The 116,534-nt window shown below is 40.0% G+C and overlaps 1 protein-coding gene and 1 long non-coding RNA gene across 24 annotated transcripts; one reads left to right on the top strand and one right to left on the bottom strand.

Annotated features, from left to right (window-relative positions):
* The first annotated feature begins 29,163 nt into the window (after positions 1-29,163).
* Positions 29,164-88,181, top strand: KDTA (KDO transferase A). 23 transcript variants are annotated; one of them, XM_088708307.2, is made up of 14 exons: positions 29,172-29,221; positions 31,646-31,890; positions 31,991-32,084; positions 36,017-36,059; positions 36,147-36,205; positions 36,301-36,437; positions 42,814-42,933; positions 43,003-43,084; positions 43,364-43,480; positions 43,988-44,085; positions 67,506-67,596; positions 86,746-86,865; positions 86,963-87,033; positions 87,504-88,181. In XM_088708307.2, the coding sequence occupies exons 4-14, from the start codon at positions 36,043-36,045 to the stop codon at positions 87,690-87,692; spliced, it is 1,101 nt and encodes a 366-aa protein (XP_088564433.1). In that variant the 5' UTR covers positions 29,172-29,221; positions 31,646-31,890; positions 31,991-32,084; positions 36,017-36,042; the 3' UTR covers positions 87,693-88,181. The 23 variants fall into 23 exon arrangements, 21 of the variants coding, with proteins under 21 accessions (XP_088564416.1, XP_088564433.1, XP_088564413.1 ...); XM_088708290.1 differs by having other exon boundaries at positions 29,164-29,221; positions 31,657-31,890; positions 36,147-36,437; XM_088708287.2 differs by having other exon boundaries at positions 36,147-36,437.
* A 3,079-nt stretch (positions 88,182-91,260) lies between these two features.
* On the bottom strand, positions 91,261-93,608 carry LOC148700411 (uncharacterized). Its single transcript, XR_016398116.1, has 3 exons — positions 92,816-93,608; positions 92,143-92,194; positions 91,261-91,453 (listed from the first exon to the last, which is right to left on the bottom strand). It is a non-coding gene; the product is annotated as an uncharacterized LOC148700411 (long non-coding RNA).
* Positions 93,609-116,534: the final 22,926 nt, after the last annotated feature.

The following is a 116,534-nucleotide window of genomic DNA, read 5'->3' as shown; positions in this document are numbered from 1 at the left end:
TGTCCCTCTTTTAATCAATTTGTCAACAATCATTCTTTTAGTCTTGATGTGCTGAGGAATCTTGTTTGGTGTTGCTATATTCGTTGTGCGGCATTATTCTTTTATATTCGCCTTTTATATTCGCCGACACGCCCCGACCCGAGCTCGGGGTGCCCTTAATATTCGACGATACGCCCCGGCCAAGTTTGGGGCGCCTCATCTAACAACGCGCCTCGATCCTTGAGCTCGGGGCGCTTTGCCAGCAAACCTCGAAATCGGAGAAGCTAGGCCGATTTTAACATCCACCAAGACGACCTCGTCGAATACATAATGCGACTTCTCATTGAGCTCGGCTTTGCTCACGATCGCATCCACGTGCGTACCCACGCCCGCCTACGTGGTCGTACACTACAACGTCACCATGCCATACTTTGCTTGCGGGCTAACGACAGTCAAAGACAATATCATGCTGCTCCAGCTATACCCTGTCATACCTATCGACACCTTACCATTCACAGGAACGGTCTACACCGTATACCTCAAGCAAGCTCTAACTATACGACATCTGTCTGAACCTATCTCCTCCCATGATGAGGACGGTCCTCCGCCACTTGGACACCTCTCCGAGGACTATATATAGCCCCATCAGGTAACACTACAGAAACTTTTGGACCAACTAAGATCCATCCTAACTTGAGCATCAAAGGGCCCTCACCAGGACCACTGATGAGGCTTTGTGCTGGCACACTATCGCGCGGGAGGTGGCTCTCCTTCTTCCGCTCCAACCGGCAGCTCCCTCGACTCCTCCGGCGTGGTCACCCTTAGGCCAAATTTGAACCACAACATTTGGTGCTAGAGGAATGGCCTGAGTCATGATCATGAGGTTAAAGAGTCACGGAGCTCTAAATGCATGGAGCAGCCGGGTACCAACACCCGGCACCTCGCTTCAGAGTCCACCCTCTACAACATCTATGTTGGCAGACCAAACCCCTCGGGCCCAGCTAGAGCAGTTTTACCTGCTTGTCCAGCAAGTCCAAGTACTTACAGCGGCTGTTCAAGGCCTCCAGCAGACAGGAGCTTCGTCCGATGCCGAGCTCGACAAAAAAGTCGAAGAATTGGAGCGACAAATCTTGACGCTCTGGGATCAAGTCATGGAACACCATAAGGAGCACGGTCGATCAAGAAGCAATTCCCCCCGGTGCAAGGGAGATCCTTCCCGGCCTGGGAGCCCGGTTCGTCTGATGTCTCCCCACTAGAAGCCCAGGAAATATGCTCTCCTTCAAGAGTTTGGGAGGTACACTCCCCTCATGTCCACCTGAGCAGAGATTCTCATGGAGATCGAGAGTCGTGGCTACCTCCAACCCCCATCAAGATGCGACCATCAAGGTCACGGAAGCGCTCGGACAAGTACTACCGCTTCCATAGAGATCACGGTCATGAGACGGAGGACTGCTATCAGCTCCGTGATAAGATCGAGACACTTGTCCACCAAGGTCTGCTGGATCGGTTTGTCCGTGGTCAAGCCGATGGAAGGGAACTCGAGGGATAGAGCCCGGAGCCACGCGACGGGCAGAACGACAACCGTCCCATCGCAGGCACCATCAACACCGTAGCCGTGTATCCCACATGCTAGCGGCTTCTTAACCTCGAGGGGCAGTGAAGAGGCCTCATCCCCATCAGCCTGGGTCTAACGACTCGAGACTCAAGCTACAACCTCCAGACGGGACTTTAGCCCCTCCAGGTTAGGGTTTTAAATCCCAAAATATGTCATCAATAAAATTATCCTCTGAGACTTCTTTAAAGCGTCTCTAAAATGCCTTAATTGACTCGACATGCCTTGGTTGTCTCCGTGACATGAGTTATATATATAGCAATAAATCAACAAAGTCGTCCATCGAGCTCGGCTTGGGATTCCCTATAGTGTCGACTGCAAGCCAAAGCGCTCCGCAACTACAGAATTCAAATCAACAAAGTCGTCCCTCGAGCTTGGCTCGGGATGCCCTGCAGTGTTGACTGCGAGCTAGAGCGCTCCGTGACTGCTAGATCCAAATCAACAAAGTCGTCCCTCGAGGTCGGCTCGGGACGCCCTGCAGTGGTGACTGCGAGTCAGAGCGCTCCGTGACTGCAGGATTCAAATCAATAAAGTCATCCCTTGAGCTCGGCTCGGGATGCCCTGCAGTGTCGACTGCGAGCCAGAGCGCTTCGCGACTGTAAGATCCAAATCAACAAAATCATCCTTCGAGCTCGGCTCGGGACGCCATGCAGTATTGGCTGCGAGCCAGAGCGCTCTGCGACTACAGGATTCAAATCAACAAAGTCGTCCCTCGAGCTCGGCTCGAAACGCCTTGTAGTATCAACTGCGAGCCAAAGCGCTCCACGATTGCAGGACCCGAATCTATAAAGTCGCCCCTTGAGCTTAGCTCGAAGTGCCCTGTGACGTTAACGGGGAGCTGTTAAAGAGCACTCCTAATCACAAGAACCTACAAATACACCTTTGATCTGAGTAGAAGGCATCCTGCGGTGTAAACAGAGAGCCGTTGAAGAGCTCCCCCGACTACAGCAATTTACAAGCACGCCCCTGATTTGAGTGGGGGGTGTCCTGCGGTGTCAATGGAGAACCGTTGAAGAGCTCTCCCGACCGCAGAAATTTACAAGTACACCCCTGATCTGAGTGGGGGGCATCCTGCGGTGTCAACGGAGAGCCGTTAAAGAGCTCCCCCGACCGTAGCAATCTACAAGTGTGCCCCTGAGCTGAGTGGGGGGCGCCCTGCGGCGTCAACTGGGAGCCATTGAAGAGCACCCACGACTGCAGTGGTTTATAATGACATCTCGGGCTCGACCTCGGGGTGCCCTGCATTGTGTCAATCACGAGCCAAAGAGCTCCCATGACCGCATGTACTAAGAGTCGAAGGGGCCTATCACTGGTGACCGTCATGACCTGAGCTCGGGGCGCCCTGCGATTGTGTCGATCGCAAGCCAAAGAGCCCCTGTAGCCATTTTCGCTTCAAGTGATGTGACAGTCATTCGAGCTCGGCTCAGAAAGTCCGTCCTAAAGCCGACCTTGAAGTTGGCACGAATACAAAGATAAACTACAAAGAGATTTAAGTGGCCGACTTTACAAGAATAAGGAAAAAAGGGGTAGTTGGAGGAAAGCTTAGTTAGCTCGAGCGGTCTTCGTCTCGACCCCAGCAAGCTCTTTACCAACTATGCAGAGCTACATGGCAGCATGGAGTTGAGCTAATACCTAAACTATGCAGTTCGGGTCTTACTAGCTAAGCATAAAGCTCCAAACGAAATAAGTTCAAACACCATGCCAGATTTCAAGACACAAAGTAGTTAAAAAAAGACCACTTCATCCATGTTGAAAGACCAAGGGCTAAGTACAAAAATAGCCAACCCTAAGGTCAGGCTAAATACAAAAAGGTTTAAGTGGCCTATTTAACAAAAACAAAAGGAAAAAGAAAACTAGAAAAGAATTGTCAGCTTGAGCAGCTTCCGACCCGGTCGTAGCGACAACCTCTGCAGCATCCCAGACCGTCAGCTCAGCGACGAGCTCGCACACCTCGACAAGCCCTTCGTGACGCCGGGAATGAGGTTCTTCGACCTCCCCTCGGACCGAGCTCCATCCGACGCAACCACCTCGTTATGTCGAGCCATCGGGGTCTTATTGCTGAAGACCATCCCTGCAACTTCTCACAATGAAGATGGCAGCCAGGGAAGAAGATGAAAGTAAAAGAAATCGAGTGAAGGCCCTAAGATCCCCCTCCAAGATCTTATATAGCCTACCTCGACGGCTCAGATTGGGTTAACCAAATGCCCAAATAGTCAAATCACGCCACGTAGCATGTCCAGAAGCTCCTTTGACAGATCTTCCTGGATCCTAACATTGAAGACTGAAATGGTTATGAGAGCCGCTTCGGAGAATGGGCCATTAATGACTGACTCCTCGCGTTCCATGCAGCAACGCCTCAGAAAAAAGCACGCACGTGGCACATTAAAGAGTTCGCACGACCATATCTGCTTGGAGTGATGTGGCAATGTAAGCCTGGCTCAGGAAGCCCGGCTCGAAGCCATCGGCCCCAACAATACACCAAGTGTTTCCTGCTCGGTGCGCACATCTTCATAAGCGCTTAGTCACGATGCAGGACGACCAACAATCCAACTACTTTCTTCATCCGAGCTAAAGAACAACTTGACTTCGAAAGTTGGAGAGCAAATGATGGGGGGCAAAATGGATCGTCCTGCTCACAACAATAGGACCACCCAATTTCAACCAAATAGACCCCAACATTGTTTGAGTCGGACCTCGGTCTCGCTAAGAGCCAGTCCAACCTCGAAATCCGCCGAAGGCTCAGCCGACCTCGGCCAGATCTCTCCGCTGCCATGACCTGCAGCAACCTCCTCTGATGTTTATAATGACATCCCGAGCCCAACCTCGGAACGCCTTGCTGTGTCAGCTGCGGGCTAAAGAACTTCAACTGCAGGACTATTCGCCAACATGCCCCGATCAAGCTCAGGGCGCCCTCTATATTCGCCGAGACGCCCCGACCAAGCTCGGAACGCCCTCTATATTTGACGACACGCTCCGACCGAGCTCGGGGCACCTTTTATATTCGCTAACACGCTCCGACCCGAGCTCGGGGTGCCCTTAATATTCGACGATATGCCTCGATCAAGTTCGGAGCGCCCTTAGTATTCGACGACACGTCCGACCTGAACTCGGGATGCCCTTAATATTCGACGACACACCCCGACCCTTAAGCTCGGGGCGCCCTGCCGAGCAAACCTCGAAATCGAGGAAACTAGGCCGACCTCAGCACCCGCCAAGATGACCTCGTCGAATACACGATGCGACCCCTCATCGAGCTCGGCTTCGCCCATGACCGCATCCACGTGTGTGCCCACGCTCGCCTACGTAGCCGTACACTATAATGTCACTGTGCCATGCTTTGCTTGCTAGACAATGATAATCAAGGACAATACCATGCTGCTCCAGCTATACTCTGTCACACCTATCGACGCCTTACCATTCACAGAAATAGCCTATGCCGTGCGCCTCAAGCAAGCTCTAGCTGTGCACCATCTGTTTGAAATCTATCTTCTCCCATGATGAGGATGGGCCATACCTCCGCCACCTGGACACCTCTTCGAGGACTGTATATAACTCCATTAGGTAACAATACGAAAACTTTTAGACCAACTAAGATCCACCCAAACTTTAGCGTCGGAGGGCCCTCATCGGAACCACTGGTGTGGCTTTGTGCAGGTACACCGTTGTGCGGAAGGTGGCTCTCCTTCTTCCGCTCCAGCCGGCAGCTCCCTTGACTCCTCCGGCGTGGTCACCCACGGGCCAAATTTGAACCACAACAGTTATCTATTGGTGATACATTGTTCCCTCTATGTTTCTAGGTTATTTCTTCTTTTTTCAATGAAAAATATTTTCAAAGAAGCCTATAGTCCCTCATGGTAGAAAGTTAATTTTCATTTATTTAGAACAAAATAAAACTTTCTTGAAAATTGATATCCATGGCATGGTGAATCTTCACAAGACATCTCAAGCATTTGCTCTATGTTGATAATTGAATCTTCAAATATTATGGCATTGAGCTCTATTAGAGGATTGGAAGCAATTTGTTCCGATGTAAATTAAGTACAGAAATAAAAAAAAACCCACAAATAAGTAATGGGCTAATCTAGCAGCCATGAAACAACATCCAAAGTTAGTGAGTACTCAACTGATAGGAATTAGGATACATCTCAACTCAACTAAGTCTTACTCCCAAACTTTTGGCCTATGACTTCATGGTCTTCATGACTTCATGGACTCTTTTACCCCAACCAATGTGGAGCCCTTCTTTAACATCTGCTAAACATGCTCAACCCCTCTAGTTCATATGGTCAACTACTCTATCACCTAAGTACCGGTCCTGCATAACAACCTACTCCATGCGTAAGTGCTCCATGCATTTATAATATAGTCCTCGATAATTTCTCAAAACCATGTAGAAATTTGGGTGCACTTCTCTGTCTAATATTTTTTATTTTTTCTCCATTGATGGCCCCTCCCTTGCAATTAAAATCGATCTTTCTTTCTTGGTGCCATCCTCTAAGAAGATCATCTCCTACCAACCTGTGTCCCTTGTCATCTGTTCGTGTATTGCATTGCGAGATATTGTGCTTGCTCTATACACACATCTCTCTCTTAACCATACGTCATCAGTCATTCTTTTAATTTTGCTATGCTAAGGAATCTTGCTTGGTGTTGTTGTATCCATTATGTACTTTATTACATACGCTCTAGTTTTTCTTTTTCCCTTTTGGAATGGTTCTTTCTTTGTGATTTGTTATTCCTTCTATGTTTCCATGTCTTTTCTTCCTTTCTCAAAGAAATGCTATAGTCTGTTATGGTAGAAAGTAAATTTTTATTTGTTTAAAATAGATGATTATCACTTTTTTCATAATCGTTATTCATGCCATGGTGAATCTTCACTAACCATCTCAAACATCCGCTCCATATGGATAATTGAAACTTTGAATATATGGTCTGGAACTCTATTAGAGTGTTGGAAGCAATTGTTCTAGTACAATTAAGTGGAGAAATAAGAAAATAGCCACAACAAGTAATGAACAACATCCAAAGTCAATGACCACTTTACCACTGATAGGGACTAGGATACAACTAAACGGAACTAAACCTTAATCCTAAACTAGTTGGGGACAACTACGTGAAACTTTTGTCTTCATTTCTGATGCAGGAGCATCATCCTCATACCTTAGGCCATGGAACATTGGGTTAAGGTGTGTGAGGAAAATTGAGTCCAAAGTGGTGGTGTGATAAAATTGATAGTCAACTTTAAAGACCACGCAATAGCACGTATCTGGTAGGATAGTGATTACGGGTATCGATCCACAGGAATTGGAATACAGTTGTTTTCTTAAAAAAAATATTTAAAAAGAAAGTTTAGGAAGACTATTGAACTAAATAATTTAAGAGAAATGCAATTAAAATGATATCAGTTTGGGAGAAACTAGGGCAAGGAATTCACCACTAACATCGAAACAAGGGTTATTTATAATTTATTTCGTTCTTGGATTAACATGCAAATTGGCTACAAGCTTAATAAGCATTCGAATAGAAATTCACAAAAGCAATTTGGAAATAATCCATCTTCAGTTGGCATGAAATGTCTACCCTAATCTAAGGTGGTAGCACACTGCATCTTCCTTAAGCATGGACTATCTTATATTTACTTAGTGATCATGAAAAACAGTTGTATAAATGTCATACTTAAAATCACAAAAATTAAATATGAGATGAAATAAAATATTCATTAAGAACAAAATAAAGTTTATACAACTCCAAAAATATAAAATAAAATATAAAATCCGTGTCCCTTTGTTAGGGCTGCATCCAGCCCTGGAGAAGAGATTAGCCTTCCATGGAGAATTGAACAGCCGCAGCAGTGGAGAAGGCTTCCATCGCGACCAGCTCTTCTTCCTTTCTTCTTCTGGCGACTCCCTTGAGAACGGTTACTTCATTATTTCTTTATACGGAAAGTCATTCCCAAAATAGCCAAAGTATTCTCTCCCTTTGCTTCTTCTTCTTCCCGTGGGATTTGGCCTCCGAGAGATGAGATTCATGGTGTCCGTCTCCTCCCCTTTTATAGCTGCAAGCTCCCCCTCCCTCTTCCTCGTCGAGATAAGGATAGATCGAAGGGGATGAAGCTGCGAGATCATTGCTTGATCTTCGGACGCGTTGGGCATTCTGTTCACGGCTGAGAGGAAATATGATTTGTTCCGCTAGAAACAAGGGAGCTGGGAGCTGATCAAAGGAGAAGATGCGTGAAACCGGACGCGTGGGAAGATGAAGTCAATCCGAACGGCTGGAATGCGGCGGACGGGCTGGTTGAAGACGCGTGAAACAGGGGAATGATGATCATGGCTGAGAGAAGATGCTCGGGATGCTTATCTGGCCACTGGATAAGGATGGATCGCGGATGCTCTTGGGACGACGTGGACACGATTTGCTGGGATTTTGTTCTTCACGGCTGAAACAGGGGATGGTGTGGATGCTGGAACGGTGCTCACGGCTGAGAGTGGATGTGATCCGGATGGGAGAAAATCTGGGAAGATGTGATTCGGAGGGAGGTTGGCCTGTTCTTTAGATGTAGAATGATCCATGGGAGAAAGGATGAACTCGGAACAGGGGAGGATATGATTCACGAAAGGGATGCTGGGAGTAAATCCGGATGAAGTCTGGATTCGGTTGTTTGGTTCCGAAACGGGGGGAGTAATTCGAGATGGAAGAGATGAAGCTGGGACGCTGGCAGCTGGGAAGAAATTTGGGAAATTCGGAAGCAGGGGAGATGAAGATGAGCAAGATGCATGAGCAAAGATCATGGGATTCAGCTGGTGGTTATTCCGGAACAGAGGAATCCGTGAAGCTCGATGATATCTTGGGAACAAACGTGTGATGCTGTTCCCGGCTGAGAGGATGTTGTTCAATCGCAAATGATTCGGGAGGATGAAGTTGTAATGGTTGAATGCTGTGGACGTGGAAGGAGATTTGGGATCCGTGCAATTAAGATGGTATGATTTGAAATATGAGAAACAAATAATTGAAGGAATTTTATTAAAATAGGAGAATTTGATCATGTGGAAAAGAGTTAAGTGACTGAATCAGAGGGTCTTGATTTGCGGGGTGCATGTGGTTTAGGTCCAGAAATAATCCCTAATGAACTTGACTCAACCTGCATACATTAGACTCAATCAGTAAATAAGTAAAACTTGAATTACCTTTAATAATTTATTAAAATGCAATGATGAAGGTAACATTTTTTTTAGTTAAATTTACAAAATATGCGGATTAAAATAATGATAAGTGTTATGAATAAGATATTAGTTTATGCATTATTTAGCACTTATCACACCCCCAAACCTACATTTTACTAGTCTTCGAGCAAAATAAAAACTAACTCACTTTCGCAGGAATCGCGATTGCATTTACCATATGCAATAAGGCTTTAAACCCCTAGGTGGCCCTAGTGGACGAGTTTTGTCTCGTGAGGGTTTCCAGCTCAGATACCCACAAACTGTTGTCTCTATCCAAAGGGTTTATTGTTTTATAAAATCTAACTTCAAATGCATAAGTGCCAAGAATTTCAAAAGCACACAAAGTTTTAATTACTAAGTCAGCCCAAATCTTAGGTCAGTATGCAACTTAAGTTGAAGTCATTAAGTTTCCGTTAGAGAATTGTAAGGCTAATTTATACTTGGGTGCTCGGTGATATCTGGACCATACACAAGCTAAGACTTTAGATTCTCCAAAATACTGCTAAAGCTAGTAGTTTCCAAGAATTGGTCAGATAAGACCTAATCATTGATTCAAAATCATCCTATCTTGCAGGATTTCGAGAGTTGTGGATGTTTACTTTAATACCTCATGGGCTTTATCTGTAATATTCCAGTTTACTCGAATTTTTACAACAACGACTTTCACACTATCGTCTTTTTCAAGGTCAATATTATTTTTTATATTTTTTTATATTTTTTATTTTGTATTTATAAATAAATTACACACTTTTACCCTTGTAATGATTCCTCCGTGTAGCAAGCATTCAGTCAACAACTCCCACACCTGATGGCATAAGGTGTTGGGCATCAAGACTCCCCTACGGACCTATGCTCGGGTTCATCATCACAAGCCCACTGACCTTTGACAATAGGTAGCCCTTTTCGATGTACCTGACTAAATTCACTCTTTTTTTTGATAAAAGTGAATTAGATAAGTATGATTCATCAGGACTCAAGGTTGCTACCAGACTTAACAACATAATGTTGAACCTAACCCTTAGAAGTGTAGGCAATGTGTGTTGTGAAATTCCAAAGTAAAAATTATCTTACAACTCACTAAAAGAACTTTTAATAAAAAGAACTCAAATTGTCTTACTCCTGACTAATCATTGGGCTTTTTAGATTTTATATACTTTGTGTATTTATCATTTCAGCACTAAGGCATGGAAATTAGGTATTTTTTTAAGTAAATCTTATTCAAAAATGCGAAAATGCGAAAAATTTCTTCAAAAATTTCAATCTTATACCCCCCAACCTAGATCAGACATTGTCCTCAATATTTTTTTTAATATTATATTATTATAATTTTTTTAATTTTTTGTTATTTTATTTTGGACGAAAATATGATGCATATGTAGGATAGAAGCATTGTACCTTAGTTGCATCAGTAATATGAGGACACCTGAAAAAATGCGACAAGAAAATGTGCAAAAATAACCTATGAAAATTGGGTTGCCTCCCAACAAGCGCTAAGTTTAACGTCTTCAGCCAGACGCAGTATATCCTTAATTATCCCGATAAATAGGATCCATCAAATCAAGAGATTCAATCAACTGTCCATCTGCAACACACTCTATGTAAGATTTCAATCATTGACCATTGACGTTCAGGATACGACCATCATTGATGTGTTGAATTTCTACTGCACCATGAGGAAAAACCTTTCTAACTAAAAAGGGACCATCCCACCTAGAGCGAAGTTTACCAGGAAAGAGACGCAATTTAGAATTGAATAGCCAAACCTTTTGATTAGGCTTGAAAGACTTACGGTTAATGTATTTGTCATGAAAAGTCTTAGTCCTTGCCTTGTAAATTTTGGCATTTTCATATGCTTCATTGCGTAACTCTTCAAGCTCATTGAGTTGAAGTTTCCGATTAGAACCAGCTGCTGCCATATCAAAGTTAAACTTTTTAATGGCCCAAAAAGCTCTATGCTCAAGTTCTACCGGTAGGTGGCAAGCTTTTCCAAAAATCAATTGATAAGGAGACATGCCAATAGGAGTCTTATAGGCAGTACGATAAGCCCAGAGAGAATTGTTTAACCTTTGAGACCAATCTTTTCTATCAGGGTGTATTGTTTTCTCTAAGATATGTTTTATCTCCTTATTAGAAACTTCGACTTGCCCGCTTGTTTGGGGATGGTACGGGGTGGCAATTTTGTGGGTGATTGAATACTTGCGAACCAAAGCTTCAAAAGATCGGTTGCAGAAATGTGATCCACCATCACTAATGATAGCTCGGGGTGTGCCAAAGCGACTAAATATATTTGTTTGTAAGAACTTAACCACAACCTTATGATCATTAGTCCTAGTGGCAACTGCTTCTACCCACTTTGAGACATAATCTACCCCGACAAGAATGTACTCAAAACCAAAAGAATGCGGGAAAGGGCCCATGAAGTCAATACCCCAGACATCGAAAATTTCTAGAATTAAAATGGGGTTAAGTGGCATCATATCTCTACGGGTGATTGTACCCATTTGCTGGCATCGCTCACAAGTTTGGCAAAAATTGTGAGCATCTTTGAACAATGAGAGCCAATAAAATCCACTTTGTAAGACTTTAGCTGCTATTTTTCTACCCCCAAAATATCCCCCGCAGGCTTGGGTATGACAAAAATCAAGAATACTCTGAAATTCACATTCAGGCACACATCGACGAATTACTTGATCGGAACAATACTTAAACAGATCGGGGTCATTCCAAAAGTAGAACTTAACTTGCGAAAAAAATCGATCCTTGTCCTGCTTGGACCAATGATCGAAAATTCGTCCTATGGCAAGATAGTTCACTATGTTGGCAAACCATGGTGTTTTTACTTATTGTACCTCAAACAATTATTCATCTGGAAAAGAGTCATGAAGTGGGGAAGTGCTATGAGAAGGCTCGAGAAGGATTCTAGACAAATGGTCTGCTACAACATTTGTGGTGCCTTTCTTATCACGAATTTCTAGATTAAATTTCTGTAACAACAGGATCCATCGAATTAGACGAGGCTTGGTGTCCTTCTTTGAAAGAAGGTACCGAAGAGCAGAATGATCAGTGAATACAATAACCTTGGATCCTAAGAGATAGGATCGAAACTTGTCCAAGGCAAACACTACAGCTAGTAATTCTTTCTCAGTAGTGGTGTAGTTCAATTGCGTATCTGAAAGTGTCTTACTAGCGTAGTAGATGACATGAGGTAACTTCTCTAGCCGTTGCCCTAAAATCGCCCCAATGGCATAGTCAGAAGCATCACACATGAGTTCAAATGGAAGGGTCCAATTGGGAGGTTGTATGACAGGTGCTGTAGATAACTTAGATCGGAGTTTTTCAAAGGCCTCTTTACATGCTTCATCAAAGACAAATGGTGTATCCTTGGCAAGGAGATTGCACAAGGGCCTAGAGATTTTGCTGAAGTCTTTAATGAAATGACAGTAAAAACCAGCATGGCCAAGAAAAGAACGGATTTGTTTCACAGATTTGGGTGGAGGAAGATTAGAAATAAGATCAACTTTTGCTTTATCTACCTCAATACCCCTTCTGGACACAATGTGTCCCAAGACTTTACCCTCTTGAACCATGAAATGGCTCTTTTCCCAACTCAGCACTAAATTGGTCTCCTTACATCTTTTCAGAACTAGGGCTAAATTACTGAGACAATCATCAAATGAGGGGCCGAAAACTGAAAAATCATCCATGAATACTTCCAGAAATTTTTCTACCACGTCAGAAAAAATTTCCATCATGCATCGTTGAAATGTCGCGGGTGCATTGCAGAGTCCAAATGGCATTCTTCTATACGCAAATGTCCCAAATGGACGTGTGAAAGTGGTTTTCTCTTGATCATCGGGATACACGGCCACTTGGTTATATCCAGAATAACCATCTAGGAAACAGTAGAAACCCTGACCGGCTAACCTTTCCAATATTTGGTCAATAAATCGCTGCGGCGACGATTAAATTGTGGACCGAAGCTCATTACTTTGGCCACTGCTTGGACTTGTGGTGTAGGACCGCTCTTGAACCGCTAGTAGCCGGGGTGGTGCCGGGTGTGACGTACTCATACGTGGGACTCGAGCCAGAGCTCAGAGGAGTAGCTGAGCCGAGCCTACGGGTGGGGAGGGTATGAGTAAAACCGGTCGGGGTGCCCAACACACGGCCATTTCTGCCCGCATCGAACATTCTCCTGGCGGGGCGGGGGCCCAGTGGGGGTTGCTACGCGGGGGTGGGCTTGTCCCTTCCTCCCCCTACCCCTTTTGCTTAAGCAAAAAAAAAAAAAAAAAAAAAATGGTCCTTCCTAGTCATGGAGTTTAACTTCCTGTAGTCAATGTAAACACGCCAGCTAGTGGTCGTGCGTGTGGGCATCAACTCTCCTTCTGCATTTTCAACCACAGTAATGCCCGACTTCTTTGGTACTACTTGAGTCGGACTCACCCAGTTGCTATCAGAGATAGGGTAAATGATTCCGGCATCTAGCAACTTTACTACTTCTTTCTTGACTACCTCTTTCATGTTTGGGTTGAGTCTCCTTTGCATTTCACGGGTTGGTTTTGCATCTTCTTCTAGGTGAATGCGATGCATGCAAATGGATAGGTCAATCCCCTTCAGATCAGTTACAGACCATCCAATTGCATGTTTGTGTTCTCCGAGTACACTCAAAAGTTGACTCTCCTGTTTGTCAGACAGGTCAGCCGCGATGATTACAGGTAGGGTATCTTCGGGTCCTAGAAAAGCATACTTAAGGGTTACCAGAAGTGGCTTTAGCTCAAGTTTGGGAGGGGACTCGATGGAAGGGCACTGTGGCGTACTAGAAAGGGTAGGAAGAGGTTCATATCGGATACGCCAAGGATGAGACTTTGTGGGAGACGGATTGTCAAGTAGGACATTGACGTCTTCTATGGCCTTGTTTAAATCAAAATTATCAATGTCAAAATGGGCTAAACATGCTTTCAAAGGGTCATCTGCCAGAATATAGGGAAGGGCTTCTTCTACAAGATCGTCCATTTTGTCAACTAGGAAGCACTCATCTTCCCTTGCAGGTTGATCAGAGGCATGGAATACATTTAGTTTAACTTTCATGTTTCCAAAAGATATATCCATCACCCCAGTTCTACAGTTAATACATGCATTGGTTGTAGCTAGGAAGGGACGACCGAGAATCATAGGGATCTGTATCTTAAGGTTTAGCACATGTTCCATATCAAGGACGATGAAATCAACTGAAAAATAAAATTTATCTACCTTGACTAGGACATCTTCAATTGTTCCTCGTGGTATTTTGACAGATCGATCAGCCAATTGCAGAGACACCGAAGTAGGCTTTAGTTCACCTAATCCGAACTTCTCATAGACTGAATAAGGAAGAAGATTAACACTTGCCCCTAAATCTAATAGTGCACGATCAATCGGATTATCTCCTACCACACAAGAGATGGTAGATGCACCAGGATCCTTGAACTTAGGAGGGGTTTTGTGTTGGAGGATGGAGCTCACTTGTTCAGTTAGGAAGACCTTTTTAGGCACATGTGTCCTAGATTTTTGTTTCTGGGTACAAAGGTCTTTAAGAAATTTGGCATACGATGGAACTTTTTTTATGGCATCAAGGAGAGGGAGGTTGATTTTGACTTGTTTGAATACCTCCATTATTTCTTCCAATGAAGTTCCTTTCATGCCAAAGGGAGAAGGTGCTTTCAGACATCGAGGAAAAGGGGCCTTCGGTGTAAAAGGTGTGGTCGATACTGGGTTCGATGGCGACCTAGAGGAGTTTGGGATCTCTTTAGGCATAGTCATACTCCTATCTTCATTTTCCTTATGTTCTTTTTCTCCAACTTTATTGTCCACTACGCGTCCGCTTCTTAAGATAGTCATGGCATTAGCTTGTTCATGGTGAACATCATTCAGGTGAGTCTCTTGAGCCATGTACTGCCCTCTTGGGTTACTCATTGGTTGGCTTGGAAGCTTGCCTTCCTCTCTTTTATTTAGTGCACTCGCTAGCTGCCCTAGCTGGGTTTCTAATTTGGTAATAGACTGGGTATGGGAGTGCAACAATTGTGTATTGGCTTCGAGTCCTTGAAGGGCAGTCAAACCTTTTTGCTCAAAAGCCATATCTCTTTGGGGTGCTGAAGGAGGGACATGTTGAAATTGTGAATAGTGAGTAGGAGGACGGTTCGGATGAACATTCTGAAATGGTTGAAAGTTTTGGAAAAAAGGTTGGAAAGTATTGGGGGTCTGCTATTTCCAAGAGAAATTTGGATGGTTACACCATCCTGGGTTATATGTATTGGAAAATGGGTCATTACCCAGTTTGGACTGTGCTTGGGCAGCATTAACTTGTTCTTGCACAAATTCAGGGAATTGAGCTGCCGAAGGGCATTCATGAATAGGGTGAGACGAGCTAGAACAAAGAGCACAAACTTGTGCTTGGGAAAAGTTTGGAAGCTGTTCTCTAGACATTAGCTGGTCCAACTTGCGGGATAGTGCATCTACTTTGTCAGATAGACCTATGGATTGGCTAACTTCATATATGGTTCCTTTTCTTTGAGAACTCGGGGGTGCTTGACGAGCAGAGGAGGCATGGTGGAGGAAATTTTCATTAAGATTTTCAAACAATTATCTTGCTTCATGTTCACTTTTAAGCATGAAAGTTCCCCCACAAGAAGCATCAACCATTTGACAATTTCATTCGGACAACCCGTCATAGAAATATTGCACTAATTGCCATTTGGGTATTTGATGATGCGGGCATTTTCGGAGTAAATCTCTAAATTTCTTCCAAGTTTCATGAAATTCTTCTCCGTCAGATTGGGAGAAGCTCGTGATAGCACGCCTAAATTGGTTCGTTCTTCCTATGGAAAAATATTTTTTCAAAAATTCATGTTGCATTTGAGCCCAAGAGAGAATAGAATTGGCTTCTAATGAATGGAGCCACTGTTTAGCTCTGTCCTTAAGGGAAAAAGGGAACAACCTAAGTTTCAGAGCATCATCAGTGAAGTTCTGAATTTTGACAGTGGTGCAAATCTCAAGGAACTCATCTAAATGTTTGTGTGGGTCTTCATTGTTAAGTCCATAAAAAGAGGGAAGCATTTGGATGACATTAGACTTAATTTCAAACTGAACAGCAGCAGTGGTATCAGGAAGTCGAATACAAGATGGAGAGGTATAAATAGAAGGAGTGAAGTACTCCTTTAACAGTTTGGGTTGCTCTTCAGCCATCTCGACAAGTGGTGTAGATCCTATGGTTCTATAGGTGCGGATTTCAGCTCGAAGGGCCCTAATAGAACGCTCTATTTCAGAATCAAAAGGTACTAATTCAGGAAATCTGGAACGACACCCTAGCATACACTAATGCTTTTCTAATCAGTCAAGTGCGGTCAAGCATGCATTAAAAGAAAAACACATCAATTCCTTATGTTTACCCTAAAATCACTAGACAGCTCCTAACTGGTTTGAAGAGGGCACCTAAGCCTCCAATTCGGTCTAATGACTGAGTTAACCAGGTAAGCTCCCAGGTAAGTGGGGGGGTCACGATGCGTTCATAAAGGTCCCACTTAAAAACCACTTGCCTCGAACAGATGAACTATCTCCCTTAGGACAAAGCTTGCCTAGACATCAACTGAGCCACAGAGCGAAATTGGTGCAACTTTTGGTGATCTTCGTCCTATTGAGCTCGAATGTCCCTAGGGGCCAACGTCTAATTAATTTTAATTAAAGTGATAGCTATGTGCGAATTGGTTCACCTAATTTGGGCAAGAATCTGGTGATGAAATTCAGTTCTTATCTTGTTGGGGTGATGGCCCTTACTATGTGCAGATTAATTGGTGGATGTGTATCAAGCATGCATTCACACTTTTACTGAAATTAAAATCAAACAATCACTATAAAATTTCAAGCAAACTAGGGATCAATTTAAATAAGAAAGGTTTAGAGGTTACCAAAGAGAATTTTTTCAGCAATTTTTTTATTTTTAAAGCAAACCTTTACAGCATTCTTTTTCCAGCAGTTCTCTTTTTGATCGTCCCAGAGTTCCTCTTCGATTCCTGATCAAATAATATCAAGAGAAAAATCAAAAATTAGTAAAAGAAAAAAAAATAAGAAAAGTAACAAAAAATAAAAAATATTTTATTTTATTTTAGATATATATATATTATTATTTTATTTTTTATTTTTATTTTTTTTGAATTTTTTTTAAAGAAAAACAACTATGCTAACAATCCCCGGCAACAGCGCCAAAAATTGATAGTCAACTTTAAAGACCACGCAATAGCACGTATCTGGTAGGATAGTGATTACGGGTATCGATCCACAGGGATTGGGGTACAGTTGTTTTCTTAAAAAAATATTTAAAAAGAAAGTTTAGGAAGACTATTGAACTAAATAATTTAAGAGAAATGCAATTAAAATGATATCAGTTTGGGAGAAACTAGGGCAAGGAATTCACCATTAACATCGGAACAAGGGTTATTTATAATTTATTTCGTTCTTGGATTAACATGCAAATTGGCTACAAGCCTGATAAGCATTCGAATAGAAATTCACAAAAGCAATTTGGAAATAATCCATCTTCAGTTGGCATGAAATGTCTACCCTAATCTAAGGTGGTAGCACACTGCATCTTCCTTAAGCATGGACTATCTTATATTTACTTGGTGATCATGAAAAACAGTTGTATAAACGTCATACTTAAAATCACAGAAATTAAATATGAGATGAAATAAAATATTCATTAAGAACAAAATAAAGTTTATACAACTCCAAAAATATAAAATAAAATATAAAACCCGTGTCCCTTTGTTAGGGCTGCATCCAGTCCGATTAGCCTTCCATGGAGAATTGAACAGCCGCAGTAGTGGAGAAGGCTTCCATCGCGACCAGCTCTTCTTCCTTTCTTCTTCTGGCGACTCCCCTGAGAACGGTTACTTCTTTATTTCTTTATACGGGAAGTCATTCCCAAAATAGCCAAAGTATTCTCTCCCTTTGCTTCTTCTTCTTCCCGTGGGATTTGGCCTCCGAGAGATGAGATTCATGGTGCCCGTCTCCTCCCCTTTTATAGCTGCAAGCTCCCCCTCCCTCTTCCTCGTCGAGATAAGGATAGATCGAAGGGGATGAAGCTGCGAGATCATTGCTTGATCTTCGGACGCGTTGGGCATTCTGTTCACGGCTGAGAGGAAATATGATTTGTTCCGCTGGAAACAAGGGAGCTGGGAGCTGATCAAAGGAGAAGATGCGTGAAACCGGACGCGTGGGAAGATGAAGTCAATCCGAATGGCTGGAATGCTGCGGACGGGCTGGTTGAAGACGCGTGAAACAGGGGAATGACGATCACGGCTGAGAGAAGATGCTCGGGACGCTTATCTGGCCACTGGATAAGGATGGATCGCGGATGCTCTTGGGACGACGTGGACACGATTTGCTGGGATTTTGTTCTTCACGGCTGAAACAGTGCTCACGGCTGAGAGTGGATGTGATCCGGATGGGAGAAAATCTGGGAAGATGTGATTCGGAGGGAGGTTGGCCTGTTCTTTAGATGTAGAATGATCCGTGGGAGAAAGGATGAACTCAGAACAGGGGAGGATATGGTTCACGAACGGGATGCTGGGAGTAAATCCGGATGAAGTCTGGATTCGGTTGGGATTGGTTCCGAAACAGGGGGAGTAATCCGAGATGGAAGAGATGAAGCTGGGACGCTGGCAGCTGGGAAGAAATCTGGGAAATTCGGAAGCAGGGGAGATGAAGTTGAGCAAGATGCATGAGCAAAGATCATGGGATTCAGCTGGTGGTTATTCCGGAACAGAGGAATCTGTGAAGCTCGATGATATCTTGGGAACAAACGTGTGATGCTGTTCCCGGCTGAGAGGATGTTGTTCAATCGCAAATGATTTGGGAGGATGAAGTTGGAATTGTTGAATGCTGCGGACGTGGAAGGAGATTTGGGATCCGTGCAACTAAGATGGTATGCTTTGAAATCTGAGAAACAAATAATTGAAGGGATTTTATTAAAATAGGAGAATTGGATCATGTGGAAAAGAGTTAAGTGACTGAATCAGAGGGTCTTGATTTGCAGGGTGCATGTGGTTTAGGTCCAGGAATAATCCCTAATGAACTTGACTATTTGCATACATTAGACTCAATCAGTAAATAAGTAAAACTTGAATTACTTTTATAATTTATTAAAATGCAATGATGAAGGTAACATTTTTTTTAGTTAAATTTACAAAATATGCGGATTAAAATAATGATAAGTGTTATGAATAAGATATTAGTTTATGTATTATTTAGCACTTATCAGTGATCGAGTCCATGTAATAAGTGATTAATTCACAATGGGTTAGCATCTTCAATGCCTAATCAAATTGAGTCCATGGCATTGAGTGGGTCTTTGATTAAGTTAGGATTGGACATATGTCATATGGGAGAGGGTTCTAAGAAATATGGACTTAATCCCATGTGCATGGAAGGAGTCATGGCGTGTCAAGGATTGTGCCAAGTGGATTTCCAATCCACACGCCCAAGATAAAGATTCATAGGTGTCAAGAGTTAGTCAGTAAGTTGTTTAGTTGGTCGGTTAGGAGTTTTGAATTTTAAACGAGTCCTTATCTGATTTTGAGTCCAACTAAACTCTGGTTGTAGTCCTTATCATTTCCAACCTCCTTTTCTATATAAAGGAAGGTATGAAGAATAAAAGAGGAGGATTAAATGTTATTTGAAAGGAAATCCTTGCCTATGTGAGGGAGACTCTCTCCTTCTTGATGTGACGCCAATCGGCTGAAGGAAAGGGGTGAGACACATCTTCCCCTCTTGCCTTGTTGAGTTTAGTTTGGGTGAGACTCCCACAACCAACTCATTCTTATTTCCTCTTTAAAATCAAGCCTTCCTTTGCTCAAGCCTTCCTAGATTGCCACCATAGCATCCAACCAACTCCCCATGCTCAATCCCTCATCATTTTCTTGAGAATTCCAGTCCCAAAGTCTTCTACGTTTTCTGAAATTTCGACCTCGCAAAACTCGAGTCGACTCCAAGTTTAGCTGAGTCGATCCCACCTGAGAGACCGAAAGCCTGATACGCGGAAACTCTGTGAAAAAGTCAACTTCCAGATCTCGAGTCGACTCTAAGTCTTTTCGAGCCGACTCTAGGTCTCCTCGAGCCAACTCCTCGTCACCACGAGTCTAGTTCCTAAAAGACAGAAAGCTTGATCTCTGGATTCTGTAACGAGCCAACCCCCCTAACCCTCGAGTCGACTCCAACATCACTCGAGTCGACCCTAGTCTAGTTCGAGTCGACCCCAGCTCTGCAGACAGCTTTTCATCCCACCTCCATCCTGCATCTTTCTTTAGTCTTTCAATCCCACGAGTTTCCATTCCTTCCAATAGAGTCTTAGTGGCCATCAGAGAAAAAAAAAGAAATTTAGAGAGAAACGTCATTATTAAGGTTCGTGATCCTTTGCTACAACCCGACTACGTCAATTGGTATCAGAGTGAAGATTGCCATGAGTACTCGCAGTGGACGCCCCTACAATCTGGAGAGGCAACTTGCTGAAGCCATGCATGAACTCACCTAGCAAGTGGCTACCTTGAATTAGATGATGGATACCGCCTCTTTCCCGAGCCAAACAATCTTGAAGATGACCATGGCATTTTTGCACACCCTGAAAATCTAGAAGCGTTGTTCGGAGGAGAACCCGACGTTGAAGCTTTCTCTCCAAGGGGTCTGTCACCCCAAAGACCGCCTAGGGGTCAGCGGATGCCACCTCCAAAAATATTCCTCGTATGGGAAATAATTTCAGAAATCTCTATGCTCATCAAAATCAGTGGGAGCGCAATGACTCCGACGAAGCCATGAAGCGGGTTCACGTAGAAGTTGCTGATTACAGTGGAAGCATTGATCCAACCCACTTCCAGGATTGGCTGTTGTCCCTCGAAGATTACTTTGAGTAGTTCAACATGTCCAACGAAACCAAGGTGTGATTCGTAAAGATGAACCTAAAGGGTCAAGCACGCATATGGTGGCACAGCGTTGAAGAGAAGCTTCATCGATTCCGACAGCCCCTATCAATGATTGGGAGGAGATGAAACTTTATCTGAAGGAGAAGTTTCTTTTCCTCGACTATGAAGAGACACTCTTCGAAGAACTTTTGAAACATCATCAAGGAAGCTCTTCCATACTCGGTTCCATGAGTTGATGATCCGTAGCAACTTCACGGAGATGAAGCGACAGTCCCTAACTCAGTACCGATCCGGGCTGAGGGATGACATTAAAAGGGAGTTGATGACGACGCGCATCTTCGGCCTAGAGAAGGCATACCAACTCGCCATTCAAGTTGAATCGCAGCTGCGACAAAGGCGCCATGCGCAAGCACCGGTTGCACGATGGTTTTCCGAACGCAGCACCAACCGAGAAGTTCCTTTTCCTCGAGATAACACCTTTGTTTTCATATATGAAACCTCTGTTAATTGAAGTACATATCAGGATAAAGGTGCCACAAGGGTCAATGAAAGGGGTAAAGGTCCTATGCCCTAATCTACGCCACAAGGAAAGAACTCTATTGAATGCTACAAATGCAGCGGGCGAGGCCATTTTGCCATTGTTTGCCCCACCCGAGACCAATGTTTTACATTGGTATGTGAGGAATACGAGATCATAGGGCCTTCTGAATTTCCTCCTTCCTCTCAGCCCGCTGATAAAGAAGGAAATGGAGGGAGTGAAGAATATAAAGAAGAAGCCCCTACGGTTGAGCTGGAAACTTCAGATCTACCCATATAATGCGTCGTGCGATGGATTCTTACGAGTTGCAAACAGAAGGAGAACATGGAGGAAGATTGGAGGTGCACCAATATCTTCCATACTCGTGTCGAGTATGCCAACAAGTCTCTAAACCTCATTATCGATAATGAAAGCTGCATGAATATCATATCCGAAGATGTGCTGAAAAAGCTGAACCTGAAACCAGTACCGCATCCAAAGCTGTATCGAGTAAGTTGGATCGAAGACTCCTTAATCCCTATTAAACAAAGATGCTTGATCAGTTTTTCACTTGGTAAGAACTTCCGAGATGAAGTATGGTGTGATGTTTTGCTCATGAAGGCGTGCCATCTTCTTCTAGGAAGACCATGGTTGTATGATTGTAGTGTCAAGTATGACGGTCGATCTAATTGTTATTCTCTATATTGTGCCAACAAAAGAATTGTATTAAAGCTCCTTCAAATCACTAATTTTACCTCTGAAAATATGATAATCCAACGGATTTTAACCATGAGAAAGTTTGAAGCTTGTCGCCGAGAGATTGGAGTCATGTATGCACTAGTGTCTTAGAAAGTTGGGGCTAAAATTTCAGAAGTTGTTCCTTCTGATTTCAAGTCTATATTGGATGATTTTTCTGATGTAACCCCTGAGGACCTTCCCACAGAGCTTCCACCGATGAGGGATATCCAACATGCCATAGATTTGGTGCTCGGTTCAAGCCTACCGAATCTTCTTGCATACTGGCTGAATTCTAGAGAACACAAAGAGCTCACCACCAAGTCCAAGAACTTTTGGATAAAGGATTCATCAGAGAGAGCCTCAGCCCATGTGCTGTCCTGGCTCTACTTACTCCCAAGAAGGATGGTTCATGGAGGATGTGCGTGGACAGCAGAGCAATCAACAAAATAATAGTGAAGTATCGCTTCTCCATTCCACGGTTAGATGATATGCTTAACTTGCTGCATGGTTTCATTATTTTTTTGAAGTTGGACTTGCGAAGTGGCTACCATCAGATCAGAATCAGACATGGGGATGAGTGAAAAACAATGTTCAAGACCAAGGATGGACTCTTTGAATGGATGGTTATGCCCTTTGGTCTCTCTAATGCGCCAAGCACCTTCATACGAGTCATCAATCAAGTGCTGAAACTGCACATTGGGCGCTTTGTAGTTGTTTATTTTGATGACATATTAATTTTCAGTCGTAGCCATATGGAACACTAGCAACATCTTCCCCAAGTGCTTCATATCCTCAGATCAGAAAAGCTTTATGTCAACTTGAAGAAGTGCTTCTTTGCTGAATCACAAGAACCGTTTCTTGTCTTTATAATTTCAGATCGAGGTGTTGCAGCGGATCCCGAGAAGGTTCGAGCCATTCGTGAGTGGCCCACACCAAGCAACATCCATGAGGTGCGAAGCTTCTACGGCTTGGCTTCCTTCTATCGCAGGTTTATAAGAAATTTCAGCAGCATAGTAGCACGGATCACCAATTGTATGAAGGCTGAAAATTTCCATTGGACGTCGGCTGCCACTAGAGCTTTTGAAGACATCAAGGAGCATCTAACCCAAACCCCAATTCTTCGACTTCCAGATTTTGATCAACTTTTTGAGGTCGCTTGTGACGCTTCTCACATTGGAATTGGTGAAGTTTTCAGCCAAGATGGTCATCCCATCGCCTTCTACAGCGAAAAGCTCAATGATGCCAAGCGAAGGTATTCCACTTATGATTTAAGTTGTATGCTATAGTCAGACCCTCAAACATTGGAAGCACTATCTCCCGCATCGGATGTTTGTCATGTACACCGATCACGACTCTCTAAAGTACATCAACTCTCAAAAGAAGTTGAGTGCGCGACATGCTAGATGGGTGGATGTACTGCAGCAATTTACTTTTGTTTTGAAGCATAGGCCGGGTGCAAAAAATCGAGTTGCTGATGCTCTTAGCCGGAAGACACATGTTCTCACTCTCTTGAATGCGGAAGTAATGGGCTTCAATGGTCTGAAAATTTTATATCCTATTGATGCATATTTTCAGCCTATCTATACCGAAATTTTAGCAGGGAATCATCGGCAGCATTCTGATTTTTCGATCCATGATGGCTTTCTCTTCCGTGGCATGCGCCTATGTATTCCAGAAACTTCTCTTCACGATCACATCATTCGGAAGGTTCATGGAGGAGGCCTTGTCGGTCACTTCAGACGTAACAAAACCGTCGCCACGATGGGGGATAGGTTCTATTGACCGACCCTACGCAAGGATGTGCACCGAATCATCAAGCATTGCCGAACTTGTCAACTCGCCAAGGAAGCAAAATCTAATGCTAGCCTCTACTCTCCATTACCATTGCCGAGTTCACCATGGGAGGACCTTAGCATAGACTTCGTGCTAGGGTTGCCCAAGACGGTATGAGGACATGATTCTATCTTTGTCATTGTTGACAGGTTCTCTAAGATGACGCATTTTGTGCCATGTACAAAGACATATGATGCATCCCGAGTTGCTGATTTGTTCTTGAAAGAGGTGGTTCGCTTACATGGGCTACCAAAGACTATTGTATCTGATCGTGATGTCAAGTTCGTTAGCTATTTTTGGAAGATACTTTGGGTGAAGCTTGGCGCACGTCTTTCTTTTTCCAGCGCCTATCATCCCCAAATCAATGGACAGACCGAGGTGGTCAACCGCAGTCTTGAATCTCCTTCGATGTTTAGTCCGGGATCATGTGAAGTCATGGGATCTGATTTTGCCCCATGCTGAGTTTGCCTACAACAGCAGTGTCAACCGAACCACAGGATTCTCACCTATCGGATTGTTCTCGGGTTGAAGTCGCGGCAGCCCATTGATCTTATTCCACTTTCCATCAACACGAGGACCAGCGAAGGTGGTGAGAATTTTGCTAGGTACATACAAAACATCCATGCTGAAGTTCGACGTCGTTTGGTCATCAACACCGAGAATTATAAACAACAAGCAGACTTGAAGCGACATCCCCTTGAGTTCCAAGAAGGAGACCTTGTGCTAATTTGGTTGAGTACTGAATATTTCTCCCACAGAAATTTTCAGAAGCTTCAACCTCGTCGAGCTGGTCCTTTGAAGATATTAAAACGGCTAGGACGTAATGCTTATGGGCTTGAGTTACCAGATGATTTGCAGGTCAACCCAATCTTCAACGTTGAAGACCTATAGCTCTATAAAGGACATTACATTGAAGCAGAAGACCCTCCTCCAATGTCGCCATCCCTACCATGATGAACAACCCCAAAGGACACTATTGAAGATATTTTGGATGATCAAATCGTGTCCACACGTCGAGGAGGATATCAAAAAATTTTAGTCACTGGCTGACCAATTTCAGATTGCTCGTGGTTGAAGACAGAGGAAGTCCAACGGCTGAACCCGGATCTCTACGAGCTATACCAGTCGCAAAACTCGATAGAGTCGAGTCTTTTTCTAGCCGGAGGGAATTGATGCAAGAGCATCATCCTCATACCTTAGGCCATGGAACATTGGGTTAAGGCATGTGAGAAAAATTGAGTCCAAAGTGGTGGTGTGATCGAGTCCATGTAATAAGTGATTTAATTCACAATGGTTTAGTATCTTCAATGCCTAATCAGATTGAGTCCAAGGCATTGAGTGGCTCTTTGATTAAGTTAGGATTGGACACATGTCATATGGGAGAGGGTTCTAAGAAATCTGGACTTAATCCCATGCGCATGGAAGGAGACATGGCGTGTCAAGGATTGTGCCAAGTGAATTTTCAATCCACACGCCCAAGATAAGGATTCATAGGTGTTAAGAGTTAATTAATAAGTTGTTTAGTTCGTCGGTTAGGAGTTTTGAATTTTAAACGAGTCCTTATCTGATTTTGAGTCCAACTGAATTCTGGTTGTAGTCCTTATCATTTCCAACCTCCTTTTTTATATAAAGGAAGGTATGAAGAATAAAAGAGGAGGATTGAATGTTATTTGAAAGGAAACCCTTGCCTATGTGAGAGAGACTCTCCCCTTCTTAGTGTGACGCCAATCGGCTGAAGGAAAGGGGTGAGACGCGTCTTCCCCTCTTGCCTTGTTGAGTTTAGTTTGGGTGAGAATCCCACAACCAACTCATTCTTATTCCCTCCTTAAAATCAAGCCTTCCTAGATTGCCACTGTAGTATCCAGCCAACTCCCCACGCCCAATCCCTCATCATTTTCTTGAGAATTTCCATCCCAAAGTCTTCTGCGTTTTCTAAAATTTTGACCTCGCAGAACTCGAGTTGACTCCAAGTTTAGCTAAGTCGACCCACCTGAGAGACTGAAAGCCTGATATGCGGAAACTCTGTGAAAGAGTCAACTCCAAGTCTTCTCGAGCCAACTCCAGGTCTCCTCGAGCTGCCTCCTCGTCGTCGCGAGTTGACCCCAAAGGTACTCGAGTCGACCCCCTGCTGAAAGACAGAAAGCTTGATCTCTGGATTCTGTAACGAGCCGACTCCTCCAACCCTTGAGTCGACTCCAACATCAGTCGAGTTGACCTCAGTCTAGTTCGAGTCGACCCCAGCTCTGCAGACAATTTTTCATCCCACTTCCGTCCTGTGTCTTCCTTTGGTCTTTCAATCCTCCGAGTTTCCATTCCTTCCAATAGAGTCTTAGTGGCCATTAGAGAAAAGAAAAGGAAAAAAAAGAAATTCAGAGAGAAACGCCATTATTAAGGTTCTTGATCCATTGTCACAATCCGACTGCGTCAATTTCACTCTATTCAAAGTCACACTTTTTGAAAGATGTAGCAATATTAAGTTCTTCTTTACTGCTCATCTCATATATTTTTTTATCTACTCTGACCCTCTTCCCTTACATCAAATTACTTCTACTTGTGCATCCGTTGACCTACGTTTTTCATGCCCAAACCATCTAAGTCACTCTTGTCTGTATTTGTCATTAATTGCTACAACGTCTATCTTTTTAAGAATGGTTTCATTTCTTATTCTATTTTTTTTGTATTATCATATATCTATCTTAATATTCTCATTTCAACGATACCCATTCGGTACATATGTTATTATCTAACTACCCAATATTAAGTAGCATAAATCATAGTTGGTCGTATGATAGTTCCATAACATTTTTTCTTTAACATGTCAGATATCCTATGACTACATAATATCTCAATTGCACTTCTTCATTTTATCCATTCTACTTTAATCCTATGGATAACATCCTCTTCAATCTCTCCTTATTTATGAATAATTGATCCTATCTACTGAAAATGATCACTTTCATGAACTTCTTGATCCTCAATTTTCACTTCATCTTCATCTCTATTTCTAATTTTACTAAAATTACATTTGATATATTTTATAATGGTCCTATGTAATATGAAACCCTTAGATTCTAATGTACTCCTTTATAATTCTAACTCACAATTAACTCCAACCTTATTTTCATCTACTAAGACTATATCATCTACAAATAGTATATACTAAGGAATATCATTCTAAATATACCTAGTAAGCTCATCTATAACTAGCACAAAAAGTTAAAGACTTAGAAAAAATTCTTAATGCAAACCTATTATGATTGAAAACTCATTGTATTACAACTAGCAATTCTCATACTAGTAATTCCTCCATTATACATGTCCATAATCACATTAATATAAGTAACATAAAACTTTTCTCTTTTCTAATATCCACCATAAGTCTTTTCTATAAACTCTATCATATACATTTTCTAAATCAATAAAAAATCATATAAAGATCTTATTTATTTTCTCCAATTTTTTTCATTAATCTTCAAAGAAGAAAAATAGCTTTCATAAGTATAAAACCAAATTGATTTTCTCATAATTTAATAGAATATATTATTATTAATAAAGATTTGTATATAAATATCTATTTAATTTGTAGATTTATAAAAATATTAAATATTTAACAGAGTTTCAATATTTAATAAATATTAATTTTACTATTAATTGAAGTTAATTTAATACTCAAATTTTATGCAAAGGATATTTAATATTTATGAATAAATTATTATTATTAATAATATAAATTTAATATATAATTTATTAATATTGAATTAATATTAATATTTATTAATATTTATTTAATATATAGTTAAATATACTATTAATGTAAAATTTATTTATGAATATAAAAATTAATGGTATAGAAGTTATTAATATTAATAATATTAATAATTATTTTGTATTTATTTAATATTAATATAAAAATTAATATTTACTATAAAATTTATTTAATATTTTATATTAATATTTAAACCATATTTTGACATCTAATATATAATTTTAATAAAGATTTTTATTTTTAATACATATTTAATAAAAATTAATATAAATTTAATATTTTTAGTCATATTTGATATTAAATATTATTATTTAATATTATATCTATATCTTTGTTTAATAGCAAACAACAACTCCTCATATGAAAGATTTAACTAGGGTGTATGTAGCATATTTCAAATGAATCATGTTGAAAAAAGTATTCTTTCCAAGCTTATTGCCCAGTATGATGAGTCTAAGAAAAGATTATAGCTATACTATTTTTTTACTTATTTATTTAAATCTGGTATATATTACTAATTTTTTCTTTTCTATTTTTGTTGTAGGTTGAAATTTAATCACAAGATGAATGCTGCAACCAAAATAAAAATAACCGCTCAAGTTCAAAAAGGAAGGAATTAGAATTGTCAGTATCAAATCAAAAGGATCGCGTATCTCCATATAATTACATAATTTTTTTTGGCCTACTACAAATATTTAACTATTATATTAAATAATTTATCTTTCCATTATTGCTGATCTTTTTGTTAGTAAGATGTTGATAGTAAAATTATCAATAATTATTAAATATATTTCACTTATAGTGTATATATTTTTTATTCTTTAAGTTGCTACTATCCTTCTATAATCATCCAATTATATTTAATTTTTGTTATCTCTCTATGTTTTGCGTAGGTATCATTCTTGTAGAGATTAAATGGAAAGGAGAGTGAAAACATAATCCCTGTCCAAAATTTAAAAAATTAGAAGAAAAATCGTAGAAACCAAGATTAAAATATCTATTTTTTTTTTTAAAAAAGTTATCTAGATGTGTTTAAGTTATCTAAGCATATTGAACATATCTATATTCATTAAAACTACTAAATATATTAGAAATATGCTTAAAAATATCTAAAATTATTTTAAAAAATACAATAATAGAAAGGTGTCCATTTATAATCCCTATATAAATAATATTTTAAAAAAATTATTTATCCCATGCATAAATTATTTTAAAAAAGCTCAAGCATTTTGGAAAATATTTAAAACTATCTATTTAGAAACCTCATGCAGAGTCCTCATACACTTAGGGGTGCAAATGGGTCGGGTCGGGTCGGGTCATGAGTGACTCCGACCGACCCAGTTTCTTGTTCGGATTCTAATTTTGGACTCAGACTCAACCTAATAGAAGATCATGTTGGGTTGGATCTATTGCTATAATTTTTGACCCAACAGGTCATTCGGGGTCGGGTCCGGTCCATGTATAACTCGGACCCACCCAAAAATTTGGGTCTAGTTCGGGTCTGGGTTAGGTCCTGTTCGGGTCTCCCCCTCCCTCGCTCGACAGAGAGGAGCCCCCCCCCCCCCCCCCCCCCCCTTTCTACTCCCGTATCGATCGACATGGAGTTCTGGGGTAAGTTTTCTTTCTCTCTCTGTATTAGGGTTTTATTGCTCTTCTTTCCGTCAAAGATCTTGGTAGTGTTTTCCGAGGATCTCCCTGATGATCTCGAATCGCACGTGGAATTCGAAATCTTCAATAATTACTTTTTTTTTTGTGTCGAGGGAACGGTGTCGTTCTTATCATCATCTATAAGCTGTTTTCTTTTCCTGTCCTTTTTCTTTTAATGGTTTTTGGATATGATAGACCGGTGCGTATCTTTCTGACGTTTTTCTTTGTTCCGATTCCTTTGCTGTGGTATGTGTTGGATTCTGGATGAGGATGTATCTGGCTCGATTCTTTTTCCCCCCATTTGGACCAATATGCTTATGCTTTTATATTGTGTCTTCTGATCATCTTTAGATTTTATTTTTTCTGCTTTAAATATTTTTGTAGGTTCATTTGGACCAATATGTTTATGTTTTTGTATTGTGTCTTCGGATCATCTTTATATTTTATTTTTCCTGCTTTAAATATTGTTGGACTTTTCCGGTTGTTGTAGGTTCACATGATCATGCCTTAGAAGAAATGGATTCTGCAGCTAAATTATGTTTCTGGAGTGAAAATGCATGCTGAAAAAAATAAACGTTTATTATTTTACTAAATGTTCTGGTAGTAATTGTTATATTATTCTGATAAATATTTCTTAGCTTCTGAGCTGATTTAGCTCCTCTGACTTTTGCATCTAATATTTCCTTTTAGAACATGATCCTTCACATTTTTCCATTTTATTTAGGAGATATTGAATGGTAATTTAAATATGTCGAAATTACTAGTCATCCCGACAGTATGTTATCGAATTAGGAAGAAAATTTTAACATATATGAGGTGCAAACAAATTATAGATAAATAGTTTTCGCTAAAACTAATTTGAATGGTTGGATCGGGTTTTCTTCTTAAAAGAAATTGTGTGCCGATTTATATCGTAGTTTAAATTTTCTGATATTTAATTAATATTTGGTATCAAAAAGTATATAAATTTCAATCTGACTGGATTGATTAATGATATTTGGCAGCTGTGAGTTTTTTAATAAAATTTATAACTTGTGGTGGGGCAGTTTTTGCAATGTTTAGACTGGTGCTGATGTGCTGTGTACCTCGTATATGAGAGAGGGAAAAGAAAGGAGGTAGATGTGTCAGTCCATTAAAAATAAAAAAATGCCGTAAAGAGGTATTATTAGCTTCTTCTTTTTTTGTTCTGTGTGGGGTATAAGTTCTGCAAATATAATCAGTTACGTATGTAAGCTCAGAAGATACTTGGTTGATCATATGTAGCTATGTAGCCTTATGCATATTTGGTTGATTATGCCACTTTGGATGTAGACATCTTGATGGCTCTCTTTGTTTTCGCAATCTATATTAGTATTTTAACTTTGCCATAAATTGGATATTTCCAATTACTGTGACTATAACATTTACATAGGTATCTCACGTCTTTCATTAAGTCAAAAGGATATTCTCTTCCTTCTTGTTTTTTTACATAGTCCTATTGTAAAATCAAATGCCTTATTGCATCACCATTATCATTATTTGTTTGCTTAATATATATGTTTTTTGAGAATTGCAGGAAGTAATCTTCCTAAATAGTATAAAGTATGAATACTTTCTCTCTAGAAGCAACGACAGCCATTAAATTTAATTGAGGCATCTGGACCATTACTAACCATATTCATTAGATTCTATAAATGGCCCACCTGCATATCGTGTGGCAAAGTAACTCCAGAAGTCAACTTTCCTACCAATTTTGAAGAGAATCCAAATCCCATGTAGAAATCAACTTGTTTCTTGCTTTTTGATAGAATGCATGCTCCGAGACTTAGTAACCAATAAAGATCCAAACCTGACTCCATCTTTATGTCTTCATCTCATCTCATCTCATCTCTGAGACATGATTGTTGATAGTAATTCCCTTCATCCATATCTGTCATTTATTTCCTTTTTCAACACTCCGTCATCCCTGTTATTTTCCTCAATGTGTTCTAAGAGTCTCCATCACGCTCTAATATTGGCAACCATGGCCCTGCTATCTACCTGAATCCTGTGCTCTGATTTGATTCTTAAATGAGAACTCGACAATGATGTTTGTTGAAAAGGAGTCTCATTTAATCATCGATGGAGGTACTCTAAGAATACGTTCAAGGAAAGAATAGGTACAAGAAGAAGTTCAAGGAATTTGGAGCTAGTTAAAGTGATGGTGTTATTTAAAGAATATGAAGCTAGTGAATTATTATATTTGCACTTTTTTCCCTTTGTTTTGGTGTTGTATTTTCATTTAGAAGTGCCATGACAAGTTTTCGTATAACTATACTTAAGATTCCGATAAGATCTCGATATGTATGGTTTTGCTATCGTTACATTCATCTTTTAAAAGTATTTGATTAAAAAAAGCAGTCTATAAAGTTCTATTTCAGGGCGATTTTAGAAAGATGATTAGATGACTCTCGGGCAGATGGCAGTGCGGGGGAATTTGGCGTACAGGCTGTACCGGGTGGTGACCCTCGTGGCGGCCCCATTGATATACTTGCACCTCCACTGGCGGCGGCTGCGGGGCTTGGAGCATCCCACTCGATGGCCGGAGCGCTTCGGCCGCCCTTCCTCACCCCGCCCCCCCGGCCCTCTCCTTTGGTTTCACGCTGTATCCTTGGGTATATCCTATCTCAAAGTCTATTCTTTCTTACCATTTCAGCCCCAATTCTCAACCATCCATCCATCTGATTCCTATCTCTTTCTATGTCTCCGTTTCAGGTGAAGGATTGGCTGCGATCCCTGTGATCAAGCATTGCGTTGGGCGGCACCCCGATTTCGTTGTCTTAATGACAACCACAACAACTTCAGCCTTGTAAGATTTTTTTGTGTTTTCCCCGTCCCTATTCTCCTATCTCTTCATATCACAAAATTCGTTTCCGCCAGTATATAAACAATCCTGTTCTCGACATATCTTTTAGCTTCAGGGCCCTGCAGTGCATGTAGCAACAATAGTCCTATCTTGTAAAGAAAGGAAGACAAGAGAAAGATTGTATTATCTTTCTCCAAGGAATCTATTTTAGCATAGGTGATGCATGCGTTAGCTTGATCTATGTGATAATGCAGCCTTTTGATGGCTGATGTTGCCCATTTCCTACACATCATTTAGGTTCCTATCACTTGTAAGTGGGCTTTAATTCGTCCCATTAGGCACTGCATCCTCAGTCAGCTCTAGCCTATGACTGCTGGAGACACTATAGAATAACGTGAGCCAGATTTTGCTCGGAGGAGAATAAGACTTCATCTATACTATTTCTAGGTAGTAGGAGTCCTGGATTGTTTTTGCAATTTGATTGAAAAGGCCTGGGATATACTGTTATTTACAATAATGTAGCATTTAAAAAATATATTTGTATTCAAGGTGCATTATATATACAAATATTAACCATATTGTTAGTCTGTATTTGTTCCTTTTTCGGTCTTCATTGATAGAAGTTTCTTCAGTTCTAGCATGGTTTTGAAGCTGTGCATGCACTTACCCCACTCTATTACATTGCAATTGAATCCTTATTTATAATAAATGGCAAATAGATATTTGTAAAGCTGACTCTGTTTGTTTGGCAAACACTTCTTGGACACATGGTTGACTTTTTAACCTTAAGCAACAAGCCTTTTCCCATTTGTATGGTGAAGGTTATGCTGCTGATTTGAATATTAGTATTTAGTGGCATGATGCAGGCGTAGAATCTAGATTTTCTTCTTTGGGGGCTAATAAAAAAGTATCACCTTGCTTTGATCCTATAGCTATGTGAGTGAACATAAACTATAAATACAACCTATCATATTTGCAATAACCAAGGTTTACAATCTCGGTACGAAGTACCTTATCAGTAGCGGATATTGTATTATACCGGGTACTGTATCGGTACCTTATTGATTCGGTATCGTACGATGCATCTTTATGTCGAAATAGCTCTCTAACTATTTTTCTCAATTTTTATTTCGGTATGGCTTGATACGGACCGGTACGCCCCTCAATACGCCTTAGTACGGGCGACACAGGGCTTGTACCGACTTAAAGGTGTGTTTCATACTAGTTTTCTCCTGGTACGGACCGATACGTCCTGTACCGGGCGGTGGTGTGACAGACCTTGGCAATAATAATTGTAATTGAATCAAGGTCTGCTGAACCGACCTGTACCGGTCGGTTCAGTCCGTACCGGACCGGTGCCAACTGGCACCGGTCCGGTACAGGGGTATAAAACGGTTCCGACCCAAACTGAGTCGGAATCGATTGGTTCTGTACTTGGACCGGTGCGAACCGGCCCGGTTCGCGCCGGTACAAGCCGGTACCGGTGCGAACCGGCCCGGTACAAGCCGGTACCGGTGCGAACCGGCCCGGTTCGCACCGGTCCAAGCCACACTTTCCCTGCGCGCGGGGGAAGAGCGCCCGCGCGCGGGGAAGAGCGCCCACGCGGCTGGAGCCCGCGTGGGCCTCTTAATGCCACAGAGTGGCATTTAAAGCCACTCTGTGGCATTTGTTTTTTTTTTTTTGAAAAACGCGCGCGGACGCGCGAGCGGAAAACGCGCGCCCACGCGCGATTCCCCGCGTAGGAATCGCGCCCGCGCGGGCTGGCAGCCCGCGTGGGGGCATTAAATGCCACAGAGTGGCATTAAATGCCACTCTGTGGCATTTGACGCGTCCGCGGACGCGCGCGGACGCGTTTTTTTTTTAATTGGGAAACGCGCGCGAGCGGAGCGCGCGCTCGCGCGTGTTTCCGTGCGTAGGAAACGCGCCCGCGCGCGATTCCCAGCAGGGAATCGCGCCCGAGCGCGGTTCCCCGCGCGGGGCACCGTGCCCACGCGGGCTGGCAGCCCGCGTGGGGGCATTAATGCCGCAGAGTGGCATTAAATGCCACTCTGTGGCATTTGAAGCGTCCGCGCGCGTCCCAGACGCGCGCGGACGCGTTTTGTTGTTTTTTTTTATTTCCGCGCGCGCGTCTCCGGTTCGGTACCGGTTCCAAGCCGGTACCGAACCGGAACCGTACCGGTGCCGGTGCTCACTGGTACGCCGGTACAATCGGTTCTGCGAACCTTGAATTGAATCCTGTATTTTTAATACAAAAATTCTTTATATCAGTTCTTATCATTATTTCTACTAGTGCTTATCATTTTCCTTTAACGTTTGGGTGACATTTTACATTTAGAAAATCTATTCATTTATATATATATATATATTAATAAGCATCTTTTATGACCACTAACTATCTGCAGGGAAAGAAAGAAAGTCCAGTTTCTGTATATTTTATTGATTAAAATGATGGACAATTAAATTAACATGATATTGTGTTTTTTCCTGAAAGGTATCTGTGGAGATTTGTTATATATGGATATATGTATCTATGCGCATGTATGTATTAAGGTAAAATGGTATTGTGTTGTTTATTTTTCTGATGGAGAAATAAAATAAAAATATTGTTGCATCATCATTAAAAGATAAAAATAGGATGCTTATGTAACGAGAGTAAGAGTAATTACTTATCTTTCTTCGGTCTTTCTTCTGCAGTTATGGGTGTTTCAGCGCATTTTCCATTTTAGAAATCAATCTTGACATTATTTCAACTAGTGACATTAGATGATAGGCATCCACATCAAGGATTGCTATGTTGGTACCGGGCCCGTACCGGTTGGCCGGTGGCATGGTTCGGTATGCCCCATGTCGTTCCGTACTGAGCTTATATCGACATAGCAGAGAGCGTGGGAGAGAGAGAACGGAAGAAGAGAAAAGAGGGAGAGGGGGAGGGAAGGGAGAGGAAGGGATGGAGAGGGTGGAGGCTGGCAGGGTGCGGCTCGACACTATAAAGGGTGGAGGAGAGGAAGAACAGGAGAGAGAAAAAGAGAGAGATAGGGGGAGGCAGAGAAATGGAGGGTGGAGGACGGCTGATGGAGGTATGTGGAGTGCTGCAGAGGGTCGGGGAGGGGCACGACGTGCCAACTTCACATAAAATTTTCAAAGTAAAAAGGGCCCCGTCCAGGATTCTTGTTGCACTTGAAACAAGGGTCCAAAGGGCAGAGCCCGTCCTCCATTCCTCTGCGCCAACTTCACTTATAATTTTCAAAATTAAAAAGAGGTGCCCCTCCCTGGTCCTTCGCAGGCCTTTGTTGGCCGTCTGCCACCCTCCATCTCCCTTCGGCTCCCTTTTCCTCCCTCTCCCTCTCTTTTTCTCTCTTTCCTTCTTCCTCCCCCCTCCTTTGGTTTCTTGTTTTGAATGCCGAAACAATTTCTGTTAGCTGCCAGTACGGTTAGGTACGCCCCAAATTGGGCGGTTCGGGATGGTTTCGCATTTCTTGATCCACATGAAATATCTTGAAGAAGATAACAGATAGAGACGATAGTGTCCATTAAAATGAGAAAAAGGGAGAGGATAGATATCATAGAAGATGATATGGGATAAAGAAGAGAGAAATTTGAGGGATTTGGCAAGGTTTAAAGATCGAGTTTATATTTTTTTTCCAAAAAAGAGGATTGATAGAGATGGATCTGACATTCGAGAGTGAGAGAATTGTGGCGTTGGTTTTGGCTGATGCACAGCCCCATCACATCCTCAAATAGTAAAAATTCATAGTTTGGTCCGGTTTCTGGTGATGTAGGGTGGTTTCAATTTCCTTTTGTAATTTTTCTTCAAGAATACTAGTTGTTTTTTATACTTATATCGGAGTACATGATGAAAATGATGAATGCCATAGTCATAGGTCATCCTCAAATTGCACTGCATAATAGTAAATGCCAGTTCTGGTATCTTTCAGTGAGGTCATCAAGGACCAGCTACCAAATGTTGTCATCTATCAGGTATGTTAACCCTTTATCTCATTATGTGTATACTGTTCTAAATTATTTGCACATTCATTTTTTAATATTTAAATTATTGCACAACAGCATAGGTGTGCATACACAAGCGTGCATGTGCAGATACACATCAAGAGATTTTGCCTGTGGTTCATTTTCATACTTACTGGATTATCTTTCTTTGCCGATATCAAATTTCTGATTCTTGTGTTACTGCAAACACTTCATACTTTTGTGCTGACAGGATGCTTGTTACAGCTAGCTCCTCTTGACTCTCCTTTGGCGGTGGATGCCTTTCTTGCATATTGGAAACCAGTAGCAGTCCTATTAATGGAAAGTGAACTCTGGCCCAACCTCATTATTTCTGCCACAGAGAAAGGAGTGAGTGATCCTTCAGTAATCTTTGTAAATGCTTATATAAATACTAGAAGTGGATCTTGGACTGTGCTTATATTCATTTCATTTTGTTTAAAAGTCTTATTTTGAGGTAGTCTCAAAGCTCCATCTTGGACATAGTTTATGTTTTTTGTTGTTTCTGTGTTTTCCATCCAAAGCCATGTTTAGGCTTGGATTTTCAGTCAAGTCATGTACTAGGATTGCCAAGCAAAAAAAGTCCACCTAGGTGTGATAGGAAGCATAACCCAACCCCAAACCATCACACTTAATTGCTTGAGCCTTGGCCATCACTCATCTCTAGGAATGGAGGAGGATGGATGATAGTCTTGGAGATAGAATTGTGCATATTAAATGTATTGGAGGAGGGAAGGAAGTTAGAAAAAAAAAGAAAAGAAAAGAAAAGAAAGTGAATACTATTCATGGAAATAGTAATCCGACCTGAGTTACTGTTCACGGAACAGTAACTCGGTCTATAAAAAGAGAGGACAACAACCAAAAAAAGGAAAGATGAAAAAATCCTAAAAAGGTGAGTGCCACTGTAGGCGAAGCCCTGAGAGACCCTTTTTCTTCCACTTTCATTCTGTTTCTTGATCTATTTCTTCTTGGAGCCACCTTCTTGACCTCGTCATTCTTCATCTCGATACCTTGGTGGAACGTGGCTTGAAGATTCTTATTGGATTGGAGGGACCAAACTCGCAGAGGTAATTATCCGACTAGTTCTATCACCATCTTTTGCTCAGCTCTCGTTTCTTCGTCCATCAATCATTATCTCCATCCATCATCATTACCATCATTGCCATCTACCACATCCTTGGAATCCAAGTTTACTGGCAGTATTTTTTTTATTGTTCTATTATGGTTATTTTCAGTTTGCTGCACTAGTTATATTTTATTGATTAGGCTTCATTAATAAGATATCTATCATATTCTGTTTTGCGTTCACATACCTGTATGATGTTCTTTTGGGATGATGAGTATTTGTTGAAGTGTCTAATCAATCGCACCATAATTGATTATTATGAAATCAATCTACACCTGTAGTAATCGATTATAGGTTGCACCCAAGTGGTATCAGAGTTAATAGGTCCTGCATATCTAGAAATCTTCGTTATTGTGTTTGCATCATAACATTCTTTTGTTTCTGCACTTTAAATTTTGAGAATTAAATTTCTGCACTTCAAAACAGAGAAATATAGTTTCTGAATTAAAAAAAACAGTAAATTATATTTTCTGCATTTAAAAATACAAAAATTTTAATTTTTGGAGTTAAAATATAGAAAAATTAGTTTCTGCATTAAAAATATTCTGCATTCATTTTCTGCACTTAACAAAAAACAAAAAATATTTATGCATTAAAATATTAATTTATGTATTAAAATATTCATTTTCGGCATTAAAAAAATCCAATTTTTTTTCTGAAAAAAATCTGTTTTACCTCCATAGCATTAGAAATACCTCCGAAACAGTTTTGGGTCGAATTTTAGCCTACAATCATGTTCGAAAATTGGCAAGATGCATTTAGAACCCAACAACAAACCTTAGAGCAGACCCAATGACAGGTAGAACACCTCTCCAACTTCATGACTAGACTAGAATTGAACATACTTGAGTTAGTGAGACCTAGGAGAGAGGAAAACCATCAGGATGAATCGAGACGTAGATTCAGACCTTAGGGTAGACAAAGGGTCAATTAGAGGATAGTCGAGAGTAGTGAGTCAGATGAGATAGAAAATAACTTAGACGACCGACCACTACGTAGGAACAGAGAGAGACCACCACATAGAGAACCTCCTTATGCCAAACGTTGGGATGATGGCATTAAGATAGCTATTGGGGATTTTGAGGGGCGTTTCCAGCTAGATTCTTTTCTTGATTGGGTCGACAAAATCGACCAATATTTTGTTTGGAAAGAAATCTCTGAGGATAAAGAGGTCAAATTTATGAACTTCAAATTAAAGGAACACGCCCTGGTTTGATGGAAGCAACTCCAGAAACAAAGAGTTTAGCAAGGTAAGGATAAGATCTGTACCTAGAGTAAGATGAAGGAGAAGTTGAGGAAGCGATTTATCTCGTTGGATTATCGCCAAAACCTCTATTTGAAATTTCAAAACCTCCGACAAGGGACTAGGACCGTGGATGAGTATATCGAGGAGTTCTATAAGCTCCAAGCAAGAAACGGCCTTAGTGAGGATCCCATTCATGTTGCCAGTAGATATATCAATGACTTAAGATAGGGCATCTTGGATCAAGTGGAGATGTTCGATGTCTTGAGTATTGATGATGCCCATCGCCGTGCATTGAGAATAGAGCACAACAAAGGCGAACCAATGGTCGAAAGTGAGACTCAAACAGAAACTTCACTACCCATGGAAAGAGTCTGTTTGGAAACAAGGCAGTAAGTTTTTTGAACGCTACCAAGACCATAACTGCCCTAGAGCCCAATTCTAACAGAAAATTATGGGACAAAGGCAAAGGCATACTGGCACCGACACTTGATTCCACTATCATTTGCTATAAGTGCGGACAACCTGGACAAATTTTCTGAATATTTTCTGAGAAAATTTTAGTCTCAGTCATACTTGATTGAGCAAGGACGCTAGGACGATTCAGATGAACCCAATCCAGAGGCAAATGAGGGTGAGTCTGAATAGGAGGATGAGTCGGAGAACGACGATGTCCACATTACAGATGATGAAGTGGGCCCACTCATGGTGATTCACCGTATCATGGTCGCACCTAAGCAATCTGTTCCGGACAATAGGTTGAGGCGAAGTATGTTCTTGACTATAGGTAGTGCAAGGGAATATAGATGTTCTATCTTGATTGATAGTGGTAGTACTGAAAACTTCGTGTCTCAACACATGGTTGATAAACTAAAGATACCTATATAAAAGATTCATAAACCATATAAGGTATCTTGGTTTAAGGAGGAAGTTAAAGTTCCAGTCACCCACAGGTGTTTAGTAGAGTTTTGCATTGGAAAACGATACCAATATTAGGTATGGTGTGACGTTATGCCTATGGAGGTGTGCCACGTGTTGTTGGGTAGGTCTTGGCAGTACGACAGGAAGATCCAACATGATGGAAAAAAGAATACATATTTTTTTGTGAAAGATAAAATGAATATCACACTTTATCCACAAAAAAGAATTGTATGGGTATAACACGAAAAATTCTGTAAAAGAAAAAGGCAAAGAACCTACTCAAAGGGCTTTGATTCTAAATTCAAAAACTTTCAAGGCTGAACTGAAAAGGACTCGGTAGTTTGTTAGGGAAAAAAAAGGTTCAGAATATAGGCTTGTACACCCTGTTGCCTATCCCTAGTGGCCCTTGGGAGGATGTCGCCATGGACTTCATTGTAGGACTACCCATGACTGCTAGAAAGGTTGATTCGATTTTTGTTGTGGTGGACCAGTTTTCAAAAATGGCACATTTTATTCTATGTAGAAAAACATCTGATGCATCTCATATAGCACATTTATTTTTTAAAGAAATTGTTAGACTGCATGGTATTCCAAGATCATTCACATCTGATAGGGACACAAAATTCACTAGTTTTTTGTGAAAAACTCTTTGGAGCAAATTAGGAACAAAACTAAACTTCAGCAGTGCTTATCACCCCCAAACAGATGGTCAGACAAAAGTAGTGAACCGTACACTCGGTAACATGCTTAGATGTTTGGTTAGTGAGCATCCTACTCAGTGGGATTTGGTTTTTGCACAGGCTGAATTTGCATCCAACAGTTCTATAAATCATAGTACTGGTAAGTCTCCATTTGAAATCATCTATGGTTTTTCTATTCCACACATACTTGATCGTGCTTTCATTCCCTATCATAGTCGGATAAGTGTCGAAGCAGAGAACAATATTGAGCAGGTCCGTCACATCCAATGGGAAGTCCATCAACGCTGTTTGACTCTAGTACTAGGTATAAGGATGATGCGGACCGTCATCGTAGGAAGGTTCACTTTGTTGAGGGTGATCTAGTGATGGCCTATTTCAGAAGAAAGATTTTTATCGGCAGTTACAACAAGCTCAACCCGTGAAAGTATGGTCCATTCCGCATACGTCGAAAGCTGGAGGAGAATGCCTATTTATTAGAACTTCTAGACAACATCCAGACTTTTTCAATTTTCAACATCGCTGACCTGTATTAGTTCCATGGAGATCCACCAGAGGCGGTTGCAGTTCCAGATCTACCCAGCCCTAGCTCAGAGTCTAGTTTCCATGAAGGTATTGAGGATATTCTTGACGTGCGAGCAGTAGACACTAGGCGTGGGCAGTATCGCAGATTCCTTGTGCGTTGGCAAGGGAGACCTATGTCAGACAGTTAATGGATCAGCGAGGACGAGTTGAGGCGCCAGAGACCTGATTTGTTATAGCGCATACAGGAGGCCTACTCGTCAGGAGTCGAGTTCTTCACAGTTGGGGAGAAATGATGTAGTCTCCATCTTGGACATAGTTTATATTTTTTGTTGTTTCTGTGTTCTCCATCCAAAGCCATGTTTAGGCTTGGATTTTCAGTCGAGTCATGTACTAGGACTGCCAAGTAAAAAAGATTCACCTAGGTGTGATAGGAAGCTTAACCCAACCCCAAACCACCACACTTAATTGCTTAAGCCTTGGCCTTTCTTCAATGCCCACGGCCATTACTCATCTTTAGAAATGGAGGAGGATGGATGATAGTCTTGGAGATAGAATTGTACATGTTGAATGTATGAAAGGAGGGAAGAAAGTTAGAAAAAAAAAGAAAAAATTAAATACTTTTCATAGAACAGTAACCCGACCTGGTTACTGTTCACGGAATAGTAACTCGGCCTATAAAAAGAAAGGACAATAGCCAAAAAAAAGGTGAGAAGAAAAAATCCTAGAAAGATGAGTGCCGCCGTGGGCGAAGCCCTGAGAGTCCTTTTTTCTTCCACTTTCATCCTGCTTCTTGACCTATTTCTTGAAGCCACCTTTTTGACCCTGTCATCTTTCATCTCGATACCTTGGTGGAGCGCGGCCTGAAGATTCTCATTGAATTGGAGGGACCAAACTCGCAGAAGTAATTATCCGACTAGTTCTATTATTATCTTTTGCCCAACCATCTTTCATCTCGATACCTTGGTGGAGCACGGCCTGAAGATTCTTATTGAATTGGAGGGACCAAACTCGCAGAAGTAATTATCCGACTAGTTCTATTATTATCTTTTGCCCAGCCCTCGTTTCTTCGTCCATCAATCATTATCTCCACCCATCATCTTTACCATCGTTGCCATCTATCACATCCTTGGAATTCGAGTTTACTGGCATTATTTTTTTTATTGTTCTATTGTGGTTATTTTCAGTTTGCTGAACTAGTTATATTTCATTGATTAGGCTTCATTAATAAGATATCTATCATGTTTTGTTTTGCGTTCACATACCTCTATGATGTTCTTTTGGGATGATGAGTATTTGCTAAAGTGTCTAATCAATCGCATCATAATTGATTATTATGAAATCAATCTACACCTGTAGTAATTGATTATAGGTTGTACCATATTTTCATTGTGTGTGTCCTCTTTTAAGGAAAATAAAGAAGTTAAAACAATGAAACTAGAAGGGTGGGGGTGGGGGGGTGGGGGAGAGATTGGTTCCTATCACTTAATTAGCCGGCATAAAATGTATACAGTTAAGTTGGTTCCATCACTGAAATAGAAGGCAAGAAAAGGCAGATTTGCCTCTATGATTGTATTCTGTATAGAAGAGCCTCGTAATATAAAATCTCCACAAAGTTTCCATCAATATCTGATAAAATCTGAATAATATCATGCCATCCCTTTAAGCTGAAACTACTGTTTTAACCGTTTGTAGCCTGAACAACGCTGCCTTTAGCTGGTTGCGGTGAAGAGTATTAGTGAGCTTGTCTTGTTTCTGTTGAGAAGATCAAATATATTATAAGAAAGTCTCATTATTGACCACCTTCTATATAGAATGAAGATCAGCTTTAGTGTGTCTGTTTTATCTGGGGAACTCAAGATTGCTTAAGTGCTTGATCATCACACACAACTTCTGGTTATTCCCTTGCTGCTTTGTGGCCAAACATACCCGCATGATAGTCAAGTTAGTGCATTTCCTTGTTATCATGTGATTTGCTTGCAATCCTTACTTTCCTATTTTCTCACTATTATTATTACTATTCTTAGTATTGTCATCGCTACTTTTGATTAGTTGTTGTTATTGTTGTCGTTATTGTTGTTCCTCCTATAGTTATTTTTATTACTATTTCTGTTATGATTACCACCATCATCACCACCACCATAACCACCAATTTTCATGTTTAATATCTCAAGCAATTGTTTCCTTTGATACATCATCATCCTATACTCTTTGCAGATCACTGTAGCATTATTAAATGCTCGGATGTCATCCAGATCTTTTAAGCGTTGGTCAGGACCAATAGCCCTGCCATTGATCTCATTCATGCTGTCAAAACTATCTTTGATTGTCCCATTGGTATGAACTTGTATTCTTTGTTTATGTCTGGAACCATTTGCTTCATTGTTATTTTCTTATTGGGTTTAGCAGAGCACAGTTGAGGCTATCCGTTTCCAATTGCTACATGCATCACCATCTACCATCAATTTTGCAGGTGATTTGAAATATGGTATGCTCGATTTCTTGTGTTCAAATGTTTGTAGTTTAGTTGAATCCAATTTATTTTTGCAAGTAAAATTGACAGCTTTTATTTTGTGAAGGTTAAGGTTAAAAACATGTATTTGTGCAGTAGTTGTGAGTTCTGATTTCTTCTCATACACTACTACAATTGAAATTGAGCAAAATTCTTAGTTTATAATGTATATTGATTTTCAAGTGAGGAGATAGATAAGATAGTTAACTTTATGTGTCAAACTTCCATTTACACTATTATCTTATGTTTATCTAGCTGTAGGAGATTTTGATATCCTTGAGAAGGAGGGTATGAAGATCAAAGATCTTCAGCTACAGCTCGCTGAAAGGCCAACTTGGATGGCAGCATCTTTACATAAGGGTGAAGAAGAAGGTCAGCACCTATAATTTGGTTTTCCTTCATAACCTTGCTATGCCTCCATTACTACCATATTGTGTTTATGAAATACAAATTGATCTGTTTTGTTTTCTTTTAATCTTTATGGGTATCCAGTCATAATTATTGGGATAAGGGTTTCCGGTTATATTTCTGATTGAAAATGAAAGAAAACCATTTCACTCTATGATTTCTTTGATGGTATAATGCAATAGGGACACCAGTTATGTTTTAGAGAGAGATTTCTCTTTTGGGCCTTCCATGCAATCCTTTTCAGTAGCCTGTTAGCCATTATAAATGACATTATCGTTTTTTTTTTAAATTTTATTCTTTGATCTCCTTTGTGTTAATTTATGCTTTAGATTATGACATGTAAGATTATATATGTAATAAATGCATCCATGTTATCTATCAATTATTTTGATATCCAAGATACTTGCATGCAAGTTTTAAGTTTGATTTAAGCTTTGTTAATATGTCTTCCTGTCCAAATTTGAATCACAGTCATGCTTTGGGTTCACCTGGAACTAATCAAGTCGTACCCTGACTTGATATTGATACTTGTGACAAGGCATCCACAACATGGACAGCAGATTGCCCTAGTATGCACCTGACTGATTTCTGATTGATTTTGTAATGCATTGCTAATTTTGTTTATGTTGTCAACAAGCATGTTGTTGCTTGAAATATTATTTCTGTGCTTAAATGTTATCTTTTATCTTTTTATACTAAAAGATTTTGCCACTTGACAGTAAGCCCTTATTTTGCACAAGTTGAGGTGTGGTGACATCCAAAGCTTCCAAACCAATCCAATATGGGCAGGTTATCTCATATCTCAAATCTGTTCAACAGGACGGTGGGCTCTCTCGTAAGGGAGAAAGCCCAACAAGTGAACTCTTTAGAAAGAGGAAACCATAATGACAAATGTTCTGTTTCCCTTACAACGTATGCCATTGGAAGGCTTGACAAAAACTCAATAGCTGCAAATGGATTAATAAGGGAGCAAGCAATTGATGCAAGAGAAAATATGAGCTAGATTGGGCTTTGACTAAAACATATCAATTGATTTTGGAAAGAAAATTAAAGCTTTGACTTTTTACAAACTATTATGTGTTGAACAGTATTGTCAATGAGCCGGGCTTGGGCCAGACATCAAAAGCCTTGGCCCGACCCTAAAGGCTTGACCTCATCCCTAATCCTTTTTAGTTTAAGCCCACCTTATGCCTGTCCTAGAATAATAGAACTAGGCCCGATCCGAGTTTGGCCTAAAGCCTACTAATTTCAAATATTGATTTAAAGAAAATGAATTGGAAAAAGAAAACATGGGGAATGTTTTCAGGCTTCTGCTCTGTGCCCATCACTCACCGTTCTTGTTCTTTGCTGCTCACTATCATCAATGTCCTCTATGACTTGCCATCCCATCATATCCTTTCCTTCACCTTTTGTTCCTTGCCTTCCTCACCATCCCTTGTCGTTCGCTGCCTCTCATTGTTTGCTGCTCTCTACTTCTCTCCTCCCTTGCTTGCTGCCTGCCACTTCTCTCTTCCTCTACTCTTCTCCCTTCATTTCCCTGATGATGGAGTACAATGAAGATAGTAGCAGCACGAGGTAGTGATACTGGAGGCAGATGGCAGTGACAGTGGCCAATGGGGGTGACACATGATGGCATTGGCAACAGGGAAATCCGTGCCAAGTCTGGAGGCGATCAGATGAGAATAGAAGATGGGAGAAAAAGGGATCGAGGATTAAGGTTAGTTCATGGAGAATAGAACAGAGGGGGAGAAGTAATTGAGAAGAGTAGTAGTTTAGGATAGATACAGGCTGAGGATGGGACGTGTGTTGGTCCTTGGCCAGCCTATACCAGGCCCAGAGTTAATGTTGGCCTGAAATCTAAGGCCCATACCTAGGCCCAGAGCGCATTTTGGAAGGCTCGACCTGGTCTTTAATCAGCCCAACATGGTAGACGAGGGTGAGGGTGATGTATGCCATCGTTGAGACATTAAGGTTTGGACCACAAAGATCGAGATCAAGATACTAAAATTTCCTCCCTATTTTTTCTTTATTTTTTATCTTGTGAGATCGAGAAATGAGCATAGGTAATGATATTGGATTTGGGGTGTTAGGTCGCAGCTGGATTCGATTTGGTTTGTTGAAAGCTCTCTCTCTACTTTTGCTTGGACCTGGGAAGGTTTCCTTCCCTTCTCATGAAATCCAAAAGATAAAGGGAGGATTTTGGTGACAGGAACAATTTAAAGTTAATAAATGGCTATACTATAGACATAGAGATAAAATTGTGCAGTATTTCAGAATATATCTTTGAGAAGCACATCAAATGATTTCTATTTGGACTGGACAACCCAAGGTATCTTAGAGTAAGAGTTGATGTTGGATATCTTAGAGTAAGAATTACAACCCGAAATTCCTAAGGCTGGGATGTGGTTGGAATTTGATGATGAAAGGTCATGTAAGCATATCTTATTAAGAATCTTTCATTAAAGATTTGTGCCTGGGATATGCAAATAATTTTCATAGAGCTATTCCACTGTAGAAATGCAACTAGAAATCAGTCTGAAAACTGATTTCCTAGTGCAACTGAGGTCAAAAGCTTTAAGTCTGTACTCATATTTTCATCTTTTGCTATGATTACAGGGCTGTTTTGAAACAGATATATTATTTTGCAATTTTAGCAGCCTGTTAATTATAATATCAGTTTTGATTTGATATGAAACTCCAACTAGCTGCTCTGTAATTGAGTTTAGATTATTGGGCTGGTATTCATATTGATGAAATTTCAATCACTGAAGGAACAAGGTAGGAGATCTAAAATCTGGTTGCGAACATTGCACTACGTCATACGCCTTGTCTCATCACTGCAAGCACCACCACTGTCAATCAAATGGAACCTCATAGCATCAACCAATGTCTGCTGAACCGGATTGGTTTGCCTTATTAATTTGGTTCTGGCCAGTCCGGCCTTGTACCAGCCGGAGCCCCTACCGAACTGGCCGAAACCGGTTTTTTACCGACTGAAACTGACCGGTAAGTGTCCGAACTGGCCAGAACCGATCGGAATCAATTTGTTCGGTGTAGACTCGGTGCCAACCGGCTGGCTCTCATCGAATCAACTCGGTTTTGAATCAGGTTGCTATTGGGAAGGCTCGAGAAGGTCTTCCTAATGATAAATAATTTGTGGCGGCTCTCTGCGCCACTTCTTTCCAAACAATCAAAAAAATTGCCGATTCAGCAGCTCCGAAGGATGATCCAAACCTAAATCAGGTGTGCTTCCTCTTCTCTATCTCATTTTCTCTTTTTTTTTGGCTTGAAAAAATAGTTCAAAAATTACAAAATAAATGAAGATCTTGCCAAAATTTTTGATTTGGGCTTGATTTTATTATATGTTGTAGATTTATGGACGATCTATGCGATAACATAAAATTTTTTAATTTTTGGATTATATATAATTTTTAAAAATAAAAAATATATATTTCGATTAACAATATATTAATTTTGTAAAATTAATAAAAATTAAAAAACATGTAAAACTAGAAATATATTTGGGGCATGCGACCTACTCTCCATAAAAATTTAGTGTCCATTTATTCAAGTTTCGATGCGATCATGCGTATAGTGGCCTAAGCCTAAATTTGAAAAAAAAATTAAGAAATAAATAGCTTTTGATGCATACCCAAGGGTCTAGAAAAATATATGTAGCATTTATTGTTGGGTTCTAAATGATTCTACATTGATGCTTAGACGAGGCTATTACGCTATTCGGTCGACTCGGTTAGGAGGGCGACATACATTTTTTCAGTATAACCAGATAGAGAGGGGCATGAAGGGTAAGAAGCAGCTGCCCAACACACCAAAAAAGAAACATAAAAGACACCTGCAACCCCAATGAAGAGTGTCGAGGAGTCAGCTCACTCGGATTCAGAGACTAGGTACAATAGTTCTAGTGGTTATGGATTTGCTGGCTAGGGAGTGGAGGACAGGAGACCACCATTTGAGACAGCCGCAGGATAGTCTTCGATTCACTGGTAAGTCCCAGTTTACGCATGCTACACAGAATAGAAATCACGGTGCACGATCTGATAGAGCCCGCAAGAATACAATTGCATATAAGAGACGAGTTCCTCGAGGTCATTTAGAAGGACACGATGCAGCTGCAGACGATCTTGTATGTGGAGTAGGATCCATAGACGTATCAGATTTTCAGTCGTATACTAGATCTTATTATCTGCAGTCACAGACAGCCTATGACCTATACGGATATAGATATGGATATGGGGTGTTTTGAGTTATCTTTTGGTGGCTACTATCCTATGCAGCTTGGAGCATTTCACGAGTCGAATTTTGCTGCCGGTATATTTGGATGACCTCTCTATAATCGTATTATCAGACATGACAGCTTCAACAAGAGATTCGAGAGTGCTTATATTTGGCGCGCGTTTCTTATGGGATAAACGTACAATACTACGTCGCTTGTTTAGAAGGGTGGGTTGATGTGCCCTTTGATTATGCTGATGATCTGGATATCTACGAGAGCCATCACCACTCGACCCAATTTTAGATATCAGTATATCTGTTGTACTTTAAATATATGTAGTTGATTGTATTATTTTATAATTTTTACGTCACTACTTGATTGGATGATATTTTATGTTCTTTGTAGCATGCAACATCTCACCAATTATTTTATAATTTATATCATTTTAAAATAATAAGATGCATCATTTAGGTTAAATTGAAATTATAGAAACATCAAAAAATATTAAGAAAACATCAAATTAGACTTAAACTTATTGAAAATGTTCAACTAAATATTCTTGAAAACTTCAAAAAAAAGGGGCATTTTGGTATGGAATCGGCACGCCCTCCCTGTACCGGCCTCCGTACAGTACCAAACCGGTACCAAACCGTATCGGCCGCTGACCGGTATGGGTTCTGGTACCGGTTCGATGGACGTTGGAACTAATAGTGGTGGTGGTGTCTTACCATTCCATTCATTCCATTCTTTCACAGAGTGAAAGTCTTAGATCAAATAAAATAGAGGTATTTGATAGATGGTTATCTATTTTGATGGTATATTTTGACGTCTTTTGCTCATGAAAGAAAGATAACAGACAATAGGTCTTACTATATCTACATGTTCCATTAAGAGCTTTCGTTTGCTATTTCCAAATAAAAGGTGTGTATCGTAATTGTGCTTAATGCTTCCTGATTCTACCAGAAATTTTATAATATAGGAACTTGTTTTGAGTGGATTCACTGGATTAGTTCATTAATAGCCTTAAGTTAGAATCCTATTTTCTTTTGACTCTGCACCATCGATTCCACTATGATTATTGATCAATAATCAATAATGAAATAATTCCTTCATAGAGATACGAGATATTATTCACATGGATATAGTGAGTCTCACTTGGGCTGCTTTAATGGTAGTCTTTATATTTTCCCTCTCACTCGTAGTATAGGGAAGAAGTGGACTCTAGGGATACTACTAATTGAATAATCGATTGAGTGATTGATTTGTATCAATTGTATAATTGATTGTATTGCGAAACTAAAAAAAAAGATTCCTAGGTTTTGTTTTCTTTTATTTTTGTTTTTATTTTATATAGTTAATATATGCCCATACCCAGGCTATTTTTCCTCCATTGATTTTTTCGATGGATCTCGAGACTTATACTTATATATATATTTAGTTTATTATATATAAATAACTATAAATTATATATACATCTAATTATTAATATCATGGAATGCCGTACCGGCCCGTACCGGTCCGGTCCTAGACCGGTACCGGAACCACTAAAAAATCGGTATTTCCCGATTTTTTAGACGAACCGGCCGGTACGGGTGCGTACCGGCCGGTTCGGAGCCCGTACCGGCCGGTACCAGCCTCGTACCAGTGCGAACCGGCCGGTTCGCACCGATATGATTTTTTTTTAGAACCACAGCGCCTCGCGCTATGGTTTTTGAAACCACCGCGTACCGGTATCGGCCGGTACGTACCGGACCGGGCCGGTACCGTACCGGTCCGGGCGGCCACCGGTACGCCGACCGGTACCGGTATGGCGGACCTTGATTAATATAAATCTATATATTAAGTTAATAAGTTATGAGAAGCCGAGGAATTAGAAGAGTTGGCCTTGGATTATTTTGGATTGATCAAAACCCATACAAGTAGATGTAGCAAAAAAAAAAAAAGAAATAGAATTAGACTGCTATTTTGATGTATATGTAATAGATGTAGTGTAAATTGATCTATATCTATATAAAACCATATATGTATACAAATTTATATAATAAAATTTATATGATCATACTATTTATATGATAAAAATATACAATACTATCTAGTGTGGTAGAAGAATCCAAATTGGCAGCAAAAATCCATGAATCCTTCTTATGAGATCCTGTTTGTTAGTGTTAATCCTAAATGATGGATTTTGATGATCATAAAAATAATTGAGTTAAATATGTACTCTAATGATGTTGGCTTAAATGCGAAGGTTTAAATTTCAAGACGAAAATTGCACCTACAAACTCCAAAGAATCAAGAAAAACAAAATCAAGAATCCTGGAAATTCTGTCTATAAACTGAGTGAGCCGACCCTTTTGTTTAAGGAGTCGACTCCTGTGTAGTTCAAGAGAAACAAAGAAGAATCACCGTCTGAGACCAACTAGATGAGCCAACTCTTGTGTTTAAGGAGGCGACCCAATATCTACATGAGGCGACCCCTGACATTGAAGAGTCGACCCTTGAGGCAAGCGCAGAAACTTTATATGAACTGAAGGAATGAGCCGACCCTTGCTTCTAAAGAGCCGACTCGTTATCTACATGCATCGATCCTTTGGGGCTAGCGCAGGAATTTAATATGGATTGAAGGAAGAGCCGACTCTTATGCTTAGTGAGCCGTCTCCCTCAGTACATGGGACGACCCCTGAACCTGGAGAGCCAACCTCTGTTATCCCGATAGCTCTAATGGTTACTTTCAATAGTACTTTTGCTGGGTGCCAACGGATAGTTTCTTGGTGTGACGGCTATTTGGTACTTTCTGGTCAGTATGTAGCCTATAAATTCAAAGAAACACCAAGGAAAAATAAGAGAGAAAATCCAAAGGCTCAAAAATTCAAGCTTCCAAAGATCAAATCCTCACGAGAGTGCTTAAAGAGAAAAACCATTGTGTGAGAAAATAGTTGGGATATTCAACATAGAGTTGCTAGTGTGCTATCAAGACTTTCAGCTGCAGCCAACGACCATCTTCAAAGCTTCAGATTTACATTTATTGTTTCATTTATTTTGAAGCTTAATTTACATTGTTACAACATTTATTACTTAGCTTTAATTCTGCTGTAACAATTTTAATTGTTCTGAAACTGGTAAAGGTTCTTCCACACCTGAATTGGAAGTTGTTGAATCATGGGATTCAACAAAGAAAAAGATTTTGTTTGGTGAACCTATGAAAACCGCCTGGGTTGTTTGTGAGCCCGGAAAACAAACGTGTAATGGTTTTGGTTGGTGCACCTGTGAAAATCGACTGGGTTGTTTGTGAGCCCGGAAAACAAATGGGTTAAGGTTTTGGTTGGTGATCCTGTGAAAACCGACTGGGTTCGTTGTGATTCCGGAAAACAAGGAGTTGGGTTGTGAGCTCGAAAAACGACCGCACTGTAATCAGGGAGATTATAGTAAAATTTTCAAGAGTCTTGGGGAGCAGATGTAGGTGTGGGTTACACCGAACCATTATAAATTTTCTGTGTTTGTATGTGCTTGTCTCTTTACACTTCTGTTCTTTAATTCCTGCCATTATTCATTCACTGCTTTAGCATTAATATCTTTCAAACTGAAATCTCTATTAATCCGCTGCATTCTACTAAAAAGATTTTAAAACCCAATTCACCCTCCCTCTTGGGTTGCATATCTGGGCAACAGTTAGGAATTGGATATCTTATCCATCGCAACATGTTGTTTAGAGGCTTATAGTTGATTACCAGCCTAGGGATTCCTCTTTCTTTTTCTGCTGCATTTTCAACATGAATGCAACACAACTCTATGGGGAGGAGCTTTTTCTGATTAATTTCTTTTCAAGCAAAGATTGGATTTCTTCTTTGTATATTTTCAGAAGCCTTTTGTTCATTTGTATTGGCCTAGCCTTGGTGGGAAGTTTTTGTTCATTAAACTCATGGACATAATGTAGGCTTATTTGATGCTTTTTACGGTACCAAAAGGCTGAGGGTAGTTCAGCACAAATGCTATCTTTGAACTGATTTTCCAAGATTTTCACCTTTTCTTGGAATTTAGGATTAGATAGGGCTTTATCTGTCCTAGCATTTTGTATCTTATATGATAGTTCGCTAACAAAGCTTTCTTTATACTCAATTGCTTATTTAAACTGATTGAGGAAGGATTCTTCTGGTTTAGTACAAAATTCAAATGTTGCATGTTTACCTTCAATTTGGGTTGTAATGCCCTTCTCCGTGACGGTGAATAGTTTGATTAAGAAGAAAAAGGGATTTCCTAGGATAACTCCCTGTCTTAGGTTTTTTGACTAAAAATGAAGTCTTAATACAAGGTTTTTCTATACAGACATGAATTTCTGGGATTTTGAAGCTTACCCTAAGTTTTGATGTCTCTTCAGTTGTACGGGCATGGTATATATTCGGTAGCTTGTGTAAAGTGGTACTATCTCAAATAATTTCATTTAAAACTTGGAGTTTTAATAGCTTTTTTTTATTCCTTCAATCGTTGATAAGAACTAATAATCCAACCAAGTTTCAGTTAAACTAATCATTTTGACTGACTGTTTTTAACGTAGATGATAAGTAAAAAAACAGTAGGAATTAGAATGAATAGTGTAGTAGCAATAAATGTGAGAATATTGACTTCCATAATCTCATTGCTTTTTTTACTTCACAATAACTCGGGATCTAATCCCATAGAGATAAGAAATTTTACTCGTGTCAATTCAATGGGATGAATTAAATTCTAATGATACCGAATCAGATCAATGTTATGAATAACAATATGTTGATCTATCAAATCGATTCATCATCGAGAATTGAATAGTATAACATAAGAAAATCTTTTATTTTATCCATACTATTCCGAAATGGGATTCTTTATTGGATCAGGAATTTCATTGAATTTTTCATTTTTTTATCCACTTTTTTTTTCCTTTTCCATAACAACTCTCTTTCCTTGTACATACAATTATGAGATATTATATGACCGGTATTCTATGGGTCACAGTCACACAAATTCAAACAGTAGAAGTGAGTTGGAAAAAGGATGGGTGTTAAGTGGAAAAGATCTAATATTCCAACAAATTTACTAAAAAGGGGCGTGCATGGTCTTTTATTTTATTAGTATAGTATCTCTTCATCTTTCTTGGATTGAGACTAGAATACATGCATCAAAATTTCAGTGTGCAATTTGCATGAGAATAGATAGATTGTTTCCAATTAGTAATTGAGGATGCATGAACAAAGTCGAGGTAATTATGTTAAGTTCATTGTATATATCGTGCAATAAACAAATATAGTTTGTGTATGTACTCCTGGTAAAAATAGGGGAACTCTAATTCATTTCATTGTTCAAGAACAATAGAAAAAGAAAGTCAAACAAGTATGGTATCTATTAAAATACTGAATATAGTAATGCTACCAATTGTACCAACTTACATGTCTCCCTTTATCAATCGGTATTAGTGAAAGAAATTGAAATTCCCATACTTGTTTGATGATAAATGCGAAACGAAAAACCAAAGAATTAAGGATCCTTGCTAGGGATTAGATCTTGCTACTTGTCCCCCCTTTTCCAGAAAATGGAGAGATGAATTTATCAATTCATTGGATCCTAGTTTGGGACTGATGGGGCTTGAACCCGCAGCTTCTTCCTTGATAGGGCGGTGCTCTGACTGATTGAGCTACAATTCTAGCGAGGTGTATGGCATACATATCCTTACTAGTTTAATAAGAACATTCTATTTGTTGTGTTGTAATAGAAAAATGAATGATATACTGAATTTCCACATGAATATGGAATATAGTGAGAGCGACACAGATTACTAGTAACTAGTGGTTATTTAATTGCCAAAAAAATGGATAATCAATTTTTCAATGTGAGAAAGAACCTTTTTTTATGATAATTAAGATTAGGTATCATTAATCTAGATTGTTAGGAAAATCAGAAATAATGAGAAAAACATGGATGGAGAAAAAATTGACTCTTTCTCTTCATTTTTGCGGATCAGGCATTTATATTTTTGGAAGACAAATTGGTTATTTCATATTCATGGAGCAACGAATTATTGGGCGGAGTTGGATTTGAATTAGCATAGACATGCCATCAATGAATTTATTGTCCATCCCTGTTAACTGCTCGGGCATCGACCTAGAAAGACTTAATTCTAGATTTATTGATAATCTACGATCAACTTCTAGGGGAAGTTGAATCCCCTCTGCCTCCTTGAAAGAGAGATGCCATGAACCACTAGACGATGGTGGCATATCCACCCGACCATCATCATACTATGATAATCATCATTGTAGTATTATCAACTTTGAATAGTTTTTTAAAATTGTCAATAGAATCTAATAGTATGATTAGATCCGAAGAGTCTTTCCTATTTTTATGTTGGGCATTAGATTTTTTCTTTGAAGGTTCTTGTATGAACCCCTATGCATATATGTACATAGATACATATATGCTGATATATATGTATATGGAAACATATATGCATTAGACTCATAATGAAAAATTCGTGAATTGAATAAAATGGGCCCTTTTAACACAACGGTAGAGTAATGCCATGGTAAGGCATATGTCATCAGTTCAAATCCGATAAAGCTTTTTCCACTAAACTCAAGCTTTAGTCTTCGTTTTGCAGCGAAGAATAGGGATTTTTTTTTCTCTAAAAAGAGAAAAAGGTAACCATCATTATAATGAGTTCTGATTATTATGAGTTATAGTTAGAAAGTTGAACATTTATTCATTATCATAATAACTAACTGCACTTATTAGGAGTAGTCTACCCTGTAGTGACATAGTAATCCTATTCATGTATCATTATTCAAATTTTGGTCCTGGAATATAATAGAAAAAATCTAGAATGTTGTAGATATCCAATCCCTATTATTAATAACCAAACCAAAGTATTCTTACTTCTGCATTGTTCTTATCAGTCCCACCATAAAATTATAAATCAATAAAAAGTAAGTGGACTTGACCCATTGAATGATGAGAATATCAGCTATTCTGATATTTAAATTTGATATATATTAAATTGTACAACTGGATTGATTTTTTTTTTTCCTTAGATCATGCATGACAAGTTGTCGATATTTTCGATTTAATTTTCTTGTTACTGGATACTTCATGGGAGCAAATCGCTATTCTTTTTTGCTGCATATGAAAGTTGATTTCGAAAATTGATTTTTCAATATCTTTCCCTAATTTCAAGCAATCAGATATTGTGTTGTTTTTACGCCAATGCAATAGAGAATGAATGTGAGAAAGGGACTTTTATTTTCAATCTACTATTATTTAATTTAGGGGCAGGAAAAAATAGGGATTTTTTTTGTTTGACCTGTTCCATTAAAAGATATACTTTGGAATAAGTCATAGAACAATGCAGAGTTCAAATGGTTATATATAGTATTAATAAGGACCAATTGTATCGAGCTCATCAATTTATCTAGGTTAATTTGTGGCCTAATAAAAAAAGACATTTGTATCTTCGAAATGCATTTTAAGGGGCATTGGGCGAGATATCATTCATAGATAATCGAACTATCGTATGCCTTGAAAATGATATGAGGTGTTCGAAAATGGTTGAAGTAATTGAATAGGAGGATCACTGACTATATCCCTTGGTAGGCTTACCAAAGAAGAGAATTGATTTATTTCTTATAATGGGTGATTGGTTATGGAGGGATCGTTTCGTCTTTCTAAGCTGGTCTGGCCTGATGCTCTTTCCTTGTGCTTATTTCGCTTTAGGAGGTTGGTTTATAGGTACAACTTTTGTAATTTCATGGTGTACCTATGGATTGGCTAGTTTCTATTTGGAATGTTGCAATTTCTTGACTGCTGCAGTTTCCACTCCTGCGAATAGTTAAGTTCATTTCTTGTTGCTATATGAGGTCCTCAAGTACAAGGGGATTTTTGGCCCTATTTGGAAGAGCTGTTGACAGTCGAGCTTTTGAAAGTAGAGCTGTTGGAAGTAGAGCTTTTATAAAAAGCTGTTTGCTGTTTGGTAACTATATTTTTAAAGTACTGTGGCACTTTAACATGTGTTTGGTAAACAAACCGAGAAAGTACTTTTGTATGACAAAATTACCATAAAGGACATTGCATAGTATTATACAACAGAGCATAATAAAATATAACATATATTAATATATAAATATATGATATAGTATAATATTACTGCAATATAATATAATATTATTATAATATATTAATATAATATTGTATACAATAGCATAATAATTTAATATAATATGAAATTATTTAACATAACATATCAATGTATTATAATATAATGTAATATAATATTATATTTATAGTATAATACAAGAATAAAGGTACAAAATATTATAATTATTAGCGTATATTAATTTTTCATAATATAACATAATATTAAATTATTTAACATAACATATTAATGTATTATAATATAATATTATATCTATAGTATAATACAATAATAAAGATATAAAATATTATAATTATTAGCATAAATTAATTTTTCATAATATAACATAATATTAAATTATTTAACATAACATATTAATGTATTATGATATAATATAATATAATATTATATTTATAGTATAATACAATAATAAAGGTATAAAATAATAATAGAAAACAAGAATACCTTTTCTTGCATGGAAGGGAGTCTGATCCACGGCTAAAGTTCTTTGTTAGGGCTCCAGCAGATTTTTAGATTTATAGAGGGACAGCATGTAATTGTTATATTTTATTGTTGATATTTTGGTCAAAAAATCAGCTTTCCGACAAAACTCAAAACAGCTTTTCGGAAAGCTTCAAAATGGAGCTCCCAAAAAGCTGTTTTTAGCTTTCTGAAAAAGCTAAAACAGCTTTTGGAAATTTTTACTAAATACCCTTTTTTATCCAAAAGTGCTTTTGGAGGGCTAGAAAGTGCTTTTTTGCCCTCCAAAAGCTCCCCCAAATAGGGCCTTACTCCATGTTAATTAGATAGGCTGTGGACTTTTGTTGCTGTTTTCGAACTCATACGTTTTATGTTACGTCAATTCAAACTTACTCGAGTTGTGCATTTGTTGACCTTATAATGTAATCACATTCTCTGCTCCAATTTCTATTTTTGTTTCTATTTTCTTGATTTATCCACTGGGCCAATCTGGTTGGTTCTTTTTCTAGTTTTGGCATAACATCTATATTTCGATTCATCCTTTTCTTCCAAAGGTTTCATAATTGGATATTGAACCTATTTCATATGATGGGAGTTGCCGGAGTATTAGGTGCCGCTCTACTATGCGCTATTCATGGTGCTATCATAGTAAATACTTTATTCGAAGATTGATGATCGTGCAAATACATTTCTTGCTTTTAACCCAACTCAAGCTGAAGAGACTTATTCAATAGTCATTACTAAGCACTTTTGGCCCAAATTTTTGGGGTTGCTTTTTCCAATAAACATTAGTTACATTTCTTTATGCTTTTTGTACCAGTAACTAGTTTATGGATGAGTTCTCTTGGGGTAGTCGGCCTAGCTTTGAACCTCTGTGCCTATGACTTCATTTCTCAAGAAATTCGTGCAGCGGAAGATCCTAAATTTGAGACTTTCTACACCAAAAATATCCTCTTAAACAGAGGTATTCATTCTTGGATGGCTGCTTAGGATCAACCTCATGAAAACCTTATATTTCCTAAGGAGGTTCTACCCTGTGGAAATGCTTTTTAATGGAACTTTTGTCACGCCCCGAGCCCGAGGTGTGGCAGACGCCGCACGCCCGTACGGTGGGCACAGGCGTGCAAGGCATCGGATCATATCAAAGCAGATACAAATATTCAAAACTGACATAATTATTTAAATTGTTCAAAAGCGGTTTTACAAAATTTCAAATAACAAATGCTTACGTAAGTCAAATACTTTCATCAATCTAACTAAAGGACTAATAACTGAAGGAATCGTCGAAAAATCTAACGCACTCCCCAATTCCGTGCGATCAAGCCTCTGGATCTGAAAAATGAAGAAAACAGAATAATGAGCTACACTAGCCCAGTAAGCAACAAAATACCCCAGAGTGGGGTCAGAGCATATCAGATCAAAATACAGGATAATGTCTGGAATAAATCATAAATAACATTGTTTTGTTGTTTTCAAAACTTATTATCATTTTTCCAAAAATATGATATCAGAATCTCAACATGATAGGCTCGGCCACGTAACCCAGTGGCATGGGTTGCACAGAGTGCCAGAAACCACTATTGTTAGTCACCGGTGGAAACGGTGTCCAGAAACCACTATTCTAATCACCGGTGGCACGGTGTCGAAACCGGTTCCTCACAGATTACAAGTCGACAGGTCCAACGTATAATCCCCATTGGCGGGGCCAGAACAGAACAGAACAGATCATAGCCATGCTGAGAATGCATAAATATAAAAATAGATTTCATAAACTGTACAGGCATGTTTCACGGAATTCAGAGCATATAATAAAATTTTCAAATAAAATTTAATATGCCAGACCCATTTTACTGAACACAAAATATATTTCAAAATTTAATCCAGTAATAAATTACTTTACCAAATAATTTGGAGAAATGCACTTTGAAGCATTAAGTTACCTCTTCTCGCTTAACCTCTGCTTCAGATAGGCGGATCAGGTTCATCTGTTTAAATTTAATTAATTCCTTGTTAATTTCAGAACTAAGCAAAATCCAAAAATAATTCTATTGGACACAGCCCAATAGGGCCCAGAGTTGGCCCATAATGGGCATGGCCCAATAGGACCCATATCGAACACGGCCCAATGGGCCCGCATAGACCCAGCTAAATAGGGCCCCCAAGGTTGGCTTCTAATTGGTTCATTTATGCAATAAAATTTATTGCAGGGACTAATACTTAATTACAGAATACTATTCTATAAAGCTTGAATGGACTAAATAAATATAGTTGGAGACCTTTATGTAATAAATCTTTCTTAGGGATCAAACATAAATTACAGAAGGCTCTTTTGTTTAATAGTATACTATCAAGGGCTTAACTGTAAAATTTCATTTATTGGCCAAACGGGTTCGGATTTCGGGTTCTGGGTTTCAAGTTTCGGATTCCGGATTTCGAATTTCGGGTCTGAACTGGGTTTCGGATTTCGGATTTCGGATTTCGGATTTCGGGTTTCGGGTTTTGGGTTTCGGGTTTCGGGTTTTGGGTCTGAACTGGGCCCAAGTTGGGCCCACAAAGGTACTGCCCAACTGGGCCCAACCGGACTGGACTGGGCCCAAGTTGGGCCTGCAATGGATAGGGCCCAACGGGCCCAGTTTGGCCCGTGATGGGCCTCCTTCCCCAAAACCCCCCGCCATAGACAGGGGAAGGAGAGACGGAAGAGAGAGAGAGAGGGCCGGCGGGGTGGCCGGCCTGGGTGGTCGGAGGCCGTCGTCCAGTCGACGGTCAGCCGGCCATGGTGGCAGCCGGTGGCTGCTGCGGCGGCCGTCGTTGAGGAAGAACCGAGAATGGTCTCGGTGTGGGCCGATGCAGAGGAGAAAAAACATGCTATTTGGCATGGAATCAAGGCAAGAGAGGGCTTACCGGTGGTGGCAGAGGCAGTGGGAGGAAGATCTCGGCCGACGGTGCTCGATCCGGTGGTCAAGCGGCGGTGGCGGCGGTGCTATCCGAAGAGGAGGTAGATCCAGAAACCGGGGAAGGCCGTGAGGGGATTCGGACGGTACTCGGCCGGGAGAGCTCGCCGGTCACTTGGGAGGCAAGAACAGAGGGAGGAGAGGAAGAGGAAGAAGGGAGAGGAAGCGGAGGAGACGGATGAGAGGGAGGAGGGCTCGGAGGTGCTCTTACAAAGAGAAAGATAGGGGTTTTATCGCCCCATTTCAACGGCTCCCCGCCGCGATTTTCACGGCGGTGGGGCGAGATCAATGGCCTCTCTTGCGGCCGCGGGGTGGACGCGGACCCTCCGTGGTGCTGCCGCGGTGTAGCGGCGTCCTTGTGCCTGGAGATGTCGGAGGGGATCGCGTCTGCGATCCCCTGTTTTGCCCCTTCCAAAAGGGGTGTTGGGCTGAAGTCGGCTGGGGCTGCCGGCTTCAGCCCAGTATCTCACATTCTCTCCCCCTTAAGAAAATTTCGTCCTCGAAATTTGAGAGATCTAGGCCTTTCAAATTTAAAGATGCTCAGCCCATTGAGTAATATAAATTCAGGATCGTATTCTTCTCGTTAAAAATCAGTGTGATAGATAACTTTGAATCAATTATCAAAACTTTCATATAAACTCGCAAGATTAACACTAGATAAGTGACTAACTAAAATCTCAGATTGAAATTATCATCTTGATGCATGTTCACTCGAGATCGGATCAGGATCGATTCATAATAGAATTGAAATTATCATCTTTCAAATAGTTCTCATACACTTATCATGGTAGTGTGCTGATCACTCAAAGGATAATGACCAACCTTAAAGTCAAATCATTATATGGCTAGGAATGTAATTCACAAAATGAACATGTACTGATGATCATTAGTTAGCAACGGTCTATCCCAAAAATGATTTGCATCAAATCACAAAAGCAGGTCTGAGAAGGCAAAGTATTGATACCATGATTCAATATGCCACAAAGCTTTGAACTTAAACTCATGAATCATAAGATGGGAGCAAATAATGCATGGTTTATTCAGATACTTAACAAATTAGACCATATTTGGTCAACAATCAACTAACCCGAGTCAAGATATGCTCAAATTATTATTATTATTATTATTTTCTTAGCATACCCAAAAAATAGCAAATTCTATCCAAGGGATAACATAATCATATCATGATTGACCTGAGAATCAACAAAATCTTTCATTAACATAGTCTTTCATAATAACATGTTACCAAAACACAGTCAATATTTTTGACCAGTTTAGATTGACTCAATCCATCATACTTTCGCTACGCAACTCTGATCAATATTCTCCAAAATTTCTTAATGATCCCAGATCATCAACATTTTTATTTTTATTTTTAATAATATCCAAGCAAAATTTTATCCTTGCTTTCCAAGTACACTAGGTCATTATTAACCCTTGAGATAGTTGTCGTATTTGTACCATCATACAATCAAGTAATCATATTCTAGATCCAAATTTGAACTAAGCCAATTCTAGTTTTCCTTGACAATTCCATTATACAAGTTGATATTTATTCCAAGCTTCGATTAAAAGATTCTAGATTAACTTACTCAGGAGCTTACTCAATCATCCTGAATCTTTTCTTTTAGGCTAAACTCATTTGGCCTCTCATGAAATCCCACTTGCATTTCTCATATGGTGATACAAAATCCACAATCAACTTATGGCCTTGATTTATAAATTTTTAACTCACAAGAATCTAATAATATGGTTCAAAGATTTACAAGAAATTCCACCAAGATATAAGCTCTATGATTTTACATTGAGATCAACTCCTTAAATAAGTAAAATATTTTTATTTGCAGTACTGCAAACATTTCGGGATCTTGTAAATCTACTAGACTTAGAGAATCTACTAATAACACAATGATATCCATATCGATCAAAATCAAAAGTATTATACTTTCCAATAATCTTTTTTTATATTATTTTTAACAAGGAAAAGCATCAAGAACTTTTCCAAATCAAACAAGTCCTATTTTCGACCAACCCAAAAACATTTTAATCCACCAATATTCTCAAGATTTACTAATTGACTTTCCATCAAAATATCAATCTTAATTGTTTCAAGTCTCAAGTAGAGCCAAATAAGAACTCTTAAGTCTCATCCCCAAGTATATTTTCCTTCTTTATACGAGCTCCATGCATGATCCACATACAGATTTCAATGAATATTTTCTAGTCCAAGCTTTAAACATCTTTTTATAGATGAATCTTAAATTGCTACCAAAATAATTAACTTCAACTAGAAGCAATATCCACAGTGCCTGATATCAAGTTAAACTTTCCAAATAATTACATTGCACGATAATATCTCATGATTAATATTCCTTCACTTAATTTAGTCAAAATCTAATTAATCATTGAAATACAAATTGCTCTACCAAGAAAACTCTCAGAATAACTTATTCACACTTTGGTTACAGCCATAATTAGGTTGCATTTTAATTTTAGCATTTCAAAATTCTGATAAAATAATATAAATTTATCAATAGCAAAAGCAAATAAATATCTTCGTCTAATGGCCTAATGTCCACCCATCTCTCAAACTTTCCGACGAATCCTAAAGATCCTAAAACTTAAGCTCCATCAGAATTATTTCAAACACAATCCCTAGGAATCTGAAACCTGAGCTCTGATACCACCAAATCTGTCACGCCCCGAGCCCGAGGCACGGCAGACGCCGCACGCCCGTACGGTGGGCACAGGCGTGCAAGGCATCGGATCATATCAAAGCAGATACAAATATTCAAAACTGACATAATTATTTAAATTGTTCAAAAGCGGTTTTACAAAATTTCAAATAACAAATGCTTACGTAAGTCATACTTTCATCAATCTAACTAAAGGACTAATAACTGAAGGAATCGTCGGAAAATCTAACGTACTCCCCAATCCCGTGCGATCAAGCCTCTGGATCTGAAAAATGAAGAAAATAGAATAATGAGCTACACTAGCCCAGTAAGCAACAAAATACCCCAGAGTGGGGTCAGAGCATATCAGATCAAAATACAGAATAATGTCTGGAATAAATCATAAATAACATCGTTTTGTTGTTTTCAAAACTTATTATCATTTTTCCAAAAATATGATATCAGAATCTCAACATGATAGGCTACGGCCACGTAACCCAGTGGCATGGGTTGCACAGAGTGCCAGAAACCACTATTGTCAGTCACCGGTGGAAACGGTGTCCAGAAACCACTATTCTAATCACCGGTGGCGCGGTGTCGAAACCGGTTCCTCACAGATTACAAGTCGACAGGTGCAACGTATAATCCCCATTGGCGGGGCCAGAACAGAACAGAACAGATCATAGCCATGCTGAGAATGCATAAATATAAAAATAGATTTCATAAACTGTACAGGCATGTTTCACGGAATTCAGAGCATATAATAAAATTTTCAAATAAAATTTAATATGCCAGACCCATTTTACTAAACACAAAACATATTTCAAAATTTAATCCAGTAATAAATTACTTTACCAAATAATTTGGAGAAATGCACTTTGAAGCATTAAGTTACTTACCTCTTCTCGCTTAACCCCTGCTTCAGATAGGCGGATCAGGTTCATCTGTTTAAATTTAATTAATTCTTTGTTAATTTCAGAACTAAGCAAAATCCAAAAATAATTCTATTGGACACAGCCCAACAGGGCCCAGAGTTGGCCCATAATGGGCATGGCCCAATAGGACCCATATCGAACACGGCCCAATGGGCCCGCATAGACCCAGCTAAATAGGGCCCCCAAGGTTGGCTTCTAATTGGTTCATTTATGCAATAAAATTTATTGCAGGGACTAATACTTAATTACAGTAAACTATTCTATAAAGCTTGAATGGACTAAATAAATATAGTTGGAGACCTTTATGTAATAAATCTTTCTTAGGGATCAAACATAAATTACAGAAGGCTCTTTTGTGCAATAGTATACTATCAAGGGCTTAACTGTAAAATTTCATTTATTGGCCAAACGGGTTCGGATTTCGGATTCTGGGTTTCAAGTTTCGGATTCCGGATTTCGAATTTCGGGTCTGAACTGGGTTTCGGATTTCGGATTCTGGATTTCGGATTTCGGGTTTCGGGTTTTGGGTTTCGGGTTTCGGGTTTTGGGTCTGAACTGGGCCCAAGTTGGGCCCACAAAGGTACTGCCCAACTGGGCCCAACCGGACTGGACTGGGCCCAAGTTGGGCCTGCAATGGATAGGGCCCAACGGGCCCAGTTTGGCCCGTGATGGGCCTCCTTCCCCAAAACCCCCCGCCACAGACAGGGGAAGGAGAGACGGAAGAGAGAGAGAGAGGGCCGGCGGGGTGGCCGGCCTGGGTGGTCGGAGGCCGTCGTCCAGTCGACGGTCAGCCGGCCATGGTGGCAGCCGGTGGCTGCTGCGGCGGCCGGCGTTGAGGAAGAACCGAGAATGGTCTCGGTGTGGGCCGATGCAGAGGAGAAAAAACATGCTATTTGGCATGGAATCAAGGCAAGAGAGGGCTTACCGGTGGTGGCAGAGGCAGTGGGAGGAAGATCTCGGCCGACGGTGCTCGATCCGGTGGTCAAGCGGCGGTGGCGGCGGTGCTATCCGAAGAGGAGGTAGATCCAGAAACCGGGGAAGGCCGTGAGGGGATTCGGACGGTACTCGGCCGGGAGAGCTCGCCGGTCACTTGGGAGGCAAGAACAGAGGGAGGAGAGGAAGAGGAAGAAGGGAGAGGAAGCGGAGGAGACGGATGAGAGGGAGGAGGGCTCAGAGGTGCTCTTACAAAGAGGAAGATAGGGGTTTTATCGCCCCATTTCAACGGCTCCCCGCCGCGATTTTCACGGCGGTGGGGCGAGATCAATGGCCTCTCTTGCGGCCGCGGGGTGGACGCGGACCCTCCGTGGTGCCTCCGCGGTGTAGCGGCGTCCTTGTGCCCGGAGATGTCGGAGGGGATCGCGTCTGCGATCCCCTGTTCTGCCCCTTCCAAAAGGGGTGTTGGGTTGAAGTCGGTTGGGGCTGCCGGCTTCAGCCCAGTATCTCACATTCTCTCCCCCTTAAAAGTCGTCCTAAGGTCGAGTGTTCGATCCTCTCTCACCCCATCAGTGGAAAAGAGAGCAATGAGGACGACAACGCATCCTGTGATGCCGGAAGCATCACGGCCGTCTGATTATCGGATGACCACAGCGCCCCTGAGCTCTTTCTTTTTTTGTAACAACTCAGGATCTCACCCAAAATGGCTAGCCGGAAGTTACTATTTGGGTTCCTTGATCCTGTATAAATACCCAAGATCTACCTAGCAAATAACCGATGTGGGACTAAACACACGCCCGCACGGGTCCTCACATACTCCCCCCGTTCAAGCCCTGACGTCCTCATCAGGCTAAGGGTTCATATCTATTCAAATCTAATCACAAACACCACGTTCGGCCCGTGGTCAGCTTCAATGGATCCGTGCTGCAATATCCCCTAGTCCACATAGGTTATGGGCCGGGTCCGCTCTGATACCATTTGTAACAACTCAGGATCTCACCCAAAATGGCTAGCCGGAAGGTATTGTTTGGGTTCCTTGATCCTGTATAAGTACCCAAGATCTACCCAGCGAATAACCGATGTGGGACTAAACACACGCCCGCACGGGTCCTCACATACTCTCCCCGTTCAAGCCCTGACGTCCTCGTCAGGCTAAGGGTTCATATCTATTCAAATCTAATCACAAACACCACGATTGGCCCGTGGTCAGCCCCAATAGATCCGTACTGCAGTGTCCCCTAGTCCACATAGGTTATGGGCCGGGTCCGCTCTGATACCATTTGTAACAACCCAGAACCTCGCCCAAAATGGCTAGCCGGAAGGTACTATTTGGGTTCCTTGATCCTGTATAAATACCCAAGATCTACCTAGCAAATAACCGATGTGGGACTAAACACACGCCCGCACAGGTCCTCACATACTCCCTCCGTTCAAGCCCTGACGTCCTCATCAGGCTAAGGGTTCATATCCATTCAAATCTAATCACAAACACCACGATCGGGCCGTGGTCAGCTCCAATGGATCCGTGCTGCAATATCCCCTAGGTTATGGGCCGGGTCCGCTCTGATACCATTTGTAACAACTCAGGATCTCACCCAAAATGGCTAGCCGGAAGGTATTGTTTGGGTTCCTTGATCCTGTATAAGTACCCAAGATCTACCCAGCGAATAACCGATGTGGGACTAAACACACGCCCGCACAGGTCCTCCCAACTTTAGTTTTAGCTGGTCATGACCAAGAAACCACTGGTTTCACTTGGTGGGTTGGGAATGCTAGACTTATCAATTTTTCTAGTAAACTACTTGGAGCTCACGCAACCCATGCTAGATTAATTGTATTCTGGGTTGGAGCAATGAACATATTTGAAGTGGCTTATTTTATACCAAAGAAACCCATGTATGAATAAGGATTGATTTTACTTCTGCACCTATCTACTTTAGGTTGGGTGGTAGGTCTGAGGGGGGTGGGATTTCTAGACACTTTTCCACACTTTGTATCTGGAATATTTCACTTAATTTTCTCTATAGTTTTAGGCTTTGGTGGTATTTATCATGCGCTTCTTAGACCTGAGACTCTTGAGGAATCTTTTTCATTTTTCGATTATGTATGGAAAGATAGAATTAAAATAACTACAATTTTGGGTATGCAATTAATTTTGTTGGTATAGGTGCTTTTCTTTTAGTACTCAAGGCTCTTTATTTTGGGTGCGTATATGATACCTGGGCCCCGAGGGGGGGAGATGTAAGAAAAATAACCAACTTAACACTTAGCCCAAGTGTTATATTTGGTTATTTACCAAAATCTCCTTTTGGGGTAGAAGGATGGATTGTTAGTGTGGACGATTTAAAAAGTATAATTGGGGGACATGTATGGTTAGCTTCCATTTGTATACTTAGTGGAATTTGGCATATCTTAACCAACCCTTTGCATGGGCTCATCGTGCATTTGTATGGTCTGGAGAGGCTTACTTGTTTTATAGCTTAGGTGCTTTATTTGTTTTTGGTTTCATCGCTTGTTGTTTCATATGGTTCAATAATATTGCTTATCCTAGTGAGTTTTACTGACTCACCGGGCTAGAAGCTTCCCAAGCTCAAGCATTTACCTTTTTAGTTAGAGACCAACATCTTGGAGCTACTGTGGGATCCACCCAAGGATCTACTTGCTTAGGTAAATATCTAATGCATTCCCCAACCAGGGATGTTATTTTTGGAGAAACTGTGTTTTTGGGATCTTCATGCTTCCTAGTTGGAACCCCTAAGGGGTCCCAATGGTTTGGACTTGAGTAGGCTGAAAAAAGACGTACAACCTTAGCAAGAACAACGTTCGGTAGAATATATGACTCATACTCCTTTAGTTTCTTTAAATTCAGTGGGTGGTGTAGCTACCGAGATCAATGCAGCCAAGTATGTCTCTCCTTGAAGCGGGTTAGCGACCTCTCATTTTGTTCTAGGATTCTTCCTATTTGTGGGGCATTTGTGGCATGTGAGAAGGGTCTGTGCAGCTGCAGTAGGGTTTGAAAAAGAAATGTCTTTTATTATTATTTTTGATACTAAAAGCACATTTTTAATTTGGTTACCAAATAGTTAATAAAGTTCCATAGCATGTTAGAAATGTAGTTACCAAACAGCAAATAACTTCTTATTAAAAGTTCTACTAGCAAAAGTTGTACTTCTAAAAACACTACTACCAATGGCAATCCCAAACACAGCCTAAATCCTTATCTTTTTGCACTAGAGATGCCCTTACATTGTTTTATGTAAAAACTCTTTCCTTTATAATGTATTATAGTTTTATGTGCAGGCTTCAGTACATTGCAATCACTATTTGAAGTTTAATTTTATGATAAGCTCTTGATATTTGCTATACATATGAAGACTAGGCTTGATAAGCATTTGCTGTTAGTGCATGTAGATCCCTGCAAACTACAGAAACTGGCTGGCATGTATTCACCCCAGCTATCTACTAACAGTTGCCTACCCTCATCAATATCATACCTCATGATACATTCTAGATATTTGAAGTGCCTCCAATCTGCTTGCTTTATTGAGGTTTTAACGAGCTTGCTAGCAGATGAATCATTCACAGTCCATCCACCATATAGTCTCATGCACATTTTGTTGTTTGTATAGGCATTAAAGAGTCAGGGGCTGAATGTTGCATTGAGGTCCCGAAATGAAATAATTTCATCTTGCACAAACATCTACGTAGTGGACACATTAGGTTGGTATCTTGAAATTAATATTTTTATTCTTGGTCTTCAATTGTGTAGTAGATTATGCAATATTAAACATCGTTGCATTTTGGCTTGTTAATACGTTTTCTGCTGTGATTTGCTCATATATTACTATGTTTACTATCGTATTATTTGTTGCACAAATTTCATTCCGCAGAACCTCCACACATATTTCTTTTTTAGATACTTTCGATTTAACTCTGATATATTATCTTCTTGATAGTGGGGAACATGCAACCTAGGGTAGGATCTAAAGGCCCAATTTATGATCACGCTTTCATGAAGACTTCCTCAAAATTTGGAGATTGTGTACATAACAGCAAAATGGGATTTTAGTGGCTATTCAAAGAGATTCTAAAACCCTTGAAAACCAATGCTTAAACTAAGATTCATTAAACTAATACCAGGATCTGTATTGGTCAGCGACCGATTTAGTACGGTATCGGCTTAGTACCATACTGGAACACTATATGGTGTGGCGTGTCAGTTCCGAAGTAGCATGCCATATTTTTTTCAATTTTTTAAGCTTCAATTAATGGCAATCATTTTTTAAAAATTTTGAATGATATTAAGTGTAATTTGATGTTTCTTGATATTTTGATGTTTTATCACCTTGGTACATCCAGAATGATGCTTTTTGATGTTTTGTTTTGATGTTTCTGCAACATTTTGGCATTCTCTGAAACAATCCTATCTTAGGAAGACAAAATCTGGCAAATCTGTCATTGGATTTGCTATCAAGCTTTTGCATTAGTGACAGGCCAAATTCAAAATGTAAAGAAAAAAAGGTGGTAATCCTAGTTTTGCATGCCAGGATAAGCAATATGAAATATCCTAAAATCAATTAGATAGATATATAACATAAAATGATACAACCGATTATATGTATTTAAAGTGCACCATACATACTGATATTTAGAATCTCATTGAGTGGCAATGTCTCTTGTAGATATCTAGATCATTAGCATAATCAGAATGCACATCAACCCACCTCTCTAATCAAGCGGTGTTGTAGGTCTATGTGCTCATTCTATGAGGAACACGCTCTGGGTTATAATTAGTCTCGGATTTTTCACTGAAATTTTAGCTTTGAGAGGTGTCCTTTGACTGATAATACGACTGTGGAGGGGCCCGTCCGAATATATCGATAGTAAAATCTGACCTGTAAGATGCTCCAGGTTGCGTAGGATAGTAGCCACTAAAAGAGGATGCCTCAGATGCACTATCTATATTTGTATGGATCATAGGCGGCCTATGGCGGCGGATACTAGGATCTAGCATACGACTTGAAATCTGATACGTCTATGGATCCCACTCTACATACGAGGTCATCTGCAGCTGCATTGTGACCTAAATAACCTCAAGGAGCCCATCTCCTATTTGCAATTGTATCCTTAAGGGCTCTATCAGCTTGTGCATCATGGTTCTTATTCTGTGTGGCATATGTAAATGGAGACTCACTGGTGAATCGAAGGCCAGATAACATGGTGGCATTGTCTAAGCAACTCGATCATTTTTCTAAGAGGATATCTTGGACAAGGAGTCATGTAATGATTGAAACTAGTGACCCCTGTGGCTGTGGCTGATCGGCTGGAAGGATGCGTGGAATGTTGCGATTTGTCCATTGCCCTGCATCCACCCTAGTCTTGCTGGCTACGAAACTAGCCCGTCATGGAGACAATTCTGTCTCATCAAGCTCCATCTCCTGCTGTTGGTCCACAAGCCATCTGATCATAGGATCATCCTCACCCTTAACAAAAGTATTATGGATCGGGTTCGTGTTACTTCAACTCTACTTCCTTTTGAATGCATTTCTATCTCAACCTTATATTGTAGTTAACATATACACGGTTGTTGAGATGCCTTTGTGTCAAACAATTCTTCTACTTATTGTGGATGAGGGTGAAGATGGACTAGTTGCGCTCACAGCCATTGAAAGAGATTGTCTGGGGTAGGATCCGGATGGCTAGCCACTTAAGATTTTTTGCCGGCAAACCAAAATGAATCCACCATTCTGCTGCAAAAATGTTGAAGAAAATTACATATAAGATAGATTGTATGAGTAACTACTAAGTGCAATTTAGCTAGTAGCAAACTGCATCACACGAATCTCAAGATTTCTCCCTACATACCTCCTCATCAATGATAGAACCCATGTGTGGTTATAAATAAATCTGATGATGGTTTGGGATGTCTCCACTGTCTATTGCACTATATGAATCTTTCTAATCTTCGTCAACATGAGTTCAATATAATATGCAGCATATGGGATCTAGAAAATATGGTTGTCATTCCATTAAAATCTTCTTGGGGGCTTTATATTTTGGCCCATTGTTAGTGATGATTTGCACGATATTTTTTTCTATTTGATTAATCACCTTCATCAATATGAGGATGTACATGATATCGTGCACTTGATTGGAAGTTTCAATTGACTTCTGAAAGAAAGTTTGGGTCCCAATATGTTAAGAAATTGATGCCTCGTATGGTATGACTGGTCCAACCATCATTCATTACCGTCAGTCTATATATGAGCCACTTGTTCTAGTATAAAGCAATCCACTTCTGTAGCTTTTCTTTGTCGTTGTCAAGAAGCTCACCATCGATGTCCTTTAGTCTTGGAGGATCTACACTCAGACTGACAACTTGTATGGAGGAAATGACAACCTATAGTACGTGTTGCCTGCGCATTCGTTGGGATGTGATTGAAGTAGAACGCAGATCTAATAGCTCGCCACATATTCTTCTTCTTAAGTCAACTCTCTGTTGCTTTGAATCTTGCTGGGGAAGGCATGTGGATCTAAATCATGGATGGTGGCTCCTGGTGGAATCTCTCTAGAGGTCTTCTTTCTGTTGTCAAAAGCTTCCATCGTAGATTCAATACAGCCACCGCTTCTACTGACGACCTTCCTAAGTGAGGAGGTCCTCCTGAACTATAGATATGCTCTGTTGGTCATAGAATCAAAACCTGACTCGTAGTGTGAGGGCCCAAATCATGCCCTATGGCTGGCCACCTTATCCTGGTGCCACTGATCATCCAAGTTTGCCTGAATGGCTGTCTGAATCTGGGCCTTCTTATCATATGGAGCGGAAGTCTTTTCTAACTCTCAAAAGTGATAGAAAGGTGGTTCTACCGCTCGACGGCCTACATCTGTCTTCTTTTTGTCACTTCTTCCCTTCACTGCTCTAAAATCAGTGAAGTGCTTCATCAGTTGCTGAACCTTCTGTGGGCATTTTCGGCATATACATATATCAGGATGGCCACTAGTCAAGTGCTACTTCAACCTGGTTACCCCTCCCCCTTTGAATCCTCGCATAGACAATCTCAAGTCGCTGATCATGAGATCAATTAAATCAATTAGTCAAAGAAGCAAGCCTCTAGGAATAGGAGATCGTGAGTGAGAAATGTGGCACATAATACTAATAGCCAAGGTGGATATGAGGGGGATAGTGGCCAAAAAGAACAAAAGAGCGTGCTTGAGTTGGGCCACGTCACAAATCAAGGTAAGCAAGCCATTGAATTTATGGTTGATCATGAGGTTGGAAACAAAATAGATGATGTTTTTTCCATTTATCAAATCACACAAGACAGCTAAGATTTTTTGGAGTTTCTGCAACATAATATTGCTACAAATTAGTGGTTTGATGGACAGCCATTTACATACTGCAATAATAGAGTTGTGGAGCTCTAGTATGGGAGCAATTAGATCATGTAGTGGCCAATAACAGATGGATTGTCCTCTTCCCTGAAGCATGATTGGAGCACCGACGAGGGTTTTCTTGGACCATTGCCCCTCACTGCTTGCTGCAGCAACTAATTTAGTGTGCTGATCACCATCCCATTTTGAAAACTTCTAGCTTATATGGAATCATAGGAGGTGGTGATTGAGCTTGGTAGTAAATAGGGCGGGCTCTCCAACATTCAGAATTGCCTACCTCCTTAAATCAGCAAAGTTTGCTCTTAAATAATGGAATCAAGAGAATGGTGACACTATTTCATAGGATTCATGACCTTGAAGGGAAAATTGCTGCATTGCAATGGAAAGAGGTAAAATATAATGGACTATGCATGCATACTCCAAAATCTTAGGCATCCCTCATTTGTTTGATGTCTTTCATGCATGACTTATTTATATTTCTTCAAGTATATATGTTTTTTTCCAAATATGATGAAATGCCTGTAGGGCATGATGCTTTTTAAGATGGCATATAAATTTGCAATTAAGTTTGATATAGTTAATTAGAACTGTCATATAGGAACTTTCTAAAATGCTTTGAAACCTAGAGCATAAGGTTGCCCTCCTTTGTCTATCTTCAATGATACACATGGTTTTCCTTTCTGTAGGTTGGAGATTCAATTCTTCTGAAGAATCTCAAAAGGGAAATTGCAGTAAAAGGAGCCTATTACAGTTGGTTCCGTCCACACAAGTATGGCTTCATTAGAACCTATCATTTGAGTTGCACTTGTTACAGTGCTCGTGAATATGTTGATTAGACCTTATGTTTTGCCAAAATATGTTACATGATTTTTGGCTTCTGATATAACATAGATGTATGGTGTCCATAGGATAAATGCACCAACTTTACATGGATATACACATAAGAGTTTTGAAGCATATCCGAGTATCTATCTTGCAATAGCAGCAAACGAATTTAGGGCTACACATGAAAGATATTAATAGTAATTAAACTATATAGTCAATTTTTTGAATAGTCAAGTAGAAAAATGTTAAAAGGGAGTATTCTTGAGGTATCTCATCTTCTATATAATAGAAGTTAGAATTGACAAGTGCTTTTCTAATGTTAAAGCCAATCTATTAGTAATTGATCAATTTATGTCCCCATACTCACATTTCAACCTTTTTAAGGAATTGATTTCATACGTTAAAGAAGTAGTCTCAACTATAATCATGAAATTTAGAGGAATAATATTTCCCACAGCTGTGACCTTTCTGTGAGTTGTTCCTAGTTTCAAGAGAACATTTAGTGATCACTTCATATTTGGTAATGTTTGATGCATACTTTGTTGCAACTTGTTGGTCGGTCATCATGGAACAAGTTGCCTATGCTTGCCAATATAATAACAGACAGGTGGAAGAAGGAGGCAGCTCAATATATTTCCCGAACTTAGGCTGATATACTGTACTGCAAATACATTTTATGCATACGGAGTGATAGGATGAGATCAGTTCTTTGAGAATAAGGCTGAAATGTCTTGGCCCATTTTTGAATATTTTGTTGGTGAATTAACTACTGCAGTTATGTGAAGCATTTGAGTTTGGAGGACAAGAAGTGGGGAGATTGCAAAAATTGGGACCTGATCCAAAAAGGAAATCTCCTTGGAATGGTTAAGGATAGATATAGCATGATTGATTTTCCTATGATTCACAATGAGGAACATAGACAAAAGCATTGAATTTTTCCTGTGTTGTTGATGTAGGACTACATGAGGATGGCCTGTTATCTAAGCATAGATAGTTCAATCACTCATCGTATCTATCAAAGTTCATTGTCTCGGTACTAGACTCCGTACCGACACCATCCTATTACAGTGTCGGTACGATACAGCTCGGATACAACTCGGCGTACCGAGTGTCGGATACAACTCGGCGTACTAAGTGTTGGTACAGTATGATACAACATACTGGTTTGGTACCAGTATAGTACGGTACCGATCGATACTACAAACCATGTGTCCATATTGTATTCATATTGGATATTTATACTTATGGGATACTTCTCACATCAGTTTCTGATACCTTTGTTAAGTATCCTATTTTTCAAAATTTGAAAAACACTTTGGATTCATCGTGGATGCACTTTAGATACTCCCTGGATGCACTTGAAATATTCCTATTAAGGAAGGTCAATTTTGTAGTCTATCGATATTTATATTAAATTATAAAATATAGATTATGGTCTATGGAGGAAAGACTAATGTTGAGCTTGTAGAAGTTAATACTACTGTATAAAGTGTGGACTAAAGTTAAAGCTACTCTATAAAGTATGAACTATATTATTATGATAGCATATTATGCTTTATCAGTTTTCTTTTTTATACACATACATGCGTATTTTTGTTGTGTATGTATGCATGTAGTATTTATAAAATAAATGCATGCATATATACATACATATCCATACATATGCGTATATATACATATATACATGTATACATTTACATACATAGCGTGTGTATTATATATTTCTTGATGTATCCTAGCCATATTGTATCGTACATTTTCAACATTTCCCTTATTGGTGTATCCATATTCCATATCTATGTCCATGCTTCACAATTGGCTATAGTTCTGGTGAGCCTAAGGGGCTACGAAAATTTGGGTTCAAGTAATTCCAATGGCTTGTTGTCTTCTTCTGATAAAAGGCAGAAAGTATGTATTTTAGGAAATGTGAGAACGCATATGTGCACGTGTTTAGTGTGTACTATATATTTCTTGATATATCCTAGCCATGTTGTATCATACATTTTCAAGCTTTCCCTAGTTGGTGTATCCATATTCCGTAACCATGTCCATGCTTCATAACGTGCTATAGTTCTGGTTAGCTTAAGGGGCTATGAAATTTTGGGTTCAAGTAATTCCAATGGCTTGTTGTCTGCTTATGATAAAAGGCAGAAAGTATGTATTTTTGTAAATGCGAGAATCTAAAAGTTTTAGAATTTTTTCAAGTTTCCTGAATAAGTAATGTCTGTAGAAATAAAAGGTTTATTGTGGTTTGAAGGCAAGGAGAAGGGGCTTAATGTTCAGTCACTGTTAGGCTTATGATTGGATTGAGCTATTTCCTGCATCAAGAACACTGAGTCTGCATGTTAAATAATCCTAGAAATCGATGAGATTACTTATAGGACTAAATTTCAGAATTAATGACTCTAGAGTGAAGGAAAGCTGTGAGTATGTATCGAGATTGAGATATGGAGGACAGATCTATGTCTAGATTGATTCCACAATAACAGTTAAAAGGAGAAGAAAATTCTTACAGTTAATCTAAGAAAAGACAACAATTTTGAGCAAGTATAAACAAAATTAAGTGTGGTAAAGTGTTGAGAAAGAAATTGAGATGAAACAATGTTTAAGTAGAGGGAATTGGGAGAAGAGGGGAAAAATAATGACAAATTAATCCTGACTTCAAGAGGACTTCTTTATTTGTAACAAATGTATAACACTTTCCTAATGGCTCTCTGTAGGTGATGCCCGAAAAAATGGAGAGGAAAGACAACAACGAACACTCCAACCCCAACCAGAAATTTGATAATAGCGGTAAACCCAAAATCCTCAAGAACAAGAACAATGGATAGATAAAAACTCACCACCCAAAGGAATCCACCCAAGGAACAGAGTTTGTTGGAAAAAGAAAACTCACCACCAAAAAAAATTCACCCTAGGGATATAGAGTTTAGTGATCACCACTCATAGACAATTTTTCAGATATACAGAGCAGGAACATGCTCACCACCCAAAGAAAAAAGCCTAGAGATATAGAACACGCAAAAGAAGAAAAACAAACTAAAGGCTTAATTCCTTAATTCACCCAAACTCGAATTAAATTCACTCTAAAAACAAAACATAGGGCATGTTTTTATATAGGCACATTTGGAATGCTTTTTAAGCAATTACAAATAATCCTAACTTAGGGAGAAAGACAAAATGCCATAAATAGGCGTTCCCTAAGTAGGCATCCAATAAGAAAGAAAAACACCATATATTGGCATTCTGTAAAAGTCCTAAACATGAGGAAAAAGAAAAAGACCATATTTAGGAGTTCTAAAATTTGCCTTTGCTTAGGCATGAACCAAAAATAAATTGTCATAGAAAGAATTTCTTTTTGGCTCTTCCGGTTGAAAAGGACTCTCCTTAAGCACCTGTGTCAAAATTGCCATAGACAATTTCTTTTTGGCTCCCCTGGTTGACACGTCGCAACACCTTGAATGGACCATCAGCTCGAGGCATCATTTTTCCATACTTCCGAGTTGAAAAACGCTCCTTTCGAAGATGAATCCATACCAAATCTCCTTCCTTGAAAGTTGCCAGCTTACGATGCTTATTGGCACTAGCACGATACTTCTCGTTTTGCTTGATAATCTTCTCTCTAATTTGCTCATGCATCTTCTTAATAGCCTTGGCTCACTCATCAGCATCTCCGCTGAATTGTTGTGTTGAAGGAATAGGAGCCAAATCTATGAGGCTAATTGGATTAAGGCCATCACTGCTTCAAAAGGATTGCAACCAGTAGTTTAACTTGTGGAACAGTTGTAGGCAAACTCTGCCTGAGCTAACATGAGATCCCACTGACGAATGTTTTTATTGACAAGACTCAATAAATTTTTCAAGCTTCAATTAATAACTTCAGTTTGGCCATCGGTTTGAGGATGATGTGACGTGCTGAAAAGTAACTTCGTTCCAAGCTTTCTTCACAAAGTGCGCCAAAAGTGACTCATGAACTTGGTATCTCGATCCGAGACAATCATTTTTGGCACGCCATGAAGTTGCACAATCTTCTAAAAGTACAAGTCAGCTACATGTGAAGCATCCACGGTCTTGCTACATGGAACAAAATGCGTCATCTTCGAAAAACGATCAACAATGACCATGATAGAATCCTTGTTCTTTTGTGTCCGTGGCAGCCCCATCACAAAGTCAATGCTAACTTTCTCTCATGATGAATTTGGAACTGGTAATGGAGTATACAAGCCTGTGTTTTGCCCATGACTCTTAGCTATATGACAAGTCTTGCATCGCTCCAAGTGTCTCATAAGAACTCCATTCTAGGCCAGTAGAAATGAGACGCCACCAACGAAAGAGTTTTTTCTCGCCCAAAATGTCCAGATAGGCCACCTCCATGAGCTTTTAGAATCATTGCCTCCTGCATTGAGCATTGAGGAATGCATAACTGATTGCCATTGAAAAAAAATCCATCCTGCAAGACAAAATGATTAAATGGCCCTTTCATGCATTCAGTTAGAATAGTACCGAAATACGGATCATCTTGATATAGCTCCTTGAGAACTTCAAAGCCTAAGACTTTCACTTGCATAGTAGACAACAAGAAATATCTTTGACTTAGTGCGTCGGCCACCTTATTCTGAAGTCCGGACTTATGCTTAATGGTGAATGAATAGGTCTGCAAAAGTTCCACCCATTAAGTATGTAGTCGATTCAATTTGTGTTGCCCATTGATGTACTTCAGTGCTTCATGATCAGAAAAGAGAACAAATTCTTTGGGTAAAAGATAGTGGCTCCAGTGATCCAAGGCTCGCACGATAGCATAGAATTTTTTGTCATAAGTAGAATATCGCCTCCGAGACTCACTCAACTTCTCGCTGAAATAGGCTTATCTTCTTGACTAAGGACAGCACTAATGCCCACATTAGAAGCATCACAATCTACTTCAAATATGCTTTCGAAATTCGGCAATGCTAATATAGGAGCTTCAGTTACCTTCCTCTTCAAAACCTCAAAACTCTTTTGAGCTTCTTCAGTCCACTTAAAGACTTCTCCTTTCAAGCAATCAGTGATAGAAGAAATAATAGTACTGAAATTTTTCATAAATCGACGATAAAATGAAGCTAACCTATGAAAACTTCGGATATCATGAATAGACTTCGGAATAGGCTAGCTTGTGATCGCCTCCACCTTGCTTGGATCCATCTTGATTCCATTACTTGAGACTACAAAGCCTAGGAAGATGAGGCTAGTAGTGCAAAAGTGACACTTCTTCAAGTTCGCATACATCTTTTGCTTCCGAAGCTTCTCAAAAACTTGAGGAAGACGCATCAAGTGTTGATCAATGTGTTTGTTGTACACTAAAATATCGTCAAAGTAAACCACAACAAACAAATCAATAAAAGGTTTAAACATATGATTCATAAGGCACATAAAAGTGCTCGAAGCATTCAACAATCCGAATGGCATAACCATCCACTCATACAATCCATCCCTTGTCTTAAAAAAAGTCTTTCACTCGTCTCCCAACCTCATTCGGATCTGATGATAACCGCTCCTAAGATCTATCTTAGAAAATATACAAGCACCATGCAATTGATCAAGCAGGTCATCAAGACGTGGAATTGAAAACCGATACTTGATTGTGATCTTGTTCACTGCTCTACTATCAATGCACATTCGCCAAGAACCATCCTTTTTAGGCACAAGAAAAGCTGGAACCGCACAAGGGCTCATGCTTTCCCTCACTTACCCCTTAGCAATCAACTTGTCTACTTGCCTTTGTAACTCTTCTTGCTCTTTAGGATTCATCCTATATGCTGCCTTGTTTGGGAGACTAGCACCGGGTATGAAATCAATGCAATGTTGTATGTCTCTCATAGGTGGTTGTCCAGGTGGAATTTCATCAGGAACAATGTTAGAAAATTCATGGAGCAAAGTATTCATGATAGTAGGCAACTCACGCTTCTCCTCATTCTCCTCTATAACAACAAGGGCATAGGTTCTACGAGATTCCACTATGGCCTTTTCAACTTCAGTTTTGGACAAAAGGTTATTTTCCTCCCCTTTAGAAGGCTTGGGATTGCTCTCTATCTTAGTAGGCCCTAACATAATCTTCACCCCATCCTTCATAAAGGAATACGTAATTTTGAACCCATCATGTATCACCTTTCTATCATATTGCTATGGACGACCAAGTAATAAGTGACAAGCATCCATAGGTATAACATCACAAAGCAACTCATCGGAATATTTCTTGCCAATAGAAAATTGAACAAGGCAACGCTTGTGAATCTTTACCTCATTACCCTTGCGAAGCCAAGAAAGCTTGTATGGTTGAGGATGATCTTCCTTTTTGAGCTTCAATTTCTCCACCATTGTTGTTGCTACAACATTCTCACAGCTCCTTCCGTCAATGATTACATCATAGACTTTGCCATAAGAAGTGCATCGTGCATGGAAGGTGTTGCGAAGCCACTTGTTATCTTCTACATGTGCTGCACTCAAGCTCCTACAAACAACCAGAGATTCTCCTTGATCGGCATAAACCACTTTCTCTTCTTCTACCTCCTCATCATCTGTTGGTTCACCCAAATCTTCGGCTTCACCTTCATCTTCCTCCACAAGAGAAATAATTTTATGGTTAGGACAATCAGATGCAATATGGCCTATACCTTGGCATTTGAAGTATCGATGACCGGAAGGAGGTAGGAAACGACTAGAACCAGGTGCTGGATTTTCTGCTTTAGAAGGAATTTTTGACAAGGACGTCTTGGTGGAATTAGTCTTGGAAGGTCCAGCACGCTCCAGATTAAAAGGAGTGTCACGACTTGTAGCGCGAAAAACTCTCCTACAATGCTCCTTCATTTGCTTTTCAACCTTGCTGCAAGCTTGCATACATCGTTAAAAGTCTAATAAGGTTGCAATTCTACCACATCACAAATTTTACTCCATAACTCGTCAATATAACGGGCCATGGTTTGCTCCTCAGGCTCCTCAACATCACACTGCAACATGAGATACTCAAACTCTGTGGTATAATCTTCCACGGATAATTCTTTTTGTTTAAAATTATGAAATTTGAGAAAAGCATCTTTCCTGTAATTATCTGGAAGAAATTTCTGTCTCGGCACCTTTCTCATCTTTTTTCATGATACAATTCGCCTTTTCTCTTCACGTGCCCTATGTTTCTTAATATGCTCTCACCAGATAGAGGTGTGTTTCTTCAACTTGATGGCTACAATTTTCACCTTGCAATCTTTTGGTACATCTTTTATTCAAAGATGCGCTCCACCGTATGCAACCAATCAATGAACTCATCAGGATGCGCCCTTCCTTCAAAATCAGGAATATCAACTTTGATGTCAAACTCTCGTTGAAACTCGCGATTCCTTCGAAAACGATTTGATGTTGGGCTATGATCACGATGAAAAGGATTGGCCTCCTCTTCCTCATCATGTGAATCTTCTTTCTTTGATTCCTGATTTGGGATATTATGTCTCAAAGTTTGAAGACGCGCCAAATTTTGTTGAAGCCGCTGCACTTCTCTCCGTAGTTCTTCATTCGCAGCATCAGGAAGATCCCACTTGCGGTTTGGTCCTTCAACTTCTTGCCCTCTTCGACCACGACCTCGAGTAGCCATGACAACCTGGGACACTTTGATACCAAATTTGATGCTGGAAAACATAGAGGGGAAAGACAACAACGAACACTCCAACACCAACCAGAAATTTGATAATAGTGGTAAACCCAAAATCCCCAAGAACAAAAACAATGCATGGATAAAAACTCACCACCCAAAGAAATCCATTCAAGGGATACAGAGTTTGATGGAAGAAAACTCACCACCCAAAGAAATCCACCCTAGGGATACAGAGTTCTAGTGATCACCACTCACAGACAATCTTCCTGAGATATAGAGCAAGAACACGCTCACCACCCAAAGAAAAAAGCCTAGAGATACAGAACACCTAGAAGGCGAAAAACAAGCTAAAGGCTTAATTCCTTAATTCACCCAAACTCGAATTAAATTCACTCTAAAAACAAAACATAGGGCATGTTTTTATATAGGCACATTTGGAATGCTTTTTAAGCAATTACAAATAATCCTAACTTAGGGAGAAAGACAAAATGCCATAAATAGGCATTCCCTAAGTAGGCATCCAATAAGAAAGAAAAACACCATATATTGGCATTCTGTAAAAGTCCTAAACCTGAGGAAAAAGAAAAAGACCATATTTAGGAGTTCTAAAATTTGCCTTTGCTTAGGCATGAACCAAAAATAAATTGTCATAGAAAGAATTTCTTTTTGGCTCTTCCGGTTGAAAAGGACTCTCCTTAAGCACCTGTGTCAAAATTGCCATAGACAAAATTTCTTTTTGGCTCCCCTGGTTGACACGTCGCAACACCTTGAATGGACCATCAGCTCGAGGCATCATTTTTTCATACTTCCGAGTTGAAAAACGCTCCTTTCGAAGATGAATCCATACCAAATCTCCTTCCTTGAAAGTTGCCAGCTTACGATGCTTATTCGCACTAGCACGATACTTCTCGTTTTGCTTGATAATCTTCTCTCTAATTTGCTCATGCATCTTCTTAATAGCCTTGGCTCACTCATCAGCATCTCCGCTGAATTGTTGTGTTGAAGGAATAGGAGCCAAATCTATGAGGCTAATTGGATTAAGGCCATCACTGCTTCAAAAGGATTGCAACCAGTAGTTTAACTTGTGGAACAGTTGTAGGCAAACTCTGCCTGAGCTAACATGAGATCCCACTGACGAATGTTTTTATTGACAAGACTCAATAAATTTTTCAAGCTTCAATTAATAACTTCAGTTTGGCCATCGGTTTGAGGATGATGTGACGTGCTGAAAAGTAACTTCGTTCCAAGCTTTCTTCACAAAGTGCGCCAAAAGTGACTCATGAACTTGGTATCTCGATCCGAGACAATCATTTTTGGCACGCCATGAAGTTGCACAATCTTCTAAAAGTACAAGTCAGCTACATGTGAAGCATCCACGGTCTTGCTACATGGAACAAAATGCGTCATCTTCGAAAAACGATCAACAATGACCATGATAGAATCCTTGTTCTTTTGTGTCCGTGGCAGCCCCATCACAAAGTCAATGCTAACTTTCTCTCATGATGAATTTGGAACTGGTAATGGAGTATACAAGCCTGTGTTTTGCCCATGACTCTTAGCTATATGACAAGTCTTGCATCGCTCCAAGTGTCTCATAAGAACTCCATTCTAGGCCAGTAGAAATGAGACGCCACCAACGAAAGAGTTTTTTCTCGCCCAAAATGTCCAGATAGGCCACCTCCATGAGCTTTTAGAATCATTGCCTCCTGCATTGAGCATTGAGGAATGCATAACTGATTGCCATTGAAAAAAAATCCATCCTGCAAGACAAAATGATTAAATGGCCCTTTCATGCATTCAGTTAGAATAGTACCGAAATACGGATCATCTTGATATAGCTCCTTGAGAACTTCAAAGCCTAAGACTTTCACTTGCATAGTAGACAACAAGAAATATCTTTGACTTAGTGCGTCGGCCACCTTATTCTGAAGGCCGGACTTATGCTTAATGGTGAATGAATAGGTCTGCAAAAGTTCCACCCATTAAGTATGTAGTCGATTCAATTTGTGTTGCCCATTGATGTACTTCAGTGCTTCATGATCAGAAAAGAGAACAAATTCTTTGGGTAAAAGATAGTGGCTCCAGTGATCCAAGGCTCGCACGATAGCATAGAATTTTTTGTCATAAGTAGAATATCGCCTCCGAGACTCACTCAACTTCTCGCTGAAATAGGCTTATCTTCTTGACTAAGGACAGCACTAATGCCCACATTAGAAGCATCACAATCTACTTCAAATATGCTTTCGAAATTCGGCAATGCTAATATAGGAGCTTCAGTTACCTTCCTCTTCAAAACCTCAAAACTCTTTTGAGCTTCTTCAGTCCACTTAAAGACTTCTCCTTTCAAGCAATCAGTGATAGAAGAAATAATAGTACTGAAATTTTTCATAAATCGACGATAAAATGAAGCTAACCTATGAAAACTTCGGATATCATGAATAGACTTCGGAATAGGCTAGCTTGTGATCGCCTCCACCTTGCTTGGATCCATCTTGATTCCATTACTTGAGACTACAAAGCCTAGGAAGATGAGGCTAGTAGTGCAAAAGTGACACTTCTTCAAGTTCGCATACATCTTTTGCTTCCGAAGCTTCTCAAAAACTTGAGGAAGACGCATCAAGTGTTGATCAATGTGTTTGTTGTACACTAAAATATCGTCAAAGTAAACCATAACAAACAAATCAATAAAAGGTTTAAACATATGATTCATAAGGCACATAAAAGTGCTCGAAGCATTCAACAATCCGAATGGCATAACTATCCACTCATACAATCCATCCCTTGTCTTAAAAAAAGTCTTTCACTCGTCTCCCAACCTCATTCGGATCTGATGATAACCGCTCCTAAGATCTATCTTAGAAAATATACAAGCACCATGCAATTGATCAAGCAGGTCATCAAGACGTGGAATTGAAAACCGATACTTGATTGTGATCTTGTTCACTGCTCTACTATCGATGCACATACGCCAAGAACCATCCTTTTTAGGCACAAGAAAAGCTGGAACCGCACAAGGGCTCATGCTTTCCCTCACTTACCCCTTAGCAATCAACTTGTCTACTTGCCTTTGTAACTCTTCTTGCTCCTTAGGATTCATCCTATATGCTGCCTTGTTTGGGAGACTAGCACCGGGTATGAAATCAATGCAATGTTGTATGTCTCTCATAGGTGGTTGTCCAGGTGGAATTTCATCAGGAACAATGTTAGAAAATTCATGGAGCAAAGTATTCATGATAGTAGGCAACTCACGCTTCTCCTCATTCTCCTCTATAACAACAAGGGCATAGGTTCTACGAGATTCCACTATGGCCTTTTCAACTTCAGTTTTGGACAAAAGGTTATTTTCCTCCCCTTTAAAAGGCTTGGGATTGCTCTCTATCTTAGTAGGCCCTAACATAATCTTCACCCCATCCTTCATAAAGGAATACGTAATTTTGAACCCATCATGTATCACCTTTCTATCATATTGCTATGGACGACCAAGTAATAAGTGACAAGCATCCATAGGTATAACATCACAAAGCAACTCATCGGAATATTTCTTGCCAATAGAAAATTGAACAAGGCAACGCTTGTGAATCTTTACATCATTACCCTTGCGAAGCCAAGAAAGCTTGTATGGTTGAGGATGATCTTCCTTTTTGAGCTTCAATTTCTCCACCATTGTTGTTGCTACAACATTCTCACAGCTCCTTCCGTCAATGATCACATCATAGACTTTGCCATAAGAAGTGCATCGTGCATGGAAGGTGTTGCGAAGCCACTTGTCATCTTCTACATGTGCTGCACTCAAGCTCCTACAAACAACCAGAGATTTTCCTTGATCGGCATAAACCACTTTCTCTTCTTCTACCTCCTCATCATCTGTTGGTTCACCCAAATCTTCGGCTTCACCTTCATCTTCCTCCACAAGAGAAATAATTTTATGGTTAGGACAATCAGATGCAATATGGCCTATACCTTAGCATTTGAAGTATCGATGACCGGAAGGAGGTAGGAAACGACTAGAACTAGGTGCTGGATTTTCTGCTTTAGAAGGAATTTTTGACAAGGACGTCTTGGTGGAATTAGTCTTGGAAGGTCCAGCATGCTTCAGATTAAAAGGAGTGTCACGACTTGTAGCGCGAAAAACTCTCCTACAATGCTCCTTCATTTGCTTTTCAACCTTGCTGCAAGCTTGTACACATCGTTAAAAGTCTAATAAGGTTGCAATTCTACCACATCACAAATTTTACTCCGTAACTCGTCAAGATAACGGGCCATGGTTTGCTCCTCAGGCTCCTCAACATCACACTGCAACGTGAGATACTCAAACTCAGTGGTATAATCTTCCACGGATAATTCTTTTTGTTTAAAATTATGAAATTTGAGAAAAGCATATTTCCTGTAATTATCTGGAAGAAATTTCTGTCTCGGCACCTTTCTCATCTTTTTTCATGATACAATTCGCCTTTTCTCTTCACGTGCCCTATGTTTCTTAATATGCTCTCACCAGATAGAGGTGTGTTTCTTCAACTTGATGGCTACAATTTTCACCTTGCAATCTTTTGGTACATCTTTTATTCAAAGATGCGCTCCACCATATGCAACCAATCAATGAACTCATCAGGATGCGCCCTTCCTTCAAAATCAGGAATATCAACTTTGATGTCAAACTCTCGTTGAAACTCGCAATTCCTTCGAAAACGATTTGATGTTGGGCTATGATCACGATGAAAAGGATTGGTCTCCTCTTCCTCATCATGTGAATCTTCTTTCTTTGATTCCTGATTTGGGATATTATGTCTCAAAGTTTGAAGACGCGCCAAATTTTGTTGAAGCCGCTGCACTTCTCTCCGCAATTCTTCATTCGCAGCATCAGGAAGATCCCACTTGCGGTTTGGTCCTTCAACTTCTTGCCCTCTTCGACCACGACCTCGAGTAGCCATGACAACTTGGGACACTTTGATACCAAATTTGATGCTGGAAAACATAGAGGGGAAAGACAACAACGAACACTCCAACACCAACCAGAAATTTGATAATAGTGGTAAACCCAAAATCCCCAAGAACAAAAACAATGGATGGATAAAAACTCACCACCCAAAGAAATCCATTCAAGGGATACAGAGTTTGATGGAAGAAAACTCACCACCCAAAGAAATCCATCCTAGGGATACAGAGTTCTAGTGATCACCACTCACAGACAATCTTTTTGAGATATAGAGCAAGAACACGCTCACCACCCAAAGAAAAAAGCCTAGAGATACAGAACACCTAGAAGACGAAAAACAAGCCAAAGGCTTAATTTCTTAATTCACTCAAACTCGAATTAAATTCACTCTAGAAACAAAATATAGGGCATGCCTTTATATAGGCACGTTTGGAATGCTTTTTAAGCAATTACATATAATCCTAAACTTAGGAAGAAAGACAAAATGCCATAAATAGGCGTTCCCTAAGTAAGCATCCCATAAGAAAGAAAAACATCATATATTGGCATTCCATAAGAGTCCTAAACGTGAGGAAAAAGAAAAAGACCATATTTAGGCGTTCTAAAATTTGCCTTTGCTTAGGCATAAACCAAAAATAAATTGCCATAGAAAGAATTTCTTTTTGGCTCTCCTGGTTGAAAAGGACTCTCCTTAAGCACCTATGTCAAAATCACTATAGACAAAATTTCTTTTTGGCTTCCCTGGTTGGAAAGAACTCTCCTTGCACTCCCGTGTCAGTAGGACTTTTCATTGCCTTTCCAAGACATTTTACAATTAATATAGGAATCTTAAAATTGGAAAGTGAAAGACCTAAATAAATTGGCAAAGACCCCTACATTTTCCAACTTATTTGACTTAAGTTAAGATTCCTACAAACTATGATCTAGTTTATCTAAGGTAAGCCTAGCATAGCAGCCACTTATTAAATCCAATTAAGACTCTTAAAAGAAAGAAAAGGAGTGCTGGTGTGCATAATTCAAATCCACCTTCTCCAAAAAGTTGTTTTAAGATTCTTCTGACAGTTGGATATAGGCAACATTAATTTTCTCAAGTGGGCGCAAAAGCAGCTCTTATTTATTATCTACTTCTCTCCTAAACTAGATTGTAACAGAAAAACACAAAAAAGAAAGAAGACACTAGAGAGGAAGGTTGGCTAGATTAGCAACATAAAATCATGGTCATTAGATATGGAATTGACTGGCAAGTTCTCCAAAGAAGTTGCCGGTAGAGGTAAGACCCTAACCTCCTGATCGTCAGAACCTTTCATTGCATGTGGTCTTGATCTGGACACTTTCCTGCCTGATTCTATGCCATTATGTCCTCCTTTTCTCCAGATCAATCAGTCATTGAGTGATATAGTTTCTTCAACATAGAAGTTTTTGACACGTGGCATGGTGTGCCATTCAGGTAGCAAATGCATTCTCTGGTAATGTGGTGTTGGAGGCTGGGTTTGTGTTTGAGGAGATTGAAGTAGTTAGTTTAGTAATATAATTTTTTGCATTTGTTTGTGTAGGTCCGATAAGGTGATTTTTTTTTGGCAGAAGTTTGAGTTGGTAGATATACATTTTATGTGTAACCAAGTATACAAACCCAATCAGTTTGTCTTTTACCGAATTTTAGTAAATGCTATGTTTGATTGTCCCATTATTTCTGAGTCAAGGATCATGGTTGAGGGTGGAGGTTTATGTGAATGTACCACTTGATGGACTAAGCTCCCAAGATTTGAGTTGCAATTATCATTTTATATGCTTTCTGTATCGTTGGATTGTGTACCCCAAACTGAACAAGTTGTTTGTTTTAAGCTATAGGCTATATATCATGAGCTTCAGAAGATGCAGAGTGTGAAGTTGGGATTTGCCCATTGAATATTATGGGACATGGTATATAATGGCCCACTGACTCATCATAGCATCTGAAAGAAATATATAGTCCCACTCTCATGTTTCACATGATTTATTTGATAAACTATATACATTGATGCAATTTAAAAAAAATTACTGATCGAATATTTTATAGTATCTTATCAATTATTGTCCGATAATGGCTGCTTTAATGATACAGGTGAACTAAGAATGCTCTATAGGGTTACCCCAATAGCTGTGATTGGAGGTTCCTTTTTACCTGGTTTAGCTGGACACAATCTTTCTGAAGCTGCTGCAGCTGGTTGTGCTGTATTGACAGGTAAAGCACATGTAAAGCATACATGCGCGACAACAATGGCGCGCCTCTTCTATATGTTGGATCCATGATGCTCCTTCTATGCTTGACCAACTTTCAGGTCCTTATGTTGGACATTTCTCCAATATGTTAGTGGAAATGCTACAATCAGATCGTTTGTCAATTATGCAGGTGAGGGGGTCCATTTTTCTTTGTTACATAATCTGCATGTGTCAAGTCCAGACCAAGGTTCTAGGTGCACTGAAATGGTCCTCGCTTAATAACTCCGTTAAGTTGTTATGGTCGTTGATTTTTCCAGCTGTGAACCTTGTAACTTGAGGAAGCTTGAGTTTTTTTTAACCTAGTCACATCAAATTGTTATGTTGATCTGCTAATTCCATGTAAGATGAGCTGCTGCAACTTTAGACTGCATGCTGTTCATCTGTTGTTGAAATACAAAACGTGGCATGCGAATATAGTCATAATAGTGGAATTACCAATTTTACTATGACTCTTTTTTTGTAGTCTCTGCTACAAGCGTCACATGCTTAAGGCATCAAAGCTGATTGCTTTCAATTTTTCGATACATTCAGATTTTTCCTTGAAAATTTGATCAAAGGTTGCTTACTATTCCTTTGTATTAAATATTCACCTCTTTACAGGTGGGAGGAAATATTGAATTAGTAGAAGCACTCAAACAGCTGCTCGGTGAGGTCAAAGTTTTAAAAGCACGACAAGAGGCTGCAAGACGAGCATTTTCAGCTGTTTCGAATGGGGTTGTGCACCGAGTGTGGAATCTTGTTAGTAACTTTGTTCTCGAAATAGCCCACCGAAAACTAGATGGAGGATGATCTTGGCCCAAATCTGAAGTGACTCCTGACATGAGGACTCTGATTCATCTTATTTGAAGGCTATTCTCTCTGATCTATCTACAATTCTGTAGCGTCGGAATCCGATATACAGATGTAGCAAAGTACTTATATATATTTGCCTGTCAATTGGTGCTGACAACCAGCTCCTTCAGCCTACCATTTTGTGCACGCCATTTTACCCAGTTTTGATTTCTTTGCTGCCGTCCATGTACAATAGTGAGAACTCTTTTCTTATCTTCTCTTCGTACTGTTTATGTTATGTCCGGCGGTGGTTGTAAGAGGGGGTGCACGCGCATGTGTTAATATGTGCACATGTTCATGGGTGGATGTGGATGCTAGTATGCTACTACACATGGTGGAAAAAGGATACTAGTGCCATATTCCGAAAAAATCAGAAACCTACGTTGGCATGATCCACACCATTCATCACAAGTCAAGACATCAATGAACAAGTCTTTTTATGTGCAACAGTAAGAACTCTTTTTCCTACTTCATGTTCTCTTTGTCCTGTCTATGTTGTATGCGGGATGTGGGTTTAGCAGGGTATCGTGCGCGCGCATGCGCGCGCATGCGCGCGCATGCGCGCGCATGTGTTTTTATGTGCAGCCCGGGGTTGGCATATTCAGATATAATAGAAATCTTAGTCGGTACCATACATACCATTCATCACAGTACAAGACATAAAAACAAGATTCAACTATTCTTTGCACTTATACGATTTTATATTTAGAAATAGAACATTTTCTTTTATCAAGCTATAATTTTAGTATGAGAATACTCATAATTTCTACATAGGAATACTCGGCAAATGGGATCCATTATGCTGAACCAAAATAGTTGGAAAAGACTAGATTGTGATTGTAACTTGTTTTGATTTGCAAATGTCTCAAGATGTCTACAGCAAGATAAAGAGTGCGAATCATCTTGTCCATTCTTAACATAAGAAAGCTTGTGTGTTGGAATGTTAAAGCCATGCCAACAGAAGTCGTGTATGCATGTTCGTAAGTTTTGTACTTAATATTTATATTTTGTATTGCTAGTGAGCTCAGGTGGTTTTTCTGAACCTCAGCCGTCTCTATAACCTTATTTTCTCTTTTGCGAAGGCTAATGGCACCATACAATTACACACTTGGGTCTAAGAGCTCATGGTTGGGTGGAACTTAGGTGTAGTTGGGTTGAATCAAATTGGATGATGCTCGGCTTTTTAAGCATCTGCGGTTCAGAGTAGACCCATCCTTGACCGTTTGGTTGGTATAGGAAAACCAGTCTAAATGACATTATAATGTTATTAGCCATTTTAAGTATACAAAATCAACTAACCTATGCATATAGAAACATGTATGCGAATAACAATTGTTATTTCTTCTTTACAGTATTTGTTTAATTCAAATAAATATTATGTTCAATGAGTAAAAAATTGGCAATCAAATTGCTATTTATATTAGTTTCTATTCTAGAGACCAATGATAGCCATTATTGTAGTACTATAATTTTATTTTTCCAAAATACAATCAAAAGTTTTCATAGACAAGCAATAGTTGTAAAGTTGTTGAAAATGACCACACGGAAGAATAGGAGATGTTGGCATTAAATAACTAAGGTTACAATGTTTAGTTCCTATAAAGGGGTCAAAGATACTAAATTTTTGTTTTTTTTCTCTTTAAGAGAGAGATTAATTCTTGGGATGCATAATCTAAGATTTGAATCTAAAAGTCTTGGTATCTAAGAGGTGCGAGTATTGGGGTAACACTTCTTCCCATCAAAATCTTAAGTTTTCTTACGTCTATGGTTTAGGAATAATTAAAAAATTGTTACTATTTGCCTATCATCCTATAATTGAGTTCAGTATGATGGGAATAGTGGTTGTTGCATAACATTTTCACTGTCCAAACCAAAACCAGGGTGCCAATTCGAAAAAAAAAAAAAAGTTTTATGAGTAACAATCAAAACATATAAAGTGAAAAAGTTGGTGCATGCTTCAACTCTATTACAGTGGAGCACACAACAATTTTAGAAAGATTCTTGTTTAGAGTATAATAATCATAAAAAGTATATCATAACTTTGCGATGGACTAAAATAACATATTTGACATTTGGTCCAACACTAGAAGAGAGAAATTTCACTATTGGAAGATTGAGAAATTTTACTAAAATAAATAGTTTTTGAGTAAATGTCAAAACAAATGAATCTTATGCAAGAGATAGGAAGAGGCTCATAATGGGAAAACGTTATCACAATTTAGTTACATTCATTGTAGGATATGGTTCTTTTTGTCATGAGGCATTTGCTTGTTATGAAATAGCTATCAATATAAAAGGCTTTATACTGAATTTTAGCTTATATTTTCCTTTTAATGATAGCAGGTTATCAATGAGTTAGACTATATTTCTTATTAAACTTTTGAAAATGAAGTTGCATAATCCATTCTTTCTTCGTAAACATACGACATTAAAGATGCATAGAAACAAACAAAAAAATCATGTATTAGATTATTTTCAAAATAATACTTCTAATACCTTCATTTTAGAAAAAAAATGGCCCCTATAAAATTATTTATCAATCAAAATATTCTTCAATGAATCTCCACAATTTAGGTTGATGTTGTCAACATGGTGCGAAAAAATTTCTTTGATATTTGTGCTATAGGTAGACTAGACTATAACCTAAAGTCAAGTTTGCTAATCTAGATTTCGAGTAGTGGCTACTTTTGATAGTCAGGTGGTTCTAGTGCTTTGGATTTAGCTGCTATCTCATTTTTTTCGTTCTTATTGGGCTTTTGTAGTAGCTTGATTCTTCTCCTAGTAAGGCTGCAAATGGGTCGGGTCGATCCGGGACCTAACCTGGCCCGCGTAGACCCGACCCGACCCAAATTTTAGAACCCGCGGGTTCAGGTCGGGTCCTAAAATTGGATCCGAATCATTTTTTGGATCGGATCTGGGTTTACCGAACGGACCGGACCTGACCCGAATGAACCCGAAGAGAGAGAGAGAGAGAGAGAGAGGGGGGGGGGGGGGGGGGGGGGAGCAAAAGAGAGTCTCTTCTTTTTTTGTGTGTGGGGGTCGTGGTGTTTTTAAGTGAATTTATGGCAGATTTTCAAGGCAGACAAGAAGGAGATATGGGTTTCTCAGGAGCTTGTTAGCTTGCTCCCTAAGGGATGGGAAATGCCAGCCAACGAGGAGGGAAAGCTCTGTATCAAAAAATAAAAAATAAAAAAGAAGAGGAAACGCCCTAAGGGGAGTAGGGTTCAAGCGTGGAAGGATAGCAAGCAGCATAGGTTCACAGAATCCAAAGGAACCTCGGCCCGTCAGGATTCTTTCTCGATCGATTACACTGTTGATACCTCTGGTGTCTCGGTAGCTAGCTTTTGTTTTTTCCTTCTGTTTTTTGGTTTTTGTTTCTTTTTAACTTTTGAAGGGAGAAAGTGTCACGCCCCCGGCCCGAGATCGCGAGCCGGGGGTCGCGCCAACCGCCGCACACCCGTAGGAAACTCTTCCTACGAGCATGCAAGGCATCTAAACAAATATCTCAAATATATAACTAAAATAATTCAGCTGAAATAAATGCAATCTTATTCCATTGACTGACACAAATTATAAAGTTTCACAGTTCTCAATGCGCAGCGGAACAATAAAGATAGAACATTAATTTAAATAAAACCTAATCTAAGATAACTTGTGTCATAATTCTTGTATTCGCTCTCCCATATTGTAAAACCCCGGATCGAGCTAATTCTTCGGATCTGTAAAAATAGTAAGAAATCGTATAATGAGCTAGACAGCCCAGTAAGTAATAAACACCTTAACTAGTCAATTCATATAATAACATAAAATATAAATACAAATTACGATGAATCAACATAATAACATAATCAATTCCTTTTCAAGCACAAATTCATTGAAATCCGTATCTTTCAAATATCCACATACATAATCATAAATCTGATTCGAAACAAATCACATTCATCTCATCAGCCTTTAGCTACGACCACACTTATACCCTGTGGCTAGGCCAGAAACAGAACCGCACTTATACCCTGCGGAGTGGGCCAGAATACCGTACTTATACCCTGCGGAGTGGGCCAGAATACCACACTTATACCCTATGGTGGGGCCAGAATTGCCAATGCATAACCCCCTATTGGCAGGGTCCAGAACATAACCAGGCTGAGAGTTCTAAATCTGATGCACATCAAAATTCTTTTGTAACATAATAGATATATCATAATCCGATCTAAGTATGCATATACGATGCAAGAACAGTAATATAACAATAGTCCGAAAAATATTATTCCAATTCACATATCCATTTTTCATTCAAAGCATTATCTCGTAAAATTCATAAATCACATATAAATTCATTAACAATTTATTCGATGCAAAAATAATATTATATAAATGAAGAGTCTAGAGAAGGCAGTTCATTACTTACATTGAACGCGATCCACAACAATCCAATTAATCTCACAAATTCCTTGCAGAACCTAATATCCAAAAATCATATTTTCTTTTAAAATTAATCACAATATATAAAACTTAAATTTTAACACTCTTCCAGGGCCGACCCTGCAGAAGTGTCTAGCGCCCCGGGTTCGAGTTCGGGTTCGGGTTCATACCCGTAAACCACCCTCTCCCTTTATTTATTTATTTTTTTTTCTTTTCTTTTTCTTGCTTTTCTTTTCTTTTATTTTTTTTCTTTTCTTTTTCTTTTCTTTTCTTTTTTTTTTCTCCTTCTTCTCCCGAAGCTTCCTCTGACTTCTTTTCTTCCTTCCCCCCTTTCTTTCTTCTTTCTCTTTCTTTCTCCTCCTCCTCTTCTCCCGACTTCTTCTCCTCCCCCCCCCCCCTTTCTCTCTTCTTCTTTCTTCTCCCACGAAGGGAGGTCGGCGAGCTCGGGAGACGTCCGCCGGCTCTCTCCTTCTTCCCATGGAGGAGAAAGAGAGCTCAAGAGAGGAAGAGCCCGCAGCGGGGACCCGCAGCATCGGCGGTGCTCGCGGCCGCACACGGGTAAGTCCCCTCTTCCCTCTCTTCTTCTTTCTTTCTTTCTTTCTTTCTTTCTTTCTTTCTTTTTAAATGGTTTCACAGAAAAATGAAATTATGAACCTTACCTCAGCCTCGGCGAAGATCCGGCGGCTTTCTTCTTCTCCGGCGGCAAAGGAAGTAGCGGAAGACCACCCGAACCGAAGAGGAGCGGGGCTTCAGTGGCTCTCTCTCTCTCTCTCTCTCTCCCTCTCTCTCGGCCGGCAGCGGCTCCTCTTCCAATCCCTTCAATGAGAGGAGAAGCCCTAAAAAAGAATGGGGGAGCCGGCTTCTTCGGGATGGCTCCCCCCCCCCTCTCACACGCCCTCACGTGCGACGCACGTGAGGCCAAAATTTGGGCTGGGCCGGTCAATGGACCGGGCCCAGTTTCGGGAATTCACATCCTCCACCCCTTAAAAGAAATTTCGTCCACGAAATTTTCGTACATGCAGTTCAAGAGTAGAGAATACTTCTTCCAAATCAAGTCATAACACTTTTCAAATCAAAGTCGTCTTTTTGATCAATATCAAATAATTCCATTCACCACACTTTCTCTGCACACACTGATTTAAACCTCAACATACTCGTGTCAAGTCTCGATTTTTTTTTTTTTTTTGTAGAATTACTTGCTTATTGGTACATTCATTTTTATGTCTTCATCCGTGTGAACACTTTCGAAATTTAAAAGTTTATATTCTTCTTTTGACAATTAATCAAAAAAAAAATTATGTAACTATTTAATCCTTTCTAGCAGCATAATGAGTTGTCTAACAAAGATCAGTGGGCATGGCTAAACAATAAATATAAATAAATATTGGGACTAGATTAATACCTGCCGTCAACACATCAGAAGCCTGTGCATCTTGCTGTGTAAGTGCAATTACTCTTCCTTAAGTGTTTGGCCCCTGGCTTCCTTTCATTGCCTGAGTAGGTCTAGTCTCGTTTCTTTGTGGGCAGTCTGCAATTTTATGACCTATCTTACCACATCTAAAACAGGCGCTGGTGTTCCAATGGCAATCCTTGTCTACATGAGCCTTACCACATCTAGAACATTTATTGTTATTCATCTGCTTAGGATTGTCACTCGTAGATTTCTTGTTTGAACTTTCGGCGTTTTCATTGCTTTGACCCTGGAATTCATTTGACCTGTTCCTCTTCTTTTGATTTCTTTCCCTTTCCAACCGTTCATCATTAACTTCCCTTTCAATTATCAAAGCCTTATTTACCACAGCTGCATAGGTAGTCAATTCATAAGGTACCACTTGTTTTCTAATTTCAGTCTTTAGTCCCATCTCAAATTTATGCGCTCGATCTAGCTCATCCTTGACTAACTTTGGAACAAATTTAGCTAGCTCGGTAAATTTAGCTTCATATTCTGCAACAGTCATATTTCTTTGCTTTAGATGAATAAACTCCTGCTCTTTTTGCGTCCTTACACTCCGAGAAAAATACTTATCATAAAAGGCTCCTCGAAATTTTTCCCAAGTGAGTGGCTCCCTATCCTGTTCATATTTATGTTCCAACATCCGCCACCAGTTGAATGCCTCACATTGCATCATGTATGATGCAAACAAAATCTTTTCATCATCCTGGCATCTCAAGACAGCAAATGCTTTTTCCATCTCTGTAGGCCAGTTGTCTGCTTCCAACGGTTCTGTAGTCCCCTTGAAAGCTGGAGGAGCCAGCCTCTTAAATTCAGCAATATTGCTACGTTGTTCACACTGTTCCCCTCGTCCTTGCTGTGGCTGTGTCTGGGGCAACTGCGCTTGTTGTTGGAGCAACTGTTGTTGTACCTACTGTTGCATCTGCATAAGGCCCACTATGGTCTGCATAACCTGGCCTAGGCCCGGTTCTTGTTGTCCTGTCTGAGTATCACTAGCAGGATTGACGATTCTCTCCTGCTGAGGGGTGTTACCAACTTGTTGGGGTGTGCTGTTATTTTGCGGGTTGGGTGCCTTATTAGTAGCTCTGCGAGTAGTCTTTCTCGTCCGACGTGGAGGCATCCTGAGCTATGTCTATCATATAGCAGCATGCCAATAATAAGCTTACCAGTTCATTACAAGTACATAGAATGGTTGTTACAATCATCATAAACTAACGTTCCAATGTCCCTAGTGTCTACCCACCTACACTCATGTCATGTCAGATTTTCTTATCTCATAATTTATCCAATTACGCTCTGATACCATAAAAGTTGTCACGCCCCCGGCCCGAGAGCGCGAGCCGGGGGTCCGCGCCAACCGCCGCACACCCGTAGGGAACTCTCCCCACGAGCATGCAAGGCATCTTAACCAAACATCTCAGTTATATAGATAAAATAATTCAGCTGAAATAAATACAATCTTATTCCATTGACTGACACAAATTATAAAGTTTCACAGTTCTCAATGCGCAGCGGAACAATAAAGATAGAACATTAATTTAAATAAAACCTAATCTAAGATAACTTGTGTCATAATTCTTGTATTCGCTCTCCCATATTGTAAAACCCCGGATCGAGCTAATTTTTCGGATCTATAAAAACAGTAAGAAATCGTATAATGAGCTAGACAGCCCAGTAAGTAATAAACACCTTAACTAGTCAATTCATATAATAACATAAAATATAAATACAAATTACGATGAATCAACATAATAACATAATCAATTTCTTTTCAAGCACAAATTCATTGAAATCCGTATCTTTCAAATATCCACATACATAATCATAAATCTGATTCGAAACAAATCACATTCATCTCATCAGCCTTTAGCTACGACCACACTTATACCCTGTGGCTAGGCCAGAAACAGAACCGCATTTATACCCTGCGGAGTGGGTCAGAATACCGCACTTATACCCTGCGGAGTGGGCCAGAATACCACACTTATACCCTGTGGTGGGGCCAGAATTGCCAATGCATAACCCCCTATTGGCAGGGTCCAGAACATAGCCAGGCTGAGAGTTCTAAATCTGATGCACATCAAAATTCTTTTGTAACATAATAGATATATCATAATCCGATCTAAGTATGCATATACGATGCAAGAACAGTAATATAACAATAGTCCGAAAAATATTATTCCAATTCACATATCCATTTTTCATTCAAAGCATTATCTCGTAAAATTCATAAATCACATATAAATTCATTAACAATTTATTCGATGCAAAAATAATATTATATAAATGAAGAGTCTAGAGAAGGCAGTTCATTACTTACATTGAACGCGATCCACAACAATCCAATTAATCTCACAAATTCCTTGCAGAACCTAATATCCAAAAATCATATTTTCTTTTAAAATTAATCACAATATATATAAAACTTAAATTTTAACATTCTTCCAGGGCCGACCCTGCAGAAGTGTCTAGCGCCCCGGGTTCGAGTTCGTGTTCGGGTTCATACCCGTAAACCACCCTCTCTCTTTATTTATTTATTTTTTTTTCTTTTCTTTTTCTTGCTTTTCTTTTCTTTTATTTTCTTTTTCTTTTCTTTTTCTTTTTTTTTCTTTCCTTCCCTTCCCTTTTCTTTTTCTTTTCTCCTTCTTCTCCCGAAGCTTCCTCTGACTTCTTTTCTTCCTCCCCCCCTTTCTTTCTTCTTTCTCTTTCTTTCTCCTCCTCCTCTTCTCCCGACTTCTTCTCCTCCCCCCCCCCTTTCTCTCTTCTTCTTTCTTCTCCCACGAAGGGAGGTCGACGAGCTCAGGAGACGTCCGCCGGCTCTCTCCTTCTTCCCATGGAGGAGAAAGAGAGCTCAAGAGAGGAAGAGCCCGCAGCGGGGACCCGCAGCATCGGCGGTGCTCGCGGCCGCACACGGGTAAGTCCCGTCTTCCCTCTCTTCTTCTTTCTTTCTTTCTTTCTTTCTTTCTTTCTTTCTTTCTTTTTAAATGGTTTAACAGAAAAATGAAATTAGGAACCTTACCTCAGCCTCGGCGAAGATCCGGCGGCTTTCTTCTTCTCCGGCGGCAAAGGAAGTAGCGGAAGACCACCCGAACCGAAGAGGAGCGGGGCTTCAGTGGCTCTCTCTCTCTCTCCCTCTCTCTCGGCCGGCAGCGGCTCCTCTTCCAATCCCTTCAATGAGAGGAGAAGCCCTAAAAAAGAATGGGGGAGCCGGCTTCTTCGGGATGGCTCCCCCCCTCTCACACGCCCTCACGTGCGACGCACGTGAGGCCAAAATTTGGGCTGGGCCGGTCAATGGACCGGGCCCAATTTCGGAATCTCACAGAAAGTGAGGGAACACTGAACTGAATATGGGTCATGTGCCGGTTTTCTGCATGGATTTGGATTTTGGAAGAAGGTCAAGGAATTTTTTTGCCCTCGTGAGAGGGAACAGGGAGACACCAAGTTCCGTCCAATCAGTCATATAGATAAAAAATAGTGTGATATGAAATTTAGCTTGTACACCGACTTAGTAAGTCATTGGTCATCTGTTCTAACTAGAGGTCAATTACAAGTCTTTCAAGTCATGGGTCACCCAGCACCTCATAATTATGATACGACCAAATTAGATTTGCCCAAATTCTTTTCCAAAAGCACAAAGAAAGTGGATCCGATTCAGACCCGAACCTGATCCGACTTAGACCCGAATCCGACCCGGACCCGACTCGAACCCGATCCAAGCCGACCCGATATTCAACTGAGTCAGATCTGGATTTAAAATTAGAACCCGAACAAAAAACCGGTTCGGGTCGGGGTCACTCAGGACCCGATCCGACTCGATCCATTTGCATCCCTAATTAAGAGTAAAGGTGCAAGTACTATCTCCATCATTGTAGATGGCTTCTCGATCATAGACATGGCTAGCCTAGAAGGAGGTGGCAGATCTTTAATAGTATCGCACCACATGAAACCTCTTCTTCTTGCCCCTAGTTCCATCTAAAAAAGACAAAACACTTGTGGCTTATAGTGAAGGCTTAGTCATTAGCCTAAATGACTTGGTAAGGCATCGGGTGATAGATAGTTGGGAGATTGAGTTTATCTATAAGATCCTTGGTGGCAACGTTTTTATTGCTGCCACCATCCATGATAACCTTAATGTAGTGATCATGGTAGACAACTTGATGTACGAAGATGTTTTTGCCACCTCTAATCCACGTTTCCTCCTTCAGAGGGGAAGCTATGACACGATGAAGAATGAAAGAGTAATAACTAGGCTCTTTCTTATGATCCATAATGAGTTCATTCTCACAACGCATCTCGGGGGCTTCATCAATGGACTTCTTTTTCAAGTAGAAAATTAATATTTTAGCGGGACACTGCTTATCCATCCCCTGGCACTTGAAATGTCGAACTCTTGACTTGGGTGTGCTCAGTTGAGATCTTCTGCTTCTCAAGGGATCCAAAAGAATGATCAAACTTGATGTAGCCTACTCCAACCACTATGGGGAGGATTAATAGGATCCACGAGTGAGATTTATCACATCTGGAGATTCATACACCCAACTTTTAGAAATCCTAACTTGCCCATATGATATCCGATTAAAGTCCTTTTTTTTTCTAACGAGTTTAGCAAACAAGACTAAATTTCATTATTTAGGCCCCTAATGAACTAATTACTGCAAAAATTTCTTTTGGGTGAAAAAATTTAATGGAAAGAATTAGCCAAAGCGGAAGGAGCCAAAGTCGATGTGGAAGTCGAGATATAGAAACCTTCCATATCATAGACATATTTGGTTCAATGCATAAAAAAGTTCCAACTTGATAAGAATATGGATGCTTATATCTGAACTCAAAAAAATTAATTTTATTGGAGTCCTAGTCCAATTAGGATTCTTGTAAAACTTAATAATTTTAATTACACACCCACCTAAGCAACTTTTTTATGATCCTGTCCATTTTTAGATTCAATTATAAGTATTTTAAGGTATCCTACAAATGCGTGGGGCATCATATAAAATTAGTTTCACTAGGATATACATAAATCTATCCTTATCCAACTATGGGAATCTAAGCTAATCTCAATGTTTTCTAATTAGCATTAGGTCCTAATTTGGTAAGAGTCCAAGATAAGATGGTCAGCAATAAATAATAAACTAAGTTCAAATAAATTAAAAAATCTGGTCCTAGATAATTGGAGATTAAGTTCTAGTAAACTAGGACTTTGCAAAGGGATAAGGATTAGGGGGGTAGCAACATGAGATAAAGTGTGGACACCCCATGGAATGCCCCAAGCATGGTAATATGAAATGAGCGGCAGAAAAAAAAATCCAAAAATCCTAGCTTTGCTGATGTGAGACCGATAAGAAAGCAAAGATTTTATGAGATCACAAAAAGTTTTCTTGGATTCAATAGCAAACCCTAGAATCCTATTATAACTGAGACTCTAGTTTTCTCACATCCAGCCCTAGTGAATCTCATCCGTGAGACCATATGTAACTCCTAGCCATACAAAAGGCTCCATAGCTGCCCATGAAGTACAAGAAAGTAGTACAATAAACTGAAAAGCCTAAAAACAAGGGATCTAGCTAAATTAAATCAAACTGAAGGATGCGCATATTCTATTCTTAATGGATAACATGGATATGCAAGATGGTCCTTCTTTCCTAATCACATAAAGAAGAAGATATATGTAATCAAATCTGAAAAGCAATAGAAAATTCATGAGAGGAATAACTTCAAATCTATAAGATTAAAATCAGATATGAACATTTTCTTAGGGATTAAAATAAATCCATGGTTTTCCTTTAATCCATGGTTTTCCTTTCTTGTCCAATGAGATATATGATATAGAAAATCCACATGTTGCATGATATACTAGAATACTACACATGTTTGAGTAAATCTAGTTGTAAATTGATATAGATCAAATCAAAAATTATTATGTAATTATATTTTTATAATCATCATCTCACGTCAGATTGATCAAACAACCATTCACATCTCATGTGATTTACATAATGCATAATCAGAAGCCATCCAAAACAATTATGAATTCATACAAATCTAACATAAATACGAATAGCATGAAACCAATCTAGCAAATTATTTAGTACTGAAATAATATAAATAGTATGGAACATGATCACTCTTTTTAATAAATCACCATTAAATCATAGATAGTATGCATAATATGAGGGATGTATACCTACAAAGATGATAGAAGAACATAAAGAGGTGAAGAAGAAGAAGAAGAAGAATAGAGGAACCTCTAGAGACTACACGTCGCAACCAATAGACCTTGAAGAATTACTCGGCAACCTCTTTTTTATCTCAATCTTCTACTTCTTCTTTCTCCCCTTGTCTCTCTTTTCTAGGTGGCACATTAGGGTTTCTGCATCTTTTCTTGGATTCCCCTTGATGTGGCCACGAGGTATTTCATATTAGTCTTAATTTCTCCTCCCACCTAATACAAATTGCTAGAACTACTCCTTCTATAGTCCTACATACCTGCATGGTGTAAAATAAAATGAGAAAAAATGATCTATTGTTGAGAAGATCAAGAGGCATGATAACACTAAAATAACAAATATGAAGAAAAAAAGCATCTCTTAGGAATCAATAATTAACAGATGTGATAAGATTTATTTTATCTCTATATATGGTTTAGACTATTTTTTATGACATAATAAGCCTTTGATGAAAGAAAAATTTTCGAATGGGGAACTACTCATGCTACTAGACATGTCTATGAGATTATTTTCTATCAAACATTTAGTGTCACAAGAGATCGAGTTCTTGAGTGGCATTTGGTCGACCACTCCACAAATAAGATCTACGTGGCTACATTTTGCATATATATATTCACAAGAGTGATCATGAGGACAAAAGGCATGGCCATTGTTGTAGTGATATGAGACGAGGTAGTCGTTGAGGTGTGGGCATGGAGGGCATAACCGAGAGGGAGTGCATAGGCGGAGGGGAAGTCGGCGGAGGTAGAGAGGAGGGTGATGGGGTTGACATGGTTGGGTCGAATGCTAGCAAAGATCAATTGGGCAAAGGCTGTGGCAATGTTAGGGAGGAGGTGTTTGCAGGTGTGATAGGTAGTGGAGGCAATTCATGGGATAACACCTTGTAAGGGATTTGAGAATATTTGATCAATGGGAGAGATAAAGGAGCTTTGGAGTAGGGAGGGCCTAGAAAGGATTAGAGAGATGGCAGATGGTCTTTGGAGTCAAGGAAGGACAATGTATAGGATGAAGGCGACATGTGAAAGTGATTGGGGGGAACATAATGTGGACAAGAGGGTATCTTTGTCTTTCAAAGAGTAGTTGATAGAACAAACCTTCTCTCTATCTCTCTTTCTTAGAGAAGAAATTCTTTGGCCACCCTATGCCTCTCTTATCTTTTTTTGTTTCTCTCAAGCCCAAGGACGTCTCCTCTTAGTATTTATAGAAGAGGGAGACTCTATGGTTTCCTGGGGCACCCTCACTAGGTCCTTTAGAGTCCTAATTGGATTCTAATTGGAGAGATAGAGTCGGCTCTTATGTGGGTGCAACCCTCCACATGATGCTATACTCTTATAGGAAGTGCCCTATTATATCGCCTAAAATAGGAAAGAAAGTCGGTGGCCCCTTTCTTATTGGCCTATCCTCCACTTGGATCTAATCTAAGTTGAATTAGGTTTAACTCCGGTCTAGTCTTAGTTGACTTGACTAGTAAAAATATTGCATTATTGAATCTTTGGTAAGTTGGATGAAAACAATTGGACTTCATGTTCCTACACAAGCTTAATGTTGCAATTCAATCCCAATCATTCAGTATCCTTGAGTGACCATTGAGAATTAATGCACTGTTCTACAATAGTTTTTTAGTTCGGCAGGTCTACCAAAAGATTGGAAGAGGACTTTTGTCGTACTGGTTTCGAAAAGATAGGATGCCACGGAGCCGGCTCACTATTGACCAATCAGTCAATGTACTACACTTTACAAGGCGACAGCGAAGGTGATGGTTGACAGATTGAGGGGCATACTATCGAGATTGATCAGTCCAAAGCAAGAGGATTTCGTGGGAGGGCGAAGCATCTCAGATAATGTTCTTATTGCCCAGGAGTTCATGTCTGATTTGCGGAGAGCCCCCTGCCGGAGGAGCCTGATGAGTATCAAAATAGATTTGGAGAGGGCCCACGACAGGATGAGCTAGGAGTTTCTGAGGAGTTCACTTAGGAGCTTCAGCTTTCACGAGGACTAGATTGGCTGGATTCTGGGTTGCATGGGCAAACCGTTGTTCACGATCCTAGTGAACGGTTCCGCCCATATAGTTCTTTGAGTCCTCGATTGGTCTTCGTCTGGGTTGCCCGCTGTCTTCTCTGTTGTTCATTCTATGTTCGGATGCTTATCCAGAGCCCTCCGGTAGGCGACTGAGTCACAGATCCCAGAGGCCTATAGACTGGCGCTAGAGTCATTTCAGATCTTACACCTCTTATTTGTAGATGATTGTATGCTACTGGTCCGTGCGACGAGGAGGATGGCGAGGGTAATACAGGGCATTTTGGAGGACTATTGTGCCACCTCGGGATAGTGAGGGCTAAATCGACTGTCTGCTTCAGCCCTAAGATAAAGCCATAGGTTAAGGCCTCAATGATGGAAACATTAGAGCCGTTCCTTTAGATGAGGGAGTCATCAGAGCCATTCACTCATGCCGCACCAGAGTTTGACATTAGAGCCCCAGATTGGGTCCATTTGAGTCTGCTTCATTTTTATTTTTTTATGTTGCTGCATTTTGCTTTTGTTTGATCGAGTAACTTTGGTCATTTGCTTTTGTTTTAGTCAGATTAATTTAGTCAGTGTTGTTGGAAATTGTGTCCCAAAGCCAATTTTTTAATTGTATGAAATTGGATTATGTATATGTTTTATTAAAATGAATAAAAATTTATTCTGGTAATTTTTATTCATCACAAATGTTACATCTTCAAATTGAACTCCTGTGTATTGTGATGAAGTCCTTAGGATTAATTTAGTGGATAAAGGAGGTTTTATCATTTAGTCCTTAAACCAGTTCGCGATCAAATGATGAGCTGTCAATTGGACGATAGCTATGTCAAGTATAGGTCGTTGTGTGCCATTTAGTTGGTTGTCCTCTTAAACCAAGGAGTGTGGAGACACTGTATGGCATACAGGTGAGATGTAGGAGTACATCGTCACTGAACAGTGACTCAGCTGCATAGCACTCCACTGTCGGGAGTTAGCTCACAAAGCGTATGGGCATAAGTACCCCTTAGACCTGAGACTGTCACGGTGACTTGCAAGCAACTCACTGTACTTAGGCACTGGATGACTTGAATTTCTAATTCAGGGATCGGAGGATGCTGGGTGCAGTTAAGTACTCGCGAAGTCTGTGTATGAGTCAAGATGGGATTGACCGCTCCAGATTATAGGAGTTGATGTCTCACTGTATTTCAATTCAGTAAAACCTTGACCAGGGTAAACCAAGTAATAGGTCACTTGATTTGATTATTTGAAATACACTATGGATGACCGGATCCAGAGTTCGACAGTCCACTCTGAAGTCATCTTGAGCATCGATGGTCATAGGGATGAATTATGCAATAACCATACGTCTAGGTTCTTGAATGTTGCTTTGCATATTCGATCTATCCGGATGTCGGGTATCATTGCTAGATGGTCACCTCGATTAGTGCATGAAGTAGTCCATGTACTACCGGCTTAGTGTTCGAACCTATCGGAGTCACGCACATTAGTCAAGTTAAGTAGGAAGGTCTTGACTCAATTTAATTAAGAATTAAATTGTGGGTCATTTGGAATTTGGTTCTGTCTATGTTCAGCTAGCACTGAACATGAGGTACATGCTAAATTTCATGGATGAACAACTAATTAAGTCTGTATTTCGGGTCAATCAAGCTTCAATTAATGAAATTGAATTTGATCAGGACTCAATTGTTGAGATTGGATTTGATTGGGTCTAAATTAGTGTAATTGGGCTCGATCACAATTTAATTGGAATTTAATTTCGTATTTGTTCTGATCTATGTCGGACTTGGATCGAGCCGAAACTAGACCCAATTGAATCTCCCATGAGTCAGACTCATGTGGAATTTTTTCGGGTCAAAAATTCATTCAAATGGGCTGCAAATTTGGTTTAGAACCAAATAGGCTAACTTATGATCAAATGGGCTAACCCATTTGTATCACAAGCTGACTTTTCCCATTTAGAGTGGCTACTGACCGTGAATGGTACTCATGGACCCGTGGACCGCTTCCCCTCATGGACCATTAGCTTTCTTTTTTGTGAGCCGCGACTCCCACTGGGAGGCGGGGACACATGAAACAGAGAAGCTCTGTTTCACGCATCCGTGACCCTTTGGACCGGCGATTGCGCGGCCAACCGGCCTCCGGCCAGACGACCGACTGGACCGGAATGTGCGGTATTGAACCGCCAACATTCCAGTTTAGTTTGATTTTTGAAATCCGGCAATAATTGACATTAATCGCTGTTTTATTCCATGGTTGTTTTTGAAACAATCGTTATCAAATTCATTCATATTTGATAATGAATGAATTCAATAACGCTAGACCATTTATGCCTCTTAACTCCTCTCAGCGTTAGCCTATTTATAGGCCACCGTTTTCTCTCGAATAGAGAGAGAGAGAGAATTTTTCTTGGGAAGAAAACGTGAGACAGAGAGATAGGTTGATTCCGTGAAGAAGAAGAAGAAGAGTGAGGAAGGAGTCCTCTCTCTCTGGTGGTTTGGAGTTCGGCCCAGGTCCGGTGTCCTCTCCTCCCTTCCATTCCCTCTGTGATCAGGATCAAGAGACGGGTGTCTGTTCGGCCTAGGCGTGTTGTGAAGAAACGGGAGAAAAGAAACCGAAGAAAGAAAGAAAGAGAAGAAAGAAAGAAACAGAAAAGGGAAGGTCCTTTTTTGGATTTTCTTTCTTCCAAGGGTCCTTTTGCAAAAGATTGTTTTGCACGGGTAAATACATCATCCAACCTTCTTGCGAAGCTTGACGTGCGTGCAAAGTAGAGGGCTTGCAAATCCAGGCCTAGCAGAGCTACCTTCAGGGATCTAGATCCAGATCCAGATCCAGATTACCTCGACCAACTTCCGCTGCGGGCTTGAGGTAATTTTACATAAAAGTTAAATTTAATATTTATAATTGTTATAAATAAAATAAAAAAAAAATTAAAACTCATTTTCATGCCTGGCGTTCGATTTATCGGACAACTCGGAATTTTTTTTCCTTCAACTGGTATCAGAGCCAGGTTGGCTGATGGAATTGGCCTATAATATCTAGAATTATGCATGATTTAATTTTTAAATTGAGATTAGATCTTGATTTATTGATAAAATATCAATCTTGTGCTGAATTATAAGGTTGTCCTGCTATAAGGTTAACCCTTATAGTGAAAATGTTGTCCTAGCACAAAATTGAGATTAATTTGTATCATAAAATAAATAGTTTATTTTTGTAAAATTATGCACAATTGATGTTTATGAAATTTCAGTTTTAAATTTATTATGACCACAAATTTAAATATAAATTATTTATATTTGGAATAAATTGACACCTTGAATCCATGATCATAATACATTTAATAAAGAATTAAATGTTGAATTTAAAATTTAAAATTTGAATTTCAAATAAAGATTTAAAATTCAAAAATTTGAAATTTGAATTAAAATTTAAATTTGAACATGGGATTTGGGGCATGGGTTAGCACAATTAGATTAGTTGACTAGGTTAGACCTAATCATGAAATCAAATTGAAATGGACTAACTTAAGAAACATGATTTAATCTAATCAATAGTTGAACTAGACTAAATCAAGGTTTATAAAATGATCAAACTCAATAGTTGTAGTTTATCATATCCAAACATTTCAATTGGATCTGATTGTGGCTCAGTGGTCGAGCCCGAGTTCCCAAGGATAACCTAAATCAACTTGATAAACCAATTGGTGTCTAAGGTAAGTCGGCATTTGATCATGGTTTTTAATTGAGGCTACCCCTTACCTGGCCAACATAGTTGGTGTCTAGGAAAGAGGTTAATGGCGTAACCCTCCCATGATCTCTCTTACCTAGCCAATTTGGTCGATCAAGTTTTGATTAAGGTACCTTGACACTTGGCACTCACCCATGCCATTAAGGAAAATCAGTGTGACTGATTTAGGTGTCTAATAGACCAATAAAAGCTAGTCCTCTATATGATTTGGTGAAGTCAGTGGGAGGATTTAGTATTATCAGTCAGTGTCACATATCAATTAAAATCTTCTAAATTATTAGGTCCTTAAAATGATAAAGTCATATAGATAACTAGATCATAGCCTCCCATTAAGGTTGAATGATAATGGGTCCAATATTACAGTTGAACATGCAGGACGCTTCCATCTAGTGTTCCTCTGAATACTGAAATTATCCTTCGTTATATGATAGCTTTTTGAGCTATCCAATTGTGATTAGGTTGGCCGAGCCTTCCTCGGGCCTGATCATACATTAGGTAGTGTCATCGAGTTAGTTCATTAATGGTTGGACCTAACCAGGATTTTCAGTGGAGGCCTCCGCCTACTGATTACCACTTGGGGCAAAATTGATTGCTAGAAATTGTTTAGAGAAATAATTGGTAATGTACCTACCCTTAGATGCACATGGGTTGGCCGAGCCTTCCTCGGGCCCGTATGCAGTCTATGCGGATTCTAGTACCCATTAGGGAATTAAAGTAATTCCTCGAATTAAAGGTAGAGGCTATTAATTCGATTAAAATAGTGGAGGAAAACTTTAGACTAAAGTCCAAGTCTTTAGGATTAAATAAATCATATACTGATTAGTTGGGTTTTTTCTTTATTTTTCAGATATGGCTAACTTATTATCCCTCCGAACACTATTAGACAATGATAAGCTTAATGGACCTAACTTCGATAGCTGGTATTGAAAGATGAAAATAGTATTAGAGCATGAGCGGATCCTGTATGTGATATCGGATCCTGCACCTGAGGAACCTGCAGCCAATGCACCACGTGCAATCAGAGACGCTTATCAGAAGTGGCTCAACGATCGCACTACAGTGCGTTGCATCATGAGGGCCTCGATGAATGACGAGTTTAGTCGTAAATTCGAGGAAGCGTAGCCAGTGGAAATCCTTCAAATGTTGAAGGAGTCTTTCAGCACACCTGATGATGTTGAACGACATAAGACCTCCTGCGCTATATTCAATGCCCGCATGAGGGAAGGGGCATCGGTCACCGATCATGTATTGTACATGGTCGAACAAATCGATCGCCTAAGTAAACTTGGCTTTCCTTTGCACGAGCAATTGGGCAAGGATGCCATTTTGAATTCACTTCCCAAGTCCTACCTGACCTTCCTTAGTCATTATAGAATGACTAAACCTGAAGTATCCTATCATGGTTTGCTAGGTTTACTGCAGACCTTTGAGAAGGATCACCAACTCAAAAAGGAGTCGGTGAATGTGGTAGGTGGGACTTCTGCAGGACTTTCTTCATTTAAGAAAGGAAAGAAGAAGAAGGTGCAGAAAGCTCGTGCTGGGGTCTCTAAGCCCAGCCAGACTAAGAAGCGTAAAGCCGATAAGAGCAAGGCAGAGTGCTTCTTCTGTAAGAAGATGGGTCATTGGAAGCGGAACTGTCCGGCTTACATAGCATCCCTTGATCCAAACAGGCCTAAGAAGAAAAAGCAGCAAACAGTTGCTGCACAAGGTAATTATATGATAACATCTTGTAATTTTTCAATTTATGATTCTACCACTTGGGTATTGGATACCGGAAGTCCAATTAATATTTGCAATTCATTGCAGGGACTTCAAGTTAGTAGAAGATTCAAGAATGACGAGAGATTCCTGAACGTTGGAGATGGAAGATCAGTTCCAGTCCTAGCTTTAGGAGTCATTCAGCTTGTTTTTGAATCTAGAGTAGTCATATTAGATGATTGTCATTATTGTCCAACATTTTAATGAATGTCATCTCTGTAGGCCTTTTTGGCCAAAAATGGTTATTGTTTATCAATAAAAGAAAATTTTTGTGATATCATTTTGAATGGTATTAAAATTTTTCGTGGACAATTGAAATATGGCATTTATACTCTATCACGCCTGTGAATGTAATGTACACCTCTAATAAATGTCCTAAGTTAGATAATGTCAATGAAGCCTACTTGTGGCATTACCGGCTAGGTCACATAAATAAAAACAGGATAAACAGGTTAGCCCAACATGGCATTTTAGAAATCAATGATTGTGAATCATTGCCAACTTGTGAATCCTGTCTTCTGGGTAAGATGACCAAGTCACCTTTTTCTGGAAAGGGTGAACGAGCCAGCGATGTTCTTGGCCTCATACATACTGATGTATGTGGACCTATGATCGTAAGTGCCAAAGGTGGTTATGCCTACTTCATAACCTTCACAGTTGACCTATCCAGGTATGGGTATGTCTATCTGATGAAGCATAAGTCGGAATCATTTGAAATGTTCAAACAATTTCGTAATGAAGTAGAAAAACAGACTGGAAAGAGTATTAAGATCTTTCGGTCAGACCGAGGAGGAGAATACCTTTCTGGTGATTTCTTGACTTATCTAGAGGAGAATGGGATTCTCTCACAATGGACCCCTCCAGGAACACCTTAGCACAATGGTGTATCCGAAAGGAGGAATCGAACTCTGTTAGACATGGTTCGATCCATGATGGGATTTACTAGTCTGCCTGTATCTTTTTGGGGTTATGCTTTAGAGCCTGCGTGTATAATACTAAATAAAGTTCCAAGTAAGTCTGTTGAGAAGACTCCATATTAGATATGGACTGGGCGTAAGCCGACACTTTCATACCTTAGGGTTTGGGGATGTCCGGCTTATGTTAAACGTTCTCAAACTGACAAACTTGGTCCTAGATCCGATAAGTATTATTTTGTAGGGTACCCCAAGGAAACTAGGGGTTATTACTTCTACCTTCCTAATGAATAAAAGGTGTTCGTAGGACCTAAGGCAACATTTTTGGAAAAAGAATTCCTTAGTGAAGGAATTGTTGCCTCTAAGGTTGAACTTAATGAAGCTCAGCAGATGGAATATTTAACACAAACTACTGAACCCACAGAACCGGATTCGATTAGATCAAACCCGGAGCCCAATGTAGAAGCACCATTAAGGCGATCAGGTAGAGTACTGCGTCAAGTGGATAGATACTATGGTTTCTTGGTCCAAGACGCAGATCCCATTGAGCTTGATGAGAACAATGAGAATCCGATTACCTATATGGATGCTATACAGAGGTCCGACTCTGAGTTATGGCTTAATGCCATGAGATCCGAAATGGAATCCATGGAAATCAATAGTGTATGGACACTAGTTGATCCACCCGAAGGGATAAAATTCATAGGGTGCAAATGGATCTTCAAAAGAAAGAGAGGCGCAGACGGAAAGGTGGAGACCTATAAAGCCCGTCTGGTTGCCAAGGGGTATCGTCAACGTTATGGTATCGACTATGACGAGACTTTTTCCCCTGTGGCAATGCTAAAATCTATTCGGATTATGCTAGCTATAGCAGCATATATGGATTATGAAATCTGGCAAATGGATGTGAAAACAGCTTTTCTAAATGGAGAGCTGGAAGAAGAGGTGCATATGATACAACCTGAGGGTTTCACATCCACAGACGAGTCCAAAGTATGCAAGCTACAAAAGTCCATTTATGGACTTAAGCAAGCTTCTCGAAGTTGGAACATACATTTCGATAAAACTATCAAAACGTATGGTTTCGTTAAGAATGAAGAAGAACCTTGTGTCTACAAGTGGGCTAACGGTTCAGTGATCACATTTCTTGTCTTGTATGTGGATGACATTCTCCTAATTGGAAATGACATCCCTGCATTACAAAATGTGAAACTCTGGCTGTCATCACAGTTCTTCATGAAGGATTTGGGAGAAGCATCCTACATCTTAGGGATGAAGATCTATAGAGATAGATCTAAGAGGTTACTTGGATTATCCCAATCCACGTACATCGACACCATGTTGAAGCGGTTCAACATGGAGAATTCCAAGAAGGGCTATCTTCCAATAGGCCAAGAAATTTCTCTCTCTAAGAAAGATTGTCCGACAACTTTCGAAGAGAGAGAGCGTATGAGTAGAATTCCATATGCTTCTGCAGTGGGATCTATCATGTACGCCATGACATGTACGAGACCAGATATTGCTTACTCATTAGCAGTAGCGAGTAGGTATCAATCTGATCCGGGTGAGAACCATTGGAAGGTTGTGAAAACCATCCTTAAGTATTTGAGAAATACTAAGGACCAATGGTTAATCTATGGAGAATCTGACTTAAAACTTGAGGGGTTTATAGACCCTAGTTTTCAGTCAGACCACGATGACAGTAAGAGTATGTCAGAATTTGTGTTTACCCTGAATGGAGGAGCAGTCTGCTGGAAAAGTTCCAAGCAGCATTCAGTAGCCAATTCCGTATGCGAAGCAGAGTATGTTGCTGCATCAGATGCGGCAAAGGAAGCTGTTTGGATCAAGAAGTTTGTAAATCAACTTAGTGTTGCTCCCTCAATCAACGGTCCAGTTCTTTTGTATTGTGACAATACTGGAGCCATTGCACAAGCAAAGGAGCCAAAACATTCGGTTTGTAGCCATATCGTATAGAGTGCAAAATTCCTTTTAATGGAAGTAGCTAAATTCAAGCAAGTCTCACCATAGAACCAAGCACATTCTGCGTCGCTACCACCTTGTACGAGAAATCATGGAGCGAGGTTACGTCAATCTTCAGAAGATCGATGGAAAGGAGAACCTAGCTGACCCATTCACTAAAGCCCTTTCTGTAAAGGAGTTCGATTATCACAAATCGAAGATGGGTATAAGATATTGTACAAATTGGCTTTAGTCCAAGTGGGAGTTGTTGGAAATTGTGTCCAAAAGCCAATTTTTTAATTGTAAGAAATTGGATTATATATATGTTTTATTAAAATGAATAAAAATTTATTCTGGTAATTTTCTATTCATCACAAATGTTACATCTTCAAATTGAACTCCTGTGTATTGTGATGAAGTCCTTAGGACTAATTTAGTGGATAAAGGAGGTTTTATCATTTAGTCCTTAAACCAGTTCGCGACCAAATGATGAGCTGTCAATTAGACGATAGCTATGTCAAGTATAGGTCGTTGTGTGCCATTTAGTTGGTTGTCCTCTTAAACCAAGGAGTGTGGAGACACTGTATGGCATACAGGTGAGATATAGGAGTACATCGTCATTGAACAGTGACTCACCTGCATAGCACTCCACTGTCGGGAGTTAGCTCACAAAGCGTATGGGCATAAGTACCCCTTAAACCTGAGACTGTCACGGTGACTTGCAAGCAACTCACTGTACTTAGGCACTGGATGACCTGAATTTCTAATTCAGGGATCGAAAGGATGCTGGGTGCAGTTAAGTACTCGCGAAGTCTGTGTATGAGTCAAGATGGGATTGACCGCTCCAGATTATAGGAGTTGATGTCTCACTGTATTTCAATTCAGTAAAACCTTGACCAGGGTAAACCAAGTAATAGGTCACTTGATTTGATTATTTGAAATACACTATGGATGACCGGACCCAGAGTTCGACAGTCCACTCTGAAGTCATCTTGAGCATCGATGGTCATAGGGATGAATTATGCAATAACCATACGTCTAGGTTCTTGAATGTTGCTTTGCATATTCGATCTATCCGGATGTCGGGTATCATTGCTAGATGGTCACCTCGATTAGTGCATGGAGTAGTCCATGAACTACCGGCTTAGTATTCGAACCTATCGGAGTCACGCACATTAGTCAAGTTAAGTAGGAAGGTCTTGACTCAATTTAATTAAGAATTAAATTGTGGGTCATTTGGAATTTGGTTCTGTCTATGTTCAGCTAGCACTGAACATGAGGTACATGCTAAATTTCATGGATGAACAACTAATTAAGTCTGTATTTCGGGTCAATCAAGCTTCAATTAATGAAATTGAATTTGATCAGGACTCAATTGTTGAGATTGGATTTGATTGGGTCTAAATTAGTGTAATTGGGCTCGATCACAATTTAATTGAAATTTAATTTCGTATTTGTTCTGATCTATGTCGGACTTGGATCGAGCCGAAACTAGACCCAATTGAATCTTCCATGAGTCAGACTCATGTGGAATTTTTTCGGGTCAAAAATTCATTCAAATGGGCTGCAAATTTGGTTTAGAACCAAATAGGCTAACTTATGATCAAATGGGCTAACCCATTTGTATCACAAGCTGACTTTTCCCATTTAGAGTGGCTACTGACCATGAATGGTACTCATGGACCCGTGGACCGCTTCCCCTCATGGACCATTAGCTTTCTTTTTTGTGAGCCGCGACTCCCACTGGGAGGCCGGGACGCATGAAACAGAGAAGCTCTGTTTCACGCATCCGTGATCCTTTGGACCGGCGATTGCGCGGCCAACCGGCCTCCGGCCAGACGCCGACTGGACCAGAATGTGCGGTTTTGAACCGCCAACATTCCAGTTCAGTTTGATTTTTGAAATCCGGCAATAATTGACATTAATCGCTGTTTTATTCCATGGTTGTTTTTGAAACAATCGTTATCAAATTCATTCATATTTGATAATGAATGAATTCAATAACGTTAGACCATTTATGCCTCTTAACTCCTATCAGCATTGGCCTATTTGTAGGCCACTGTTTTCTCTCGAATAGAGAGAGAGAGAATTTTTCTTGGGAAGAAAACGTGAGACAGAGAGATAGGTTGATTCTGTGAAGAAGAAGAAGAGTGAGGAAGGAGTCCTCTCTCTCTAGTGGTTTGGAGTTCGGCCCAGGTCCGGTGTCCTCTCCTCCCTTCCATTCCCTCTGTGATCAGGATCAAGAGACGAGTGTCTGTTCGGCCTAGGCGTGCTGTGAAGAAACGGGAGAAAAGAAATCGAAGAAAGAAAGAAAGAGAAGAAAGAAAGAAAGGAAGGTCCTTTTTCTGGATTTTCTTTCTTCCAAGGGTCCTTTTGCAAAAGATTGTTTTGCACAAGTAAATACATCATCCAACCTTCTTGTGAAGCTTGACGTGCGTGCGAAGTAGAGAGCTTGCAAATCCAGGCCTAGCAGAGCTACCTTCAGGGATCTAGATCCAGATCCAGATCCAGATTACCTCGACCAACTTCCGCTGCGGGCTTGAGGTAATTTTACATAAAAGTTAAATTTAATATTTATAATTGTTATAAATAAAATAAAAAAATTAAAACTCATTTTCATGCCTGGCGTTCGATTTATCGGACAACTCGGAATTTTTTTTCCTTCAGTTTTGATGTTAGATAAGTCAATTGGGTCAATTAATTGGATCAATTTTGGTAGGGGTCTATATTTGGTATGTAATCAATTAATTAACTTAGTCAATTGATTGAATTGATGTAAGGGCCCAAATTTGCTATGTCATCAATTGATTGATCTGATGTAAGGTCTATATAAAGGCCACCCCTCCTATGTATTAGGAATTGAATGATTGAATAAGAAAAACCCTAGCTCCTTTCTGCTTCTTCTCTTCTTTTTCTTCATCCTCCTCTTCTCTTCTTCCTGCGTCTCTATAACCTCTTCTTTCTCTTTCTTCCCTTCTTCTTCCTCTTTCCCTCTTTTTCTTGCAGTGGTCCGCCATCACTCAATTAAAGAGATCTTGGAGATTGGTGAGCAAGATAGCCCGATGAGGTATTTGGTGGTCCCTACACAGGGCGTCGCCTCCAGTGGATGGACTGCATGGATATCGAGGCGAGTATCAGACACATGTTGGTAGCATGGCAGAGGGATGCACTCCAGGATGGCAGATGGATGCACTCTCCATGATGGACAGAGTCACCTTGGTGCGGACGATGTTGAGCTCGTTACCGATGTATTGGCTTGCTAATACCCTTGTACCACTATCACTATTGCGAACACTTGAGCAGTTATTCAAGAACTTCATATAGGGTAGACGAGAGGGCAGAGGAGGACTTCATCTGGTGGCCTGGGAGGTGCTTTGCCAGGTGCCCAGATAAGGAGGTATGGGGGTCCACTCATTGGTGGCGAGGCAGGAGGCATTAGCGGTGGGACGTGCTGTGAGATTCATTTTGGAGTAGGATACTCTGTGGAGCGCCCCGATGTGGGCCAAGTATGGGGTGCATACGATGATGGCGGACTTTCAGGTGGGAAGCCATTGCTTTTTTATCTGGCGGGAGATCTGCTCATATGGCCCAATTGTGTTTGAGGCAACTAGGTGGGTTGTTGGAGATGGACAATCTATTGACATATTGGAGGATAGATGGCTGACGGAGCAACCTCTTAGTCAGATGCCAACGTTGGTTGACGCGGCTAGACTGGCCGGCTCTAGAGTATGTGACCTATTCATTCTGGCAAGGGCAAGTGTGAGAACCCAGAAAAAAAAAAGGAATGGACGGGCCAGCCCGAAAAGACCGGTCCCATCCATCTATTACGATCGTGCCCTAGGCACGATCGTGGAAGAGGGGAGTTGCAAGGGGGGCGGCGGCGTTAGAGGGGATCGCCGGAGGAGACCAAGCGCCGAGGAGGGAGCAGTTCCGAGAACCGGCCGGCCGTGGAGGGCGCCTTAAATCCCTATTCCCTTCGGTGAAGACCCCCCACAAATCGGGTGATTTTAATCCGGGTTGCTCACCGATTCCTCCTCCGATTCCTCACCGGAAAGGTCGCTGGAACACCCCATCGGACCGAGGCAAGTGTGGCTCCTTTCCTTATGCTTCATTTGCTAGGATTAGGGCCTTGTTGGTGGGGATTTGGGCGGTGAGATCGTCGGAGAAGATTCTGAAATAGGGTACCCCTGTTTCGGTCTCTCTCTTCCAGATCTCGCCGCCGCCGGTCGCCGGGTTGGCTGGGATTCATGGCGATGGGGTTGGTCGGGTTTATGTGAGGGTCGGAGAGGGATTTTCTAGGGTTTATTGAAGAAGGGGAGTGATGGATCCGAGGTCTTCTTCCTCGTGACTCCATCTTCTCCTTCTTTTTCCCCTTTTCCTCTCGTCGGTTGGTCACCGGTGGTGACGACGACGGCGGTCATGGGCCACCGTGGCTGCCATCGGGTGGGGGGAGCCGAGCCACCATCAGGGTGGTCTTCGACTGATGATGGAGGAAAGGGGGGACCCTTTGCCAGTTCTTGGGAGGAAGAAGAAGAAGAGGAGATCTCTTTTTCTCTCTTTCCCTTGGCCGGCCACCATCTTCGGCAACTGCAACAGTGGCGGCCGGCGATGGTTCGACCAGTGGTGTTGTCGGGTTGGGGAAGGAGAGGGCACAGCCACCATGGCTGTTGCCCTTGGATCAAAAAGATTTGAGGGAGGAAGATGTATTTACAACCATAAAGAGAGAGGAATCATCCCTTTCTTTTGGTCGTTTCATCGGGACCGGCCATCATCGTCGGCGTGGCAGCGGCCACGGCTGGCGACGACATAGGCCGGTGGTACAAGGGTGGGAGTCGGGCCACCCCGACTGCCCCTAGATCTGGAGGGGTTGAGATGATTGGAAACCTGATAATGGGCCCCAAAGTAGATGTAAGTTAGGGTTTAGAATATTTTAATATTAAATAATTTAGTTGTGATTTATAATTGATGTTGTAGGGAAAGAGTCAGCAGTGCCAGGAGGTTTTGATCAGGAAACTCAGCATCCCAGCTCGTAGGCTATGATTCGGATTCGTATTTGTGTCAGTCTACAATTTCTGTAAGAATTCCTACATCTGAGTACCTCTATGCATATATTTGATCTATCGTTGGATTTATTTTATAATTATGTGGTTATTTGTTTTATAAGTTGATATGATACCTATGAGGCGTGCATTTTGTTTATTATGAAAATATTGAAATAATTAAATTGGGAAGAAATAGCACATTTTTGGAGAATTTATGAAAAAATGTGATGTGATAGAAATATGATTAAACATGTAAAGCTAGACATGTAAAATGGGTTGGACTAACCTTGTCATGAGATAGCCTCTACGAGCTTATGCGTAGGATAGCTGCCACGAGTTGATGCATGGGATAGCCTCTACGAGCTTATGCGTAGGATAGCCTCCACGGGCTTACGTGTGGGATAGATGCCACGAGCTTATGCGTGAGATTTGTGCAGTCTTGGACTGGGTTATAATCTTGGTTAGTCCAAAGCAAGAAGTGAAAAATCTTAAAACTTAGGAGAGTAATACGAAAGTGGATCACATAATGAGTAAAAAGGATTTATGTATATGTACTGGTTATATATACTTGTTATCTGTTGAGCTTTTGAATGATCAAATGATATTTATTTGTTGCTTTGATTATTTTATTATTAAAACTGTGTGTGGCGGTCTGGATTCTTACTAGGCTGGAAAAGCTCATACTACACTTACTTTCTTTTTCAAAGGCACTGGATTTGTAGAGATCATTGGGTGGGACGAGAGATGAGATCAGCATGGAGTCTGACTGCTAGATAGATAGAAGTTAATTTATCTTTTGCTTATGGACATTTGAAATTATGTAATTAATCAGTACATTTTAGTTGGATTTGATTTAATTACATTAATCATTAATTTTGGCATTTATGTGAATATTGTACCTTTTAGGCCTTACATGATCTCTAGGGTTCTACTTTAGGGATTATGTGGCCATGTCACGTGGTCGATTCGAGTGATGGGTTTGGGGCGTAACAGATTTGGTATCAGAACTTAAGGTTTAGGAATCCTAGGGTTTAGGCTTGAGTAAGTCTGAGTGGGGAAAATCACTAAACACGTAAGATATTATAATGGTGTGAGTAGCATATTAAAGATGCAAAATTGTCTCAATCTAATAATCTTGATGCTGGAAAAATTGTGTAGGTTGATATGACGCGAGAGCATGGTGGGGGGCGTGCCAGAAGGCCGACCCGATTTACGGACGGCTCCACGGCTTGGGCACCCTCTGGACAGCAGGAAGGTAC

This window comes from Phoenix dactylifera, chromosome 12, assembly GCF_051530095.1.
Source record: "Phoenix dactylifera cultivar Ajwa chromosome 12, Ajwa_hap1_PhDact_Kaust_v1.1, whole genome shotgun sequence".
Lineage (NCBI taxonomy): Eukaryota > Viridiplantae > Streptophyta > Magnoliopsida > Arecales > Arecaceae > Phoenix > Phoenix dactylifera.
The sequence above is the reverse complement of the archived record's forward strand: the minus strand, read 5'-3'. Positions and strand labels throughout refer to the sequence as shown.

Bases quoted from the DNA above. Each gene is read 5' to 3' on its own strand.
- KDTA (XM_088708290.1), top strand. From the start codon at position 31,680: ATGACTCTCGGGCAGATGGCAGTGCGGGGGAATTTGGCGTACAGGCTG. The intron at 42,934-43,002 runs GTATGAACTTGT...TATTGGGTTTAG, and splicing joins TATCTTTGATTGTCCCATTG to CAGAGCACAGTTGAGGCTAT. The intron at 43,085-43,363 runs GTATGCTCGATT...ATGTTTATCTAG, and splicing joins TGCAGGTGATTTGAAATATG to CTGTAGGAGATTTTGATATC.